At 39.7% G+C, this 133598-nt stretch overlaps 2 protein-coding genes, 1 non-coding gene and 1 pseudogene across 3 annotated transcripts; 2 read left to right on the top strand and 2 right to left on the bottom strand.

Annotated features, from left to right (window-relative positions):
- Positions 1-8376: 8376 nt before the first annotated feature.
- Positions 8377-42727, bottom strand: LOC133066077 (solute carrier family 22 member 10-like). Its single transcript, XM_061156795.1, has 10 exons — positions 42326-42727; positions 41534-41637; positions 29370-29524; positions 29103-29271; positions 16022-16145; positions 15424-15539; positions 12306-12520; positions 10661-10769; positions 9981-10184; positions 8377-8437 (listed from the first exon to the last, which is right to left on the bottom strand). Exons 1-10 carry the CDS (start codon positions 42725-42727, stop codon positions 8377-8379), a joined length of 1659 nt encoding a protein of 552 aa, XP_061012778.1.
- A 12327-nt stretch (positions 42728-55054) lies between these two features.
- On the bottom strand, positions 55055-59378 carry LOC133067830 (FH2 domain-containing protein 1-like; annotated as a pseudogene).
- A 58-nt stretch (positions 59379-59436) lies between these two features.
- On the top strand, positions 59437-59540 carry LOC133041111 (U6 spliceosomal RNA). The gene has a single exon (XR_009689145.1). It is a non-coding gene; the product is annotated as a U6 spliceosomal RNA (small nuclear RNA).
- Positions 59541-81781: 22241 nt separating this feature from the next.
- LOC133066084 (solute carrier family 22 member 10-like) lies at positions 81782-114014 on the top strand. The gene is made up of 10 exons (XM_061156807.1): positions 81782-82183; positions 97755-97858; positions 104356-104510; positions 104612-104780; positions 106477-106600; positions 107167-107282; positions 109344-109558; positions 111747-111855; positions 112315-112518; positions 113954-114014. Exons 1-10 carry the CDS (start codon positions 81782-81784, stop codon positions 114012-114014), a joined length of 1659 nt encoding a protein of 552 aa, XP_061012790.1.
- The last annotated feature ends 19584 nt before the right edge of the window (positions 114015-133598 follow it).

Genomic DNA, 133598 nt, shown 5'->3' on the forward strand with positions numbered 1-133598 from the left:
TGACATTCTGCATCAATTTAAATCACACCAGGACTTCACAATAACTTTAAATTCTTCCAAATAAAGATACAGGAGAAAAGTAGTGATAGATAAGCTTATGTAAGGGTTTATTTTCTCAGGTTTATTTATTTATTTAACAGATTATATTAAGGATCTTTTATGTGGGGATGCTCAGAATCCTGATGATCATTTTCTCATTATGAACTTGGCCTCTTTATCTCTAGTAATGGTCCTCAATTTCAATTGTGTATTTTCTTATATTAATATAACCATTCCAGATTTCTTACAATTTACATGCTATAACATTCATAAACATTTTTAATTGATGTGTTTTAGGAAATTATTATAGATTCACATGCAACTGCAGGAAATAATATGAGAAACTGCATGCACTTCACCCAACTTCCCCCAGTTATAATACTTGTAAAATTATAGTATAATGTTACTATTAGTTTTTTGAGAGTGATACAATATACTGATCTTATCCAGATTTCCCAATCAGTTTTACCTGTATTTGTGTGTGTGTGTGTGTCACACTTAGTACCATATAGATTTATCAGCTGTGTAGCTTCCTGTGCCCATCACCACAGTCAAAATACTAAAGAATTCCTAACTAAAGTATTCTTCTTGTTGTACTGATATAAATATACCATCTGCCCTTGCTCTTATTATTCCCTTTCCAATTTTGGCAAGTATTAGTCAATTTTCCATTTTTTAAACTCTGTCGCTTACAGCTGTTTTATTTTTTTTTCCATTTATTTTTATTAGTTGGAGGCTAGTTTAGTTACTTTACAGTATTGAGGTGAGGGATCAAGATGGTGTGTAAGAGGACATGAATCTCACCTACCTCCATGATAATATAAAAAATAAAAAGAACTTCTCAGACAAGCAAGAGCTAAAAGAATTCAACAATACTAAGCCTAAACTAAATGAAATGCTGAAGGGTCTTCTCTAAATAGAGAAGAAGCAAGAATATAAAGAAAAGAGAGAAGCAAAATAGGAAAGACAAATATATAGAAATGATTGAAGATTAATAAAATAAGCCAGTATGTAGATTTAAAGAGATATAAACTTATAAAGACAATTGTAAACACAATACACAGTAAAAAGGATAAGTGTGAAGATATAAATAAGACATCAAAAAATGTAGGGGGAAGTACAAAAATGTAGATCTTTTAGAATGTTAACTTAAATGAATCTAGGTTACAGAAAGAAAATATAGTGATGAACTTTATGAACTTCTTGGTAACCACAAGTCAAAAATAAACAACAGATTCACAAAAACTAAAAAGAGAGAAAGCATACTAAAAAAGAAAATCATCAAACTATAAAAGGAAAAACAAAAAGAAGAAATGAAAAGGAAGAACTACAAAAACAATCAGAAAACAAAAATTAAGATGGTCATAAGTACATGCTATCAATAATTACTTTAAATGTCAACATACTAAATAGTCAGATCAAAAGTCAAAGTGGCAAAGCTGGTGCACTGGGACAACTCAGAGGGATGGGATGGGGAGGGAGGTGGGAAGGGGGTTCTGAATGGGGGAACACATGTATATCCGTGGCTGATTCATGTCAATGTATGGCAAAAACCTCCACAATATTGTAAAGTAATTAGCCTCCAATTAAAATAAATAAATTAATCTTTAAAAAAAGTCAGAGTGGTTAATTGGATTAAAAAAATAAGAACCTGCAGTATGCTGTCCACCAGAGATTCACATCAAGACAGAAGACACAGACTGAAGGTGTGGAAAAAGATATCTCGTTCAAATGGAAACAAGAGATCAGGAGTAGCAATCATGCCAGACAAAACAGACTGTAAAACAAAGAGATAAAGAAAGACAGAGAAGGGCATAAATAATAAAGAGATCAGTACAAGAAGAGGGTATTACATTCATTAAAATACATGCACCCAGAGGGAGGTAGGAGGGGGTTTCAGGATGGGGAACACACATAAATACATGGCTGATTCATATCAGTGTATGGCAAAAACCACTACAATATGGTAAAGCAATTAACCTCCAACTAATATAAATAAATGAAAAAATTAAATAAAAGGAAAAAAGAATACACTAAAAAAAAATAAAGTTATTATAAAATAAAATAAAAAACACACAGTAGAGAACATGGCCTCAGGGAATGGGGGTGGTGCTTACAGAAGAACAGAAGCAAATATAAAATAAAATAAAATATACACACCCAATATAGGAGCACTTACATATATAAATACTAATAGACATAAAGGGAGAAAGTGACAATAATACAGAAATTGTAGGACACTGTAAACCCCTCTGACATCAGTGGAGAGAATATCCAGAAAGAAAAGCAGTAAAGCAAAAGAGGTCCTAAATGACACAATGTTGGACTTACTTGATATCTAATGGATGCTACATCCAAAACAAAAACAAACAAATGAAACAAAATACACATTCTTTAAATTGTGCATAGAACGTTCTCCAGAACAGACTACATACTAGGTAACCAAATGAGTGTCAACAAATTTAAGAAGATAGAAATTATATCAAGCATATTTTCTGACCACGATGTTATGAAGCTAGAAATCAATTTCAGAAAAGAAAAAAACAGAAACGAATGAATACGTGAAGACTATACAACATACTACTAAAAACCCAATGAGTTAATGATCAAATCAAAGAGGAGACCCAATGAGCTAATGATGCAAAAAAGCCAATTCTAAGATGGAAGTTTGGAGCTGTACATACCTTCACCGAGGAACAAGAAAAATCTTAGATAAAAGACCTAATGTACTATCTAAAATAATCACAAAAAAGAAGCCCAAAGTCAGCAGTAGAAGGAAATAATAAAGATCAGTGAGGAGATAAATAAATGAGAGCTTTAAAAATCAGTGGTAAAGATCAAAGGAACCAAGAGCTAATATTTTGAAAAGATAAACAAAATTGATAAACCTCTAGACTCAGAGGTTTGACAAACTTTCAGACTCACCAAAAGTAAATGACAGAGGTCTCAAATAGGCAAAATGAGAAAGGAGAGAAATAATAATAACCGATGCCATAGAAATACAGATGGAAAAAAAAAAACCCAACCAGAATTGAATACTATGAACAAATACATGCCAACAAATTGGACAACTTAGAAAAAATAAACAAAGTTCTAGAAACATACTGCCTGCCAAAAATAAGTCAAGATGAAACAGACAATTTGAACAGACCAATCACTATGTGTGAAGTAGGGTCTGTATTTTTTTTTTTTTAATCCCTGACAAAAAAAGGTCCAGGACTGAACAGCTTCACTGAGGAATTCTACCAAACATATAAAGAAGAAATTAAACCTTTTTTCCTCAAAACTTTACCAGAAAATGAAGATGAAGTAACACTCCCAACTTCATTCTACAAGACTGCTCTTATTACCCTGATACCAAAAGCAGACAACACAAGAGACGAAAGAAAATCGCATGCTCACATCTTTGATGAATATAGATGCAAAAATCCTCAACAAAAAATATTACCAAGCTAAATCCAACAGTATATAAAAAGGATCATTTACCATGATCAAATTGGATTTATTTCGGGGTCACAAGAAAGACAAAAAAAATCACATAATTACCTCAATGGACCAAGAAGACACAGTTGACAAAATTCAACATTCATTCATTATAAAAACTTTCATCAAAGTGGTTATAGCAGGAACATAACTCAACATAATACAGGCTTCTTAACAAAACCACCTACAGCCAATGTAACACTCAAAGGTAAAATGTTGAAAGACTTCTGGTAAATTCAGGAACAAGAAAAGGATGCCTGCTTTCACCGCTTCTATTTAATAAAATACTGAAAGTCCTGTGTGCAGCAGTCAGACAAGGAAAAGAACTAAAATGTATCCAAATGGGAAGGGAAGAGATAAAACTATCACTATTTGTAGATGACATGATACTCTACAGAAAACCCTAAAGTCACCACCAACAAACTGTTAGAGGTAATGAATGAAGTTAGCAAGGCTATAGGACACAAGATTAATACAGAGACCTATTGCATTTCTATGCACTTATAACGGAATATCTGAAAGAAAAGATAAAAAAAAAAAACTATCGTGTTAAAAATTGTATCAAGATGCAAATAAAATGAAAAGTGGAAGTGTTAGTCACTCAGTCACCTCCGATCCTTTGCCACCCCATGGACTGTAGCCTGCCAGGCTCCTCTGTCCATGGGATTCTCCAGGTAAGAGTACTGGAGTGGATTGCCATGCCCTCCTCTAGGGGATCTTCCCAACCCAGGGATCAAATCCAGCTCTCATACATGGCAGGCTGATTCTTTACCCAGTGAGTCACCTGGGAAGCCTATTCTATGTGTGAAAGTCACTCAGTCCTGTCCAACACTTTGCCACCCCATGGAATAGTCTATGGAATTCTCCAGGCCAGAATATTGGAGTGGGTAGCCATTCCCTTCTATAGGGCATCTTCCCAACCCAGGGATTGAACCCAGGTTTCCTGCATTGCAGGTGAATTCTTTACCAGCTGAGCTGCCAGGGAAGCCCAAGAATGCTGAAGTGGGTAGCCTATTTCTTCTCCAGCAGATCTTCCCGACCCAGGAATCAAACCAGGGTCTCCTGCATTGCAGGTGGATTCTCTGCCTGCTGAGCTACCAGGGAAGCCCCATTCTATGTGTTTCTATAGCTTATTTCTTTTCACTATTGAATACATGAACTGTATATACATTGTTAGTTTAACTGGTGAAACCCAACAAGATTGTTTCAAGTTTTTATTTGTCTGTTTGTTCTTTATTGAAATATGATGGACATAAAAGATTGTATAAGGTTAAGATAAGGGGCTTCCCAGGTGGTGCTAGTGGTAAAGAACCCCCCGGCCACTGCAGGAGATGGAGGAGATGCAGGTTTGGTCCCTAGGATGGAAAGATCCCCTAGAGAAGGGCAAGACAACCCACTCCAGTATTCTTGGTTGGGAAATCCCATGGACAGAGAAGCCTGGCGGGCTATATTCCATGTGGTTGCAAAAATCAGACATGACTGAAGTGACTTAGCTCATACACAAAAGATATACAGTGGGGGCTTCCCTGGTGGCTTAGCGGTAAAGAATCTGCTGCCAATGCAGGAGACTGGTGGGTTCGATCCCTGGGTAGGGAAGACCCTCTGGCGAAGAAAATGGCAACCAACTCCAGTATTCTTGCCTGGGAAATCCATGACAGAGTGGCCTGGTGGGCTATAGTCCATGAGGTTGCAAAGAGTTGGACATGACTGAGCAACTAAACAACAACAAGATAAACAGCAGTGCTGATTTGATACATTTGAATACTTCAATATGATTATTATCATAGTGTTAACTACAAGCTAACACTCTAATCATGCCACAAAATTGTCATTTCTTTTTTGTGTGGAGAATAATTAAGATCAAGACTAACAACTTTTGAAATTTGCAATATAGTATTGTTGACTATGGACTTTCCTGGTAGCTCAGATGGGAAAGAATCTGCCTGCAATGCGGGAGACCCAGGATTGATCCCTGGTTTGGGAAGATCACGTGGAGAAGGAAATGGCAACCCACTCCAGCGTTCTTGCCAGGAGACTTCCATAGACAGAGGAGCCTGGCAAGCTACAGTCCATGGGATTGCAAAGTGCCAGACACAACTGAGCAACTAACACACACACACATACACACATACACACACACACACATACACACACCTATGTTGTTGACTATAATCACAAATTATGCATTACATCTTATCTACTAGTTGCAAATTTGTACCATTAAACATTTCCCCAATTCCCCAATCTCCCATCTCCTGATAACCACCATCCTACTTATACCATCTTACACAAATTTGACTTTTTTACATTTGACGTCTAGCTTATTTACAGTATCTGTTATTCTCTGTCTGATTTATCTTACTTAGCACAGTGCTGTCAAGGTCTATTCATGTTTTCACAAATAACACTTCTATTTTTCTCATGACTGAATAATATCCTATTGTTTAAACTTAATCATTCACTTTCAGATGGACACTTATGTTGCTTCTTGGTTATTGTAAAAAATAATCATGGGACTGTAAATATCTTTTCATTTTCCTGTTTTCATTCCTTTTGCATATAAAATAAGAAATAGGATTGCTGGATTATATGCTATTTAAAAAATTTTTTTTGGAATTTTTACGCTGTTTTCCATAGTGACTGCACCAATTCATATTATCACCAAGTATTGCCTTTACTCCACATATTAACGTCCCTGGTGGCTCAGTGGTAAAGAATCCGCCTGCAATGCAGGAGAGGGAGGCTAGATCCTTAGGTCGAGAAGATCCCCTGGAGAAGGAAATGGCAACCCACTCCAGTGTTCTTGCCTGGAAAATTCCAAGGACAGAGGATCCTGGCAAGATGTAGCCCATGGCATCACAAAAGTGTCGGACAAGACTCAGTAACTAAATAACAACCATAACCACATACTCACCAACACTTATTATCTCTTGTCTTCTTGATGCTAGCTGTCAATGAAAAATTAATCAATAGTCAATCCAAAGGAGAAATAGAGAATTTTATTTGAACCAGGCTGAGGATTGTAATCCAGGAGACAGCCTTTCAGAAAACTCTGAGGACTGTTCTATTTGTTAGAAGTTGAAGACACAGTCATACATATTTTTGAGACAAAGACACTTTTGTCACAAATGACACACTGGCATTTTGCATCAAGTTCACCAAAGACACATAGTCCAGGTCTGTGCACACCAAGCAAGCAGCAGGTCGCCATTACTTGTTACAGTTGAGCCAACAGTCTCATCCTTTAGGAGCTCTGATTAACATATAATGCAGATACACATTGCACATGAAGGAGGGATTGGTATGAGCAGGGAATATGTCATACTTAAAGTTTCTTGTCCTGCCTTAAAGTACAAATTTTATTCCATCATAGCCATTCTAAGAGGTGTGAGGTGATTCTCCGTTGTAGTTTTGATTTTCCTTTCCATGATGATCAGTGATGTTGAGCAACTGTCCAAAATCTGATGGCCATTTGTATGTCTTCTTTAGGAAAATGTCTATTAGGGTTCTTTGTCTATTTTTAAATTGGGTTACTTGGTATTTTGTTATTGAATTGTAAGAGTTACTTATAAATTTTAGATATTAACCCTTTTTCAGATATCTAACTTGAAGGTATTTTCAAATCCATACTATGTAATACTTTATGGCAATAAAAAGGAATGAAATACCGATACAAACAAAAACAGGTATAAATTTCAAGTACAATATACCAAGCAAATGTCAATACAAAAAAAAGCATAAATCTGTAATAAACTTATGTGATGTTCTAGGAGAAACATAGTTAACACCTAGTGAAATACATAGTGGAAGAAGATTGAAGGCTAAGGGGCAATTCTGACTGAGGAATGAGCACAAAAGTAATTTCTGGGTGATGGAATTAATCTCCCTGTTGATCGGATTGCGTTTGACCCTGGTATATGAATTTATGCAAATACACTGAATTTTGGCCGTGGGAGTTGTGCTTTTTACCCTGTGTAAATTATACCAAAAATAAGGGAACCATAGACAACAGCAAGATAAGACAGCACCAAGCAGAGCTCACACGGGGTCGCAGAGTCAGACACAACTTAGCGACCAAATAACAATAACAACAGGCCCTCTCAGCCCCTTGCCCTCCGGGCTTGTGATTGGAGTGGCAGCTCTGAAGACCTCTGAATTGCCTTCACGGTCATTCTTCCATGACCTTGAAGAATAGCTTTGCTTCTGTTGAGATGGCTGATCCATAACAATTTCCTTATCAAGCAGTCACTTGGTCATCCCCTTATAGTATTTTAAATTATGTATGCTTACTTTTTAAAAACATGAACATAAAAAATCACAAAGAAAAAGTAATCACTTGAAATTTGACCACTTAAAGTTCACCATTGTTACCATTTCAATGAATGTATTTTCAAAAAGAACATAATTTTCTATTTGCCAGTGATCTATGACATCAAAAGTATCATGCACTAAGTTTACAGATATATTGGTGTCTGCTTCTGGATTTCTTTTGATGTCCAGTTGCTTATGCTATAATGCTCTGACTTTTGAAAATTTATTTAGAGTTCATCACATGGTGCTCCTTACATGAACCTGCCATAGTATTCCTCTGTTTCTGAATCATCTTGTCTATTAATAATTTATTGATAAATTTGAAACTGTTTTGACTCCTTCCCCCCAAAATGGGATTGTTCATGGAATTACATATTCTCATTTATTATATGTTTAATTACCAATTAATGCAATAATTGTAAATGAGATGTATTTCTCAAGTGTATTTTCTTGCCATTTTGTAGATATAAAGGAGAGATCTACTCCTGGAGACATTTTTTCTTCATGTTTTTTTCTTCCTCACCAGCAAGGCCATGAAGAGCCTTAAAATTTTGTCACTTTTATGTAAGAATCTTTTTCATTTATTTTTCTTGAGAATCTTTGCCTGAAAAACCAAAGGAGAAACAACAAATTAACCAACCGATCAGAAAATAAGAATAGACATTATGAAAGAGAAAAAATAAGTTTGGATGCTCTCCTTGTACAAGTGCAAACTGATCCCTAAGCATCAGCTCCTTTCATTGTTGCTGTTGAGTCACTAAGTTGCAGATTCCTTACTGCTGAATCAGGGTGTTTCAGTGGTGACTCATTGGTAAAGAACTCTCCTGCCAATGCAAGAGACACGGGTTTGATCCCAGGGTCAGAAGGATCCCCTGGAGAAGGGAATGGCAGTCCACTCCAATACTCTTGCCTGAGAAATTCCATGAACAGAGGAGCCTTGTGGGCTACAGTCCATGGGGTCTCAAAAGAATCAGACATGACTTGGTGACTGAATGACACCAACTGTGCAGGCACAAAGAAGCACTTGAAAGTGCTACTCACATTTGGTCTTTTTGGATTCTCACCTTGTCGTTTGGATCTCTGGCCAATGACACCTCTGATAAGTCAAGAACTGGGTTAAAAATCTAAAGGAATTCACCACTTGTTATAGGTTCAATTGTGTACCTTCCAAAGTATATATATTGAAGTCTTAACCATCTACCTCAGAATATGCAGTTATCATATTTGAGAACAGGGTTGTTGCTGACTAATTAAGATGAGGTCAAACTGGAGTAGAAAGAGCCCCTGATCCAATATGATGATGTTCTTATAAAAAGGAGGAACTTGAGACATAGAGACATGCCAGGGGGATGTGATATGAAGATAGGAGCTATTTTCCACTAGCCAAGGATCTACCAGAATCCAGGAGAGACCTGGAACAGACCCTTCTCTAGAGCCTTCAGAGGATGTAGAGTCCTGCCAACAACTTGAGCTCAGACTTTCAGCCACCTGAAATTTGAGACAGTAAATTTATTTTGCTTAAGTCACTCAGTTTGTCAGATTCTACTGTAGAAGCCCTATGAAACTGACACAATGTTATAGTTTTAAAATGCCTTTTTCAAAAAAATAAAAATAAAATAAAACGCCTTTTTCAGTTTCTTATTATCCTCAATCTTTGCATAACTTGTGGCAGCAAAACTGACTGAATCTTACAGCCACATGCAAACAAATAACTTTTTTTTACTACCTTTCCACAGAAAGTCCTTAACTAAATGTGATTTTCCTAACAATGCTCCTTCACTGGTCATCCCATTTCTTCCCCCTCTATCCCAAGCTCTTATGGATCTGAGGATCATGATCCCAATATGAATGTGTGTTTTTCATGAGGACAGGTAGTACGTAAAATCATAACAGAGCTAATTACCATCACGTCAGCACTAAAACTACCAATGAGAACAGGGCAGAGGGGATCTCTGCAGTCCAGACTAGAATTCACAATGGATGGAAATGACCTTGCCTCTCATGAAGATAATGGCCCAAGATGGGAGTATCCCAGGCAAGGATCTGCCTCCCGAGTGATCTGAGGGACTCATGTGGTGCGTTGCCTTTCTCACCCACAGATCCAAAGCACGCAGTCCCTCCCAGGGGATGGTAGAAGGTTTACTCACTTATTTTCCACATCCTGGATGGTGTCAGGAATGGGCAGAGTTTTGGTTTCAGGTAGGAGAAGAATGAGAAGGCCAGCAACGATGGGAAAGGCTCCATAGAAGATCCAGGGCAGGGTGGGTAGATACACCACTAGGGTCATCAAGAGGGGAGCCAGGGTTGCCCCACACCTACTAACTAGCATATCTAATCCTACAGCTTTTGCCCTGAAGGAGTAAATGACATGATGTAGCAATTCAGTAAATGTCTGCACATAAAATTTGTGAGATATTATTCTGACTGGGTTATGAAATGCAACAAAACACAATTACTATATTCATAGTCATGAGCTTGATGATAAACCCTTGTTATTGAGATTTGCTCCCTGGTTTTCTAGCTGTCTTTGTCAAAGTGTATTGATACATTTTCATCATTTTGTATGGAATGTTACACATTGCCCCTATAATAATAAGAGATCCAAAAGATTAATGAGAACATACATTGAATTACTGCTCAGAACAATACACAGAGCAAAGTCAGGTTTTTCAGTTAACTTTGGCTATAGTTGCTATTGATATATTATTACTATTACAAATGGTTAATTTATAAATTAAAGATCTTATTGTGTTCATTCCTGAAATAAGCATCAGTTAGACTGGAAAGTCATACTTTGGATCCTGGCAGAGCATCCATAAACTCTTACCTGAGGAGAGTGGGGATGAGTTCAGCAGAGTGGACAGAAAGAGCAGACCCAGACGCAGCAACACAGCCAATTCCCACACTTGCCAAGGCCACACGCAGGGTCTGCATTTCTGGAGACAGGAAGACCAGCAACACTAAGAAATCTGGGCTGGAGGAATTGGCATCCACCAAATTTACTCAGGAAAAAAAGACAACTATGGCTTATTGATAAGTTTGAAATATACCATAGAATATATATATCTATATATGTGGATAAACTGAGAAATGTAAAATCATCAATATATGTGGTAAAATTACACAAAACTATCCAGATTAACTGCAACAAATCCATCTGCATACCTGAGATTTGCAAGGAAAAAAAAAAAGGAAAGAGTGTAGCAGAAATTTGCTTTCACTAATTTGGTCCAGTATTTGCAATATCCTTATTGTTGAAGTTAAGACTGTGACATGGATGATTACTGAGTCTAATGTTTAGCTCCAATCTTGAGAAGTTTACAATTAAAGTGCAGGTTTTAAAGTGACCAGTCATCCTGGTTTTTCTGGGAACTTGAAGATTTTGATAATGTGAGGTTTTCATTGATAAAATCAGAAAAGTCCCAGGTAAACCCAAATAAGTCAATCAACCTAGTGTAGATACAGCATTGCCTTGGGGGTAAGTATGACACCAGAGAGTAACAAGACAGTACTGCTCTACTAGTGGACAGACTGAGGAGAAGCTAGATCTACATTAATGTTAGACATGAAGAACCTAAAATCAAAGCCTCTAGTTGGGAAAAATTGTCAAAATTAGGGAACAATTAAGAAAATTTAGGGGAATCAGTTTTCTGCACAGGATAAAAAGAAACGTAATTATAACTGGATAATATTGGAAAGAACTCCTTGGTAAAGCAGTATTATTAATGCATTATTGATGATCTTCTGAGGAGCAATAAAAATACCTATCTGTAATGCTGTGAGTCACATTTGTGCATTGGAGACAGTGAAGCAAATCGCCCACTAAGTTTCTCCGAATTATTACATATCATTATTCTATTAACTTATAAAGTAATCTGACAGGGAATGGACAAGGATTTTTCTCAGCTTCAATTCTTGTTTCTACTTCACCCTCTTTCCCTACTTGAAAAAGAGGATTCTTTTTTCATTTCCTGGGAGACTCTCTTCAGCAAGAACTGTAGTCATAGTGACTCAAGCTCACAGTCATATGCGGATACATAGAAATGGGGAAGTAGACCAGTCATCAAAGATGGTAATGAAGAGCCCAAACAGAGGGCGTGGCCATAGTATGCTCTCATGTGGGATATAATTGCAAGGCCTCATCCCTCTCTACTTGTTATTTAATGTGTGAATGGGAAAACCACAAGCGAATGATTGCTGTCCTAGAGAGACTACCTGGAATGAATGGGACCATTTTCCAGACGTTTCCACTATGTGATGAAAGTAAATATATGTTTGAGCTGCCCATTACTGACCTTTAGCTCTTTTCTCAAAAACTTATTAGCAGAGTTTTTCATCAGTTTGATTTGGGGGAATACTTAACCTTTCATTAGGACCTCTTTTTACTCCTGGCTTCAGACAAGTATGACCAAACAAACCTTGAAGAATGAGAAAAAGACCCTTCCTTTCCCCAAAGTCCAGTCTTCTCTCACCTTGGGGCACAAATGTGTTGACCAAAATGGAAATCCCCACCAGGAACGTGAGAAACATCTGGGTTGGTCGACGGCCCATGTGATTCAGGGGTAAAACAGCAAGACTTCGGACTGAGACAGTGAGAGCTCCAAAGATTACCTGGAACAGGAAAATATTGCTCCCAAAGTGCTGTAGATTCATAAAGATGCCAAAATAGGGTATTGTGGTTGCAAATCTGTAGTGAAAAAAAAAAAAAAGAAAGACGTAAGCCATAAGACTTACAGCAAAGGTACTATAATTGGTGATTATATTCACCCAGGCAGCCAATGATCAACGTTAAACAATAAAGGCCCTATCTGACTTGTGTAATTCTTCATTTTAAGGTGAAAAGTCACCATAAAAATTACATGGCTGTATATGAAAATAACACTTTTTCTGACATTCTTTTGTCTGATTTATTAAACACAAATATGACAGCAACAGGAAACATAATGTGACTCAGTCTCCAAACAGGATGGTATATAATATTTGACAATAGAAGCATTAATAGTAAAACTTAGAAATGAAGGAAATAATTTTTTTTTGAGGGTTGTCTATATGCTGTGAGTCCTCCCTCTCCTCACCCAATCCCAATACTGCAAAGAATTTCTATTTTCTCAACTAGTGGTTGAAACTGGAAAATACTGTCTGTGTCCCCTTGACTTGACAGCATAGTGTCCTGGGGATTAACACAGTTCTATGAAATTTAAAGTTCATCCTGATATTTTAGGGCTAAGAGACAGTGTAAGAATACAGGAAAGCAAACATACACCAACAGTAACATCAGAAATGGAATCAAAGGATCTCCCTTCAGATTTTACCCAGAAAACATTTAAAGGAAAGAAGCCCACTTTAATGATCTACTATACCTAGAGAGAGCTAGACTTAGTACAACTGCTGCTGCTGCTAAGCCAGTTCAACTGTGTCCAACTCTGTGCGACCCCATAGACGGCAGCCCACCAGGCTCCCCTGTCCCTGGGATTCTCCAGGCAAAAACACTGGAGTGGGTTGCCATTTCCTTCTCCAATGCATGAAAGTGAAAAGTGAAAGTGATGTCACTCAGTCATGTCCAACTCTTAGTGACCCCATGGACCACAGCCTACCAGACTCTTCCATCTATGGGATTTTCCAGGCAAGAGTGGGTTGCCATTTCCAGGCAACTGGAGTGGGTTGCCATCGCCTTCTCCTAGACTTAGACATTAAAATAGAAGAAACATCACAGATCACAGTATTCCAAGAAAGGTGTCTGATGACTGTCATCTTTACTTTTTCCTTCCACTCTGATTTTCTAGGATTTAGAAACACAAGTCTATGTCCTAGTGAATATGGAAAAGTAGAAAATGCATGTGTTGTGAACTTAGTTGCTCAGTCATGTCAGACTCTGTGTGACCCCATGGACTGTAGCCCACCAGGCTCCTCTGTCATGGGGATTCTCCAGGCAAGAACACTGGAGAGGGTTGCCATGCCCTATTCCAGGGGATCTTCCCAACCCAGGTCTCCCACATTGCAGGCAGATTCTTTACCATCTGAGCCACCAGGGAAGCCCCCCAAAAACGGGAGGCACTAATTTCCATGTGAGTATTATTTGGTGTGTTTTCCTCATCTTCTATCTCCCATTTAGTGCCTCAGTGCTTCTTCATTATGAAAAAGCATAATGAAGTTAAATGCAGAAATGGTCTGCTAGGATATGTCTGGGAAGAGATCAACTATGAAATGCAATAGTCACTTACCTAAGCTTGTCAGTGAGTCTTTGTTGTCCTGTATGCTTCTTGTGCATGAGAATTCAGTATTCAAAAATTAAGAATTAAATTTAAAATTTCTCCTCCTGACTCTACCAAAGTAAGTACTTATATCCCCTCAAGAGACAATGACCAAGATCTCCTTACAGAAGCCCTTGTGCTAACACACAAATAAAATGTATCCAAATTTGAAACCAATAAAAGTCCACCAACATTGAAGTACATAAAGAAATTATAGTGTATTCATCTAATGAAAACTGAAGCACTAGGGAGGAGAACCACCCAATGTTACATGCAGCAGAATGGGTGAATCTTCAGGAATGAGCATGAGAAAAGGGGGCCTGTTACAGAATCCTCGTATCATTTACATTATGTGAAGGTCAGGATCAGGCAAGACTCTTCTGCAATGAAAGAGACCAGAGCAGTTGGACAGGTGAGGGCCGTGAGGAGAGAACAAGAATGAGGCAGTGGTGGAGGTGGTGGTGTTTATTATTGTACAGGATAAGTGAGGGGAATCCTGGGGTATCAGGATTTTCCTGCTTTGATCTGGAGGTTGCTACATTTTTACATATTGAAATATTCATTGATCTGTAGATATTCATAATATCTTCAGGTATCTATTGGCAAAAATTGCTTCAATTAAAATTTAAAGAAAAAATAAGCCCCCAAATCTACACTGTGACAGAAATTCTCAATGTAAACCTTCACTGAAGAGACTGACAGAATAATATAACCAACTCTACTTCATATGCTAATTTCCGTGGCAGTATTATTTGGTGTGTTTTCCTCATCTTTTATCTTCAAATCAGTGCCTCCCTCTCACAACACTGTTGTAATTAATGAAATAGCTTCATGTCCCCACTCTTTGAATGTTGCTATGTAAACCTATGTTTTATCCAGTAGTCGTGTATGGATGTGAGAGTTGGATCATAAAGAAGACTGACTGCCAAAGAATTGATGCTTTCAAACTGTGGTGCTGGAGAAGACTTTTGAGAGTTCCTTGGATAGCAAGGAGATGAAATCAGTTGATAATAAAGGAAGTCAGTCCCAAATATTCACTGGAAGGACTACTGCTGAAGCTGAAGCTCCAATATTTTGGCCAGCTGATGTGAAGAGCCAGCTTGTTTGAAAAGACTCCGATGTTTGTTGGAAAAGATTGAAAGCAAAAGGACAAGGGGGCTGGAGAGGATGAGATGGTTAGATAACATCACTGACTCAGTGGACATGAGTTTAAGCAAACTCCAGGAGATAGTGGAGGACAGAGGAACCTGGCGTGCTATAGTCCCTGGGGTCACAAAGAGTTGGACACGACTTAGCAACTGAACAATAGCAACAACCACATGCATTCTGTAAAGCCCACCTCACAAAGTAGAGAATACAGATGTTTTTACGCAGGTTGGGTGTGCGGAACAAGTCAAACACAGTAGGTTTGGTCTGTGCTGCCTCCAGCTCCTCCTGCATGGTCGCTTTCAAGCCCTTCAACAACAACAAATACATATCACTTGCTGACATAGTGCCAGGTATTGTGATGAACACTGGCACCCAATAGGATAGAAGAGATACATTCTCTTTCTTTGTCGTACAACAGATGACACATGCAATCACATATGTGAACATGATATGAAGGAGGATCTAGGGAGTTAAGGGTGACTCCAGGAAGTTACACAGCAAGAAAGATTTTTTTAAAATGAGGCCATGGCAGAGGGAAGTGGGCAGGGTATCCATGAGAGCACGTAGGCTGCAGGTTCAAATCAGGAGATGAACTAAAAGAAGAAGTCTTGTCCAGTGTTCAAAGCTCCTTTTATAAGAAATGGGCATGAAAGACCAGGAAATTGAGCTTGCATTCTCAATTAGATGGCCTTGTTAGAAAAGCAGTTTGTCTATCTCAATAAGGAGGAGGCAGGTATTAGTTCACGACTTCCCTCCAACCCAGTGACCACCTTGCCTTTCCGGCTTACCTCCATACTCAGGATTTCTTCAGCGTTCTTTATTCCATTTCTGTGTGCAACTTTTTTAAGTTCCTTTAAGCCCTCATCTGGTTTATTGGTGACAATCAGCCACCGTGAAGATTCCACCAGCCACCTGATGAAAGAAGAGCAGACAGGTATAGTCAACCCTTCTTTGCTTATTTGCTATATGATTATTGACAACATGTTTTATGTCTCCCACCTACTATCCACGACATCAACTAGATGTTCATTTGTGTTAAACTAATTCTGGGAAAATATGAGAGTGATACTCCATGCCAGGATGACAGACTTGGAGACAAATTGCCTTTATGCTTATTCAGCAGGAGTTTTTCCTAGAAGTTGATGAAGGTTAAACTAGAGAGTGCCTCACATACATAATTCCCTCTCAAAGCCTGACATGGGATCTAGCAACTATGTGCACATAATATGTATTCTTTAAAAAAAAATACCCCAGGCTTCCCTAGTATCTCAGTGGTAAATAATCCACCTGCCAATGCAGGAGACCTGGGTTTAATCCCTGTTCTGGGAAGATCCTACATGCCGGGGAGCAACTAAGCCCATGCACCAAAACTATTGAGCCTTTGCTCTAGACCCTAGAAACCACAACTGCTTAGCCCATGTGCCACAACTACTGAAGTCTGTGTGCTCCAGATCTCCTGCTCCGCAACAAGAGAAACCACCCCAGTGAGAACCCATGCCCTACAATGAAGAGTAGCCCCTGCTGGCCGCAACTAGAGAAAAGCCCATGTAGCAATGAGGACACAGCATAACAAAAATAAATAAACAAATAAATTAAAAAAAAAGAAGAAGCCCCAGTTATGTATGGTAGAGGTCAAAAAATATTTTAAACACATGTACACCCATGGCTGATTCATGTGAATATATGGCAAAAACCACAACAATATTGTAAACTAATTAGCCTCCAATTAAAATAAATAAAATAAAATAACTACCCCCTCCAAAAAAATAAATAAATACTTCTGCCACTACCAACAGTGTTGGTATCTAACTACACATGTGAGTCACATATTACATGTGCCTCAATTTTCTCATCAGTAAAATGGGAACTGGAGGCCTAGCTTCCTTTTATGGTTTTTAAGAGGATAGAATGACTGAGCACGTGATTCTGACATGGATTACACTGTCCCCCTCTCTCTGAACTCATCTCACTGTTAAATCTATAGTCATCTTTCTGTGATCTATTAAATCTGATTCTTCCTAGAATGGTTTTAAGTGTAGGAATGAATTTGTCCATTTAAAAACTGTTTGTTGGGGCTTTCCAAGATGGTAGGGGAGTGGGTGGACAGGAAGTACAACTCTCTCCACAGATGCATCAGGAATACCTCTGCAGATGCAAAAGTTCTCACAGAACACTGGCTGAACACTACTAGCAGGAGACCTTAGTCACCAGAAAGGACCATACAGAGCCACACATAACTGGTTAAGATGAAAGAAAGAAGGGAGAAGGAGAAGGAGAGCAAGGAGGACCAGATCCACACCCCAGGGTGGGGTAGTGGAAAGAAAGGAGAGATTCCCACATCCAGGGAAATCAGTTGGGACAGAAGGGAAGAACTTGAGGCTGTCAGAAAAGGATGAACCAGCTGATCTGTGACAGTCTGAATAGAGTGAGAACCACACAGACAATCTGTGCCACAGTCCTACATACCCTAGACTGGAAGGCACGTCCACAGGTATGCAGGGGGTCTGAGAGCTGGAGCCTAGGGATTGGAGAGCAAACCCAGGCAAGGACTGCTATTGGCTAGGGGAGATGTCTTAAGGGAATAAAAGGGAGAAAATCCACAACAGGGAATGCCCTTGGAGGAAAATTGGACTGCCGTGGAAGCAGGGTGCTACTGCTGAGTCAAATGCAGGGAGTAGAGTGACCACTGTAGCGTCTCTCTCCCCACATACCAGCCTGGGCTACCTAGCAATAGAGAAGAACCAGCCATGGCTGCCCATTGCCTGCCTGCCTCTGGAGGTTAGGGAAAGCAAACAATAGAGTCTTATCTCTTGCATCCATGGCCGCTGGCTTCCCTGTACCCCGGGCACCACCAGCCTCCCTCAATTCAAGAAGCTATGGCACCTCCATGCCTGGTCCCCACTGCAGCAGACCTGAGTCCTCCAGGGCAGCCTTAGGAGCAGACTCCTGTGAGTGGACCACATGCAGAGTTGGTGATAAAACCACAGGTGAGCACCAGGGGCAGGGCAGTTAAGTAAGAGGATCAAAAACTTTTTCACCAGCTGCTCAAGCTGCAGATTAAATACCCAACATCAACTAAAGACTCTGCATCTATGGAATATATGAGAGTATAAGGAATGCTCCCACAAAAGAAAATGCTCTAGCTCTGGCAGCTGTGGATACTGATGGCAAGCATACATGGGAGGAGGGCCAAATTAGAGTCTCAGCTGTCCTCACAGCAAGTCTAGAGATTAGCCCTCCCCAGCATTGGGGGGTCTTTTGGGAAAGCGGTGGTGGGCTATGGCTCATGGTGGGGCAAAGGACACCAATGGCTGAGACCCTAGGAAAACATTTATTATTGTTTTTGTGTTTTGATTTGTTCCATTATCACTGGGTCAGGAAGATCTCCTGAAGAAGGAAATGGCAACCCACTCCAATATTCTTGCCTGGAAAATCCCATGGACAGAGGAGCCTGGTAGGCTACAGTCCACGGGGTCACAAAGAGTCAGACACGACTGAGCAACTTCACTTTCACTTTCACTTTGGCTATTTTTGAAATTTCTTTGTTCTCTGCTGTAGTGGTTGCTGTCTTTATTATTATTATTTATTTTTTTGGATTCTTTTTTAACCATACTTTTAATTTTTTAAATCTATCTCTACTTTTACTTTGGGTTTTTGTTTTTTGTCACTTTTTTCTCCTTTTATTTATTTATTTTTCCATTTATTTTTATTAGTTGGAGGCTAATTACTTTACAATATTGTAGTGGTTTTTGTCATACATTGACATGAATCAGCCATGGATTTACTTTGGTTTTCTGTTCTGTTTTGGGGGGTTGGTTCTTTTCATTTTGTGGGGATTTCTTTTTATTTTTTAAATATATATATATACATACATATATATCTTTTATATACTTCTATATTAACTTTGCTTTTCTGTTGTTCTTTTTTTAAAATCATTTTTCCACGCTTGTTTTGTTTTCTTTGCTTTATTCCTCAGCTGGCACTCTGCTTTGGTTTTATTTTCTGTTCTGTATTTTTGTTAGCTTTGTTTTTAATTAGTTGATCTCATTTTGGGTTTCCCTTGTTTGTCTGGTTGCTCTCTTGTACTTTGCTTTCTTGGTTTTGTTTTGGTTTCTGGTGTGTGTGTGTGTGTGTGTGTGCGTGTGCATGCGTGTGTGTGCGTGTGCTGACGCACGTGCATGCACATGCTTATGTTTCCTTTGCTCTTGTTTCTGCTTTTTAGATTTTGCTTTAATATTTTTCAGGGTTTCTTTTTTGTGCATCGTGGTTTTTTTTTTCTTTTTTATCTTTTATTACCATGATGAATGGTTTGTGGGGTATTGATTCCCTGACTGGAAGTCTGGCCTGAGCCTCTAGGGTGGAAGCACCGAGTCCAGGACACTGAACAAAGGATTCCTTGCCCCAGGGACTATTAATCAGTGAGAACTCCCATAAAGGCCTCTATCCAAATCCAAGACCTAGTTCCACCCAACTGCCTGTAGGAACTAGCGCTGCACACCTCATGCCAAACAGCAAGCAAGATAGGAACGCAAACCAAGTCATCAGCAGACAAGCTACCTAAAGTCATACTAAGCCCACAGACACCCCAAAACACACCACTTTACACAACCCTCCCATCAGAGGGAAAAGATTCAGCTCCACCCATCAGAATGCAGACACTTGTCCCTCTCTACACAAGGCACTAGACCAACCTCACCCACTTAGGGGAAAGACCAGAAACAAGAAGAATTATAACCCTGCAGCCTGGGGAAAGGAAAACTTAAACACAGAAAGTCAGACAAAATAAAAAAGACAGAGAAATATTGTGCAGATGAAGGAGAAGGTAAAAACCCACAAGACCAAATAAACAAACAGGAAATAGAAAATCTACAAGAAAAAGAATTCAGAGTAAGCCTAAGGATACTGGAGTGGGTAGCCTGTCTCTTCTCCAGGGGAACTTCCCAACCCAAGAATTGAACCAGGGTCTCCTGCATTGCAGGCAGATTCTTTACCAGCTGAGCTACCAGGGAAGCCCAGTGATAGTAAAGATGATACAAAATCTCAGAAATAGAATGGAGCAAATGCAAGAAACACTTCATAAGGACCTAGAAGAAATAAAGAATTAAAAAAAAAAAAAACAGTGATGAACCACACAAAAACTGAATTTAAAATACTCTAGAAGGAATTAACAGCAGAATAACCGAATCAGAAGAATGAATAACTGAGCTGGAAGATAGTTTGCTGGAAATAACTGAAGCAGACTAGAATGAAAAAGAGAGTTAAAATAATTGAGGACAATCTCAGACACCTCTCAGACAATATTAAATGCACACATTCAAATTATAGGGATCCCAGAAAAGAAAAAAAAAGAGAAAGAGAAAGGGGTAAGAAAATATTTGAAGAGATTATAGTTGAAAACTACCCTAACGAGAAAGGAAATAGCCAATCAAGTCCAAGAAGCACAGAGAATCTGATACAGGATAAACTCAGTGGAGAAACATGACAGACACATATTAATGAAATTTGAAAAAAATTAAACACACAGAAAAAATATTAAAAGCAGCAAGGGTAAAGCAACAAATACTATACAAAGGAATCCCCGTAAGGTTAAATCTGATCTTTCTGCAGAAACTCTGCAGGCCAGAATATAATTAAAGTAATGAAAGGAAAAAAAAAAACTACAACCAAAAATACTCTACCCAGCAAGGATCTCATTCAAATTCAATGGAGAAAACAAAAATTTTACAGACACGCAAAAGTTAAGAGAATTCAGCAACACCAAACCAGCTTTACAACATATGATAAAGGAACTCCTCTAGGCAGGAAATCTAAGAGAAGGAAAAGACCTACAAAAACATACCCAAAACAATTAAGAAAATGGTAAGAAGGATATAAATATTAATAATTACCTTAAATGTACATAGATTAAAAGCTCCAACCAAAAAATACAGATTGAATGAATAAAAAAACAAGACCCATATATAAGCTATCTACAAGAGACCCACTTTAGACCTAGAGACGTGTATAGCCTGAAAGTGAGGGGATGGAAAAAGATAATGCAAACAAAAATCACAGGGAAGCTGGAGTAGCAATACTCATAACAGACAAAATAGACTTTAGAATAAGGACTGTTATAAGAGGCAAGGAAGGACAGTACATAATGACCAAGGGATCAATCCAAGAAGATACAAGAATTGTAAATATTTATGCACCCAACAAAGGAGCACCTCAATATATAAAGTAAATGCTAACAGCCATGAAAGGGGAAATCAACAATAACACAATAACAGTGGGGGATTTTAACACCCTACTTACACCAATGAACAAATTACACAGAAAAAAAAAATTATAAGAAAATGCAAGCCTTAGGTGACATATGAGAACAAATGGACTTAATTGATATTTACATGACATTCCATCCAAAATCAGCATAATACACTTTCTTCTCAATAGCATATGGCTCTCCAGGATAGATCAGATCTTGGGTCACAAACCAAGCTTCCATAAATTTAAGAAAATTGAAATCATATCAAGCATCTTTTCTGACCACAATGCTGAGATTAGATATCAATTACAGGGAAAAACTGCAAAAAACACAAACACATGGAAACTAAGCAATACGCTTCTAAACAACCAAAAGATCACTAAAGGAACCAAAGAGAAAATAAAAAATACCTGGAAACAAATGACAGCAAAAACACAGTGATCCAAAACCTATTGGGCCACCCAAAACCTATTGGGTGGTTTTGTTCAGTTGCTCAGTCATGTCTGACTCTTTGCAACCCCATGGACTGCAGCATGCCAGGCTTCCCTGTCCTTCTCTGTCTCCCAGAGCTTGCTCAAACTCATGTCCATTAAGTCAGTGATGCCATCCAACCATCTCATCTTCTGTCTTCCACTTTCAATCTTTCCCAGCATCAGGGCCTTTTCTAATGAGTCAACTCTTTGTATCAGGTTGCCAAAGTATTAGAGCTTCAGCGTCAGCATCACTCCTTCCACTGAATATTCAGCACTGATTTCCTTTAGGATTGACTGGTTTGATCTCCTTGCAGTCCAAGGGATTCTCAAGAGTCTTCTCCAGCACCACAATTTAAAGGCATCAATTCTCTGGTGCGCAGCCTTTTATGGTCCAACTCTCACACCTATACATGACTGCTGGAAAAACCATAGCTTTGACTAGATGGACCTTTGTCGGTAAAGTGCTGTCTCTGCTTTTTAATACACTGTCTAGGTTTGTCATAGCTTTTCTTCCAAGGAGCAAGCCTCTTTTAATTTCATGGCTGCAGTCACCATCCACAGTGATTTTGGAGCCCAAGAAAATAAAGTTTGTCACTGTTTCCATTTTTTCCCCATCTATTTGCCATGAAGTGATGGGATCAGATGCCATGATCTTAGTTTTTGTATGTTGAGGTATTATGTTTCTTTGGGGGTGGGGTGGAAGGATGTTTAATACTGTTGAGAGTTTTTAGGGAGGGTTCCAGATGGAAGAACAAGCACCATTTCAGCAATGTCAAATTAAGGGCCAAGTCTAGCAATTCTCAAATTATAGTGAGCAGACATTTCATAATGCAAGCTTGTTAAAAATGCAGATTTCTGGGCTCATCGCTCTTAATCTAACTTGTCAGCTATAGTGTAGGCCCTAAGAATGTTGAGTTTCAAACCAGCTTTTAACTCTTCCCTTTCAAGAGGTTCTTTAGTTCCTCTTCACTTTCTGCCATTAGAGTGGCGTCTTCTGAATATCTAAGGTACTTGATATTTCTCCTGGCAATCTTGATTCTAGCTTGAGCTTCATCCAGTCCAGCATTTTGACTGATGTCCTCTGCATATAAGTAAAATAAGTAGTGTGACAATATATAGTCTTGATGTATTCCTTTCACAGTTTGGAACCAGTCTGGTCTGGTCCTAACTGTTGCTTCTTGACCTTCAAACAGGTTTCTCAGGAGGTAGGTAAGGTGGTCTTTAAGAATTTTCTGCAGTATGTTGTGATCCACACAGTCAAAGGGTTTAGCCTTTGAAGCCAATGAAGTAGATGCTTTTCTGGAATTCTATTTCTTTTTCTATGATCCAATGGATGTTTTCAATTTGATCTCTGGTTCCTCTGCCTTTTCTAAATCCAACTTGAACATCTGGAAGTTCTTGGTTCATGTACTGCTGTAGCCTAACTTGGAGAATTTTGAGCATTACTTTGCTACTGTGTGAGATGAGTGCAATTGTGCAGTAGTTTGAACATTCTTTGGCATTGCCTTTCTTTGGGATTGGAATGAAAACTGATCTTTTCCAGTCCTGTGGCCACTGCAGAGTTTTCCAAACTTGCTGGCATATTGAGTGCAACACATTCACAGCATCATCTTTTAGGATTTGAAACAGCTCAATTGGAATTCCATCACCCCCACTAACTTTGTTCATAGTCATGCTTTGTAAGGCCTGCTTGACTTTGGGCTCCAGGATGTCTGACTGGACACTCATTCCAGCAGGTGAGTGATCACACCATCATGGTTGTCTGGGTCAATAAGATCTTTTTTGTATAGTTCTTCTGTGTATTCTTGCTACCTCCTTTTAATATCTTCTGCTTCTTTGAGGTCCATACTCTTTCTGTCCTTTTTTGTGCTCATCTTTCCATGAAATGTTCCCCTGATGTCTCTAATTTTCTTGAAGTGTCTCTAGTTTTTCCCATTCTATTGTTTTCCTCTATTTCTTTGCACTGATCACTTAGAAAGGCTTTCTCACCTCTCCTTGCTATTCTTTGGTACTCTGCATTCAGATGGATATATCTTTCCTTTTCTCCTTTGCCTTTGCTTCTCTTCTTTTCTCAGTTATTTGTAAGGCCTCCTCAGATAACCATTTTGCATTATTGCATTTCTTTTTCTTGGGGATGATTTTGATCATTGCCTCCCTACAGTGTTACAAACCTCCATCCATAGATCTTCTGGAACTCTGTCTATCAGATCTAATCCCTGTAATCTATTTGTCACTTCCACTGTATAATTGAAAGGGATTTGATTTAGTTCATACATAAATGGCCTAGGGGTTTTCCCTACTTTCTTCTATTTAAGTCTGAATTTTGCAATAAGGAGTTCATGATCTGAGTCACAGTCAGCTCCCAGTCTTGTTTTTGCTGATTGTATAGAGCTTCTCCATCTTTGCCTGCAAAGAATATAATCAATCTGATTTTGGTATTAACCATTGTAATGTCCATGTGTAGAGTCATCTCTTGTGTTGTTGGAAGAGGGTGTTTGCTATGACCAGTTCATTCTCTTGGCCAAACTCTGTTAGCCTTTGCCCTGCTTCATTTTGTACTCCAAGGCCAAACTTACATGTTACTCCAGGTATCTCTTAACTTCCTATTTTTGCATTCTAGTCCCCTATGATGAAAAGGAAATCTTTTTGGTATTAGTTCTGGAAGGTCTTGTAGCTCTTCATAGAATTGTTCAACCTCAGCTTCTTCAGCACTAGTGGTTGAGACATAGACTTGGATTACTGTGATATTGAATGGTTTGCCTTAGAAACGAACAGAGATCATTCTGTCATTTTTGAGATTGCACCCAAGTACTGCATTTTGGACTCTTTCGTTGACTATGAGGGTTACTCCATTTTTTCTAAGGAATTCTTGCCCACAGTAGGAGATATAATGGTCATCTGAGTTAAATTTGCCCATTCTGGTCCATTTTGGTTCACTGATTCCTAAAATTTTGATGTTCACTCTTGCCGTCTCCTGTTTAACCACTTCCAATTTACCTTGACTCATGGACCTAACATTCCAGGTTCCTATGCAATATTGTTCTTTATAACATAAGACTTTACTTTCACCACCAGACACATCCACAAGCAGGCACTGTTTCCACTTTGGCTCAACCTCTTCATTCCTTCTGGAGCTATTTCTCCACTCTTCTCCAGCAGCATATTGTTCATCTACCGAGTTGGGGAGTTCAACTTTCAGTGTCGTATCTTTTGCCTTTTCATGCTGTTCATGGGGTTCTCAAGGCAAGAATGCTGAAGTGCTTTGCCACTCCTTTCTCATTGGACCACATTTTGTCAGAACTCTCCACCATGACTTGCCCATCTTAAGCGACCTTACATGGCATGACTCATAGTTTCACTGAGTTAGACAAGGCTGTGATCCATGTGATCAGTTTTGGTTAGTTTTCTGAGACTGTGGCTTTCATTCTGTCTGCACTCTGATGGATGAGGATAAGAGGCTTGTGGAAGCTTCCTGATGGGAGGGACTGGCTGTGGGGAAATCTGGGTCTTGCATTCAAAACCGATAGAATGCAGCAAAAACAGTTCTGAGAGTGAAGTTTATAGCAGTACAATTCTACCTCAAGAAACAAGAAAAATCTCTCAAATAAAGAACCTAATCTTACACCTAAAGCAATTAGAAAAAGAAGAATAAAAAGGGGCCAAAGTTAGTAGAAGGAAAGAAATCATAAAAATCAGAGCATAAATAAATGAAGAAAATAATAGTGATGATCAATAAAACTAAAAGCTGCTTTTTGAGAAAATAAACAAAATGGATAAACCATTATCCAGACTCATCAAGCAAACATGAAGAAGACTCAAAGCAATAAAATTAGAAATGAAAAATGAGAAGTTACAAAAGATACCACAAATATACAAAGGATCAAAAGAGACTACTATGAGCAACTATATGCCAATAAAATGGACAACCTGGAAGACATGGAAAAACTCTTAGAAAAGTACAACTTTCCAAGACTGAACTAGGAAGAAATAGAAAATAGAAATAGAAAATATGAACAGACCAATCACAAGCACTGAAATTGAAACTGTGATCAAAAATCTTCCAACAAACCAAAGTCCAGGGCCAGATGGTTTCACATATTATAACATATGTCTAGAGAAAAGCCAACTGTCTATCCTTCTCAAACACTTTCAAAAAATTGCAGAGAGAGGAACACTCCCAAACTCATTCTACAAGGCCATCATCACCCAGATACCAAAACCAGACAAAGATATCACACACAAAAAAGAAAATTACAGGGAAATATCACTGGTGAACATAGATGCAAAAACCCTCAATAGAATACTAGCAAAATGAATCTAACAGCACATTAAAAGGATCATACACTATGATCAAGTGGGGATACAATAATGCTTATACAGAAATCAATCAATGTGATGCACCATAGTCACAAATTAAAAGATAAAAGCCATAAGACAATTTCCATAGAAGCAGAAAAGTTTTTGACAAAATTCAACACCCATTTATGATTAACTTCCCAGAAAATGAGCATAGAAGGAAACTACCTCAACATAATAAAGGCCATATAGGAGAAATCCACAACACACATTATTTTCAATAGTGAAAAACTGAAAGTCTTTCCTCTAAGACCAGGAACAAAATAAGGATGTCCACTCTAGACATTACTGTTCAACATAATTTTGGAAGTCCTAGCCACAGCAAGGACATCATGTGAAACGCCTGGCTAGATGAATCACAAGCTGGAATCAAGATTGCCAGGAGAAATATCAATAACCTCAGATATGCAGACACCACCACCCTAATGGCAGAAAGTGAAGAGGAACTATAGAGCCTCTTGATGAAGGTGAAAGAGGAGAGTGAAAAAGCTGGCTTAAAACTCAACATTTAAAAAGTGAAGATCATAGCATCTGGTCCCATCACCAGTCCCATTCTAAGAGAATAGAAAAAAATATATTGTAAATAGGTCAGGTAGTTAATTAAATTTTAAAAAATGTTTTGTTCATTAAAAAAATGTTTGTTAAAATTACTTAAGGAAAGAGAGACTGCTCAACACATAATGTAAAACACCAAATATGCATGCCATTTTCACACTGGAGAAATCATGCTACTATTTTGGCAAACTTCTCTCTGAATATATTTGTTGTCTTTTTATTCAATTTCATCTGGAACATAGAAAATCACTGAAAATCTACTGTAACCATATTAATTTCAAAGCCAAAAAACTGATAGTATATCTTTTTAAAATATTTGAGACAATATTTGATATTAAGGAAAATACTTTTCAAATAACTCTATTAGCTCTATACTAATAAGACGTATGAAGAAGGATGGCAAGAAAATACCTAAAACCCCCTAGCCAAAAGTTCATTGTTATTCCCTATTCTTTCCACCAGTCAGTTTTCATTCCAATCCCGAAGGAGGGCACTGTCAAAGAATGTTCAAACTATGATACAATTGCACTCATTTCACATGCTAGCAAGGTAATGCTCAAAGTCCTTCAACCTAGGCTTCAGCAGTACATGAATTGAAAACTTCAAAATGTATTTACAAGTTGGGTTTAGAAAAGGCAGAGGAAGCAGAGATCAAATTGCCAACATCCACTGGATCATAGAGAAAGCAAAGGAGTTCCATAAAAACATCTATTTCTGCTTCATTTATGCTAAAGCCTTTGACTGTGTGGATCACAACAAACTGTGGAAATTTTTTAAAGAGATAGGAGTACCAGACCACCTTACCTGTCCCTGAACCTGTATGCAGATCAAGAAGCAACAATTAGAACTGGACATGGAACAATGGACTGATTCAAAATTGGGAAAGGAGTATGTCAAGGCTGTATATTGTCACCCCGCTTATTTAACTTATATGCTGAGTGCATCATGCAAAATGCCAGGGTGGGTGAAGCACAAGTTGAAATCAAGATTGCCAGGAGAGATAGCAAAACCTCACATGTGCAGATGATACTAAGGGCAGAAAGTGAAGAGGAACGAAAGAGCCTCTTGTTGAGGGTGAAAGAGGAAAATGAAAAACCTGGCTTGAAACTCAACTTTCAAAAACTCTTGGTATAGGGTTTGCTTAGGCGACACATGATGCCTGCCTTACTTTAAAGCTATTTACCACAGTTCTGTTAAATAGTGTGGAAGTCCTTTTGCAGTCTGATGTGCATGTCTTATGATCAGGATAGTTTTTCCACCTTACCTAGTTACCTACAAGCAGGTAGGAAATACAATGGATTTACCCTAAAATGTCCAATCTGTATTGACGTATCTTGTCAGTGTTTTGATGTTGGTTTTCTAAAACAACCTGATCAATAAATCTTATCTAGATCTTACAAAAATACTAAAATCATGGCATCTTGTCCCATCACTTCATGACAAATAGAAGGGGGGAAAGTGGAAGCAGTGACAGATTTTATTTTCCTGGGTTCCAAAATCACTGTGGACTTTTAACTGCAGCCATGAAATTAAAAGATACTAGCTACTTGAAAGGAAAGCTATGACAAACCTAGATAGCATATTAAAAAGCAGAGACATCACTTTGCTGACAGAGGTCCATACAGTCAAAGTTATAGTTTTTCCAGTAATCAGGTGCGCATGTGAGAGTTGGACTATAAAGAAGGCTGAGCACCAAAGGAATTGATGCTTTTGAACCGTGGTGCTGGAGAAGACTCTTGAGAGTCCCTTGGACAGCAAGATCAAACAAGTCAATCCTAAAGGAAATCAACCCTACATATTCATTGAAAGGACTGATGCTGAAGCTGAAGCTCCAATTCCTTGGCCATCTGATGTGGAGAAATGATTCATTGGAAAAGACTTGATACTCAGAAAGACTGAAGGCAAAAGGAGAAGGGGGAGGCAGAGGATAAGATGGTTAGATAGCATCACTGAGTCAATAGACATGAATTGGAGGAAACCCTGGAAGTCAGTGGAAGGCAAAGGATCCTAGCATGCTACAGTCTTTGAGGCTGCAAAGAGTCAGCCGTGACTTAGCAAGTGAATGACAACAACAAAGCTGCTCCTGGAATCTCAAAGTGTATAGAATGAACAGATGAGAAACATGGGTTTTATAGCCAAACAATAAGAAAGGGTCCAGGGAATAAGGAAGTCAATATATTGCAATTCAATATGCATTTTCACCCCAGTTCCCTTAAGTCAGAGTGAGAGAGAAGATTTTACCTTGAGGAGAGAAAGAAGACAAAGAAAGGTACAGACACCACCAGCTGCAGGGTGCGCCACTCTCGAAAGACAAAAGCCAGTCCTCCCAGCATCATCTGTCCAATACTAAGGGCACAGGATACCAGTGTTATTACCATGGCTTTTGACTGGGATCTGGTCCACTCTGTAACTGAAAGAAACACAGTTGAGGTAGTAATGTTAGATGAAGAAATTTCAAGATCAAATTTAAGGTTTGGAAAGTGGAAGAGATCAAAATTGTCAACTTACCGAGCATACTGTTATTTGATATGATGACCACAGCAGAACAGCCTGACCAGAAGCGTAAGGAGCAGTAAATGAGGAACGTGGGGGCAAAGGCTGCACAGGTCCCAGAGATGGCGAGCTGGAGCAAACAGCACCTGAGAATCAACCTCCGCCCAAACCTAAGAAACAGAAGGCAGTTAGAATACGAAAGCAATGATAATTTGGGGCAAAACATTAAGAAAGCAAAACCATACACTGAAATGTAAAGAATGCTTTAACAAATGATTCTTTGTACCTGAACGCTTGAAAAATCAAGAGCTAAATCAACAATGGAAATCTCCTCAAATAACATTCCTTGTCTACAATGTACACTAGCAATACCAAAACTTCATACTCCAATCACCAATGGACTCTGTCATCTAGCATATAAAGAGAACTACAGTGTTGGAAATTGTAACATACTGTAAGCACATATTTTACTAACTTACATATTTAACAAACTAGATAGTCTATCCACTGCGTAGACCACAAAAGAGCTAAAAGTGTACTTGGGTCTCTAGGATCAGACAGATTAAGGCTACACTGATACAAAAGATTGGTGGGGAATGCAACAAAGTTGTAGGAGGTTTATGTAAGGATCACTCTATGTTGAATCTGGATTTATTGGTCTCAAGCAATATGCTTTGCTAGAACAGAATGTAAAAGCACTACAACACAGATAGAGGATATTATATAAATCTCTCAGAGAAAAAAACTATGTAAGATGGAGAATGAACAGGAAAAGATGAAGGACAAAAGAAGGAAAAATAAATTTTCTGTTTCATTGAGAGTCATGAAAACAGAGTCTTAGTGGAGACATCTAGGACTTAATAGGATGTGCAAATCTATATAACCAGTAATAAAAACAGATAAACATGTTTGGGATCAGGAATTTCTCTGCAATATTTAAATGGAATTCTTAAAGTATTCATACAGTTCCTCCGAAAACAGAAAATGAGCAACATAGGAATAAACACATCAATAATCATATACGTAATCATTATCATAAAGAAAATAATTTAGAAAACACAAAATGATTTGATAGACAAAAATTGTAGCAATCATATCAAACTAATTTCAACTGATAGAAATTACCAGAATGCATTTCTTTGAAAACTTAATTTTTTGCTTTTCCTGCATCACAGGCGTATTCTTTACCATCTGAGCCACTAGGGAAGACCATGCTTCCCACAATAGTACTTAAATTATTATAGGTTAAAACTAAATTGACAAAAAAGATATACAACATAAATAGTAATAATAATAAGCTGGAATATTTATATCAACATCAAACAAAATAAATTTCAAAGCAAAATACATTTCCAGAAATAATAATGCTAAAGATGTCAAACGTATCTCTTTTTTTTAAAAGAGATTTTCTTTGATATGGACCATCTTTTAAAGTCTTTAATTGAGTTTGTTAAAATATTGCTTCTGCTTTAGGTTTTGGTTTTTAGGCCTCAAAGTATATGGGATCTTAATTTCCTGACCCAGGGATCAAACCGAAAACCCCTGAACTGGAAGATGACGTCTTAACCACTGGGCTGCCAGGGAAGTCCTTATGCTACTTTCCCAGTAGTGCTCACTGAGGGTCGTTCCATGTATGGATGTAGTTTTTTATGTGTTCAGGTGGGAGGGTGAGCTACACATCCTCTTGAACTACCATCGCACTCATTTCTGATTTTTATTCTTGTTATTCTGGTCATCCTAGTGTGTTTGAACTGGTTTCAATTCAGATTTTTTAAGCTGGAGTACACTTGATTTAATGTTGTGCTAGTTTCTGCTGTACATCAACACTAGTCAGTTATACATATATATGTTGTCGTTGTTCAGTTACTAAGTGGAATTCAACTCTGTGACCCCATGGACTGCAGCACACCAGGTTTTCCTGTCTTTCATTATCTCCCAGAATTTGCTCAAACTCATGTCCATTGCTTCACTGATGCCATCCAACCATCTCATCCTCTGTTACTCCCTTCTCCTCCTGCCCTCAATCTTTTATAGCATGAAGGTCTTTTCCAAAGAGTCAGCTCTTCACATCAGGTGGCCAGTGTTGGAGCTTCAGCTTCAGCATTAGTCCTTCCAATGAATATTTCCTTTATGATTGACTGGTTTGATCTCCTTGCTGTCCAAGGGGCTCTACTCTTTCTAGACTCTTTTCCCACATAGGTCATTACAGAGTATGGAGTAGAGGTCCCTCTGCTATGTGTGTACAGGTGTGTTAGTCACTCAGTTGTGTCCAATTCTTTTCGACCCCATGGATTGTAGCCCACCAAGCTCCTCTGTCCGTGGGATTCTCCAGGCAAGAATACTGGAATGGGTTGCCATTCCCTTATCCAACTCCCTCTGCTATACAGTAAGTCTTTCAGTTCAGTTCAGTTCAGTCACTCGGTCATGTCTGATTCCTTGTGACCCCATGGACCAGAGCATGCCAGGCCTCCCTGTCCATCACCAACTCCCAGAATTTACTCAAACTCATGCCCATTGAGTCTGTGATGCCATCCAACCATCTCATCCTCTGTCATCCCCTTCTCCTCCTGCCTTCAACCTTTTCCAGCATCAGGGTCTTTTCAAATGAGTCAGCTCTTCGCATCAGGTGGCAAAGTATTGGAGTTTCAGCTTCAACATCAGTCCTTTCAATGAACACCCAGGACTGATCTCCTTCAGGATGGACTGGTTGGATCTCCTTGCAGTCCAAGGGACTCTCAAGAGTCTTCTCCAACACCACAGTTCAAAAACATCAATTCTTCAGTGCTCAGCCTTCTTTATAGTCCAACTCTCACATCCACACATGACCACTGGAAAAACCATAGCCTTGACTAGATGGACCTTTGTTGACAAAGTAATGTCTCTACTTTGTAATATGCTGTCTAGGTTGGTCATAACTTTTCTTCCAAGGAGTAAGTGTCTTTTAATTTAATGACTGTGGTCACCATCTGAAGTGATTTTGGAGCCCAAAAAAATAAAGTCAGCCACTATTTCCACTGTTTCCCCATCTATTTGCCATGAAGTGATGGGACCAGATGCCATGATCTTAGCTTTCTGAATGTTGAGCTTTAAGCCAACTTTTTCACTCTCCTCTTTCACTTTCATCAAGAGGCTCTTTAGTTCTTCTTCACTTCCTGCCATAATCCTGGTGTCATCTGCATATCTGAGGTTATTGACATTTCTCCTGGCAATCTTGATTCCAGCTTGTGCTTCATCCAGCCCAGCGTTTCTCATGATGTACTCTGCATATAAGTTAAATAAGTAGAGTGACAATATACAGCCTTGATGTACTCCTTTTCCTGTTGGGAACCAGTCTGTTGTTCCATGTCCAGTTCTAGCTGTTGCTTCCTGACCTGCATACAGGTTTCTCAAGAGGCAGGTCAGGTGGTCTGGTATTCCCATCTCTTTCAGAACTTTCCACAGTTTATTGTGATCCACACAGTCAAAGGCTTTGGCATAGTCAATAAAGCAGAAATAGATGTTTTTCTGGAACTCTCTTGTTTTTTTGATGAGTAGGTCTTTATTAATTATCTATTTTATATATTGGGGTTTCAATATAGTTTTGATTGGCATGGCTTAATAAGTGATGCTGTTGTGCTTCTTTTCATGTGCTTCTTACAAGTTGTATATCTTCTTTGTAAACAAATGTATCTATTCAAATCCATTGGTAATTTGTCCACTTTATTGAGGTATAATTGACAAAAGCAAATAAATTGCATATATGTAAGATGTTCAGTGTGATGATTTGATATATATATATTGTGAAGTGACCACTTAAACCAAGCTTATTAACATACCCATCATGTCACAGATACAATTTTTGTGTGTGAGAGAGCACTTATGATCTAGACTCGTGCAAGTTTTGAGTATACAGTAAGTTATCATTAACTATACCTACTTACTGAAAAAGACCCTGATGCTGAGAAAGATGGAAGGCAGAAGGAAAAGGAGAGGGAAAGGATGAGATGGTTAGATAGCATCATCTACTCAGTGGACATGAATTTGAGCAAACTCCAGGAGAGAGGAAGGACGTGGGAGCCAAGCATGTTGCAGTCCATGGGGTCGCAAAGAGTTGGACACGACTTAGGGACTGAAAAACAACTGTGCCATACATGACCAGGATATATTCATCTTGCAAGACTGAAACTTTATACCCTTTGACCAACATCTCCCCATTTCTCTCACCCCCAAAATCTTGACAATCACTTCTCTACATTATCTTCCTCTGATTCAAGTATTTCATAATCCACATGTAAGTTAGTCATGCAGTATGTGTCTTGTGTCAAGCTTATTCATGTAGTATAATAATACATGCATAGTATAATAATTTATTTATTCGTGTTACTGCAATTGATAAGATTTCCAATGAATCACAGCCTTGTTAAGGTGAAGGTGTTTGTGTAACTCAATGGAACTAGGAGCCACATCATGCAGGGCCACCAAAGACTGGTGGGTCATAGTAAAGAGTTCTGGCAAAACATGGTCCACTGGAGGAGGAAATGGCAAACCACTCCAGTATTCTTGTGGCAAGAACCCCATGAGCATTATGAAAACATAAAATGATATGACCCCAGAAGACCAGCCCACCAGGTCAGAAGATGTCCAATATGCTACTAGGAAAGAATGAAGGGCAATAACAAAGAGCTCCAGAAAGAAATAACTGGACCAAAGCTCAAATGAAGCTCAGTTGCAGATGTGTCTGGTGGTAAAAACAAAGTCCGATGCCCTAAAAAACAATATAATATAAGAACCTGGAATGTTAGGTCCATGAATCAAGGTAAATTGGATGTGGTCAAACAGAAGATGGCATCAGTGAACTAAAATGGATGGAAATGGGGGAATTTAATTCAGATGGCCATTATATGCACTACTGTGGACAAGAATCCCTTAGAAGGTATGGAGTAGCCCTCATATCTAAAGAGTCCAAAACACAGTATGTGTGTGCAATTTCAAAAGCAATGAAATGACCTCAGTTGTTGCCAAGACAAACCATTCAACATCACAGTTATCCAAGTCTATGCCATAACTACTGATGTTGCAGAAAATGAAGTTGACTGGTTCTATGAAAACCTACAGCATCTTGTAGAACAAACACAGAAAAAGATGTCCTTTCCATTATAGGGGATTGGAATGCAAATGTAGGAAGTCAAGAGATACCTGGAGTAACAGGCAAGTTTGGCTTTGGAGTACAAAATGAGGCAGGTAAAGGGCTAACAGAGTTTTGTCGAGAGAACATACTGGTCATAGCAAATATCTCATCAAGCAAGATGCTGAATATTTCCAATTTTTTAACCATCCATTGATATGATCCTTTATTCTGTTAATATGCTATATCATGTTGAGTGACTTGCATGTTTTGAACCATTCTTTTTTATTTTTATTTTTTGAACCATTCTTGCATGCTTGGGGTAAAAACCACTTGTTCATGGTATAAAATGCTTTTACTGTGTCACTGAATTTGGTTTATTAGTATTTTGATAAGGATCATTGCATCTATGTTTACCATTGATATTGTCCTATAGCTTTAGTTCCCTGTTTTTTCATTGCTATGGTATCAGTACGATGCTGGCCTAGTAAATGAATTTTAAAATATTATCCCATCTTCTATTTATATGGATAAATTTAAGATGGGTTGGTATTGATTCTACTTTAAATGTTTGGTAGGACCACAGGACAGGAAAAGGTCAGTTTTCATTTCAATCCCAAAGAAGAGCAGTGCCAAAGAATGTTCAGTGTGCATGCTAAATCACTTCAACCATGTCCAACTCTTTGCAACCCTGTGGACTGTAGACCACCATGATCCTCTGTCCATGTGATTCTCCAGGCAAGAATGCTAGAGTGAGTTGCCATGCCCTCCTCCAGAGAATCTTTCCAACACAGAAATCGAACCTGCATATCCTGTGGCTCCTGATTTGCAGGTGAATTCTTTACCACTGAGCTACCAGGGAAGCCCAAGAATGTTCAGACTACTGAACAGTTGTGCTCTTTTCTCATGCTAGTAAGGCTATGCTCAAAATCCTTCAAGTTAGGATTCAGCAATATGTGAACCAAGAACTTCCAGATGTACAAGCTGAGTTTAGAAAAGGCAGAGGAATCAGATCAAATTGCCAACATTCATTGAATCATAGGGAAAGCAAGGCAGTTCCAGAAGAACATCTACTTCTGCTTCACTGACTATTCTAAAGCTTCTGACTGTATGGATCACAACAAACTGTGGAAAAATGTTAAAGAGATGGGAACACCAGACCACCCTACCTGTCTCCTGAGAAACCTATGTGCAAGTTAAGAAGCAACAGTTAGAACAAGACATGGAACAATGAACTGGTTCAAAATTGAGAAAGGAGTCCATCAAGGCTGTATATTGTCACCCTGTCTATTTAAGTTTATGTAGGGTACATCATGTGAAAGCCAGGCTGGATGAATCACAACCTGGAATCAAGACTGCTGGGAGAAATATCAACAACCTCAGATATGCAGATGATAGCACTCTAATGGCAGAAAGTGAAGAGGAACTAAGGAGCTTCTTGATGAGGGTGAAAGAAGAGAGTGAAAAAGGTGGCTTAAAACTCAATATTCACAAAACCAAGATCATGACATCTGGTCCTATCACTTCATAGCAAATAGATGGGGAAGAAGTAGAAACAGTGACAGATTGTATCATCTTGGGCTCCAAAATCACAGCAGACGGTCCCTGAGGACGTGAAATTAAAAGAAGGTTGCACCTTTTAAAGAAAGTTATGACAAACCTAGAGAGCACATTAAAAGGCAGAAACTTCACTTTGCTGACAAAGGTCCATATAGTCAAAGCTGTGGTTTTTGCAGTAGTCCTGTGTGGATGTGACATTTGGACCATTAAGAAGACTGAAAGCCAAAGAATGGATGCTTTCAAATTGTGGTGTTGGAGAAGACTCTTGAGAGTCCCTTGGATAGCAAGGAGATCAAACCAGTCAATCCTAAAGGAAAACAGTCCTGAATATTCATTGGAAGGACTGATGCTGAAACTGAAGATCCAATACTTTGGCCACCTGACACAAAGACCCAACTCATTGGAAAAGACTCCAATGCTGGGAAAGATTGAGGACAGGAGGAGAAGAGGGCAACAGAAGATGAGATTGTTGGATGGCATCATTGACATAATGGACACAAGTTTGTGCAACCCCAGAAAATAGTGAAGGACACGGAAGCCTGGCATGCTGCAATCCATGGGGTCACAGTCAGATATGACTTAGTGACGATACAATGAACAACAACATATATGAAGGGAGAAATAGACAATACAACAATAGGAGGGAAATTCTGTACCATGTTTTTGACAATGGAAAGAGATGATCCAGACTGCAAGTCAATAAAAACACAATAAAGTTGGATTACACTTTAGAGCAAACAGTCCTAAAAGATACAAAGAACATTTCATCCAACAGCAGCAGAATACACATGCTTCAGTGCACAGTGAATACTTTCTGAAATAGATTATATACTATGTCACAAAAAAAGTCTTAGTAAAGCTAAGAAGATTGAAATTTTGTCAAGTATCTTTGTAACTAGCTACAATAAGATGAAGCTAGAAATAAATAATGGATGGAAAGTTGGAAACCTTCAAATACATAAAAATTAACTAAAAAACCAATGGGACATAAAATAATTCAAAAGAGAAATCCCCAACATCTTGAAACAAACAAAAATGGTAATACAACACATCAAAACTTGTGAAATGCTGCAAAATCAGCTCTAAGAATGAACTTTATAGCAATAGATGGGGCAGTTATGAAAAAGAAGCCTCTCAAATCACATTACTTTAACCTCAAGGAACAAAAGAGAGAGAGAGAGAGAGAGAGAGAGAGAAAGAAACAAGCCCACAGTTAGCAGAAAGAATTAAATAACAAAGAGAAGACCAAAAATGAAATAAATGGAAACCAGAAAATCAATAAAAACATCAACAATCCCAAGAGATTTTTTTTAAGAAATGAACAAAATTGACAAACTTTATCTAAACTAAATAAATGAAAGAAGACTCAAAGTTTTTTTTAAAAAAGGAGACATTTCAGCTAATACCACAGAAATACAGAGGATTGCAAGAGACTGCTACTGACATTTATAAAGAATAAAGTTGATAAGCTAGAATAAATTCCTATTTATCTAAGTCATAAAAACAGAAAACCTGAACTACCAACAATGACTAAAATTTTGCCCCATGCAAAATGTATTGTTACTGTCAAAACTATTTAAACAGATCATGTAATTCAGTATCAAAAAGTAAATAACTGAAATTTTAAAATGGTCAGAAGACCTAAATAGACATTTTTCCAGCTAGGACATACTGACAGCCCATGGACAGATGACAAAATGCTCAGCATCATTAATTGCTAGAAAAATGAAATTCAAAAGCACACTGAAATATCACCTTATATATATCAGGATCACTATTAAGGAAAAGACAACAAATAACATCTGTCGGAAAAAGTGTGGAAAAAAGGGAACCTTCATGAAATATTGGTGGGAATGTAAATTGGTGAAAAAACTGTATAAAAGAATATGGAGGTGCCTCAAAAAATTAAAATAGAACTACCATATGATCTAGCAATACCACTCCTGGGTACATACCAGGAAAATAAAGCAATAATTCAAAAAGATACATGCATCCCAGTGTTCATTGAAACATTATTTATAATAGCCAAGATATGGAAGCAATCTAAGTGGCCATTAACAGATGAATGAACAAACAAGATATGGTGCATATATACAATGGGATATCATTCAGCTATAGAGAAGAAGGAAATTCTGTCATTTGCAACAACGTGGATGGACCTGTATGCTTAGAGAAATGAGGGAGACAGAGAAAAACAAGTACTCTATCACTTATATGTGAAATCAAAAACTAATAGAAAAGAATGGATGTAACAATAAAGAAACAGCCTCACAGATACAGAAAACAAACTAGTATGGGATTAAAAGATACAAATGTATCTCTTATGTATAAACATGCCTTTATGTATAAAATAAATAAACCACAAGGATCTACTGTACAGCACAGAAAAATGTAACCATTAATTCATAATAACTTTAAATGGAGCATAATCTATAAAATATTGAAATATAATTTTATGTACCTGAAGATAATATAATGCTACAAATCAACTATATTTAAATTTAAAAAGATAGGACCAGCTGGTTTCACAGGTGAATACTCCCACACATTCAAATTACAATTAACACCAATTCTTCTCAAACATTTCCAAAAAATTAAAGAAGAGAGTACACTCTCAAACTCACAGGAAAAGACTACCATTTTCATGCTAGATAAGGACATTACAAGAAAACTAAAGACCAATATCTCTGCTAAATATAGATGCAAAAATTTCTTAACAAGATATTAGAAACCAAATTTAACAGCACACTAAAAAGATTATACACTATGATCAAGTGGGATTTATCCTTAGGATGCCTGGAGTTCAACACACACAATTCCATGTATGCAATATACAACATTAATAGAATGAAAAATAAAAATAATATGATCATCTCAAAAGATGCAGGAAAAGCCATTTGACATAATACAGTATCTTTTCATGATAAAAATACTCAGTTAGAAAAAAAAAATACTCAATTAGTTAGGGATAGAAGAAATGCACATCAACGTAATAAAGGTAATATACGACAAGTCTTCAGACAATAGCATACTTAGTATGGACAGGCTGAAAGATTTTCCTCTCAGTTCAGGAGGGAAAAGGAGGTGCCAGCTCACCCCTCCTATCAACACAATCCTGGAAGTCCTATAAGTGCTATGAGTCCTGGAAGAGCTATAAGGCAAGAAAAAGAAAAAACAAAAAGCATCCACTGGAAAGGAGGAATTACATTGACTTTGCATATGATATGAAATTCTATATAGAAAATTCTGAAAACTTACAAAATTTTTTTTAATTTACTAAAATGGATTAAAGACTTAAATATTACCCCCAAATAGTAAAACTCCTGGAAGAAAGCAAAAGGAAAATCTCATTGACATTGATCTTGGCAACAATATCTTAGATATAATAGCCATCAGAACCAGCATGAGGATATATCTCACCATTATTTTGATTTCTATTTCTCTGGTTATTAGTGATGTTAAGAGTCTTCTCATATACTGATTGACTATTTCTATATGTTCTTTGGAGAAATGTCGACTGAGGTCCTATGCCATTTTAAAAATCAGCCGCTATGGAAAATAGTGTGGAGATTTCTTTAAAAACTGGAAATAGAACTGCCATATGACCCAGCAATCCCACTTCTGGGCATACACACCGAGGAAACCAGATCTGAAAGAGACACGTGCACCCCAATGTTCATCGCAGCACTGTTTATAATAGCCAGGACATGGAAGCAACCTAGATGCCCATCAGCAGATGAATGGATAAGGAAGCTGTGGTACATATACACCATGGAATATTACTCAGCCATTAAAAAGAATTCATTTGAATCAGTCCTAATGAGATGGATGAAACTGGAGCCCGTTATACAGAGTGAAGTAAGCCAGAAAGATAAAGACCAATACAGTATACTAACACATATATATGGAATTTAGAAAGATGGTAACGATAACCCTATATGCAAAACAGAAAAAGAGACACAGAAATACAGAACAGACTTTTGAACTCTGTGGGAGAATGTGAGGGTGGGATGTTTCAAAAGAACAGCATGTATACTATCCATGGTGAAACAGATCACCAGCCCAGGTGGGATGCATGAGACAAGTGCTCGGGCCTGGTGCACTGGCAAGACCCAGAGGAATCGGGTGAAGAGGGAGGTGGGAGGGGGGATCGGGATGGGGAATACGTGTAAATCTATGGCTGATTCATATCAATGTATGACAAAACCCACTGAAATGTTGTGAAGTAATTAGCCTCCAACTAATAAAAAAAAATCAGGGTATTTGAGAGCTTTTGTTATTTGTTGTAATAGTTTCTTTGGATATTAACTCTTTATCAGACATATGCCTTTCAAATATTTTGTCTTACTCTGTAGGTTTCCATTTCATTTTGCAATGATCATTTCTTTTGCAATGGAGAAGTTTCTAGTTTGACATAACCCCACTTGTCTATTTTTGCTTTTGATACCAATGTCCAGAGCTTTTTATCTATTTTTAGTTCAAAATCTTTGACTGAACTATAAGTTTCCTGCTTCTTCACTGAATTTTCTTCTCTCATCTTCATAACATACTGCCACACACTAACACACACATATCTATAAGCATCTCCACACATCAGTATTATCTAAATTGATCAATCAGCTTTGGTTGTGAATCATCATAAAAGGCTCAGTTAGAAGACTGGCCAATATGAGCACTTTGGCTGTGAAATCTCTTATGAATTACACGGAGGTGACACAGTCAGAGTTCACAATTTTCAGATGTAAGAGGAAATGATATTAGGCTTACAGACAAGGGGTGTTTTAAGCCTCCCACTTCCCCTACAGAGGACTCGATGTGTGGCTGCCACCGTTGTTCTCTTACTTTTGGATGACCACTGCCAGGTACAAGATAACCCAAACGTCCCACAACACAAATTATATAACCTGAGGTTTACAGATTAGTTAACTCAGGTGGCTGGAAATATTACCAAGCAAAATCAAACATCCCCGTTATAGTCATAATTATTTCTTAATTCAGATTCAGAAACGTCTCACCAAACACCAAAGTTTTCTAGAAATGAATACAGTGGGTACCAAGACAGCAGGACCAATATGAGAACCCACAGGTATTTAGCTCACAGAGTCAAGGAGTGAATTAACATAGAGCCATAACATATAAACCCGCAATGTTGTTTCTCCAAAAAGATTGAACCTCCTGTCTTGAAGCACCTTACTCTCACTTCTCATTGGTAATTTCTGCTCATTTTTACAAATGAAGTTTATGGTAACCCTCCTCTACTTTTCTGAAATGCCCCCTGACCTAATAGAGATGTTATTTCTGTGTCCAGTACAATGAGCTCTGTGATCAAAAAAAAAAAAAAAAAAAAATTGCATTTGTAACGATGAGTCTAATTCTCCATTTCCATCTTTAGCTCCCTAGAAACCAACAGTATAAACTGCCTACTGGAACTCAATAAAGAATTCTTTATGAAAGAGTTAATAGAAAACTGTGAAACTACCCAGAGGAAGGGCAGCAGTGATATGGAGATACTCACCTGTCTGAGAGAAGGCCGTATATGAGGCCTCCCACCAGCATTCCAGCCATGAATAGGGACTGACCCACTGATTTCTGTGACTGATGGTCACAAATGAGGTCCCACTGGAAGAGAAGGAAACCATCACAGAGGAGCTTCACAGCTTCTGATATCCCTCAACGAACATTCACTCACTCTAACAACCCTCAGGGAACACACCCTCTGATTTCCTTGGAACATTTACTCACATACATTACTCAAGTCTCAGCTTAAGCATGGAATCCTCTAAATCCTCGACTAAATCCTCTGAGTTCTATCATGACAAATCATATTCACTTAGCACTGTGTCCCTCACTGGTCCTCAAACTTTGCCACACATTGAAAATATTGAGGGCATTTTTTTTTCATTACTGATACCTGGATTTTACACATGGAATAAAGTGTATTTGGTTTGTTTCTTTGATAAGAATCCAGGTCATGGAATTTTTTAAATTAATATAAATATTTCTGATTTGCACATAGGCTAAGAGCGTGTGACCGAGAATAATTTTCCACAATTTACATCAAGTACTAACTTGGCTAAACATAAAACTTCACACAAAACTTAAGTTTTGTGATAGTAAAATCCATAACCAGTTTGTTAATTTCAGTGTCCTCAAATTGTAAGTAACTGACAATTTTTAAAAAATTAGCAATCACTGTTTGCTAAAAGAATGAATGAAAGCTGGCTACCTGAATATTGAACCTGTGTTTATTTTACATTATTCTAAACACAGAGAACAAGTACTCACAAGAGGTAAGTGAGGCCTTTACCTCAGTCACAACAGTGGAGGAGAACAAGCTGTGGTCAAACACCCAGCCGTCCACACAGGGCTCCGTGTCCAGGTCAGTCATGTTGGGGAAAGTCCCATTCAGGTGAAGGAGTTGCCACTGGGGGTGGAGGAAACGATGACACTTCTCTGGCTCCAAGTTCGAATCCAGTGGGATGGAAATTCTCAGGAGGACATCAGGGCTGAGGATCCCTGTGTCATTACCAGAGACAGTGGCATTATCAAGAATGTGGACCCAGCAGCGATGACCAGGAACGGCGGCAGTGAAGTTCTCCAACAGTGAGTGACAGGCTACCACCATGTAAACGGGGAGAACAAAAACCATCTGAAGGATCTGGAATTTCCCCAGGCCACCAGCTTTATCCAGGAGCTCCTCAAAGGCCATTGTGAACAGGTGATCCTCAAGAAGAGTCACAATGACTTCAAAGCTGCAACTTCAAAGGGAGAAAACAGCATCCTTTCATTAATTCACATTAAATCTATGTGACCTCATATCAGGTTCTCCTCACTATCGAGTGGATCCAACTCACCTCACTACTGCAACAGAGAAATGGAAACAGTTTCCTTAGTCCTTTTGGAAGCATAGGATGTTCACTTTTTAATAGTCATAGGGAAAATTATTTACCAAAGATACTTGTATCTGATGAACATTAAATCTGTTTAAAGATTTACTCTCTGATGTGCTTGTCCCCAGGGATTCTGTATCAGCAACAGTGAACTTTGGCATGTACATGGTCTCTAAACAAGTTAAAATAAACCTGCTACCAGTATTCAGTCATTTTCAGAAGATGGAAAGGACAGAATTGAACTGCTTTATGATTTTTCTGTAGAAAGAACAAAAAAGGAAGGGTTTTACTTGTTTATATGTACTTCGCTGTTGTTGTTCACTTGCTAAGTCATGTCCAACTCTTTGTGACCACATGGACTGCAGCACACTGGCTCTGTCCTCTGCTAATTCCCAGAGTTTGCTGAAACTCATGTCCACTGAGTCAGTGGTGCTATCTAACCTTCCATCCTCTGCCGCCCCCTGCTGCTTTTGCCTTCAATCTTTCCCAGCATCAGGGTCTTTTCCAGTGAGTCAGCTTTTGCCATCAGGTATTCATAATATTGGAGCTTCAGTTTCAGCATCCGTCCTTCCAATGAATATTCAGGGTTGATTTCCATAAAGATTTACTGGTTTGATCTTATTACTGTCCAAGGGACTCTCATGGCTCTTCTTTAGCACCATGATTCAAAAGCATAAATTCTTTGGTGCTCAGCCTACTTTATGGTCCAACTATCACATCCATACATGACTACTGGAAAAACCATAGCTTTGACTAAATGGTTTGTCAGCAAAGTGATGTCTCTGCTTTTTGATACACTGTCTAAATTTGTCATGGCTTTCCTTCCCAGGAGCAAATGCCTTTTAATTTCATGGCTGCAGTTCTTGTCTGCAGTGATTTTTGAAGCCTAAGAAAATAAAATCTCTCACTGCTTCCACTTTTTGCCTCCCATTTGCCATGAAGTGATGGGACAAGATGCCATGATCTTAGTTTTTGAATGTTGAGTTTCAAGCCAGCTTTCTCACCCTCCTCTTTCACCACCATCAAGAAGCTCTTTAGTTCTGCTCTTTAGCTGTTTACTTTCTGCCATTAGAATGCTATCATCTGCATATCTGAGGTTGATATTTTTCCTGACAATCTTGATTCCAGCTTGTAATTCATCCAGCCCAGCAATTCACATGATGTATTCTGCACAGAAGTTAAATAAGCAGGATGACAATATGCAACCTTGTCATACTCTTCTCTCAATTTTGAACCAGTCAGTTGCTCCATGTAAGGTTCTAACTGTTGCTTCTGGACCTGCATACAGGTTTCCCAGGAGACAGGTGAGGTGGTCTGATACTATCATCTCTTTAAGAATTTTCTACAGTTTGTTGTGATCCACACAGTTAAAGACTTTAGCTTAGTCAGTGAAGCAGAAATAGGTGGTTTTTTTTTTTTTTTTGAACTCCCTTCTTTCTCCATAATAAAACAAATGTTGGCAATTTGATCTCTGGTTCCTCTGCCTTTTCTAAATCCAGCTCATACATCTTTAAGTTCTTGGTTCACATACCATTGAAGCCTAACTTGAAGGATTTTGACCATTACCTTGCTAGCATGTGAAATGAGTGCAATTGTACAGTGTTTGAGCATTCTTTGGCAATGCCTTTCTATGGGACCGGAATGAAAATCGACATTTTCCCTGGGGCCACTGCTGAGTTTTCCAAATTTACTGACATATTGAGTGCAGCATTAACAGCATTATCTTTTAGGATTTGAAATAGCTCAGCTGGAATTCCATCACCTCCACTAGGTTTGTTTGTAGTAATGCTTCCTAAAACACACTTGACTTCAAACTCCAGGATGTCCAGCTCTAGTTGAGTGATGGCTCCATCATGGTTATCCAGGTCATTAACACCTTTCTTGTATAGTTCTTCTGTGTATTCTTGCCATCTCTTTTCAATCTCTTCTGCTTCTGTTAGGTCCTCACCATTTCTATCCTTTATCAAGCCCATCCTTGCATGAAATGTTCCCTTGATATCTACAATTTTCTTGGAGAGATCTCGTCTTTCCCATTCTATTGTTTTCCTCCATTTCTTTGCATTGTGAGTGAGATGTGGCTTCAATCCCTAGTTCAGGAAGATCCCTTAGAGGAGGAAAATAGCAACCCATTCCGATATTCTTGCCTGAAAAATTCCATGGACAGAAGAACCTGGGAGGCTACAGTCCAAAGTGTCCCAAAGAGCCAGACACCACTCAGTAGCCAAGCACTTGTACTATTACTGCTTCTTGCTATTCTCTGGAATGCTGCATTCAGTTGGGTATATCTTTCTCTTTCTCCTTTGCCTTTCACTTCTCTTCTCTCCTCAGATATTTGTAAAGCCTCCTCAGACAACCACTTTGCCTACTTGCATTGCTTTTCCTTAGGGATGTCTGCCTCCTGCATGGTGTTACAAATTTCTGTCCATAATTCCATAGGCACTCTGTCTACCAGATCTAAACCCTTGAATCTGTTCATCACTGCTACTATATAGTCATAAGGTATTTGATTTAAGTCATACCTGATTGGTCTAGTGGTTTTCCCTACTTTTTTCAATTTAAACCTGAATTTTGTAATAAGACGTTCATGATCTGAGCCACAGTCTTGCTTTTGCTGACTGTATACAGCTTCTCCATCTTTGGCTGCAAAGAACATAATCAGTCTGATTTTGGTATTGAGTATCTGGTGGTGTCCTTGTGTAGAGTCATCTCCTGGATTGTTGGAAAAAGGTGTTTGCTATGACTAGCATGTTCTCTTGACAAAACTGTTAGCCTTTGTCCTGCTTCATTTTGTACTCCAAGGCCAAACTTCCTGTTAATCCAGGTTTCTCTTGACTTCCTACTTTCGCATTCCAATCCCCTATGATGAAAATGACATCTTTCTTTCTTTTTTTTTCTTTTGTTGTTAGTTTTAGAAGGTGTTGTAGAATCAGTCAACATCAGCTTTTTTGACATCAATGGTTGGGACATAGACCTGTATTACTATGATGTTGAGGTGGTTTGCTTTGAAAATGAACTGAGATCATTCTGTGTTTTTTGAGATTGCACCATTACTGCATTTCAGACTATTTTGTTGGCTATGAGGGCTACTCAATTTCTTCTAAGGGATTCTTGTTCACAGTAGTAGATACAGTGGTCATCTAAATAAAAATCACCCATTCCCATCCATTTTAGTTCACTGATTCCTAAAATTTTGATGTTCACTCTTGCCATTTCCTGCTTGACTACATCCAGCTTATCTTGATTCCTGAACCTAATGTTCCAGGTTCCTACACAATATGTTTTTTACAGCATTGGACTTTACTTTCACCCCCAGACACATCCACAGCTGAACATTGTTTCTGCTTTGGCCCAGCCACTTCATTCTTTCTGCAGCTATTTGTAATTGCCCTCCACTCTTCCCCAGTAATATATTGGACACCTTCCAACATGCAGTGGGGGGTATGGAGGGGGAAGAGAAGAGACAGCATTGTAAATTTGAGAACAGAGTACAGGGTACATAAACTGGAAGACTGATCCCCCTCTGAAGTCAGAGTTAAATGAAGTTGGGCTGCCAGGAAATTCCAAGGATTCGCTTGGTAGTTACAGTCTCACATTTTCTGGAAAAGTGACTAACCACATTCAGTGACTTGAGTCCAAAGTGCAAAACAGGGAGAAGTTATTTCCAACCACACATCTAAGTGCACAGACTTGTGTAGGTGACAAATGGCAGTTTCCAGGAGCACAGATGGGATGGGACTCGCTCTTGTTCAGCACCCTCCTCCCCTGCCGGCCTAACTCCATGCACTTCCCAATCTCACAGAGAAGGACTTTGTGTAGGGAAAGGCCAGTCTATTCAGGATACTTTTTCATGAAGCAAGGCTATTTAAGAAGCCTTTGGGTGATCCTTGGCCCTAGACTTGGCGTCCCCAGAGGGTCTCCATGGCAGGATAAGGTGTGGGAGCTTGATTCAAGGAGGGCTCTGATGAGTGCCTAAAGAAGAGGGGCTGCTGGGCTTCCACAGGCTGAAGTGAGGAGCCCTTGGAAGGAATGGACCTGGCCAGCTTGGCTAGGTCTTACTGTAAACTGGGGCCTAGAGGGTTCCAGCTTTAGCTTCATGGAGATAGGAAGGGGTGGTGAGATGAGGCCCCTGTAAGTCCCACTGCCCCAAAGCCGTTGCCATGGAAAGCTACTTCTTCCTTCCTGGTGGGACAAGGAAATTTGCAAATGTATACAAATAATTTTCTCCTATAGAGAAATATTTCCCCTCACTATAGAATATTTTATGTTTTATGTACCCTAGTTAATTTCTTTTTCTTTTTCTTTTTTTTGACTCTCCGAGTTATTTTATTTTCCTAAGAGGTTGTTTCTTTTTTTAAATTTTTTATTTTTTATTGAAGGGTAATTGCTTTACAGAATTTTGCTGTTTTCTATCAAACTTCAACATGAATCAGCCATAGGTATACATATACCCTCCCTTTTAAACCTCCCTCCCATCTCCTGCCCCATCCCGCCCCTCCAGGTTGACACAGAACCCCTGTTTGAGTTTCCTGAACCACACAGCAAGTTCCTGTTGCCTATCTATTTTACATATGGTAGTGTAAGTTTCCATGTTACTCTTTCGGTATATCTCACCCTCTACTCCCCAGTCCTCATGTCCATAAGTCTATTTTCTATGTGCATCCCCATTGTTGCCTTGTAAATAAATTCTTCAGTACCTTCAGAATCTTCCATTTCTCTAGATTCTGTATACATGCATTAGAATATAATATTTATCTTTCTCTTTCTGACTTACTTCATTCTGTATAATAGGTTCTGGGTTCACCCACCTCATTAGAACTGATTCAGATGCATTCTTTTTTATAGTTGAATAATATTCCATTGTGTATATGTACCACAACTTCTTTATTCATTCATCTGTCGATGGACATCTAGGTTGGTTCCACGTTCTGGCTATTATAAATAGTGCTGCAATGAACAATGGGATACCCGTGTCTCTTTCAATTTTGGTTTCCTCAGGGTATATGCCTAGGAGTAGGATTGCTAGGTCATATGGTAGTTTTGTTCCCAGTTTAAGTTCCTGGTTTAAAGAATCTCCATACCATCTTCCATAGTGGCTGTATCAAATTACATTTCAACCAACAGTACAAGAGCGTTCCCTTTTCTCCATACCCTCTGCAGAATTTATTGTTTGTAGACTTTTTGATGAGGGCCATTCTGATTGGTGTGAGGTGATACCTTATTGTAGTTTTGATTTGCATTTCACTAATGATGAGCGATGTTGGGCATCTTGTCATGTGTTTATTATCTTGTCATCTGTATGTTTCTTTGAAGAAATGTCTGTTTAGGTCTTTTTCCCAGTTGATTAGGTTGTTTGTTTTTCTGGCATTGAGTTGTATGAGCTGCTTGTATATTTTATAAATTAATCCTTTATCAGTTGTTTCATAAGCTATTATTTTCTCCCATTCTGAGGGTTGTCTTTTCACCTTGCTTATAGTTTCCTTTGCTGGGCAAAAGCTTTTAAGTTTAATCAGGTCCACTTGTTTACTTTTATTTTTATTTCCATTACACTAGGAGGTGGGTCATAGAGGATTTTGCTTTGATTTATGTCATTGAGTATTCTGCCTATGTTGTCCTCTAAGAGTTTTATAGTTTCTAGTTCAACATTTAGGTCTTTAATCCATTTTGAGTTTATTTTTGTGTATGGTGTTAGGAAGTGTTCTAATTTCATTCTTTTACATGTAGCTGTCCAGTTTTCCCAGCACCATTTATTGAAGAGGCTGTCTTTGCACCATTGTATACTCTTGCTTCCTTTGTCAAATAAGGTAGCCATAGGTGCATGGGTTTATTTCTGGGCTTTCTATCCTGTTGCATTGGTCTAGATTTCTGTTTTTGTGCCAGTACCATACTGTCTTGATGACTGTAGCTTTGTAGTATAATCTGAAGTCAAGAAGGTTGATTTCCTCCAGCTCCATTCTTTCTCAAGACTGCTTTGGCTATTTGGGGTCTTTTGTATTTCCATATGAATTGTGAAATTTTTTGTTCTAGTTCTGTGAAAAATTCCATTAGTAATTTGATAGGGATCACACTGAATCTGTAGGTGACATTTGGTAGTATAGTCATTTTCACAATATTGATTCTTCCTACCCAGGAACATGGAATATCTCTCCATCTGTTTATGTCATCTTTGATTTCTTTCATCAGTGTCTTATAATTTTTTGTGTACAGTTATTTAGTCTCCTTAGGTAAGTTTATTCCTAGATATTTAATTCTTTCTGTTGCCATGGTGAATGGGATTGATTCCTTAATTACTCTTTCTGATTTTTCATTGTTAGTATATAGAAATGCAAGTGATTTCTGTGTATTGATTTTGTATCCTGCAACTTTGCTAAATTTATTGATTAGCTCTAGTAATTTTCTGATACTATTTTTAGGGTTTTCTATATACAGTATCATGTCATCTGCAAACAGAGCTTTACTTCTTCTTTTCTGATCTGGATTCCTTTTATTAATTTTTCTTCTCTGATTGCTGTAGCTAGGTCTTCCAGAACTATGTTGAATAATAGTGGTGAAAGTGGACAACCTTTTCTTTTTCCTGATCTTTGGGGGAATGTTTTCAGTTTTTCATCATTATGGTGTATGAGCTTTTTTGATGTGTTGCTGAATTCTGTTTGCTAAAATTTTGTTGAGGATTTTTACATCTGCATTCATCAGTGATATTGGCCTGTACTTTTCCTTTTTTGTGTTGTCTTTGTCTGATTTTGGTACCAGGGTAATGGTGGCCTCATAGAATGAGTTTGGAAGTGTTCCCTCCTCTACAAGATTTTTAGAAGGATAGGCATTAACTCTTCTCTAAATGTTTGATAGAATTTTCTCCTGTGAAGCCATCTGGTCTGGGCCTTTTTTTTTTTTTTTTTTTTTTTTGGTCTGCATTGTCTGTTGTAACATCTCCTTTTTCATTTCTAATTTTGTTGATTTGATTCTTTTCTCTTTTTTTCTTGATGAGTCTGGCAAAAGGGTTGTCAATTTTGTTTATCTTCTCAAAGAACCAGCTTTTAGTTTTATTATTCTTTCATTTCTTTTTCTTTTTCATTTTCATTTATTTCTGCTCAGATATTTATGATTTCTTTCCTTCTACTAATTTTGGGATGCTTTTGTTCTTCTTTTTCCCATTGTTTTAGTTGTAAAGTCAGGTTGTCTATTTGATGTTTTTCTTGTTTCTTGAGGTAGGATTGTATTGCTATAAACTTCCCTCTTAGAAGTGCTTTTGCTGCATCCCATAGATTTTGAGTTTTCATGCTTTCATTGTCATTTGTTTCTAGAAAATTTTTTATTTCTTCAGTAACCTGTTGGTTATTTAGAAACACATTGTTTAATCTTCATGTGTTTGTGTCTCTAACCATTTTTTTTCTTGTATTGATATCTAGTTTCATAGCTTTGTCATCAGAGAAGATGCTTGATACAATTTCAATTATCTTAAATTCACTTAGATTTGATTTGTGACTCAAGATGTGGTCTATCTGTAGAATGTTTCATGTGCACTTGAGAAGAAGGTATATTCTTCTGAATTTGAATGGAATGTCCTGAAGATACCAACGAGATCCATCTCATCTAATGTATCATTTAAGACTTCTGTTTCCTTATTAATTTTCTGTTTTGATGATCTGTCCACTGATGTGAGTGGAGTGTTAAAGTCTCCTACTATTATTGTGTTACTGTCAATTTCTCCTTTTACATCTGATAGTGTTTGTCTTATGTAGTGAGGCACTCCTATATTGGGTGCATAGATATTTACAAATGTTATGTCTTCCTGTTGGATTGATCCCTTGATCATTATGTAGTGTCCTTCCTTATCTCTTGTAAGCCTCTTTATTTTACAGTCTATTTTGTCCGATGTGAGGAATGCTACTCCAGCTTTCTTTTGCTTCCCATTTGCAGGAATATATTTTTCCATCCCCTCACTTTCAGTCTATATGTGTCTTGAGGTCTGAAGTCGGTTTCTTGTAGACAGCATATATATGGGTCTTGTTTTTGTACCCATTCAGCCAGTCTATGTCTTTTGGTTAGAGCATTTAATCATTCACATTTAAAGTAATTATTGATATATATGTTCCTATTGCCCTTTTCTTAACTGTTTGGGGTTGATTTTGTAGATCTTTTTTCTTCTCTTGCATTTCCTGACTATATAAGTCCCTTTAACATTTGTTGTAAAGCTGGTTTGGTGGTACTGAATTCTCTTAACTTTTGCCTGTCTGAAAAGCTTTTTATTTCTCCATCAATTTTGAATGAGATCCTTGCTGGATACAGTAATCTTGGTTGTAGATTTTTCCCTTTCAGTACTGTAAATATATCCTGCCATTCCCTTCTGGCCTGCAGAGTTTCTGCTGAAAGATCAACTGTTAAGCATATGTGGTTTCCCTTGTATGTTACTTGTCGATTCTCCCTTACTGCTTTTAATATTCTTTCTTTGTGTTTAGTCTTCATTAGTTTCATTAGTATGTGTCTTGCCATGTTTCTCCTTGGGTTTAACTTGTATGGTACTCTGTGCCTCTTGGACTTGACTGACTATTTCCTTTTCCATGTTGGGGAAATTTTCAACTATAATCTCTTCAAAAATTTTCTCATACCCTTTCTTTTTCTCTTCTTCTTCTGAGACCCGTATCATTGGAATGTTGGTGCATTTGATGTGGTCCTAAAGGTCTCTGAGACTGTCCTCAGCTCTTTCCATTCTTTTTGCTTATTCAGCTCTTCAGAAGTTATTTCCATCATTTTATCTTCCAGCTCACTGATGCATTCTTCTGCTTTAGGTATTCTGCTACAGAAACAAACAATTACTGAAATAAAAAATACTCTGATTCCTTTTAGAGTATTTTTTATTTCAGTAATTGTGTTGTTTGTCTCTGTATGCTTATTCTTTAATTCTTCTAGGTCTTTGTTAATTGATCCTTGCATTTTCCCCATTTTGTTTTCAAGGTTTGTTGTTTTGTTTTGTTTTTTATCATCTTTACTATCATTATTCTGAATTCTTTTTCAGGTATTTTGCCTATTTCCTCTTCATTTATTTGGACTTCTGTGTTTCTAGTTTGTTCCTTCATCTGTGTAGTATTTCTCTGCCTTTTCTTTTTTTTTTTTTTTTTGTAACTTACTGTGTTTGAGGTCTCCTTTTCCCAGGCTTCAAGGAAAGCTGAATTCTTTCCTTGAAGAAGGTTGAATTCTTTCTTACTTTTGGTTTCTGCCCCTCTAGGGTTGATCCAGTGTTTTGTGTAAGCTTTGTGTAGGGTGAGATTTGTGCTGAGTTTTTGTTTGTTTTTCCTCTGATGGACAAGGCTGAGTGAGGTGGTAATTCTGTCTGCTGATGATTGGGTTTGTATTTTTGTTTTGTTAGTTGTTTAGATGAGGTGTCCTGCACAGGGTGCTATTGGTGGTTGGGTGATGCCAGGTCTTTTATTCAAGTAGTTTCTTTTGAGTGAGTTCTCACTATTTGATACTCCCTAGGGTTAGTTCCTGGCGTGCTGCAATTCATGGGGTCACAAAGAGTTGGACACAACTGAGCGACTGAACTGAACTGAACTGAACTGAGGGTTAGTTCTCTGGTAGTCTAGGCTCTTGGAATCAGTGCTCCCACTCCAAATACCTAGGGCTTGAACACTGGTTTACCCTTCTTAAAAATCCAACCCTTGCTGTCTACCATGCAAAACTCTTGACCACTGAGTGAAATCCAAACTGGGTAGTGGATCAAGATAATTCCAACACATCATGGGCAGCAGCATCTCTCAGAGTCCCACATGTCTTCTCCTTGAAACAAGCCTTGAAAGCTGCGTTTTGCTTCTCTCATCTTACCAGTTTGACTCGTCAGTCTCCTCATGCTGGGACGCTTTTCTAGTTAATTTCTAATTAGATATTTTCTCCTTAAAATATTTAAGAGTTAAAGCATTTAAAAGTGAAGAGTTAAGCAGAATCTTTACATCTTTGATCACTTAAATTGCATTTATAATGTGAAAACCCTTCACATTCTGAACATTTGATGTTCATCTGTATTTTCTCATCATCTTTTTGTGACTTGCCTTTTAAAAAATTTTTTAACTTTTAAATTAATCAGAATTTATTCTAATGTAATATAAAACTGTAATGTTATTTCCCCAAAGTATTTCAATATTTTTTTAGAACTATACCACTTTCCACATTGTTTATAACTTGACTTATATCATAAGTTCTCTTGTATACACTAGGAATTTTTTTTCTGAACTATCTTGTACAATTAACTTTCTTAGAAATTATTTTGATCCTCAGATCTGCAGCAAGACTCCATTAAGCATTAGGCAGAGATTCCCAGCAAATGTTTAGTCAGACATTCATGCATGTTAAAAAGAAAAAAAAAAGTACAAAGATAGAGAAAGACCCATCCTAGATAATTAGAGGTAAAGTGCCCTGAATTTTATACCAGGGTGGAAATAATGGAAATAGTGTTGACTCCTATCATCCACCATAGAAAGCCTCCTAATTTTCATGAAGTGTTTGGTAGTATTATCAGAAGGTTTTGAATCAGTAGGGGAAAAACTAACCCTAGGCTAAATGTTGCTCTTGTATCACCTAAATCTATTTAAAAAGAAGATCCCCAAAAGATCAGTGTTTCTAGTAACTGAAGCATATCCCATTCAGCTCAATAACATTTTTTGGATTACAAAAATATCCAGCACCCAACAAGTAAAAAGTCACAATGCCTGACTTCCATCAAAAATTACCAGGCAAGCAAAGAAATAAGATCTATGGTGAGGAGAAAAATTATTCAAGAAGAAATAGCTAAACTGAAGTGCCTTATATCTATTGTATAAAATAAATTGATAACTGAACATTCTCCTACAAAGAAAACTACAGGTATCTTCACTAGAAACTTTCACTAAATATTTAGGAAGATGTCATTTCAATTTCATACAAACTCTTCCAGGAGTAGAAAAGGAGAGGAGGTTTCCTAATATTCCATGTGAGTAACACTCTTAGGATACCAAAAGCAGAGGAAGGTAGGGAAAAAGTAATCTACAGTCCAATTACACTCATTTATGTAGATGCAACACTTCTCACTAAAAAATTTAGCAAATTTAATAAAAAACAATGTGGTTTTTCAAATGTTACAATATTCTGAACAAGTAGGCTTATCCTAGTGGAAACTTAATTTAACATTTTAAAACATATCAGTGTAACCCATCATTTAGACTAAGCAAGAAAAAAAATAAATGTTCATCTCAATATACTTGACAAACTGTTGGGAAGGGCAAACGGTAGCAGAGCTGCAAAGTGGACACAAACAAAGGGTGCTCTTTCAGACACCTAGTAGTCTTTTTGAGCAGAAATGTGAAAGGTCCCTTCCTTGTTCTCTCAGCCATTATTTTAGCTTTGTATAAACATGCTGGAGTCTTGACACTTCAGGTGGAGAGATTTTGAAGTGTATGCACCCAAAATAATTCTGGAAACCTGCCAACTTAGAGACTTGAGCCTCCAAGCTAAAATCACATAATCTTCTACAAAAGCACAATGTGGAAGAAGAACCACATTTGTGGACTACCTGATACCTTTGATTTTATGATTTTGTCTCATAAATCTTTGTACTCATCAGAACAATCCAAGTCTTTTGTAGGCTAAACATACTCAACAAGTGTTTGCTGAACTTAAAATTGAATAAAATTCCTTAAAGCTACCAACTGTTTTTAATAAGTTATATTATGTTTATCATTTTATTATAGCATTTGTTAACCTTTATGAATGTCCACAGCAGTATGCCCTTGCCCACAATGAGAACTATTAGCACTTTTAAAACTACTGTTTTGATTTTTTTTCCCATAAACTTTATTAAACTACACATTACATAAAAGAACATGCAAATGGACCTTTAAATATATTCAATTCATCTTCAATTTACATAGAAACTTATTTACACTTCTGCATTATATACTTAAATTATTTTTCCAAGCTTCCTACCAATAAAATGTAATAGAATGATCACTTGCCCACAAAAGATGCATACAAGTTGTCCATGGAGCTAAGCAAGACACCACATCTCAGGAAACTCAGCTTATTAGGTTTCAAAACAACAATTCATTAAGAAGTGCTTTCATCTGTGCAGCCCTCTATGTGAGATCTCTTCTGTAAAGATGCTGGGGGTTCATTCTGAAAGCTTATCCCAGGGCAGAGATGGGCTCTTGGTTCATGATGACTTGGACTCTTGGAGTTAGAAGGACCCTTGGAGGCATAAGAGAGGCCATGTCCCCACTTCTGCAGACTGGGAAACAGAGGACTAAGGAGAGGGAGTGACTGGCTAAAGCCACACAGCATCAGTGATAAAAATAGGGACTCGGGCCCTTGTTTCTAGGCTCCCACCAAAGAGTCATGATCTTGGCACTACCCTCAAATTTACAAACTTTAACCTCTCTTACAAACCCTGTGTTTTGAACATTATTGCCTGTATTGTTAAGTACATGACTTTCTACAATTTTTGAGATGGGAAAAAATGGCTCAGGTTTCTCATAACCGTCTTTGTGGAATCCTGGAAATACAAACTTGGACTATTTTTATGAGAGGTTTTGTGGTCAGGTGCCTTACTTCTTCAACCATAAAGTTTGCCTTTTCAATTTATCTGACTTATGGAAGTTAAGTTTCCAAATGAATTCAAATGGAAGGCAACATTCTATGGGAGGGAGACTGTAACATCAACCATATGGATTCATCACCAGTACGTCATATTTGCTGAAGTCTATCCAACACTGTCAGATCTAAAACAAAGTTTCACTAATAAGAGATCAAAAGTGGGGGAAAAAAGCTGGAGGTAATTTTTAAATAACAAAAAAGATTTCAAGAATTCCCTCATTTCCCAATTAGTTAATGGGAAATAGTGAAACTGGCACTGAGTAGAAATAGTATATGCTTTCCCCTTTGTTTTGGAAAAAAAAAAAACCTATTTTTTTTTTCAAAAATTTCCTGATAATATAAAATCTCCTTAAAGCAATTTCATTTTGGGAGGTTTGTTTTTAAAAACCCAGTGGCCCAACAGCCCTTAAAAAGTTGATCTGGTTTTATTCAGGATTTAAAACTATAGTACCAAAGACCAGGTGTGTGTGTGTGTGTGTGTGTGTGTGTGTGTGTGTACACACACGTGTGTGCTCAGTCGTGTCCGACATTTTGCAACCCCATGTAGCCCACCAGGCTCCTCTGTCCACGGAATTTTCCAGGCAAGAATACTGGAGTGGATTGCCATTTCCTTCTCCAGGAGATCTTCCCGACCCAGTGATAATGGAACGAATCAAAACACAAAAACAATGCTTCCCCAGGTGGGATGCAGGTGGGGTTAGAGGAGACCTGGCTGCCTCCGGTCTCCCTGGCTGCGGAGGACACGGAGCCCTCCCCCATCGCCCGGATCCTGCGGGTCCCCCGCTTTGGGTCTGGAGTCAGTTCCCTCCTAGCAGTCCAGGGGCAGCGAGCAGTCAGTGGTGTCTGAGACATAGAACCGACAGCTGGGATCTTGGTTCTCAGGGTCGCTGCTGCCCTCAAATCTCAGAGCCGCGCTCCTGGGCTCCTCGGGGCGGCCCCGCCATCCCCCCCGCTCCCCCGCCCTGGGCACCTCTGCCCGCACAGGCGTCAGGCTATCTTTGCAGGCGCCCGGGGACTAAGTCTCTCATCCCCCCACAGACGCCAGCTCTACTGGGCTGAAGTCATTCACCGTCAGGTGGCCGGCTCTTCCGGGCCCGTGGGAGCCTGGCAGTAGAAGTGAGCCAGTCCCGTCACCAGCTCATGCGCCCCAATCCTTAGAGCCAACGGCGAGAGTAGAGGGTACCGCTCGGGACCCAGACCCCGGGCTCGCTGCTCCTCTTTAGGAGGATGCTGAGCCCACTGCGCTGAACCCCGGGTAAGCCGGCGGAGGGTCCTCAGGCCGGGGGTGCGGGGAGAGCTGGGACTGGCTCGGCCAAGCCAAGGCGGTTCGGGGGCTTCCTCCTGGCTCTCCGAGGCTGGGGTCCTGGTCCCTAGGCTCTCCAGGCTCCGCCGGGCGGGTCCCGCCGGGGCAGCTCCCGGCAGAGCTGCTGAACTTGAGCTCCTCCACTGGGGCTGCCAGTGGAGCTCTCTCCGCGAAGGTTAGAAGCTCGGGGTCCGAGGCGTCCAGGGAGAGGCTGGAGCGGCGGGCGTTGGGGGTCTGGTAGGAACGGCTGATGGGCCTCGGTTGGAGGAAAGCGGGCGGTCCTCCGCGCTCCTCTCTGTCAACAGCCCCGAGTCATTCTCACTGCCGCTCGGGCCGGATGCCCAGCTCCCCAGCCGCCCAAGGACGCTACTTCAGCTCCGGCGCCTCACGGTCTCGCTTGTCCTTCTCCGCGTCACTGAATCCGACACAAGTCGCTGACTATCTGGAGGCATTTGTCCAGTCACGCGGTGTCTTTGTCTTCACAGAAGTCCGTAAAGACATTGCGTCTTGTGTCCGAGCCCTTGCTTCCAGCACCCCAGCTTTTCCAGGGCACATTGAATGAAATTTTCGTCCACTGACAGCCACTCACCACCCCGCTGGATGTTCTTTAGAGATCTCGTCCTGATCCCAAAGGCCAGGAAGCAGCTAAGCCCGTGGGCCACAAGTACTGAGCCCACTTGCTGCAAATCCCGAAGCCCCAGCGCCCTAGAGCCCAGAGATCCGTAGCAAGAGAAGCCACGGCATTGAGAAGCTAGAGAGTAGCCCCCTCTTCCTGTAAGTAGAGAAACCCAGCATGCAGCAAGGAAGACCCAGCACAGCCAAAAATAAATAAAATTGTACTAAAAAAGAGAGAGAGAGTGAGTGCAGCCTGCCTCCGTATTTTCCAGAGGTAATCTAGCATCCTCGAGAACACGATGAAACTTTTCAGAAAAGTTCAGAAGCACGGGCATCTTTCTTTTGGGCTTCCCATGCAACAATGCAGGAGATTCACCGTAGGTTTATTTTCGGTGTCTGCCAAGTTGAGTAAAGAAGACAGATTAAATCACACTGCATTGCTAGCGTGTCCCCTGTGCAATCATGATATTCCCTTCTTGCAGCACCAAGTATATAATAATAATAATATCAAATGTAGTTCCTCACACGCATCAGCTCTTTGCAGCAGTTTTGAGACTCATCACGTTTGTGTATAGAGAAGAAGGCAAAAATTCTTTCTAATTTAGCACCATGACTTCAATCTGCAGTGAGTAGTTCAGCACCTGAATTAAGTGGTCTTCCTAGGACAGCTTGGCCATGTTTCCACTAAATGCTTTTATTTTCTTCATATCTTCTGACTCTGGCAAAAGCTTAAGAAATTCTTGCAAATCTCTGATCCATCATGCTCACTCTTTCCTTGGTGAATGTCTTCTTCAATGGACCAAGGAGAATTCTTAAAATAACTTAAGAAATATCCCAATGTTCATGCTCCATTTTGCATCCAAGATAGTAATCTCTTCTCTGGCCTTCCTGAAGGACAATTTTAAAGCCTTCCTCTCCTAAAAGAGGAAGACTTGGTGGTATTTTCTTGCTGCCCAAACAGCTCCTGGGTGACCTCTGTGTCGATTTGGTTGTGATGCTATTGCCTGGTGCCAAGGTCCAGATGTTGGTTTTGCTACAAACTTGTTCCTCTGGAATGGCTTTCCAAAGTAAAAAAGCTTCTCATTCACTTTTTCTTACCAAGGTGGCTATAGCTGTTCTGGTGAGAGGTTGAGGGTAGTTCTGGGGTGGGGAGGGAGACCAGAGGCCCTCCAGTCAATTTTGGGGGTTAGGGGGAGGAGAGAAAGGAAACGCTTCCAAGGAGTTTGAACCTGGTGGGCAGGTGGAGAGGAGTTGGTGGTGGTGCTTGCCCAGCTATTCATCCAGCTGCTGTGGTGCTATTCCTACTTCTTTTATAACTGACCAAGCAGATATAATTCATAACACGCACAGTATGTTACCTTCTAAGGAGATAATTTCTTGACCTTGGGGAAGCAGACACAGACATGAGACTTATGCCATACTTTTCCAGCCACTAGCAGGAGAAGTGCTGACAGAGGATGAGATGGTCAGATGGCATCATGAACACAATGGACATGAGTTTGAGCAAACTCCAGAAAAATAAGGAAGCCTGGCATGCAACAGTCCATAAGAGAGCAAAGATCGCAAACTGAGCGAGTGAACAATGAGAAGTCTGCCGCCATTGGGTGTCATCTTCCAAACCAAAGCGCCACCAGCTGGACCACACGAAAGTCCCGGAGGCGCCTTATCCGCCGGAGTCCCCCCGGAGCCGCGTCTGCTTGGCGGCAGCAGAGGGACGCGGTACTTGTTCCCCCCGGGCCACAAGCCCCAGCGGCTGGCCCTCCCGGCAGGGGCAGAGGCTGGAGGGGTGAGGGCGCGGGCGCCAGTGCGCAGCGGCGATGACAGCTCACACGCTCAGTGCAGGCTCTGTCGCGACAGGGCAGGTGGGGGAGAGTCCTCCGCCCGCCGCGCGGGGACACGCGGGCCCACGAGATCACCCCGGGCAAGCTCAGACCCATCCACCTTCCCGAGCGCTGATCGCGCCCGCCTGAACCTGCTGTTTTAAAAATGCAAGCAGTGCTCGCTTAGGCAGCACATATACTAAAATTGGAACGATACAGAGATTAGCATGGCCCCTGCGCAAGGATGACACGCAAACTCGTGAAGCGTTCCATATTTTTTCACAGCAAGATCCTCTATGACCCACCTCCCAGAATATTGGAAATAAAAGCAAAAATAAACAAATGGGACCGAATGAAACTTAAAAGCGTTTGCACAACAAAGGAAACTATAAACAAGGTGAAAAGACAGCCCTCAGAATGGGAGAAAAATAATAGCAAACGAAGCAACAGACAAAGGATTAATCTCAAAAATATACAAGCAACTCCCGCAGCTCAATTCCGGAAAAATAAATGATCCAATCAAAAAGTGGGCCAAAGAACTAAACAGACATTTCTCCAAAGAAGACATACAGATGGCTAACAAACACATGAAAGATGCTCAACATCACTCATTATCAGAGAAATGCAAATCAAAACCACAATGAGGTACCATTACACGCCAGTCAGGATGGCTGCTATCCAAAAGTCTACAAGCAATAAATGCTGGAGAGGGTGTGGAGAAAAGGGAACCCTGTTACACTGTTGGTGGGAATGCAAACTAGTACAGCCACTGTGGAGAACAGTGTGGAGATTCCTTAAAAAACTGGAAATAGAACTGCCATATGACCCAGCAATCCCACTTCTGGGCATACACACTGAGGAAACCAGATCTGAAAGAGACACGTACACCCCAATGTTCATCACAGCACTGTTTATAATAGCCAGGACATGGAAGCAACCTAGATGTCCATCAGCAGACAAATGGATAAGGAAGCTGTGGTACATATACACCATGGAATATTACTCAGCCATTAAAAAGAATTCATTTGAATCAGTTCTAATGAGATGGATAAAACTGGAACCCATTATACAGAGTGAAGTAAGCCAGAAAGATAAAGACCAATACAGTATACTAACACATATATATGGAATTTAGAAAGATGGTAACGATAACCCTATATGCAAAACAGAAAAACAGACACAGATGTACAGAACAGACTTTTGGACTCTATGGGAGAAGGCGAGGGTGGGATGATCTGAGAGAACAGCATCAAAACATGTATATTATCAAGTGTGAAACAGATCACCAGTCCAGGTTGGATGCATGAGACAAGTGCTCAGGGCTGATGCACTGGGATGACCCAGAGGGACGGGATGGGGAGGGAAGTGGGAGCGGGGTTCAGGATGGGGAACACATGTAAATGCATGGCTGATTCATGCCAATGTATGGCAAAAACCATTACAATATTGTAAAGTAATTAGCCTCCAACTAATAAAAATAAATGGAAAAAAATAAAAATAAATAAATAACTTGGGGTGCACTTGCTGCATAAATACAAACTGGTCTTCTAACCATAAGCTTTTTATAATCCAGTAAAACCCATGGGATTGAAACTCATGCTGGAGAAAGGCTTTGCTAACCATACAGACCCGAAAAAGCAGTTTTAAAACTTGCTGCTCTCACTTGAGATTTTCAGACCTCTGACCAATGACACCTTTGGGAAGGCAAGAGGTAAATTAAAAATGTAAGGGATTCCATATGTATGCCTTAACATACAATATTTGCTTTTCTCTTTCTGACTTACTTCACTCAGGCACTAGGTTCATCCACCTCACTAAAACTGACTCAAATTCATTCCTTTTTATGACTGAGTAATAGTCCATTGTATATATGTATAACATTTTCTTTATCCATTCATCTGTGGACACAGTGGAGGAAGAAGAGAGTAGGACAGATTGAGAAAGTAGCTTTGACACATATACACTGCTGCTGCTGCTAAGTCACTTCAGTCGTGTCTAACTATTCGACCCCATAGACAGCAGCCCACCAGGCTCCTTTGTCCCTGGGATTCTCCAGGCAGGAATACTGGAGTGGGTTGTCATTTCCTCCTCCAATGCATGCATGCATGCCAAGTCGCTTCGGTTGTGTCCAACTCAGTGCAACCCTATGGACAGATATACACTATCATGTGTCAAATGGGCTTCCCTGGTGGCTCAGATGGTCAAGAATCTGCCTGCAATGTGGGAGACCTGGGTTCGATCCCCAGGTTAGGAAGATCCCCTGGAGGAGGGCATGGCAACCCACTCTGGTATTCTTGCCTGGAGAATCCCATGGACAGAGGAGCCTGGCAGGCTACAGTCCATGGGGTTGCAGAGTTGGACACAACTGAATGTGTAAGCACATGTGTAAAAGAGATAGTGGGAAGCTGCTATATAACCCAAGTAGCCCAGCGTGGTGCTCTGTGAGGACCCTAGGGGTGGGATGGGTGGGGGAGGGAGGCTAGAGAAGGAAGGAATATATATATACAAATAGGCACTTCAGTCGTTTCTGTTTCTTTGAGACCCTATGGACTGTAACCCAGCAATCTCCTCTCTCCACAGGATTCTCCAGGCAAGAACACTGGAGTAGGTTGCCATGCCCTTCTCCAGGGGATCTTCCCAACCTGGAGATTGAACCTGCATCTCTCTTTTTTTTTTTTTGTGATCTTAGTTGTTGTTTTTTTTTTCATGTATTTTTATTAATTGGAAGCTAATAGCTTTACAATATTGTACTGGTTTTTGCCATACTTTGACATGAATCAGCCATGGATTTACATGTGTTCCCCATCCTGATCCCCCCTCCCACCTCCCTCCCCATCCCATCCCTCTGGGTCTTCCCAGTGCACCAGCCCTGAGCACTTGGACCTGGGCTGGTGATCTGTTTCACCCTTGATAGTATACTTGTTTCAAAGCTATTGTCTCAGAACATCCCACCCTCGCCTTCTCCCACAGAGTCCAAAAGTCTGTTCTGTACATCTGTGTCTCTTTTTCTGTTTTGCATATAGGGTTATTGTTACTGGAGCCCATTATACAGAGTGAAGTAAGCCAGAAAGATAAAGACCAATACAGTATATTAACACATATACATGTTGAGTTTTAAACAACTTTTAGATCAGCACACACTTGTCAAGCAAATATAACATACAGAGGACTTGGCTTTTCCCTGTGGACACAGAGAAAAAAAGCATAAAATCAGAACTATTAGGTAGTCCACAAGTGCAGCCTGGGTGTCCTATTTTGCTTTACTACAAGTCTCTGATTTTAACTTGAAGGCTCAAAGCTCTCCAAGTTGGAAGGATTCCAAAATTATTTGAGTGTATATATCTCAAAATCTCTCCTTTGTGGTATCTTTATACAAAGTCAACATTATGGGTTAGGGATCAAAGAGGGGGTTTTCATTTTTCTGTTGGGAGTCCTCTCTCTTGTCCCACAACCCCAATCTTGGGAAGAATCTCTCTTTTCTCAAATCGTGATTGAAGCTGGAAAAGAGACTACCTGTGTCCCCATCACCTGGGAGCACAGTTTCCTGGAGTCTAACACAATTCTGGGAAATTCAAATTTCATATCTGATTTCTTAGGACCAAGAGAAAGTATAAGGATTCAGGAAAGCAAACACGCACCATCAGAAATGGAATCAAAGTTTCCCATTGCGGGGGGCGGGGGGGCGGGGGGGGCGGGTGTCTACATTTTACCCAGAAATCATCTAAGGAACAGGAGTCCACTTTAATGATCTACCACACCCAGAGAGTGTGTGAGACATGAGATAGTAATGGATGTGAGAGTTGTACCATAAGGAGGTCAGAATGCCAAAGAAATGATGTTTTTCTAACTGTGGTGCTGGCAAAGACTCTTGAGAGTTCCTTAGACAGCAAGGAGATCCAACCAATAAATCCTAAAAGAAAACAACTTTGAATACTCATTGGAAGGACTGATGCTCAAGCTGAAGCTCTAATACTTTGGCCACCCAATGCAAAGAGCTGCTCATTGGAAAAGACCCTGATACTGGGAAAGATTGAAGGCAGGAAGAGAAGTGGGCAACAGAGAATAAGACAGCTGGATAGCATCATCAATTCAATGGACATGATCTTGGGCAAACTCCAGGAGATGGTGAGGGACAGGGAGGCCCAAGGTGCTGCAGTCCATGGTGTCCCAAAGAGTCAGACACAACTTGGTGACTGAACAACACCCAGAGAGAACTAGACTTAGACATTACAGCAGAAGAAACATCACAGATCACAGCAATTTTAACCACATCCTCTCTTGAACATTATCTCTGCTTTTTCCTTCCACTTTGACTGTGTAGGATTCAGAAACACAAGTCTCTGTCTTAGTGAATACTGAAAAGGTGGAAAAGCACAATGCAGTTAAAAGCAAAAGCAGTCTCACTAGGATATTCCTAGGATGAGATAAAATGTACAATTCAATAATTACTTTCTTAAGCTTGGTAGTAGATCTATACTGTCCTTGTGCTTTCTGTGCATTAGAGTCTTCAAAAATTGTAGAATTGCATTTAAAATTTCTCCACCTGGCTGTACCAAAGTATCCCCTCATGAGATAATGAACAAGATTTACTAAAGAAGCTCTTATGCTAGCACACAAATAATCTGTATACAAATTGGAAGTAAATAAAAGTCCACCAATATCAAAGTACTTAAAGAAACCACAGTGTGTTCATCTAATGGAAAATAAAATAATAAGGAGGAGAACATCCCACTGCTACAGGCAACAGAATGAATGATTCTTCATGAATGGACATGAGGAAAGGAGGCTGTCACAGAATCCTTTGATCATTTATTTGAAGGTCAAAATCAGACTAAACTTCGATATAGCAATGAAGATCAGAACAGTGCACAGAAAAGGGAAGTGAGGAAATGAGAGTGAGGCTGTGGTGGTGGCATTTATTAGTGTTGTACAGGATAAAAATGATGGGATCTTCCGGGGAATTCAGATTTTTCTATCTTGATCAAGACCTTCATTACATTTTAACTATTGAAATGCTCATTTATCTGTATATAATCTCAATCTATTCATGCTTTCCTGTGCAAGATTGACTTCAACTAAAAGTCAAAGAAAACTATAGAAAATTAAAAGCCAAAATCTGTACTTTTAAAAAATTAATTAATTTATTTTACTTGGAGACTAATTACTTCACAATATTGTAGTGGTTTTTGCCATACATTGACATGAATCAGTCATGGGTGTACATGCGTTCCCCATCCTGAACCCCCCTCCCACCTCCCTCCCCATCCCATCCCTCAGGGTCACTCCAGTGCACCAGCCCTGAACACCCTGTCTCATGCATCAAACCTGGACTGGCGATCTATTTTACCTATGGTAGTATACATGTTTCAATGCTATTCTCTCAAATCATCCCACCCTCACCTTCTCCCACAGAGTCCAAAAGTCTGTTCTTTACATCTGTGTCTCTTTTGCTGTCTCAAATATAGGGTTATTGTTACCATCTTTCCAAATCCCATATATATGCATTCATATACTATACTGGTATTTTTCTTTCTGACTCACTTCAGTCTGTATAATAGGCTCCAGTTTCATCCACCACATTAGAACTAATTCAAATGCATTCTTTTTAATAGTTGTGTAATATTCCATTGTGTATATGTACCACAGCTTTTTTATCCATTCATCTGCTGATGGACATCTAGGTTGCTTCCATGTCCTAGCTATTGTAAACAGTGCTGAGATGAACATTGGGGTGCACATGTCTCTTTAAATTTTGGTTTCTTTGCTGTGTATGCCCAGCAGTGGGATTGCTGGGTTGTAAGGCAGTTCTGTCTCCAGTTTTTTAAGGAATCTCCACAGTGTTCTCCATAGTGGCTGTACTAGTTTGCATTCCCACCAACAGTGTAACAGGGTCCTTTTCTCCACACCCTCTCCAGCATTTATAGTTTGTAGACTTATTGATAGCAGCCATTCTGACTGGCGTGTAATGGTATCTCATTGTGGTTTTGATTTGCATTTCTCTGATAATGAGTGATGTTGAGCATCTTTTCATGTGTTTGTTAGCCATCTGTATGTCTTCTTTTGGGAAATGTCTGTTTAGTTCTTTGGCCCATTTTTTGATTGGGTCATTTATTTTTCTGGAATTGAGCTACAGGAGCTGCTTGTATATTTTTGAGATTAATTCTCTGTAACTTCCTTCATTTGCTATTATTTTCTCCCATTCTGAAGGTTGTCTTTGTTTATAGTTTCCTTTGTTGTGCAAAAGCTTTTAAGTTTAATTAGGTCCCATTTGTTTATTTTTGCTTTTATTTCATTACTCTGTGAGGCGGGTCATAGAGGATCCTGCTGTGGTTTATGTCAGAGAGTGTTTTGCCTATGTTTTCCTCAAAGAGTTTTATAGTTTCTGGTCTTACATTTAGACCTTTAATCCATTTTTAGTTTATTTTTGTGTATGGTGTTAGAAAGTGTTCTAGTTTCATTTTTTCACAAGTGGTTGATCAGTTTTCCCAGCACCACTTTTTTTTTTTTTTAATGGTGGTTCTCATTTTTATTCCCATTTATTTTTATTAGTTGGAGGCTAATTACTTTACAATATTGTAGTGGTTTTTGCCATACATTGACATGAATCAGCCATGGATTTACATGTATTCCCCATCCTGATCCCCCTCCCACCTCCCTCTCCACCCGATTCCTCTGGGTCTTCCCAGGACACCAGCCCCAAGCACTTGTCTCATGCATCCAACCTGGGCTGGTGATCTGTTTCACCCTTGATAATATACATGTTTCGATGCTGTTCTCTCAAAACATCCCACCCTCACCTTCTCCCACAGAGTCCAAAACTCTGTTCTATACATCTGTGTCTCTTTTTCTGTTTTGCGTATAAGGTTATCGTTACCATCTTTCTAAATTCCATATATATGTGTTAATATACTGTAATGGTCTTTATCTTTCTGGCCTACTTCACTCTGTCTAGTGGGCTCCAGTTTCATCCATCTCATTAGAACTGATTCAAATGAATTCTTTTTAATGGCTGAGTAATATTCCATGGTGTATATGTACCACAGCTTCCTTATCCATTTGACTGCTGATGGACATCTAGGTTGCTTCCATGTCCTGGCTATTGTAAACAACCCAGCACCACTTGTTAAAGAGATTGTCTTTTCTCGATTGTATATTCTTGCCTCCTTTGTCAAAGATAAGGTGTCCATAGTGCATGGATTTGTCTCTGGGCTTTCTATTTTGTTCCACTGATCTATATTTCCGTCTTTGTGCCAGTACCATACTGTCTTAATGACTGTAACTTTGTAGTATCATCTGAAGTCAGGTAGGTTGATTCCTCCAGTTCCATTCTTTCTCAAGATTGCTTTGGCTATTCGAGGTCTTTTATATTTCCATATAGATTGTGAAATTATTTGTTCTAGTTCCCTAAAAACTACCGTTGGTAGCTTGATAGGGATTGCATTGAATCAGTAGATTGCTTTGGGTAGTATACACGTTTTCACTATATTGATTCTTCTGACCATGAACATGGTATATTTCTCCATCCACAAACATGTGTCATCTTTGATTTCTTTCATCAGTGTTTTATAGTTTTTTATGAACAGGTCTTTTGTTTCTTTAGTTAAATTTATTCCTAAGTATTTTAGTCTTTCCATTGCAATAGTGAATGGAGTTGTTTCCTTAATTTCTCTTTCTGTTTTCTCATTGTTAATGTATGGGAATGCAGGGGATTTCTGTGTGTTAATTTTATATCCTGCAACTTTACTATATTCATTGATTAGCTCTAGTAATTTTCTGGTGGTGTCTTTAGGGTTTTGTATGTAGAGGATCATGTCATCTGCAAACAGTGAGAGCTTTACTTTTTCTTTTTCTTCTGGATTACTTTTATTTCTTTTTCTTCTCTGCTTATTGTGGTAAAACTTCCAAAACTATGTTAAATAGTAGTGGTGAGAGTGGGCACCCTTGTCTTGTTCCTGACTTTAGGGGAAATGCTTTCAATTTTTCACCATTGAGGATAATGTTTGCTGTGGGGTTATCATATATGGCTTTTATTATGTTCAGGTATGTTCCTTTTATGTCTGCTTTCTGGAGGGTTTTTATCATAAATGGATGTTGAATTTTGACAAAGGCTTTTTCTGCATCTATTGAGATAACCATATGGTTTTTATCTTTCAATTGGTTAATGTGGTGTATCACATTGATTTGCAAATATTGAAGAATCCTTGCATCCCTGGGATAAAGCCTACTTGGTCATGATGTATGATCTTTTTAATATGCTGTTGGATTCCGTTTGCTAGAATTTTGTTAAGGATTTTTGCATCTATGTTCATCAGTGATATTGGCCTGTAATTTACTTTTGTGTGTGTGTGTGTGTGTGGCATCTTTGTCTGGTTTTGGTGTTAAGATGATGGTGGCCTCATAGAATGAGTTTGGCAGTTTACCTTCCTCTGCAATTTTCTGGAAGAGTTTGAGTAGGATAGGTGTTAGCTCTTTTCTAAATTTTTGGTAGAATTCACCTGTGAAGCCATCTGGTCCTGGGCTTTTGTTTGTTGGAAGATTTCCGATTACAGTTTCGATTTCTGTGCTTGTGATGGATCTGTTAAGAATGTCTATTTCTTCCTGGTTCAATTTTGGAAAGTTATGCTTTTCTAAGAATTTTTCCATTTCTTCCAAATTGTCCATTTTATTGGCATATAGTTGCTGATAGTAGTCTCTTACGATCCTTTGTATTTCTGTGTTGTCTGTTGTGATTTCTCCATTTTCATTTCTAATTTTGTTAATTTGATTCTTCTCCCCTTTTTTCTTGATGAGTCTGGCTAACGGTTTGTCTATTTTATTTATCTTCTCAAAGAACCAGCTTTTAGTTTTGTTGATTTTTGCTATAGTCTCCTTTGTTTCTTCTTCATTTATTTCTGCCCTAATTTTTATGGTTTCTTTTCTTCTACTAACCCTGGGGTTCTTCATTTCTTCTTTTTCTAGTCGCTTTAGGTGTAGAGTTGGGTTATTTATTTGATTTTTCTCTTATTTCTTGAGGTAAGCTTGCATTGCTATGGATCTTCCCCTTAGCACTGCTTTTACTGAATCCCATAGGTTTTGGGTTGTTGTATTTTCATTTTCATTCATTTCTATGCATATTTTGATTTCTTCTGTGGTTTTTTGGATATTCAGAAATGTGCTGTTTATCCTCCATATGTTTGCATTGTTAGTAGTTTTTTTTCCTGTAGTTGACATCTAATCTTACCACATTGTGATCAGAAAAGATTTTTGGAATTATGTCAATTTTTTAAAATTTACCAAGGCTAGATTTATGGCCCAGGATGTGATCTATCCTGGAGAAGTTTCCATGTGCACTTGAGAAAAAGGTGAAATTCATTGTTTTGGGGTGAAATGTCCTATAGATACCAATTAGGTCTAACTGGTCCATTTTATCATTTAAAGTTTGTGTTTCCTTGCTAATTTTCTGTTTAGTTGATCTATCCATAGGTGTGAGTGGGGTATTAAAGTCTCCCACTATTACTGTTTTACTGTTAATTTCACCTTTCATGCTTGTTTGCCTTACATATTGCAGTGCTCCTATATTGGGTGCATATATATTTATAATTGTTATATCCTCTTCTTGGATTGTTCTTTGGTCATTGTGTAGTGCCCTTCTTTGTCTCTTTTACAGCCTTTATTTCAAAGTCTATCTTATCTGATATGAGTATTGCTTCTCCTGCTTTCTTTTGGTCTCCATTTGCATGAAATATCTTTTTCCAGCCCTTTACTTTCAGTCTGTAAGTGTCCCTTGTTTTGAGGTGGACCTCATGTAAACAGCATGTATAGGGGTCTTGTTTTTGTATCCATTCAGCCAGTCTTTGTCTTTGGTTGGGGCATTCAACCCATTTACATTTAAGGTAATTATTGATAAGGATGATCCCCTTGCCATTTATTTTGTTGTTTTGGGTTCGAGTTTATAAACCTTTTCTGTGTTTCTTGTCTAGAGAAGATCCTTTGGCATTTGTTGAAGAGCTGGTTTGGTGGTGCTGAATTCTCTGAGCTTTTGCTTGTCTGTAAAGCCTTTGATTTCTCCTTCGTATTTGAATGAGATCCTTGCTGGGTATAGTAATCTGGGTTGTAGGTTTTTCTCTTTCATCACTGTAAGTGTGTCCTGCCAATCCCTTCTGGCCTGAAGAGTTTCTATTGAAAGATTAGCTGTTATCCTTTTGGGAATCCCCTTGTGTGTTTTTTGTTGCTTTCCCCTTGCTGCTTTTAATATTTGGTCTTTGTATTTGATCTTCGTTAATTTGATTAATATGTGTCTTGGGGTGTTTTGCCTTGAGTTTATCCTGTTTGGGGCTCTCTGGGTTTCTTGAACTTGGGTGGCCATTTCCTTCCCCATTTTAGGGAAGTTTTCAACTATTATCTCCTCAAGTATTTTCTCAAGTCCTTTCTTTTTGTCTTCTTCTTCTGGGACTCCTATGATTCGAATGTTGGGGCATTTAACATGGTCCCAGAGGTCTCTGAGGTTGTCCTCGTTTCTTTTAATTCTTTTTTCTTTTTTTCTCTTTGTTTCATTTATTTCCACCATTCTATCTTCCACCTCACTTATCCTATCTTCTGCTTCAGTTCTTCTACTGTTGGTTCCCTCCAGAGTGCTTTTGATCTCAGATATTCCATTATTCATTACTGATTGACTCTTTTTTATTTCTTCTAGGTCCTTGTTAAACATTTCTTGCATCTTTTCAGTCCTTGTCTCCAGTCTATTTATCTGTAACTCCATTTTGTTTTCAAGATTTTGGATCATTTTTACTATCATTATTCTGAATTCTTTTTCAGGTAGACTCCCTACCACCTCCTGTTTTGTTTGATTTGGTGGGCATTTATTATGTTCCTTTACCTGCTGAATATTTCTCTGCCTTTTCATTTTGTTTAGATTTCTGTGTTTGGATTGGCCTTTCTGTATGCTGGAAGTTTGTGGTTCTTCTTTATTGTAGAGGTTCCTCCCTGTGGGTAGGGTTGGACGAGTGGCTTCCTGGTTAGGGAAGCTTGTGTCAGTGTTCTGGTGGGTGGAGCTGGATTTCTTCTCTCTGGAGTGCAATGAAGTGTCCAGTAGACACAGAAGAGGTTTAAGGTGTCTATGGGTTTGGTGTGACTTTTGGCCACCTGTATTTTAATGCTTAGGGTTATGTTCCTGCGTTGCTGGAGAATTAGCTTTGTTTGTCTTGCTCTGAAACTTGTTGGCTCTTGGATGGAGCTTGGTTTCCATGCAGGTATGGAGGCTTTGGATGAGTTCTTGTAGATTAATGTCCCCTGGCGTCAGGCGTTTTCTGGTGTTCTCAAGTTTCCTATTTTAAGCCTCCTTCCTCTGGCTTTCAGTCTTATTCTTACAGTAGCCTCAAGACTTCTCCATCTATACAGCACTGATGATAAAACATCTAGGTTAATGGTGAAAAGATTCTCCACAATGAGGGACACCCAGAGAGGTTCACAGAGTTACATGGAGAAGAAAAGAGGGAGGAGGGAGCTAGAGAAGAGGGTGACTCAAAAGGAGAGAGCAATCTAACCAGCAATCAATTCCCTGTGTGCTCTCCACAGTCTGAAACACTCAGAGAGGTTCACGAAGTTACACAGAGAAGAGAAGAGGGAAGAAGGAGATAGAGGTGACCAGGAGGAGAAGAGGGGGAATCAAAAGGAAAGAGACAAATCTAGCCAGTAATCAGTTCCCTAAGTGTTCCCCACAGCCTGGAACACGCAAAGAGATTCACAGAGTTAGGTAGAGAAGAGAAGAGGAAGGGAGGGGATAGAGGTGACCTGGAGTACATAAAGAAGAGCCAAAAGGGGGAGAGAGCTATCGAGCCAGTGACCACACTCCTAAGTAAAAATGGGTACTGAAGATTAGATTCTTAAAGGTACAAAATTGATAACAAATACCAAAAAGCAAAGCTTAAAAATCTAGAGTAGAGGTTAGAATCTCAAAAATATACTATTAAAAAACAAAACAAAAATCACAAAAATTATACAAAATATATGTATATAAATTTGCTTTAAAATAGAGGGGTTTTTTTGCAAGGCAATAGTAGGTTATAAAATGAAAATTAAAGGAATAATAAAGAACTTAAAAATTAAAAAAAATTTTTTATTAAAAAATGATAATAGTAAAATATATCTAGGAATTTCTCTGGAGCTGTTGGGGCAGTGTGGGGTCAGTTCAGCTTCAGATAGTTCCTTGTTCCAGTTCATACTTCTCAGGTCTATAGACCCCTTCCAGTGTAGTCAATGCTAACTACAGTGTTTTAATCTGTTGCACCTGTCACTTTCAAAGCAGTTCCCTATTCTTTGTTTATTTTGGCTTCTTCTGTTTGCAAGTCTCTTCAGTGTGTGATTTCCACCCTGACACAAAGGGCAAAGGTGGTTACTTATTTAGGCTCACTTGTTCAGTTGTGCTCTGGGAGGGAGGAACACTGCGAAAAAAATATCACTGGCGTGTGTGGGGAGTGCTCACAGCGTCTGGGCCACACTGGGTTTGCCCCCACTCACGGTGTGCATTCTTTCCCGGTCTACACTCCTCAGGCTCCAGGTTTCTCTGCAGGGGAACTGTCCAAAGCACGCCCTGGGTTGTGTGCACTTCCCAGGTCTAAGCTGCTCAGGCTCAGGCTCTCAGGTACTCCACAAAGGCACAGACTTGGTTGGACATGCGTTTTGTGCCCGTCCCAGATCTGAGCAGCTCAGGTGACCAGGTGCTTGGCCAGCACACTGTCCAAGGTGGTCTGTGCATCTTATCACCTCCCCAGTCCCAGCTGCTCGGTTTCCTGGGTGCGCAGCAAGAGTGCCATCTCAGGTGTGCCGTGGGTCTCCTCTGGGGAGCTGATCTCTGGCTGCGACCCTTCTGGTGGATGTCAACCGTCCAGGACCCCAGGAAGACTTGGTTAGCAACTGGGAGCCTGCTCACAGTTTGGTGGAGGATGCCATCTCTGGAGCCAAGATTGCCCCTTGCCTTCCGGCTCCAGCTGTCACCTGCCTGCCTCCCTGCCTCTAGCATGGGGAGGGTCAGTCTGCAGTTGGCTAGCTCTCCTCTGGTATTCGCTCAATCCTTTGTTCTGTGAGTGGGCCAGGCTGTGCCTTAGGTTAGAGCTTTTCATGGGAAAGTTCTCTCTCTCTCTTTTTCTCTCTCTGGCTATCCTACAGTTTGGGTTGCTTTCTCATGTTAGCTCCCTCAGATTGTCCTCAGGGCATTCAGGCCCAGTCCTTACCCTAAGCATGCAACCCGTGCCTCCCAGTTCAGCCCCTGCTCACTGATAGTGGGCGCGGGCATCTGGGCTACTTCTCCTCTGGGAGTTGTGGTTAGGTGCATAATCTGTGTTTTGTTTGTTTTTTTTTTATTCTTCCTCCTGGTTATGTTGCCATCTGAAATTCCAAAACTCCCCACAGACCCGCTGGTGTGAGGGTTTCCTGGTGTTTGGAAATGTCTCCTCCTTCACGACTCCCTGCCTGGGACGGGTCCCCATCCCTAACTCTTTTGTCTCTCTTTTTGTGTTTTATATTTTGTCCTACCTCCTTTTGGTGAGAATAGGCTGCCTTTTTGGGTGCCTGGTGTCCTCCACCAGCATTCAGAAGTTGTTTTGTGGAATTTGTTCAGCATTCAAATGATCTTTTGATGAATTTGTGGGGGAGAAAGTGGTCTCACTGTCCTATTCCTCCACCATCTTAGGACTGCCCCAAAATCTGTACTTTGGGGGAAGTTCTCAACATCAATCTCCAGTGAAGAGACTGACAGTGTGATATGACAAAACCAACTCTACACAATGTAATCAGTCCCATATGAGTCTTATTTCTTCATCTTTTATCTTGAAATCAGTCCCTGTCTCTCACAACACTGTTATAACCTTTGAAATAAATAGATTCATGTCCCCACTCTTTGAAAGCTGTCATGTACTTTGTGAAGCTCACCTCACAAAAGACAGGAGACAGATCCCTTTATAAAGGTTGGGTGTGCAGAACAAGTCAAACAATAGTTTTGGTCTGTGCTGTGTCTAGTTCCTCCTGCATGGTCACTGTCAAACCCTTTAACAACAAGAAATATGTATCATTTTCCAACATAGCACCAGGTATTGTGATGAGTGCTGGCACCCAACAGGACAAGAAAGATATATTATTTGTCTTTCTAGTATAACATGCATGCAAGAACAGTTGTGAGTATAATATGAAAGATGGTGTAGGGAGCTAGGGAGACACAAGGAAATTATATAGCAACACTGATACTTTGAAAATGAGGCCAAAGAAGGGTACAGGGAATCCAGGAGAGCACATTTACTGGAGATTCACATCAGGAACAGAGCTAAATGAAGCACTATTTTCACAGCATGCAAAACTTCTTTTCTATGAGACAGACATGACAGAGAAGGAACTGAGTTTATATTCTCAACTGAATGTCCCTGTTTTTAATAGAAAAGCAGTTTGTCTATCTCAATAAGGAGAAAGCAGGTTGCCATTTGTCTTCCCTCCAACCCAATAACCTCTTCCTTTTCCTGCTCACCTCCATATTATGGGTTATTTCAGCATTCTTTACTCCATGTCTCTGTGCAAACTTTTATGTTCCTTTAAACCCTTGAGTGGTTGATTGCTGATAATCAGTACTTATCAGTACTGACCGAGCAGATTCTACTAAGCACCTGATGAAAGAATTACACATAAGTGCAGTCAACTATCTCTTGCTTATTTGTCACATGATTCTTGACAACAAATTTTTTTGCCTTTTATCTAAAATCCACCACTTCACTTGTTGGATCAAAAATACAAACTCATGTTCTGTTATACAAATTATATGAAAATATGAATACTTACAACATGTACTATAAACAAGGGATCACAGACTTTGGAGTCAAACTGCTCTCTGTTTATTCACCAGGAAATTTTCCAAGAAACTTCAAAGTTTAAACCTGAGAGTCACTCACAAGCATGATTTCCTCCCAAAGCTTGGCATGTGCTCTAGCAGTTTTGTGCACATAGTGCATATTTATAGCACATATTCTAAAAAAATAGAAAGAAGTCCCTAAATATTATAAGCTCAAACACCAACAAGTGTTGTAAGTACTTCTGCCACTTCCAGGGATCTTGGTAGCTGAATACAGGAATGAGTCACTGATTGTGCTGGTCAAAAAGTTTGTTCAGGATTTTCAGTAACATTTGACAGAAAAAGCAAACTTTTTGTCCAACACAATACACTGCCTCATTTTCTCATCAATAAAGTGCAGAAAGGGACTTCTGTGGCAGTCCAGTGGTTAAGATATCAACTCCCAAAACAAGAGGAGGCAGATTCCATCCCTGGTCAGGGAGCTAAGATCCCAGATGCCTGGCAGCCAGAAAACCAAAACATAAAACAGGAGCAATATTATAACAAATTCAATAAAGACATTTTAAAAAATGGTCCATAGATAAATAATAGTGGACAATAATTTTTAGATGATTAAAGGGGAAAACCTACAACCAAGAATACTCTACCCAGCAAGATTCTCATTCAGATTAGGCAGAGAAATAAAAATTGGAGGGAAGCAAAAACTAAGTGAATTCAGCACTGTCAAACTACCATACAAAAATTCTGAAGGAACTTCTCTAGGTAAGGGATGTATTGAAGAGGCAAATAGATATAAGAAAATCACAAATGGAAAAGCTCACAAGTAAAGGCAAACATAAAGTAACTATAAGACATCATCATACAAATATGATATCAAAACCAGCAATAATTATGAGAAGAGGAGAACACAAATGCAGGGAATGGAAATGCATTTGAAATTAAGAGGCCAGCCACTTAAAATAACTTCGTACATATATAGATTGCTATATAAAATCCTCATGGCAGTGGACTTCCCTGGTGCTCCAGTGGTCCAGAAAAATCTGCCTTGCAATGCAGGGGACACCAGTTCCATCCCTGGTCAAGGAAGACCCCACATGCCATGGCGCAACAAAGCCCATGACCACAACTACTGAGGGCTTCCCTGGTGGCCCAATTGGTAAAGAATCTGCCAACAATGCAGGAAATCTGGGTTGGATCCCAGGGTTGGGAAGATCCTCTGGAGAAGGAAATGGCAACCCAGTCCAGTATTCTGGCCTGGAGAATCCCATGGACTGTACAGTCCATGAGATCACAAAGAGTCACACACGACTGAGCAATGTTCACACATGCAACTATTGAACCTGTGTTCTGGAGCCCATGAGCCTCAACTACTGAGTCTTCGGGCTGAAACTGCTGGAGCTCGGGCACTCAGAGCCTCTGCTCCACAGCAAAGACAGCCACCGCAAGTACAAGCCTGTGTACAGTAACAAAGAGCAGCCCTCACTCAGCACAGATAGTGAAAGCCCGCATGCGGCAATGAAGATCCACCACAGCCAAAGGAATAAAATAAATTTAAAAACCTCATGGGAACTGCAAACCAAAGCAAAAAATAGATACATAGAAAAAAATAAAAAGCAACCAAACACAACATTAATCAAACCACAAGACAAGAGATCAAAAGAAAAATGGAAGAAAGAAGATGGACAAAAATGAATCCAAAGCAATTAAGACTTAAAAGCTTTTGCACAACAAAGGAAACTATAAGCAAGGTGAAAAGACAGCCCTCAGAATGGGAGAAAATAATAGCAAACTAAGCAACAGACAAAGGATTAATCTCAAAAATATACAAGCAACTCCTGCAGCTCAATTCCAGAAAAATAAATGACCCAATCAAAAAATGGGCCAAAGAACTAAACAGACATTTCCCAAAAGAAGACATACAGATGGCTAACAAACACATGAAAAGATGCTCAACATCACTCATTATCAGAGAAATGCAAATCAAAACCACAATGAGGTACCGTTACACGCCAGTCAGGATGGCTGCTATCCAGAAGTCTACAAGCAATAAATGCTGGAGAGGGTGTGGAGAAAAGGGAACCCTGTTACACTGTTGGTGGGAATGCAAACTAGTACAGCCACTATGGAAAACAGTGTGGAGATTCCTCAAAAAACTGGAAATAGAACTGCTGTATGAACCAGCAATCCCACTTCTGGGCATACACACCAAGGAAACCAGATCTGAAAGAGACACGTACACCCCAATGTTCATCGCAGCACTGTTTATAATAGCCAGGACATGGAAGCAACCTAGATGCCATCAGCAGACGAATGGATAAGGAAGCTGTGGTACATATACACAATGGAATATTACTCAGCCATTAAAAGAATTCATTTGAATCAGTTCTAATGAGATGGATGAAACTGGAGCCCATTATACAGAGTGAAGTAAGCCAGAAAGATAAAGACCAATACAGTATACTTTTTTTTTTTTAGTCGACAGGTACTGTGCTTTATTAATTTATCCTTTAATCTTTTTAAAAAATCTTATAATTCGTATTTTTAAATAGCATGAAGGATTGCTTTTATTTTATATTTTTAATCTTTTTGCATTAGAGTATAGCAGATTAACAATATTAAGATAGTTTCAGGTGGACAGCAAAGGGACACAACCGTACAAGGATTGCTTCTATAATGTTGCATTTTTAGTTAGAGAAGTCAGAGGGGAAGAGACATTCAAAGCCACTCAACTTATATACAGAGGGAGACAAGGTCGCATTTTGAATACATAAAACTATAAAGTAAAAAAAAAAAAAGACCAATACAGTATACTAACTCATATATATGGAATTTAGAAAGATGGTAACAATAACCCTATATGCAAAACAGAAAAAGAGACACAGATGTACAGAACAGACTTTTGGACTCTGTGGGAGAAGGCAAGGGTGGGATGTTTAGAGAGAACAGCATCGAAACATGTATATTATCAAGGGTGAAACAGATCACCAGCCCAGGTTGGATGCATGAAACAAGTGCTCAGGGCTGGTGCACTGGGAAGACCCAGAGGGATCGGGTGGAGAGGGAGGCGGGAGGGGGGATCGGGATGGGGAATACATGTAAATCCACGGCTAGTTCATGTCAATGTATGGCAAAAACCACTACAATATTGTAAAGTAATTAGCCTCCAACTAATAAAAATAAATGGAAAAAAAAAAGAAAATGCCAATAGGAACATACATATCGATAATTATCTTAAATGTAAAGGAATAAAAGTCTCCAACCAAAAGACGTAGACTGGATTAATGGATATAAACATAAGATCCCTATATATATATATATATCTCCCTGTATATATATCTCCATATATATATATATATATATATATAGAGAGAGAGAGAGAGAGAGAGAGAGAGAGAGAGAGAGAGAGAGTCTACAAGAGACCCACTTCAGACCTAGGGACACATACAGATTGAAAGTGAGGAGATGGAAAAGGATATTCCATGAAAATGGAAGTCAAATAAAATCTGGAATAGTAATACTCATATCAGACAATATAGACATTAAAATAAACACTGTTACTAGAGACAAGGAAAAATAATTACCTGGTGGTCCAGTAGCTAAGACTCTGTGCTCCCAATGCAGGGGGCCTGGGTTTGATTCCTGATAAGGAAACTAGATCCTGCATGTCACAACTGTTTGCATGCCACAACTGAGGATCCTGCATGCTGCAAATAAGACCTGGCATTGCCAAATAAATAAATAATATTAAGAGACAAGGAAGGACAGTGCATAATGATAAAGGGATCATTCAAGAAGAATACAGAACAATTGTAAATATATATGCACCCAGCATAGAAGCCCCTCAGCATAAAGGCAGATGCTAACAGTCATAAAAAGAGAAATCGACAGTAACACAATAAAAATGGAAGACTTTAACACCCACTTACACCAATGGAGATAAACATCCATACAGAAAATTAATAAAGAATCATAGGCCTTAAATGATACATTAGATCAAATAGCTTCAGTGACATTTATAGAGCATTTATCCAAGGAAACAGAACACACTTTCTTCCAATGAGCACATGGAATATCTTCCAGGAAAGATCACATTTGGCCACAAATTAAGCCTTGATAAATTTAAGAAAATTGAAATTGTATTAAGAATATTTTCCAACTACAATGCTATGAGACTAGAAATCAATTACAGGGAAAAAAAACTGAAAAAAACACAAACACAAAAAGGTAAAACAAAATGTTATTAATCTGTGGATCAGTGAAAAAAATCAAAAAGAAAATTAAAAACTACCTAGACAATTGACAATGAAAACATGATGATCCAAAAGCTATGAAACACAGCAAAAGCAGTTCTAAGAGGGAAGTTTATAGCAATGCAATCTAACCTCGAGAAACAAGAAAAATCTCAAATAAACAACCTAAACTCACACCTAAACCAACTAGAGAAAGAAGAACAAACAAAACCCAAAGTTAGTACAAGGAAAGAAATCATAAAGATCAGAACAGAATTAAATGAAATACAGACAAAGAAAACAAAAGCAAAGATCCATGAAACTAAAAGTTGGTTCTTTGACAAAATAAACAAAATTCATAAATCTTTAGCAAGACTCCTCAAAAAAAAAAAAAAAAAAAGGAGGGGTGGACTCAAACCAATAAAATTAGAAGTTACAAGGGACACCACAGAAATACAACAGTATGCCAATGAAATGGACAACCTAGAAGAAACTGACAAATCCTTATAAAGGTACAGCTTTCCAAGACAAAACCAGGCAGAAACAGAATATATGAACAGAACAATTACAAGTACTGAAATTGAAACTGTGATTAATAATCCCCCAACAAACAAAAGTCCAGGAGAGATAACTTCACAGATGAATTCTATCAAATATTTAGAGAAGTGTTAACACCTGCCCTTTATAAACTCTTCCAAAAAATTGTAGAGGAAGGGACTTACCTGGTGATCTAGTGGTTAAGACTCTGTGCTTCCACTGAAGAGGGCTTGGGTTCCATCCCTGGTCAGGGAACTAAGATCCCACATGCCACACAGTGTAGACAAAAAAAAAAAAAAGTAATACAAATTATAGAGGAAGGAACACTCCCAAACTTATGCTATGATGCCATCATCCCTCTGATACCAAAACCAGACAAACATCACACACACACAAAAGAAAAACTTACAGGCCAATATCACGGATGAACATTGACGCAAAAATCCACAGCAAAATAGTAGCAAACTTAATCCAACAATATATAAAAGGGTCATACACTATGATCAAATGGCATTTATACGAGGTATGCAGAATTTTTCAATATTCACATATCAATCACTGTGATACACCACAAAAAATTAATTTTTTTAATCTCAAACAATGCAGGAAAAGCTTTTCATAAAATTCAACACAGGTTTGTGATTAAAAACACTTCAGAAGATGGGCATAGAGGGAAACTACTTCAACATAATGGACTTCCCTGGTGGCTCAGTTGGTGAAGAATCCTCCTGCAGTGCAGGAGACACGGGTTTGATCCTTGGTCAGGAACATCCCCTGGAAAAGGAAATGGCTACTGACTCCAGTATTCTTGCCTGGAGAATTCCACGGACAGAGGAGCCTGGAGGGATGCAGTCCATGGGGTCACAAAGAGTGGATGTAACTTAGTGACTGAAAACCAACAAAAGTTTTTTCATAGCTTTCTGTCTAAGGAGAAAGCATCTTTTAGTGTCATGGCTGCAGTCACTGTCCACAATGATTTTGGGGACCAAAAACAGAAAATCTGTCACTGCTTCCATTTTTTTCCCCTTCAGTTTGCATAAAGTGATTGGACCAGATGCCAAGACCTTAGTTCTTTGAATGTTGAGTTTCAATCCAGCTTTTTCACTCTCCTCTTTTACCCTCATACTGTTCATGGGGTTCTCAAGGCAAGAATACAGAAGTGGTTTACCATTCCCTTCTCCAGTGGGCCACATTTTGTCAGAACTCTCCATGATGACCCTTCCATCTTGGGTGACCCTACACGACATAACTCATAGTTTCATTGAGTTAGACAAATAGGAAAAGATTGTATATTGTCACCCTACTTATTTAACTTGTATGCAGAGTACATCATGAGAAACGCTGGGCTGGAGGAAGCACAAGCTGGACTCAAGATTGCTGGGAGAAATATCAATAACCTCAGATATGCAGGTGACACCACCATTATGGCAGAAAGTGAAAAAGAACTAAAAAGCCTCTTGATGAAAGGGAAAGAGGAGAGTGAAAAAGTTGGCTTAAAGCTCAGCATTCAGAAAACTAAGATCACTGCATCCAGTCCCATCACTTCATGGCAAATAGATGGAGAAACAGTGGAAACAGTGGCTGACTTTATTTGGGGGAGGGGGCTCCAAAATCACTGCAGATGATGACTGCAGCCATGAAATTAAAAGACACTTACTCCTTGGAAGAAAAGTTATGATGAACCTAGACAGCATATTAAAAAGCACAGACATTACTTTGCCAACAAAGGTCCATCTAGTCAAGGTAATGGTTTTTCCAGTAGTCATGCATGGAAGGGAGAGTTGGACTAAAAAGAAAGCTGAGTGCCATAGAATTGATGGTTTTGAACTGTGGTGTTGGAGAAGACTCTTGAGAGTCCCTTGGACTGCAAGGAGATCCAAGCAGTCCATCCTAAAGGAAATCAGTCCTGGGTATTCACTGGAAGGACTGATGCTGAAGCTGAAACTCCAATAGTTTGGTCACCTGATCCAAAGAACTGACTCATGTGAAAAGACCCTGATGCTGAGAAAAATTGAAGGTGGGATGAGAAGGGGACAACAGAGGACAAGATGGTTGAATGGCATCACCGACTCAATGGGCATGAGTTTGAGTAAACTCCGGGAGTTAGTGATGGACAGGGAGGCCTGGCGTGCTGCAGTCCTTGGGGTCACACAGAGTCAGAGATGGCTGAGCGACTGAAATGAACTGAACTTTTACCCTCATCAAGAGGCTCTTTAGTTCTTCTCCACTATCTGCCATTGGAGTGGTATCATATGCAAATCTGAGGTTGTTGATATTTCTCCCAGCAGTCATGATTCCAGTTTATGATTAATCCAGATTGGCATTTCGCATGATGTACTCTGCATATCAGTTAAATAAACAGAGTGACAAAATACAGCCTCGTTGTTCGCCTTTCCCAACTTTGAAACAGTTAGAAATTGCACCACATGCCACTTTAATTAAGAGCAAAGGATTGTATTTTCTTGACTAGTGTGTTGTTAGAGCGCGAACAAGAAAAAACTTTGTTTTCTACTCCTTCCTAGAATAGCCCTTGTGTCTCTCAAGTTTCATTTTTTAGAAATGACTGAAGACTGTGTAGCAGGCTTACTTTAAAGTTATTCAGAGGTCATGTACATGACAAAGTCCTATGCCAGTTCCACAGAATCACAAAGGACAAACAGATTCAGAGAGTAAATCTTTAAACAGATTTAATGTTCGTCAGATACAGATATCTTTGGTAAATAATTTTCTCCATAACTTTGCTAAAGGAAACCAGCCCATGCTTTCAAAAGGACTAGGGAAACTGATTCCATTGCTCTGTTACAGTAGAGAGGTGGGTTAGACCCAGGCATGAGAAACTGGAATGAGGTCACATAGATTTAGTGTGAATTAAAGAAAACATTTTCTCCCTTTGAACGTCTCTCTGTGAAGTCATTTTGACTCCTCTTGAATATCACCTGTTCGCAATGGCCTTTGAGGAGCTCCTGGATAAAGTTGGTGGCCTGGGGAAATTCCAGATACTTCAGATGGCTTTGATTCTCCCTTCTCTCATGATAGTAGTCTGTCACTCACTGTTGGAGAACTTCACTGCAGCCGTTCCTGGTCATCGCTGCTGGGTCCACATCCTCGATAATGCCACTGTCTCTGATAATGACACTGGGATCCTCAGCCCTGATGTCCTCCTGAGAATCTCCATCCCACTGGATTCCAACTTGAAACCAGAGAAGTGTCGCCGCTTCCTCCACCCCCAGTGGCAGCTCCTTCACCTGAATGGGACTTTCCCCAACATGACTGACCTGGACACGGAGCCCTGTGTGGATGGCTGGGTGTATGACCACAGCTTGTTCTCCTCCACCATCGTGACTGAGGTAAAGACCCCATTTACTTCTGATAAGTTTAGGTGTATGCCCGATCATGTCCTAAGCATACAGTCGTGTCCTGAGTCATATCCAGTTTGAAAGTAAAAGTTACTCAGTCGTGTCTGACTCATTGTGACCCCCATCGACTGTAGCCCACCAGACTTCTCTGTCCATGGAATTCGCAAGGCAAGAATACTGGAGTGGGTTGCCATTACCTTCTCCAAGGGATCTTCCTGACCCAGGGATCGAACACAGTTCTCCCTCATTGCAGGCAGACTCTTTACCAACTGAGCCACCAGGGAGTGCTCCTATCCTGTTTAGAGTAACATAAATTAATAAGGGTTCAAGTCTTCAATCATTGAGTAGATAATATAGCCAGCTTCCTTTCATACTTTTTGTATGTAGTGGTTGATTATCTTTTTAATTGCCAAACACTTTATTCTTTTAAATTTATTTATTTATTTTAATTGGAGGAAAATCACTTTACAATATTGTGATGGGTTTTGCCATATATCAGTATGAATTTGCCATAGGTATATGTGTGTCCCCTCCATCCTGAAGCCCCCTTCCACCTCCCTCCCCACCCTATCCCATCAGGTTGTCAGAGAGCACTGGGTTTTCATGCCCTGTGTCATATATCAAACTCACATTGATTATGTATTTTACATATGGTAATAAAAAAACAGAAATAATCAAATGGGACATTAATAAAGTTAAAAGCTTTTACACAAAAAGGGAAACTATAAGCAAGGTGAAAAGACAGCCCTCAGAATGGGAGAAAATAATACCAAATGAAACAACTGACAAAGAATTAATCTCCAAAATACACAAGCAGTTCATGCAACTCAATACCAGAAAAACAAACAACCCAATCAGAAAGTGGGCAGAGACTGAGAACAAGATGGTGGAGGAGTAGGTGGACGTGGAGTACATCTCCCTCCACGGATACCTCAGGAATACACTTTCAGACACAGAAGTGCATGTAGAACACCAGCTGAGAGCAGGCAGGAGTACCTGACCAGTGGAAAAGAATATATAGAACCATGCAAAACTTGGTTGGACAAAGGAACCAGGGGAAACCAGGAGTGTTAGTAGGACTGGACCTGCCCTCAGTGGGTGGGGGAACTGAAACAGGGGTCCAATCCCCATGGCAGGGCAATTGTCTGAGTCAGAGGAGAGACATTTAAGGCTGAGAGTGAAACAGCTGATCTGTGGCAGCCTAGATGGAATAAGAGTCAGACAGTCCTTGCCATAGCCATACATACCCCAGACAGGAACGCTGGTTTTCTGGAAGGTACAGCAGCTGGGAGCTGGAGTTTAGGGATTGTGGAGCAATCCCAGGGCGAGGGCTGCTGTTGACTGTGGAGAGACAGACTGAGGGGATGTGAGGGAGGAGATCGGGGTGGGAAATGCTGGTGGAGGAAAGCCCGGCAGCCATGGAAGCAAGGCAATACTGCTGAGTCACACGTAGGGGGTGAAGCCATCACCATAGCCTCTCTCTCCCCCACATGCCAGCATCAGCAGCTGAACAGTAGAGAGCCTGGCCCATCAAATGCCTGATGCACTGAACTAGATTAGGACCCCACCCAGGGTGCTCCTTTCAGTGACTGATATACCAAACTACAGAGCAGAACCCCAGCCATGGGGGCCCCTCTATGTGCCTGACTCACTGAACAAAAGAGAAGGACTCCAGGCAAGGGAGCCCTCTAAGTGCCTGAAAGGGTGGAGCAATGGAGAAAGACTGGCCAAAGAGGCCTTTGGATTGCCAGCTACAAGAGGCTGGAAGAAAGACTCTGATATGACCATAACTCCTGTGACAGAGGCAGTCCGTGTCCCTGCACACTTGGCACCAGCAGGGTCCCCACAAGCCAAGCAGCCTGTGATAACTAACCCTAGGGAATATCAAGTAGTGAGAGCTCACTCAAAGGAAACCACTTGAATACAAGAACCAGCATCACCCAATCACCAGTAGCACCCCGTGCAGGATGTCTCACCTAAACAACAAACAAGACAAAAATTCAAACCTAATAATCAGCAGACAGGATTATCACCTCACTCAGTATTGCCATCAGAGGAAAGACAAACAAACAAAAACTCAGCACAAATCTCACCCTATACAAAGCTCACACAATTGGTCACACTGGACCAATCTTAGGAGGGCAGAAAGTAAAAGGAAGAAAGAATTCAACCTCCTTCAAGGAAAGAATTCAACTTTCCTTGAGGCCTGGGAAAAGCAGGCCTCAAACACAACAACTTTAGACAAAAATAAAACCTAAAGACGAATAAACATACAAAATAAATAAATAAAAATAATGAAAAGGAAGAGAAATACTGCACAAATGAAGGAAAAAACTAGAAACACAGAAGCCCAAATAAATGAGGAGGAAATAGTCAAAATACCTGAAAAAGAATTCAGAATAATGATAGTAAAGATGACCAAAAACCTTGAAAACAAAATGGAGAAAATGCAAGAATCAGTTAACAAAGACCTAGAAGAATTAAAGAATAAACATACAGAGACAAACAACATAATTACTAAAATTAAAAATACTCTAGAAGGAATCAATAGCAGACTATCTGAAGCAGAAGAACGAATCAGGGAGCTGGAAGATAAAATGGTGGAAATAACTTCTGAAGAGCAGGATGAAGTAAAAAGAATAGAAAGAGCTGAGGACAGTCTCAGAGACCTCTAGGACCACATCGAATGCACCAGCATTCCAATTATAGGGCTCCCAGAAGATGAAAAGGAAAAGAAAGGGTATGAGAAAATTTTTGAAGAGATTATAGTTGAAAATTTCCCCAACATGGAAAAGGAAATAGTCAATCAAGTCCAAGAGGCACAGAGTCCCATACAGGATAAACCCAAGGAGAAACATGCCAAGACACATACTAATCAAATTAACAAAGACTAAACACAAAGAATATTAAAAGCAGTGAGGGAGAAGCAACAAGTAACATACAAAGGAAACACCATACGCTCAACAGTTGATCTTTCAGCAGAAACTCTGCAGGCCAGAAGGGAATGGTAGGATATATTTAAAGTACTGAAAGAAAAAAATCTACAACCAAGATTACTGTATCCAGCAAGGATCTCATTCAAAATTGATGGAGAAATAAAAAGCTTTTCAGACAAGCAAAAGTTAAGAGAATTCAGTACCACCAAACCAGCTTTACAACAAATGTTAAAGGGACTTATATAGTCAGAAAATGCAAGAGAAGAAAAAAGATCTACAAAATCAACCCCAACCAATTAAGAAAAGGACAATAGGAACATATATATCAATAATTACTTTAAATGTAAATGATTAAGTGCTCCAACCAAAAGACACAGACTGGCTGAATGGACACAAAAACAAGACCCATATATATGCTGTCTACAAGAAACCCACGTCAGACCTCAAGACACATGTAGACTGAAAGTCAGAGGATGGAAAACATATTCCATTCAAATGCGAAGCAAAAGAAAGCTGGAGTAGCAATCCTCATATCAGACAAAATAGACTGTAAAATAAAGAGGATTACAAGAGATAAGGAAGAACACTACATAATGATCAAGGGATCAATCCAAGAGGAAGACATAACAATCGTAAATATCTATGCACTCAACATAGGAGCACCTCAATACATAAGACAAACACTAACAGACGTAAAAGGAGAAATTGACAGTAACACAATAATAGTAGAAGACTTTAACACTCCACTCACATCAATGGACAGATCATCAAAACAGAAAATAAGGAAACATAAATCTTAAATGATGCATTAGATGAGATGGATCTCATTGATATCTTCAGGACATTCCATCTGAATGCAGAAGAATACACCTTCTTCTCAAGTGCACATGGGACATTCTCCAGGATAGACCACATCTTGGGTCACAAATCAAACCTCAGTAAATTTAAGAAAATTGAAATCATATCAAGCATTTTCTCTGATGACAGCGTTATGAGACTAGATATCAATTACAAGAAAAAGAGCGGTAAGAAACACAAACACATGGAGATTAAACAACACATTTCTAAATAACCAACAGGTTACTGAAGAAATCAAAAGGGAAATCAAAAGATTTCTAGAAACAAATGACAATGAAAACATGACAACTCAAAACTTGTGGGATGCAGCAAAAGCACTTCTAAGAGGGGAGTTTATAGCAATACAATCTTACCTCAAGAAACAAGAAAAACATCGAATAGACAACTTAACTTTAGACCTATAACAACTGGAAAAAGAACAAAAACACCCCAAAATTAGTAGAAGGAAAGAAATCATAAGATCTGAGAAGAAATAAATGAAAAAGAAATGATGGAAACAATAGTAAAGAATTATAAAACTAAAAGCTGGTTCTTTGAGAAGATAAAATTGCAAGCCTGTAGCCAGACTCATCAAGAAAAAAACAGAGAAGAATCAAATCAACAAAATTAGACATGAAAAAGGAGAGGTTGCAACAGACAATGCTGAAATACAAAGGATTATAAGAGACTATTATGAACAACTATATGGCAATAAAATGGATAACCTGGAAGAAATGGACAGATTCTTAGACAAGTTCGATCTTCCAAGACTGAACCAGGAAGAAACAGAAATTATGAACAATTACAAGCACTGAAATTGAAGCTGTGGTCAAAAATCTCCCAAAAAACAAAAGCCCAAGACCAGATGGCTTCACAGAAGAATTCTATCAAACATTTAGAGAAGAGCTAATACTATCCTTCTAAAACTCTTTCAAAAAATTGCAGAGGAAGGAACACTTTCAAAGTCATTCTATGAGCCCATCATCACCCTGATACCAAAACCAGACAAAGACAACACAAAAAAAGAAAACTATAGGCCAATATCACTGATGAACGTAAATGCAAAAGTCCTCAACAGAATTTTAGCAAACAGAATTCAGCAATACATCAAAAAGCTCAAACACCATGATCAAGTTGGGTTTGTTCCAGGAATGCAAGGATTCTTCAACATATGCAAATCAATCAATGTGATACACCATATTAACAAACTGAAAGACAAAAGCCATATCTCAATAGATGCAGAAAAAGCCTTTGACAGAATTCAGCACCAATTTTGGAGAAGGAAATGGCAACCCACTCCAGTACAATTTATGATTAAACCTCTTCAAAAAATGGGCATAGAAGAAAGCTACCTCAACATAGTAAAGGCCATATATGATAAACCTACAGCAAACTGTGAGGCGAGCAGAAGTAACGCAGCTTAGATTAGGAGTAGGCCTTCCTACTTGGTAAGATTATCAGGCCACCTGGATACAACCAATTAGCCAATTAGGACCAATTAGCTTTCACTTAATACTGACCACTGGTTGCCAATTAGGAAATTAGGAATGGGGCGGAAGCCCCCAGGAAAGTCCCGCGCATGCGAAAGTATTGACCAATGAAATTGCTTTGCAAACGTGTAACCAATCCGCTTCTCACCCTATAAATTTGTGTAACAGCTTGGGCTTGGGGCTCTCTGACTTGCACTACTGCGTTGGTTGCGGGCGGAGAGTCCTGGCTAGAGTCAGTAATAAACTTCCCTTCCTGCAAGTTGCATTGTCTTGGAGGCCTTCTCTCTTCCCGCTCGGGGATTCGGACATCAGGCATAACATTTGGGGGCTCGTCCGGGATCCCTTTACCGGGGGAAGAGAACACTTCCAGGACAGAGGGGAAGGATAGATAATAGCACCGGTGCTCAGGAAAACTCAGGGGGCCCAAAAACCCAGCGCTGTGTTGTCAGCTGTCTGTGTGTTTGTCTTTGGCTCTCTGTGTTTGTGTGTGTGCCAGCATTGTCTTAGGCAGGACAGGAAGTCCAGAGTAATTCTGGGGCCCTGCTGTGAAGCAGGAAGGTATCTGGCACAGGAAGTCCAGAGTAATTCCTGGGCCCTGCTGTGAAGCAGGAAGGTATCTGGCACAGGAAGTCCAGAGTAATTCTGGGGCCCTGCTGTGAAGCAGGAAGCTATCTGGCACGGGAAAAGCCCAGAGTAATTCCGGGGCCCTGCTGTGAAGCAGGAAGGTATCTGGCACGGGAAAAGCCCAGAGTAATTCCGGGGCCCTGCTGTGAAGCAGGAAGGTATCTGGCACGGGAAAAGCCCAGAGTAATTCCGGGGCCCTGCTGTGAAGCAGGAAGGTATCTGGCACGGGAAAAGCCCAGAGTAATTCCGGGGCCCTGCTGTGAAGCAGGAAGGTGTTTGGCACAGGAAGTCCAGAGTAATTCCAGGGCCCTGCTGTGAAGCAGGAAGGTATCTGGCACAGGAGAAAGCTTTCTCCAGCCGGCATAAGGCCGAGGCCAGCGAGTGCGCTGGAAGGCAGCCGGCTCTGTGGGAAGGAGAATTCTTCTCCTGATCCCGAGTCTGGTCAGGGGGCCCAAAAACCCAGTGCTGTGTTGTCGGCTGACGTTTGTCTGTCCGTGTGTTTGTCTTCAGCTCTCCGTGTTTGTCCGTGTTTGTGTGTGTGCCGGCATTGTCTCTGGTCTCATTCCTACTCTTTTCAGGAGTTTCAGTGAACAGGCGAGCAGTTGTGGGGGCAATTGATGAGTCCCGGCCAGGGCTACACTCTGGCGGACTCTGAAGGCCCTACAATAAGTGAGCCTCAGTAACTAGAGCCCGACCGGGTGAAACTCTCCTTTAAAATTCTTTGTGTTGGCACGGGTCAGGCACTTAAAGGCCATTAGGGTGCCTGCCACTTGAAGACTCCCGTGAGAGGATAAGGGGGTCACGGAAGAAGCTAGAAACCCCTAGGGTGCCCGCCCCTAGCAAGATAAACAGTTACCATTTACCATGGGTCAGGGGGAATCTACCCCACTTTCCCTCATGACTGACCATTTTTTGGATGTCAGGGCCAGGGCCCATGGCTTGTCTTCTCTAGTCAAGAAAAGTAAATTAATAACCTTTTGCTCTGCAGAGTGGCCCGCCTTCCAGGTTGGATGGCCTCCAGAAGGCACCCTTCAACCGTCCATCATACAGGCTGTGAAGGAGAAGGTTATGGCTCTGGATCCCTGGGGCCGTCCAGATCAGGTCCCCTATGTCATGGTTTGGCAGGATCTAGTGGAAGATCCGCCTAGGTGGTTAAAATCTTTCGTTCAACCTCCTAGCTCTTCTAACTCACAGGTCCTGGTGATGAAGACCCCCCCAGAGAAAACAAAAAAGAAAGAGGACCCAAAACTAGTCTTTCAGGAATCATCTTGTCCAAACCTGATAGACCTAGAAACGGAGGTGAGGCCTCCGCCATATGCGCCCTCCTTGCAAATCCCTCTGAGGAGGGAAGCTCCTATGGGTGAACCAAGAGGATTAAGAGGGCCAACAGGAACCAACCGTGAGGGGGGACCGGCATTGGGGACCTGGGGGAGAACTAGGGGAGATAGGGGTGGGCAAGATCCTGGGGACCCAGAGTTACCTTCATCCTCTATTCAGGTGCTCCCCGTCCGAGTGGGACCAGCTAACCTGGACGGATAGTGAACCTATCAGTACTGGCCCTTTTCCACGAGTGACCTGTACAATTGGAAGACCCAAAACCCTCCTTTCTCAGAGAAACCCCAAGGCCTCATTGACCTCTTAGATTCCATTTTGTTCACTCACAACCCCACCTGGGACGATTGTCAGCAGCTGTTGCAGGTGCTCTTCACCACAGAAGAAAGGGAGCGAATTCTGGCAGAGGCATGGAAACGGGTCCCGGGGGTCGATGGGAGGCCAACCGCCCAGCCTCATCTCATGGACGAGGGGTTTCCTCTGTTGCGGCCTAACTGGGATTTTGAGCGAGCAGAAGGTAGGGAGCATCTCTGAGTGTACCGCCAGACTCTGATGGCTGGCCTGCGGGCCGCAGCAAGAAAGCCGACAAATTTGGCAAAGGTAAATTTAGTAAGGCAAGAGCCCACTGAAAGCCCGGCAGCCTTCCTAGAGAGGCTGATGGAAGCTTTCAGGCAATATGCACCTATGGACCCCCAGGCTGAGGAGTCACGCGCTGCAGTCCTGTTAGCGTTTGTAAATCAGGCAGCCCCAGATATTAGAAAGAAATTACAAAAGATAGAGGGATTGGGAGAACAGACGATTCAGGATTTATTGAAAGTAGCTGAAAGGGTATTTAATAATAGGGAGACCCCAGAAGAAAGGGAAGAAAGAATTCGACGGGAGGAAAGGGAATTAGCTGAGAAGATCAGGAAGGAAGATAGAGAATATAGAACAAGGGAAAAGTGGAAGAACCAGAGGGAGCTAGCCCAGATTCTTTTTGCGGGGATAAAAGCCGGAACAGACTTGAGGGAACCTCGAGACCCCTGGACGGGAGAAAAACAGAAACCAAAAAGGCAGGCCCTAAAGAAAGATCAGTGCGCCTACTGCAGAGAACAGGGGCACTGGAAAAATGAGTGCCCTAAGAGGGACCTGAGGAGAGGTACGACCCAGAGAGAGAGAATCTCCCCTGGAACTCGAGTTCTATATGTGGGGGAAGACAGTGACTAGGGGAGTCAAGACTCGGCACCCCTCCCCAAGTCCTGGGTAACGAAAAGTAGAATTGCAGTCATGAGGAACTGGAAAATTCTACTGAAGATTACTCACAGCTGTGGCACTTTACCTTGCTGATCAGTGGTGGGCTATTGATGATATTGTGAAAACATCTGTCCCTTCTAGAGAGGGGCTTAAGCAGGTGAGAACTCTTGGGGAGAGAGTGGTTAAAGCAGGAAATGGAGAGAAAGGAGATCCCATTCCTGTGTCATAGCAGTACTGATTATGCTAAGACTCTGTGGAAGAAAGGAGAGGCCATTGGGTTTTATTCAGTTAAGCCTACAGAGCTGGGAGAATGACAGTCATGGATGGACTTGGACAGCCGATACATGTCTTATCCCTAGCCTTAAGAGATGAATAAATACCCGTTGGCCTGGGCTGAAAAGGCAGGGATGGGACTGGCCAAACAGACATCCGGTCGTCATCGAGCTAAAGGCCTAGGCAACTCCTGTGAGGGTGAGATAGTACCCCATGAGCCAGGAAGCTCGGTGGAGGATCACTCCCCACATTCGACGTCTCATGGATGCCGGCATTCTCAAGCGGTGTCAATCCCCTTGGAACACCCCCTTACTGCTGGTGAAGAAGCCAGGGGGGACAGATTACCTGCGAGAAGTCAACAAACGGTGAGTGACATACACCCCACTGTCTCTAACCTGTATACCTTCCTGAGCAGTTTGCTGCCTGAGTACACTTGGTACACTGTGTTGGACTTGAAAGATGCCTTTTTCAGCCTACCCCTGGCGGCCCAGAGCCAGGAGATATTTGCCTTTGAGTGGACCGAGGGGGAAGGCCAACCGGTAATCCCACAGGGGTTCAAGAGGCTCTGAGTGAGGACCTCTATGAATCAGACTTGCCACCCAGAGGTCCTTCTGCTCCCCAGCCCTTGCCCTGCCTAAAGATGGGCAAAGAAAAGCGGGAGCCACCGCGGTAGAAGAGTACAGTTGTGAATATGGCTCTGCGAAGTTTTATACACTGTGTGGCTTTGGTGAGGTCTTAAGTTGTGGTCTGACACACACTGCTGTTGTTCCTCTGGATTTAGTGAAATGCTGTATGCAGGTGGACCCACAGAAGTAGAGGAGAATGCCTATCTGTGGCGCACATCACTGTATTTGGCTGCCTCTGCCAGTGCTGAATTCTTTGCTGACCTTGCTCTGGCTCCTATGGAAGCTGCTAAGGTTCGAATTCAAACCCAACCAGGTTAACAGATACCATACACCATGATGAAGTTTGCCTGCTTTGCTGTGTTGCATAAAGAGAAGGGTAGCAGTGCCTCTCAAGTCCTCAAGAGACTTGGATTTAGAGGTGTATGGAAGGGACTCTTTGCCTGCATCATCATGATTGGCACTCTGACTGCACTATCTATGATTCTGTGAAGGTCTACTTCAGGCTCCCTCGCCCTCCTAGTCTCTGAAGAAGACACGCAGTAGATAAATGATGGACTGAATCTGCATGTTGAAAATACAACTGGACGAGAGATAATCCAGGCTTGCATAGCGTGCCAGCTGATGAGGACAGGGAAAAAGCAGCACACAGGAACGAGGTACCGAGGGGAAGAGCCAGGGCAACACTGGGAGATAGATTTCTGAAGAAGACTCTCAGTAGATAAATGAAAGCACTGAGGTAAGACCAGGATCTGTTGGTTCTGGTAGATACCTTCTCAGGGTGGGTGGAAGCCTTCCCCGCTAAGGGAAAGACAGCAATAGTGGTTGCTAAAAAGATCTTAGAGGAAATAGTGCCTAGGTAAGGGCTGCCGATGACTATGGGCTCTGATAACGGACCTGCCTTTGTGAGCCAGATTGTACAAGGGCTGGCCCGAGCTCTGGGGATGAAATGGAAGTTACGTTGTGAATATAATCCCCAGAGCTCAGGACAGGTTGAGAGAATGAATTGGACTCTAAAAGAAACTTTGACGAAGTTGGCAATAGAGACTGGTGGGGACTGGGTGACCCTCCTTCCCTTTGCACTCTTTCGGGCGCATAACACCCCTTATAAGCTGAATCTTACCCTTTTGAGATTCTGTATGGAAGACCCCCTCCTGTGTGTCCTATTTTTAAAGGAAAATGCCTGCCACCCCCTACTTTGGGACAATTCCAGCAAACTCTGATGGAATTAAGTAAAGTACATAATCATGTTTGGAAATTGATTCAAGAGATACACGAGGGTCAAAATAAGGGGGCCATCCCCTCACATGATATTGGCCCAGGTGATTGGGTTTGGGTAAAACGACACCAATCTAAAGTATTAGAACCTAGATGGAAAGGCCCTTATGTTGTTCTCCTTACCACTCCTACTGCTGTCAAAGTCGACGGGATTGGACCCTGGGTTCACTGCAATCACGTGCGGCAAGCCACACCGGAAGAACAGGAAAAAGCGCGAGAAGAATGGAAGGCGAGTCCTCACCTGTCAAATCCTTTGAAACTGAAACTTGTCCGCCGGGAGGTCTCCTAGTTCTCCTGCTGATTATGGCAGGAGCTGAAGCTGTGTGACCTCTTGTGATGGGCCCTGGGAATGGGCCGTAGGAAACAGAGATTTGGTAGCCCCAAGTGTGGTGCAACCCGCAGGGCCAAGTACCTCAGATATGGGTAAACCAAGCTTTACTATCTCTGCAAGGCCAAGGGATTTCCTCCCTACAAGCTGCTGTAGATGAAGAGAATCAATCAGTCATTTAGAGAAGTCTTTGACTTCCTTGTCTGAGGTGGTCTTGATTAGAAAGAGAGAATGGGAAGCCCAGCAGAGATGGTTTGAGTCTTGTTTTCAACACTCCCCCTGGCTGACTACTTAAATTTCCACCCTCCTGGGTCCACTTATAGTGTCAGTGGCCCAGGATGGAAAAGAGGAAGATTCCTCTACTTGAACAACAGACAGGGGGGAATGTGAGGCGAGCAGAAGTAACGCAGCTCAGATTAGGAGTAGGCCTTCCTACTTGGTAAGATTATCAGGCCACCTGGATCCAATACCAATTAGCTTTCACTTAATACTGACCACTGGTTGCCAATTAGGAAATTAGGAATGGGGCGGAAACCCCCAGGAAAGTCCCACGCGCAAAAGTATTGACCAACGAAATTGCTTTGCAAACGTGTAACCAATCCGCTTCTCACCCTATAAATTTGTGTAACAGCTTGGGCTCGGGGCTCTCTGACTCGCACCATTGCGTTGGTTGCGGGCGGAGAGTCCTGGCTCGAGTCAGTAATAAACTTCCCTTCCTGCGAGTTGCATTGTCTTGGAGGCCTTCTCTCTTCCCGCTCGGGGATTCGGACATCGGGCATAACACAAACATTATTCTCAATGGTGAAAAACTGAAAGCATTCCCCCTAAGATCAGGAAAACGAGAAGGGTGTCCACTTTTGCCACTATTATTCAACATAGTTCTGGATGACCTAGCTACAGCAATCAGAGAAGAAAAAGAAATAAAACAAATCCAGGTCAGAAAAGAAGTAAAACTCTCACTGTTTGCAGATGACATGATACTGTACACAGAAAACCCTAAAGATAGTAACAGAAAATTGCTGGAGTTAATCAGTGAATTTAGCAAAGTTGCAGGATACAAAATCAATGCACAGAAATCACTTGCATTTCTATATACTAACAATGAAAAACCAGAAAGAGAAATTAAGGAATCCATCCCAGTCACCATTGAAACAAAAAGAATTAAATATCCAGGAATAAACTTACCTAAGGAGACAAAAGAACTGCACACAGAAATTATAAGACACTAATGAAAGAATCAAAGATGACATAAACAGCTAGAGAGATATTCCATGTTCTGGGTAGGAAGAATCAATATTGTGAAAATGACCATACTACCAAATGCAATCTACAGGTTCAACGCAATCCCTGTCAAATTAGCAATGGCATTTTTCACAGAACCAGAACAAAAAATTTCACAATTCATATGGAAACACAAAAGACCCTGAATAGCCAAAGCAATCTTGAGAAAGAAGAATGGAACAGGAAGAACCAATCTTCCTGACTTCAGATTATACTACTAACTACAGTCATCAAGACAGTATGGTACTGGCACAGAAACAAGCCCAAGCAATAAACCCATGCACCTTTGAGTAACTTATTTTTTAAAAAGAAGGCAAGAATATACAATGGGGCAAAGACAGTCTCTTCAATAAATGGTGCTGGGGAGACTGGACAGCTACATGTAAAAGAATGAAATTAGAACACTTCCTAACACCATACACAAAGATAAACTCAAAATGCATTAAAAACCTAAATGTAAGACCAGAAATTATAAAACTCTTAGAGGAAAACATAGGCAGAACACTCGATGACATAAATCAATGCAAGATTCCCTATGACCCACCTCCTAGAGTAAGGGAAATAAAAACAAAAGTAAACAAGTGGGACCTGATTAAACTTAAAAGCTTTTGCACAGCAAAGGAAACTATAAGCAACATGAAACAACAACCCTCAGAATGGGGGGAAATAATAGCAAATGAAAAAATTGGCAAGGGATTAATTTCCAAAATATACAAGCAGCTCAAACAACTCAATACCAGAAAAACAAACAACCCAATCAAAGAGTGTGAAAAAGACCTAAGCAGACATTTATTCAAAGAAGACATACAGATGATAAACAAACACATGACAAGATGCTCAACATCACTCATTATTAGAGAAATGCAAATCAAAATGACAATGAGATATCATCTCACACCAGTCAGAATGGCCCTCATCAAAATGTCTACAAACAATAAATGCTGGAGGTGTGGAGAAAAGGGATTGCCTTTGCACTGGAAATGTAAATTGATACAGCCTCTATGGAAAATGGTGTGGAGATTCCTTAAAAAATGAGGAATGAAACCACCATATGACCCAGCAACCCCGCTCCTAGGCATATACCCTGAGGAAACCAAAACTGAAAGAGACACATGTATCCCATTGTTCATTGCAGCACTATTTACAATAGCTAGAACATGGAAGCAACCTAGATGTCCATCGACAGATGAATGGATAAAGAAGTTGTGGTACATATACACAATGGAATATTACTCAGCCATAAAAAGGAATGCATCTGAGTCAATTCTAATGAGGTGGATGAACCTAGAATCTATTATACAGAGTGAAGTGAGTCAGAAAGAGAAACATAAATAAATACCGTATTCTAACACATATATACGAATCTAGAAAAATGGTATTGAAGAGTTTACTTACAGGACAACAATGGAGAAACAGACATAGAGAATAGACTTATGGACATGGGTAGAGGAGAGAAGAGGGTGAAATGTATGGAAACAGTAACTTGGAAACTTAGATTACCAAATGTAAAATAGATAGTCAACAGGAATTTGCTGTATGGCTAAAGAAATTCAAACAGGGGCTCTGCATCAACCTAGAGGGGTGGGGTGGGGAGGGAGATGGGAGGGAGCTTCAAAAGGAAGTGTATATATGTATACCTATGGCTGATTCATGTTGAGGATTGACAGAAAACAGCAAAATTCTATAAAGCAATTACCCTTTAATAAAAAATAATTTTTTTAAAAAGTGGGCAGAAGACCTAAACAGATATTTTCCAAAGACATAGAGATGGCTAATAATACATGAAAAGATGCTCAACATTGCTCATTATTAGAGAAATGCAAATAAAAACCACAATGAGGTATTATCTCATACCAGTCAGAATATGAAAGTGAAAGTCACTCAGTTGTGTCTGACTCTTTGCAATCCCATGGACTAAACAGCCCATGGAATTCTCTAGGCCAGAATACTGGAGTGGGTAGCCTTTCCCTTCTCCAGGGGATCTTCCCAACCCAGTCAGAATAGCCATCATCAAAAAGTCTACAAACAATAAATGCTGGCCAGGGTGTGAAGAAAAGGGAACCCTTTTATACTGTTGGTGGGAATGCAAACTGATACAATCACTATGGAAAACAGCATAGAGATTCTTTAAAAAAAAAAAAAAAAAAAACTAAGAATAAAACCACCATAAGACTCAGCAATCCCACTACTAGTCATATACTCTGAGGAAACCAGAAATGAAAAAGGCACTTTATTTTTCAATATTAAGTGTAGTGAAAAAACAAACTAGAAATGAATTTTAGTATCACAAAGCTTTAAATTGTGTGAAGGTGTACAGTTAGAAAAGATATAATATGTGAAAACTACCCTTGGTAGAATGTTCTTGCCTTACTTGCAAATTGGAAATACGTGTATTAATTTTTTAATTTCCATGTCCTGGCTACTTGTCAAAAAATGAAATCAGAGTGCATTTCATCCTAAATGTAAAATCCAGGCATCATAAATTTTTTTTAAATGTGTTTAGTGTGTCCAAAATCACTGCAGACAGTGACCGCAGCCATGAAATTAAAGGACACTTGCTCCTTGGAAGGAAAGCTATGACAAATCAAGACATGTTAAAGAGCAGATACATCACTTGTCGACAAAGGTCCATATAGCCAAAGCTATGATTTTTTCAGTAGTCATGTATGGATGTGGGCATTGGATCATCAAGAAGTCTGTGCCCAAGAATTGATGCTTTTGAATTGTGGTGCTAAATAAGACTCTGGAGAGTTCCTTGGACTGCAAGGAAATCAAACCAGTCAATCCTAGTGGAAATCAACCCTGAATACTCATTGGAAGGACTGATGCTGAAACTGAAGCTCCAGTACTTTGGCCACCTGATGGGAAGATCTGATTCATTGGAAAAGACCTTAATGCTGGGAAAGATTGAACTCAAAAGCAGAAGGGAGTGTCAGGGGATGAAATGGTTAGATAGCATCACTGACTCAATGGACATGAATTTGAGCAAACTCTGGGAGATAGTGTAAGACAGAGGAGCCTGGTGTGCTGCAGTCCATGGGATCACAAAGAGTCACACTCGACTTAGCAACTGAACAACAAAACAAAAGACAGAAACATTGATGTATGCAGTGCTAAGTGAACATGAAGATTGGCCCTGATATAACCTACGAGATTTAGCTGAGGATCTGAAAAACTCATGCCTAAGCTGTGACTGGAATGATATGGAGAAGTAAAGGTTGTAAAGGAGACCAGAGAGTAGTTCATTAAAGGGCTATTAGACTGAGCAGATATTTAAGGATATAACATACTGTGAAGCTCCTCTGTGCTGATTTCTTTCTCTTCCAGTGGGACCTCGTATGTGACCAACAGTCACAGAAACCGTTGATTCAATCCCTAGTCATGGTTGGAACACTGGTGGGGGGCCTCATCTACGGCCATCTCTCAGACAGGTGAGTATCTCCACATCACTGCTGCCCCTCCTCTGTGGTGTGTTCACAGTTTATGATTACTTAATTCATAAGGAAATGTTTCTTTAGTTCCAGGACACAATTTATGCTGTTGTGGGTTGCCTTGGTTTCCAGGGAGCTATGGATAGAAATTCAGAATTAGACTCATTGTGATGAATGTGATTTGTTGCCACAGATCTCTCTGTTTTAACACAGAAATAACCTTTCCATAAGATTAAGGGTGGGGGGCATTTCGGGACAATTTTTAGAGGCAAGTTACCATAAAATTAGAGAGACCTCATAAAGATGAGAAGGAGTTACCAATGAGATAAGAGAAGGTATTTTCAAGATAGGTGGCTCAGCCTGTTTGAAGAAACAGAGTTGTAGCCCTTTGCCATGAAGTCTGTGTGTCCCTCACAGATCAGTGAGCTAAACGCTTGCAGGTTCCTACCTTGGTCCTCATGTCACAGTCTTGTGTGTGTGTGTGTTCAGTCACTCAGGGTGTCCGACTCTTTACGACCCTACGGACTGTATCCCTCCAGGTTCCTCTGTCCAAAGGATTTTCTAGGCAAGAATACTGGACTTGGTTGCCAATTTGCTCCTCCAGGAGATCTTCCCAACCCAGGGATCAACCATGTCTTCTGCGTTCCCGCATTGGCAGGCAGATTCTTTACCACGGAGCCACCTAGGAAGCCCATATCATGGTTACCCTACTGTAATTAGTGCTCTATGAAACTTCTGTGCTTTCTGGGATGGTACTGAAGTTGGAGTAGAAATAATTGTGTCTATAATCTGGCTGTGTGATTATGTTAAAAAGAAAGAAAGAAAAAGCCTGCTTACAGGTAATATTTGCCACCATACAAGGCAATTAACTAATTCATAGACCTCATGTGTCACAATATGTGGTGTGAGAAGTTTGGATTATCCTGTGCCTGACAGTGGTCGTTCTTAAAGTACCTTCTTAAAGCAATAGGACAAATATGGCAGCTACACATTCAAGTCTCCTATAGGGGAAATGGGAGGCTTAGAGTAAGTATCCCTTGTCATTTGTAAGCCTAATATCATTTAATCTTAGAACTGAAAATTGTGGACTCTGACAGTATCACCTCAGTGTAATTAGTCAAAGATTTCTGGATCAGAGTGCTCATTTGGATCAGCCTACTGACTGAGCCTTTTAGGACTATTCATAATAAAATGCTGATTGAGTGTTTAGATGAGCATAGAGTCATAGATATCTGGGTTTGTGTGTCGGTGTGAGTTATGATAGGAGTTGAGAGTGGAAAATTAGGTGAAGAGATAACATTGTAGCTAAGCTAAGGATTTTAAACTGACATAGGTAAAAAGTTTATGAGCACTGGTATCAAAAACATAAATAGGTAAGGAAGATTATGTCAAAACAAGTCTGCTGCATAGCAAAAGAAATGATTGACAAAACAAAAAGGAAATATGTAGAATGAGATAAAAATATTTGAAAGCTATGAGTCAGATAAAGAGTTAATATCCAAAATGTACAGGGAATTACTACAACCAATAGAAAAAAAAAACCACCATAAATAACCTGTTGCTAAATTTGGGCAAAGGAGCTCAGTAGATAGTTCTTCAAAAAAAGACAAAGAAGTAGTCAACAGGTATATGAAGACATACTTAACATGATTGATCATCAGTTCAATTCAGCTCAGTCGCTCAGTCGTGTCCAACTCTTTGTGACCCAGTGGGCTGCAGCACACCAGGCTTCCCTGTCCATCACCAACTCCTGGAGCTTGCTCAAACTCTTGTCCATCGAGTCAGTGATGCCATCCAACCATCTTATCCTCTGTTGTCCCCTCCTCCTGCCTTCAATCTTTCCCAGCATCAGAGTCTTTTCCAATGAGTAAGTTCTTTGCAGCAGGTGGCCAAAGTTTTGGAGTTTCAGCTTCAGCATCAGTCCTTCCAATGAATATTCAGGACTGATTGCCTTTAGGATCAACTGGTTTGATCCCCTTGCAGTCCAAGGGACTCTCAAGTGTCTTCTCCAACACCACAGTTCAAAAGCATCAATTCTTCTGCACTCAGCTTTCTTTATAGTCCAACTCTCACGTCCATACATGAGTACTGGAAGAACCATCAGTTCAATTCAGTTCAGTTTAGTTCAGTCGCTCAGTCGTGTCCGACTCTTTGCAACCTCATGAATCGCAGCACGCCAGGCCTCCCTGTCCATCACCAGCTCCCGGAGTTTACTCAAACTCATGTCCATCGAGTCGGTGATGCCATCCAGCCATCTCATCCTCTGTTGTCCCCTTCTCCCCCTGCCCCCAATCCCTCCCAGCATCAGGGTCTTTTCCAATGAGTCAACTCTTCACATGAGGTGGCCAAACTGGAGTTTCAGCTTCAGCATCAGTCCTTCCAATGAACACCAAGGACTGATCTCCTTTAGGATGTACTGATTGGATCTCCTTGCAGTCCAAGTGACTCCCAAGAGTCTCCTTCAACATCACAGTTCAAAAGCATCAATTTTTCGGTGCTCAGCTTTCTTCACAGTCCAACTCTCACATCCATACATGACCACTGGAAAAACCATAGCCGTGACTAGACAGACCTTTGTTGGCAGAGTAATGTCTCTGCTTTTTAATATTCCATCTAGGTTGGTCATAACTTTCCTTCCAAGGAGTAAGCGTCTTTTAAATTCATGGCTGCAATCACCATCTGCAGTGATTTTGGAGCCCAAAAAATTAAAGTCTGACACTGTTTCCACTGTTTCCCCATCTATTTCCCATTAAGTGATGGGACCAAATGCCATGATCTTAGTTTTCTGAATGTTGAGCTTTAAGCCAACTTTTTCACCCTCCTCTTTCACTTTCATCAAGAGACTTTTTAGTTCCTCTTCATTTCTGCCATAAGGGTTGTGTCATCTGCATATCTGAGGTTATTGATATTTTTCCCAGCAATCTTGATTCCAGCTTGTGCTTCTTCCATCCAAGCGTTTCTCATGATGTACTCACTAAATGGACGTTTGTCGGCAAAATAATCTCTCTGCTTTTTAATAAGCTGTCTAGGTTGGTCATAGCTTTTCTTCCAAGGAGCAAGCATCTTTTAATATCATGGCTGCAGTCACCATCTGCAGTGATTTTAAGAAAATAAAGTTCATCACTGTTTTTATTGTTTCCCCATCTACTTGGCATGAAGCGATGTGACTGTCAGTTAAAAATGAATGTTGAGTTTTAAGCCAGCTTTTTCGCTCTCCTCTTTCACTTTCATCAAGAAGCTCTTTAGTTCATCTTTGCTTTCTACCATAAGGTTGGTGTCACCTGCATATCTGAGGTCATTGATATTTCTCCCAGCAATCTTGATTCCAGCTTTTGCTTCATCCAGCCTGGCATTTAGTATGATGTACTCTGCATGTAAGCTAAATAAGCAGGGTGACAGTATACAACCTTGACGTACTCCTTTCCCAATTTGGAACCAGTCCGTTGTTCCATGTCTGGTTCTAACTGTTGCTTCTTGACCTGCATACAGATTTCTCAGGAGGCAGGTCAAGTGGCCTGGTATTCCCATCTCTTTAAGAATTTTCCACAGTTTCTAATGATCCACACAGTCAAAGGGTTGACATAATCAATAAAGCAGAAGTAGACGTTTTTCTGGAATTCTCTTGCTTTTTCTATGATCCAATGGATGTTGGCAATTTGATCTCTGGCTCCTCTTCCTCTGCTAAATCCAGCTTGAACATCTGGAAGTTCACAGTTCATGTACTGTTGAAACCTAGCTTGGAGAATTTTGAGCATTACTTTGCTAGAAAAATCAAAACAACAATGAGGTAGATCCTCACACCATTTGGATGGACATTGTATCCAAAACACTGTTGTCAATTCCAGAGTCAAAGAGCTTTTTCCTCATGCTTTCTTCCAGGAGTTTACTGTTTCAGGGTAAGGTTTAAGTCATAATCCATCTTAAATGATTTTTTGAATGGTATGAATAGGGATCAAAGTTCATCCTTCTGCATGTGATTACCCAGTTTCTCAACATCATTATTGAAAAGAATATTACTGGCTCCTTTATCAAATGTGATATCTGAAGAATTAATTTCTGGAATCATGATAAGAGCATTATTATGTGTCCATCTTTATGCCAGTACCATAATCTTTTTATTACTGTAGCTGTATAGTATAGTTTGAAATAAAAAATGTGATGCTTCTAAGCTGGTATCTTCTTTGTCATAATTGCTTTGGCTATTTGGGGACATGTATGATTTCATGTAAATTTTAGAATAGCTTTTGCTATTTTGTGAGAAATGCCATTGAAATTTTTTTCACTTTCATTCTTTTGGTAAGCCTGGGAAGTAAATACAACTTGTACCAGCAGTTTACAATGTCTAATAAGTTAATTAGCCAGGGGCATTTTAATTAGTAAACTGCAGAGTCAGAACTCAAACCCCAAGACTTTTTATTTAGTAAGCTTTATTTCTTAGAGTAGTTTTAGGTTCATAGCAAAATTAAACAAAAAATACAGAGATTTCTCATATACCCTTCATGTTGATAGTGGGGAAGATTACCATTGGAATTTTGATAGAGATTGCATTGAATCTATAGATGGCTTTGGGTAGCATAGATATTTAAACAATACTAATTCTTCCAATTCATGTACATGGGTTATCTTTCCATTTATTTGTGTCTTCTTCAAGTTCTTTCATCAAAGTCTTGCTGTAGTGTCTATGTATTTCATCTCTTTCATGAAACTGATACTTATTTTACAACTTTGATGCTATAGTAAGTGGAATTGCTACCTTTTAAATTTCTCAGACATTGCATTACTGGTGTATAGAAATGCATTTGACTTCATATGTTGATTTTTGTATCTTGCAGGTTACTGAATTTGTAGACTGGTTCTAGCAAATTGTTTGGTTGAATCTTTAGGATTTTCTATTAATATATACAAGTTCATATTATCTGTAGCAAAGAAAATAAAATTCTACTTTTCCAGTATGGTTATATTTGTCTTCTTTATCTTTCCTAATATCTATAACCAGCACTTACAGAATTGTGTTGATAGGACTGGTGTGAGTGGTCACTTTTTCTTCCCTGAACTTAAAGGAAAATCTTTCAAAGTGTCTCTGCTGAGTATGATGTTCTCTGAAGCGTTGTCTATATCACATTTATTGTGTTGAGTTGTATTCCTTCTATACCACCTAACTGAGTATTTTTTATCACGAAAGGGTATTGTATTATGTCAAAAGACTTTTTCATCATTTGAGATCATCATTTGGTATGCCCAAACTATCCCTTCCTCCCTGACAACTATAAGTTTGTTCTTTAAGTCTGTGAGTCTGTTTCTGATTTGTAAATAAGTTCATTTCTATGATATCTTTTTTAGAGTCTGCATATTAGGAATGTCATATGACATTTCTCCTCCTCTGTCTGACATTTTATTCAGTATTTCAATCTGTAGATCCATCCATGTTGTTGCAAATGCCCTCATTTCATTCTATTTTATGGCTGAATTATATTCCATTGTAGATATGTAGTGCATCTTCCTTATCCATTCCTTCATCTGCAAACAATTAGATTGCTTTCATGCCCTTGCTATTGTAAATAGAGTTGCAATGAACAATGGGATGCATGTATCTTAAAGCCCTCTTTTCTTGATGCCCAATGAAACAGAGAATTCACTTTTCCTTATTTTTTGCACCTTCTTTTCCCTTCATTCTCCATCTTAGGTAATTCTTTCCTCTGAGATATTTATATAACAGCCTCTGGCTGAATTATGGTGCTCTTATATTCTGTTCTAGAAAAGTATATTGCTTTAAGCCAATAAAATCAGATTCAACAAAGAGTGACTCTTACCTAACCCTTCAACAACTTTCATGCATTATTCCACTGATCTTTTGCATCAGTTTAGCCTTGCCTGTGTGGTCCTAGAGACCCAAGTACACTTTTAGCTCTCTTGTGTTTCAGACACTTGAGAGACTATATACCAGGTTAAACACGTATGCTAATACACGACTGCTTACATAAATGTTACAATTTCAAACACCATGGTTTCTTCTGTGAGAAGTTATTTTTATTTTTATTTTTGGCCATGCCACCTGGCTTGCAGGATTTTAGCTCCCGGATCAGGAACAGAACCCAAGCCCTCAGCAGTGAAAGCATGGAATCCTAACCACTGGAAGACCAGGGGGAAAAGTCAGAAAGAGAAAAACAAATATCATAAATTAACACATATATGTGGAATCTAGAAAAATGGTAGAGATGAACCTATTTGCAAAGCAGAAATAAAAACACAGATGAACAGCTTCTTTCATATGGTGTCAGAGTCATCTGGTGGTTGTATGATGAAGTTTTTGTATTGTTTGCATATAGTCAAAGATTGTTACTTTATGGGGATTTGCATTGTTGATTTAGCTTTTGTTTACTCAAGTTTTCAGATACATGATTCTCTTGTTAAAATTTCAGAGTATGTTTTTGCTTTCTTAATTTGTTACCATAAATTATCATTACTCACATCACCTAAGCTGACTGTCTGTTTTGTAGGTTTGGGCGAAAGCTGATTCTCAGGTGGTGTTTACTCCAACTTGCCATCTCTGGGACCTGTACAACCTTCACTCCCAACATCTTCATTTACTGCTTCCTACGTTTCTTGTCGGGCTGCTCCATTGCAGTTGTAATAGCAAACAACTGTCTTCTAAGTAAGTCAACAATTTTGATCTAATCCATCTTCTTAGCCTTGAATGTGAGCTTGAAATTTTACACTTATTTGACATGATAACACTGTCTTGATATCTTTCAGTTGTAGAGTGGACAAGATCCCAGTCGAAAGGCATGGTATTAACATTGATATACTGTGCCCTTAGTATTGGACAGATGATCCTGGGAGGACTGGCTTTTGTCTTTCGAGAGTGGCGCACCCTGCAGTTAGTGGTGTCTGTACCTTTCTTTGTCTTCTTTCTCTCCTCAAGGTATGAAGTGCTCTCTCTCTCTTAAGGAAATCTAAGATAAAATGCACATTGAATTGGGATATACTGATTTTCTTATTCCTTGACACATTCTTATTGTTTAGACCTGAAATCCATGTCTCTCACCTGTTCATTCTTAGCAATTTGAAATTTGAGAAACGTAACATGGAGTAACAATAATCTTTCTGCTAGGTATTTTCTGCCATCTGGTTCCTAACTCTTTCCCAATATAAAGGTCATAGAGCTATTCCAATATTATTTTCCTTAATATAAAATACAGACTCAATTTTTTATTAAAAAAAAAAAAAAGAAAGTAATACCTTTAAGTCTATTTTGGCTTTGGAATGTGTCAGGTCACAGAAAAACTTTCAGTGATTTGCTCTATTGCAGATGGAATTGGACGAAAAAGATGCAGCAAATTTACACAGCGCTGTTTCACAAAATAGCAACAAGATTTTCCACTAGTTAAATTTGCGCGCAGATTAGATAATTTACATTATGAATTCAGCACTCCTTCTTCCCTTAAATACCTGCAACCAATAATTATTAATGGATAACTTCATTCCCATACTAAAACCAATCTAGGGAAAATCAGATTTAGGAGAACACAGAGAGATGACTACAGGTTTTATAGAGCGAGATGAGTTCAGAGAGAGAAGACAGTCTAATCCACGTCAGACTCATCTATGAAGTCATTCTGTATTTGCAACACTACAAGGAAGCTAGCACTACTGTACCCATGTTATTAATGAGAAAACTGAGGCAGATGTAAAGAAGTAATTAGTTATTAATTGGTATTAAGAATTGGATAATTAGTTATCAACATAACTAGTAGTAGTAGGAGTAATTGTAGTCATTGTTAGGCTTTAAGCTGACATTCTTGGGGGCTTCTTTTTTAAAGGAATAGATACCGTAAATATATATCATGTGCAAAAATTTGTTTGTCCCATGCCACGGTGGAAGGAAATTATCATGTGAGGGACTCTCAAGATTAAGCTTGTCAAGCTTCTTGTAAATCCTCCTGGTGAGTAAGCAGAGAGGCAATTTGACTCCAAAGTCTGTGTTCCTTACTAGTAGTACAACGTTCAAGTGCACTGGCATGGAGTAGTTGGTCTCATATTCTCCTAGTATTTGTATAATAGATCTGGAATTTCTCATATTCCCTGGTGGCTCAGATGGTAAAGAATCTGCCTACAATGCAGGAGACCTGGATTCAATCCCTGGGTCAGGAAGATCACCTGGAGAAGGGAATAGCAACCCACTCCAGTATTCTTGTCTAGATAATTCCATGGACAGAGGAGCCTGGCGAGCTACAGTCAATGAGGTCACAAAGAGTCATACAACTGAGCAGCTAACACTAACTAACTGATCCAACAAGTGAAGTGGTAGATTTTAGATTGAAAGCAAAATGCAACTATTATCAATTGACATGTGACAAATAAGCAATGGCCTCCCAGCTGGTGCTAGTGGTAAAGATTCTGCCTGCCAATGCAGGAGATGATGCAAGAGATGTGGGTTCAATCCCTGGGGCAGGAAGATCCCCTAAAGAAGGAAATGGCAATCCACTCCAGTTTTCTTACCGGGAAAATCCCATGAACAGAGGAGCCTGGCAGGCTACAATCCTTGGGGTCTCAAGGAGTCAGACAGGACTGAGTGACTGAGCACAGCTGACTGCATTTGCGTGCTCATCTTTCATCAGGTGGCTGGTGGAATCTTCTCGATGGCTGATTATCACCAATAAACCAGATGAGGGCTTAAAGGAACTTAAAATAGTTGCACACAGAAATGGAATGAAGAACGCTGAAGAAACCCTGAACTTGGAGGTGAGTGAGAAAGGGAAGGGAAGATCGTTACTTGGTTGAAGGGAAATCATAAACTGATATCTGCCTTCTCCTTCTTGAGACAGACAAGCTGCTTTTCTAACAAGGACAGCTAGTTGAGAATGGAAATTCGCTAGTCTTTCATGGGCATCTAGTAGAAAAGAAACTTTGAGCACTGTGCAGCTACTTCTTTCTTTCTTAAACTTTTTTATTTTGTGTTGGACTATTGCTCATTAACAACGTTGTGATAGATTCAAGTGAACGGTGGTGGGGATTCAGGGATACATATAGGAGTATCCTTTAGCTCACTTCCTCTGAATCTAAAACTTTTCTGCTCTTGAGTCACCACCTATGGCCTCTTCTTCAAAATAGCATTATAACGTTTAATTTCCTGGAGTCTCCCTTAACTCGCTACATCTTCCTTCATTTCATGTTCACATGTGATTGTATGTATAATATGATACACTAGAAAGAAAGAGAACACATGTCTCTTATCCTCTTGCGTGCCAGCGCACATCACAATTCCTGGTACTATGTTAGCAAATGATATGTGTTTGCTGTTGTTAAAGGGTTTGAGAGCGACCATGCAGGAGGAGCTGGAGATAGCACAGACCAAAACAACTATGTTTGACTTGTTCCGCACACCCAACCTGCGAAAAAGGACCTGTCTCCTGTTCTTTGTGAGGTGGGCTACACACAGTGCATGTGAGAAGAAACACGAATCTATTTATTTCAAATGTTATAACGGTATCGTGAGAGGAAGGGCATATTTGCATTTTTTTAATTAATGTATTTATTTTAATTGGAGGCTAATTACTTTACAATGTTGTAGTGATTTTTGCCATATATTGACACGAATCAGCCATGGGTGTACACGTGTCCCCCATCCTGAACACCCCTCCCATCTCCCTCCCCATCCCATCCCTCAGGGTCATCCCAATGCACTGGCCCTGAGTGCCCTGTCTCATGCATCAAACCTGGACTGGTGATCTGTTTCACATATGGTAATACACATATTTGCATTTAAAAGATGAGGAAAACAGGCCAAGTAAGACTCATGTGGAACTGATTTTATGATGACGGTTCAGTCATATCACACTGTCAGTCTCTTCACTGGAGATTGAGGTTGAGAACTTCCCTCACAGTACAGATTTTGGCACTTAATTTTCTTCATTTATTCTCTGAATTTTAATTGAAGCAAGTCTGGCATACTGTAATGTGAAGAGATCACAAATAAATACAGATCAATGAGTATTTCAATGTCTAACAATGTAACCAACATACAATAAAGATAGAACAATCCTAATTCCCCAGGAGTTCTGCTCATAGAACCCATATAACCACCACCACCTCCACCACTACCCCACTCTCATCTCCTCCTCACTGCCCTCCACTGTGCACTGTTCCCATCTGCATCACTACAGATGAGTGTTGCCTGATCTTAACCTTCACATAATAAATGACAGAAGGGTTCTGTGACAGGTCTTCTTTCTTCTGGCTCACTCATGAAGATTCACCCATTCTGTTGCTTGTACCAGTAAACTGTTCTCCCCAGTGTTATAGTTTCCATTACATGAATACACTGCAATGTCTGTATGTACTTCAAACTTGGTGGACTTTATTTGTTCCCATTTTGGATACACTTTGTGTGCTAGCACAAGGGCTTCTGTAGTAAATCTTATTTATTATTTCTTGAGGAGATGTAACTACTAACTTTGATAGAGTCAGGAGGAGAAACCTTAAATACAGTTCTGAATTTTTGAAGACTTACACACGCATAAACCACTGGAAAATACATACCCACTGCCGATCTTAAGAAGTAACTACTAAGCTGAACAATTTACTTCTTTCCAGACATATCCTAGTAGACGTCTGCATTTAAATGCATTGGGCTGTTTCAACATTTCTTTACTCACTAGGAAACACAGATTTATGTTCCGGAAACCTACATAATCAGAATGGAAGCAAAAAGTATAGATAATGATCAAGAAAGACCTTGCTTAAAATTGCTGTGATCTGTGGTGTTTCTTCTGTTGTGAGTTCTAAGTGTAGCTCTCTCTGGTTTTAGTAGATCTTTAAAGTGGACTCAAGTCTAGATGCTTTCTGTGTAAGATGTAGCTCCCCAGTGGCAATATTTCATTACATTTCTGATGGTACAGTTGGTGCACATTTGCTTTCTGAATTCTTCCATTTTCTCTTGGTGCTAAGAAATCAGATACTAAGTTTAAATTTCCCAGAACTCTGTTAGACCCCAGGACACTGCTCCCAGGTCAAGGAGACACTGGTAGTCTCTTTGCAACTTCAACCATAGTTGAGAAAAAGGGAATTCTTCCCAGTACTGGTGTTGGGGGATGAGAGGGAGGACTCACAGAATTCATACATACATATGTACATTTATACAGACAACTCACAAAAAGAAGCCTTTCTACAATTTATAAGTTTCAATCATTCTGTATTCAATTTCTCTAAATCATTCACTTTGGTGGACTGGGCCAGATTATGTATTCCTGTCATTGTCAACTCTATGCTTAGGGACTCAGAAAAAAAATGACAGAGGGAGTTTCACTTTTATATACAGACACATAATTTTTTATTGTACCTTTATCACCTTAAAATGAAGTATTGTAGAAATCAGACTGGGCCTTTATTCTTTAACCTTGACCATTGGCTGCCTGGATCAACATAATCATCAATGACAGCAATGGGCTCTAATCTTATGGCTTGGGTCTTCTTTTGTTCACTACAGATTTGCAGGTGCAATATCCTTTTTTGGCATTATCATCAATCTACAGCACTTTGGAAGCAATATTTTCCTGTTCCAGGTAATCTTTGGCGTTCTCACTATCTCAGTCCGATGTCTTGCACTTTACCCAATGAACAAAGTGGGCCGTCGACCAACCCAGATGCTTTTCATGTTCCTCGTGGGACTTTCCATTTTGATCAACATATTTGTGCCTCAAGGTGAGAGAAGATTGGAATTTGGGGAAAGGAAGTGTCTTTTTCAAACCACCACGGATAGTATTGGGTCACACTGTCTAGAGCCAGCAGTAAAGAATGGTCTCAATTAAAGGGAAAGAAAAAAGAAAAAAACTTACCACTCCCACACTTCAGGGCCTTTTAAGGTAGATCAGACAGAAACATGTTATGGAATGTGTTTCTCCCAGTACAGTGCCTTATCAGAGACCCTGACCCCAAACCCTGGGGCTGAAACTCTTGCCTTCAGAGACAGCCATACTCTGTCTATGGAGCAGATGGTGGTTTAGTTGTTAAATCATGTCTGACTCTTGCAAGTCAGACCCATGTTGTGCCCCATAAGGCTCCCCTGTCCGCAGTCCTTGGAATTTTCCAGTCAAAAATACTGGAGTGGGTTGCCATTTCCTTCTCCAGGGGATTTTCCCAATCCAGGGATCGAACAAGGCTCTCCTGTATTGTAGGTGCATTCTTTACCAACTGAGGCACCAGGGAAGCCCAATTAAAGGCTAAGTCCTACCCAAACCAATCAAAGAGTTTATGAGAAATTCTAATAAGATTTTAGAAAAAGAACCAGAGATCAGCAAATGGCACTTCAGACATCTATTTATCATCATCACATAGTGAAAGTTGTCTGTAAACTGGTACTATTATTCCTGACAGTTCCTCTAGGACAGGACTTGTTCAGTTGCCATTCACATTTTTAATAACAAGGATGGAGGGGTCAGATCTTGCAATTATATCCCAGGTGAAAACATAGTATGGTCACTCCCCCTGTTTTGGCTCACTACCAGATATGATGGGGCTAGCCTGGTAGTTCAGCTGCAATGCAGGAGACCCTGGTTTGATCCCTGGGTCAGGAAGATCCCCCAGAGGAGGACATGGCAACCCACTCCAGTATTCTTGCCAGGAAAATCCCAGGGACAGAGGAGCCTGGTGGACTACGGTCCATAGGTTTGCAAAGAGTCAGACACGACTGAAGCAGCTGAGTGTACATGCACATGGTAGTTCCATTTTTAGTCTTTTAAGGAACCTCCATACAGTTCTCTGTAGTGGTTGTATCAATTTATATTCCCACCAACAGTGCAAGAGGATTTCCTTTTCTCCACACGCCCTCCAGACTTTATTGCTTATGTTTTTGGTTGATGGCCATTCTGACTGGTGTGAGGTGATATTTCATTGTAATTTTGATTTGCATTTATCTAATAAAGAGCAATGTTGAGCATCTTTTCATGTGTTTGTTAGCCATCTCTATGTTTATGTCTTCTTTGGAGAAATATCTATTTAGGTCTTCCACTCATTTTTTATTGGGTTGTTTGTGTTTCTTTTATATTGAGCTGCTTGTATATTTTGGAGATTAATTCCTTGTCAGTTGCTTCATTTGCAATTATTTTCTCAGATTCTGAAAGTTGTCTTTTCATCTTGTCTGTGGTTTCCTTTGCTGTGCAAAAGCTTTTAAGTTTAATTAGGTCCCATTTGTTTGTCTTCATTTTTATCTTCATTACTCTAGGTGGTGCAGCAAGGGGATCTTGCTGCCATTTACGTCAAAGAGTGTTCTGCCTATGTTTTCCTCTAAGAGTTTTATAGTGTCTGGCCTTACAGTTAGGACTTTTATCCATTTTGAGTTTATTTTTAATGGGGTTAGGAAATGTTCACATTCCATTCTTTTACATGTAGCTGTCCAGGTTTCCCAGCACCACATATTGAAGGGATTGTCTTTTCTCCATTGTATTTTCATCCCTCCTTTGTCAAAGTTTAGTTAACCATAGGTTCATGAGTTTCTGTCTGGACTTTCTAGCCTACCCAAAGCAATCTACAGATTCAATACAACTCCCATTAAATTACCAATGGCATTTTCAAAGAACTGGAACAAAAAAGTTCATATGGAACTGCAAAGAACTCCCAATAGCCAAAGCAACCTGGAGTAAGAAAAATGGAGTTCAAGGAATCAGGATCCCTGAATTAAGACTACACTACAAAGCGATAGTAAACAACACAGTATGGTACAGGCACAAAACAGAAATATAAATCACCGGAACAGGATAGAAAGCCCAGAGATAAATCTACAATATATTTCAAAAATACAAACAGCTTACAGAGTTTTTTTACTGACTAAATTTTGTGGGTGTTGATTCCTTCAGCCCAGATTTTTTAATCTCACTGATCTTCTCGTTTCCAGATATGCAGACCCTGCGCGTGATTTTGGCAAGTGTGGGAATCGGCTGTGTTGCTGCCTCTCAGACCTGTTTTTCAGTCCACCAAAGTGAACTCCTCCCCACTATTGTCAGGTATGAGTTTATGAATACTCTGCCAAGCACCATAATAGAAATTTCCCAGCTAATTGGTGCTTATTCAAGGGAATAAACATAATAAGATCTGTTAATTGTAAAACAATTATCAGTATTTGTAATAGTACCTTAAAAATAATTATAACCAAAATTACTGCAAATGCTGGCTTTGTGTCATGTACCATGCTAAGCAGTACTTCAATGCATCCTCTCTTAACTTTTTAGAAGATTTGTCAGACTAGTCACAATATGTAACACTCTGTTTAAGGACTAATTCATATTGACCTTGACAGAGACATCTAGCAAATCACAGAGCAAGTGACAGAAGCAAGGCTTTTTCATCAAGCTCATGATGTAATACTTGTGGAGTTTTCTGGTTCAAAATAAAGTCAAAATAATAGATCACAAATTAAGTCCAGAATTTAACTGGATTATTATATATTGTCATTTACCCTTCAGAGCAAAAGCTTCAGGATTAGATTTTTTGGCTAATAGGTTTGGGGCAGCTCTGGCTCCCCTGCTGATGGCCCTAGTGGTATATCTACCCACTCTGCCCTGGATCATCTATGGAGTGTGCCCCATCATTGCTTCTCCTGTTCTCCTTCTCCTGCCTGAAACTAAAAATCTGCCTCTGCCTGACACCATCCAGGATGTGGAAAATAAGTGAGTAAACCTTCTAACCAACCCCTGGGAGGGACTGTGTGCTTTGGATCTGTGGGTGACAAAGGCAATACACTGCGTGGGTCCCTCTGATCACTGGGGAGGCTGAACCTTGCCAGGGATACACCCATCTCGGGCCATTGCCTTCAAAGGGGCAAGGTCATTTCTATTCACTGTGAGTTTCAATCTAGACTGCAGAGATCCCTTCTGCCCTGTTCTCTTTAGTAGTTTTAGTGCTGAAGAGAAGATACTACCTCTACTAATATCTTAGGGCACATCTTACCTGCCCTCATGAGAGACATACATTTCTGATCATGTTTCATAATCTTTAGATCCATAAAAATTAAAGCCTTTCTTTGAAAAGATATTAGAGAGATAAATCTTATATTGGTGCCTTTAAGACTAGGCAGTTTTGCTGCCATAAATAATGGAAATATCGAGGATAAGGAAAATAAGAAACTGGTAAAAAAAAATATTTGTAAATAAGAAAAATCCTCGGTCATTCAGTCATGTCCAACTCTTTGCAACCCCATGGACTGTAGCCCACCAGACTCCTCTGTCCATGGAATTTTTCACACAGAAATACTGCGATGGGTTGCCATTTCCTACTCCAGGGGATCTTCCTGACCCAGGGAATGAACTCCAAAGTCTTGTGTCTTCGGCATTGGCAGGTGGATTCTTTACCACTGCCCCACCTAGGAAACCCATTACTGACCTACAGCTTCGATAATGAAGTGACTCAAACTAAGTTACTTAAACAACAGAAATTTATTGTCTCACAATTGTATAGTCTGCAAGTCTGAGCTGTAGCTGTTGGCAGGGCCATGTCCCCACTATAGGCTCTAGGGAAGGGTCTGTTCCAGGTCTCTCCTACATTTCAATAGCTCCTTTGCTTGTGGCAGCATCACTCCAATCTTCACATGGCATCTCCCTGCACACCTCTGTGTCCTGATGTTCCCTTTGTGTAAAGACACCAGTCTTATTGGATTAGGGGCCCACCCTAGCCCAATATGACCTCATCTTAATTCATTTTATCTGCAACTGCCCCGTTTCCAAATATGGTAATCTTACATTTGAGGTACTAAGAGTTATAACTTGCACACGTGAATTTTAGGAGAGACATGATTCAACCCATAACAAATGGGAAACTCCCTTAGGGTTTTCAGCTCACCTCTTGCCTTTCTTTCATCACTGGCCAGACCTCTAAAGAGACCAAATGATGGTAGTAACTTTCTAGGATCTTCACAGCCAGCAGAGCCTATCCCAGCATGAGTGTCAATCCCACAGATTTTATTGAATTAAAAAAGATGATGGAGAGGATCAATTTGTATTTATATATGGAGGGCACACAAACCTATTTTCACATTTTCTCTTTTAAAGGTTGTTTTTCATTTACTTATTGGTTGGTTGACTGGTTGTTTCTGTCTTGTTTTTCCAGCAAAAAATTCTCAAAAAAAGCAAGTGAAAAAGATTTCTACATAAAAGTGACAAAGTTTTAAGGAGTTATTGGTGAAGAAAAGAAAAATATGAGGAACAAATATGAATTTTCCTTTTTATTCACAAACTAGCAAGAAAATATACTGGAAAATGTATCTCATTTATAATCATTATATTAATTTGCACTTTACCATATACTTTGTTGGAACATGTAATTTCATGAACAGTTCAATTTGAGGGGAAGTAGTTTAAAAAGTTTTGAATTTTTTTTCTTTTTTTTTAAATTTTTATTTTATTTTCTTTTTTTCTTTTCTTTTTTTTTTATTAGTTGGAGGCTAATTACTTCACAACATTTCAGTGGGTTTTGTCATACATTGATATGAATCAGCCATAGATTTACACGTATTCCCCATCCCGATCCCCCCTCCCAAAAAGTTTTGAATTTATCAATAAATTATTAATAGACAAGATGATTCAGAAACAAAGAAACACCATGGAATTAGGATCTGACTGGTTGATATAGGGAACAGCACATGGTGAACTCTGAAAAAATTTACAAAAATCAGAACACTATATCATATTCAAATGGACATTGAAAGAAATCCAGAAACAGATACCCAATATGTATATGCTTAACATAATACACTTGACATCATAAATCTCCTTCTAAAGAAAGCTTATATAATCCTTGAATATCTTCTGTGTGTGAGCTCAGTCGTGACTGACTCTTTGCAATCCCATGGACTGTAGCCCACCAGGCTCCTCTGTCCATGGACTTTTCCAGGCAAGAATACTGGAGCAGGTTGCTCCATGGATCTTTCTTTCTCCATGGACATTTCTTTCTCCATGGACCTTCCTGACCCAGGGATCGAACCCACATCTCTTACATCTCCTGCACTGGCAGGCTGGTTCTTTACCACTAGGGCCACCTGGGAAGCAATCTTGGAAAATACAATCATTGAAATGATAATAGTGACTTTTTTCATGGCGGGATTTAAGTGACTATTACTTTCTCTTTGGATTTTCTCTTTTCATATTTTCAACAATTAGCATATATAATTTTAGTATTTTAAGACTGTGAGGCGAGCAGAAGTAACGCAGCTTAGATTAGGAGTGGGCCTTCCTACTTGGTAAGATTATCAGGCCACCTGGATACAACCAATTAGCCAATTAGGACCAATTAGCTTTCACTTAATACTGACCACTGGTTGCCAATTAGGAAATTAGGAACGGGGCGGAAACCCCCAGGAAAGTCCCCTGGGCACGAAAGTATTGACCAATGAAATTGCTTTGCAAACGTGTAACCAATCTGCTTCTCACCCTATAAATTAGTGTAACAGCTTGGGCTCAGGGCTCTCTGACCTGCACCACTGCGTTGGTTGCGGCAGAGAGCCCTGGCTTGAGTCAGTAATAAACTTCCCCTTTTTGCTAGCTGCATTGTCTTGGAGGCCTTCTCTCTTCCCGCTCGGGGATTCGGACATCGGGCATAACAAAGACATCAAAATTGAAGTATAAGCAACTTCAAAATGTGTATGCATTTAATAAAATCACTACAAATTAAAAGCTATACTCTCAATCTCTCAATTTATCCTCCCCCTTTCCCCCAGTAACCATAACACTGGTTTCTACGTCTGCGACCCAATTTCTGTTTTGTAAATAAGTTCATATACACACTGTGCTGTGCTGTACTTAGTTGTCCATTGTGTCCAACTAGACGACCCCATGGACTGTAGCCACCCAGGCTCCTCTGTCCATGGAGATTTTCCATGTAAGAATGCTGGAGTGGGGGGGGGGTCTTCCCAACCCAGGAATTGAACTGGGGTCTCTTGCATTGCAGGAGAATTCTTTACCAGCTGAGCTACCAGGGAAGCCCCATATACATACTACAAAATATAAAACAGGTAACTAATAAGGACTTACTCTATACCACAGGGAACTCTACTCAATAATCTGTAATGATCTAGATGGGTAAAGAATCTAAAAAGGATTGGATATATCTGTATGTATAACTGATTCACTCTGCTGTGAAGCAGAAAATAATATAACGCTGTAAATCAACTATACTCCAATAAAAAAAATTTTAAATAACAAAACGTATGATTCAATGGGGAAAAGCTGTATTTCAAGTGTCATGGCTAATCCATATAGGAAAAGTTAATAGCAATTTACGACACAACAAGTCTGAAAAATAATCTTTCATTTTAAAAAGAACAGACTCAAAAGTTATAACAATTCTCATTGTGGTTGAGGGTACACTGCAATAGACATTCATATACAAGACAACATGGTATAGTTTAAAAAAGCAAATATGCTCTAATGCTGCCAAAAACAGTTGACATTATGTTAAGAGTTCTACTCAATTTTTAGTTTAGCAAACACTTGCGCATGAAAAGTGAAAGTGAAAGTCGCTCAGTCATGTCCAACTCTTCACGACCCCATGGACTATATAGTCAACGGAATTCTCCAGTCCAGAATACTGGAGTGGGTAGCCGTTCCCTTCTCCAGGGGATCTTTGCAACCCAGGGATTTAACCCAGGTCTCCCACATTGCAGGCAGATTCTTTACCAGCAGAGCCTCAAGAGAAGCCCAAGCATACTGGAGTGGGTAGACTATCCATTCTCCAGTGGAGCTTCCTGACCCAGGAATCAAACTGGGGTCTCCTGCATTGCAGGTGGATTCTTTACCAACTGAGCTATCAGGGGAGGCCCTTGTCATGTATGTGTAACATATAAAGGACTTGACTTGTTCCTGTGGATACAGAGATTTGATGAGACAAAAAGCATAAAATCAGAACTCTCACGTAGGCCACAATGTAACCTGGGTGTCACATTTTTATTTTCTATAAGTCTGTGATTATAACTTGGAGGCTCAAGTCCCTCCAATTTGGAAGGATTCCAGAATTATGTTGGGTGTATATTCTCAAAATCTCTCCACTGTGGTATCTTTATACAAAGCCAAAATTATGGATTTCAGATCAAAGGGTGGGTTCCGTTGTTCTGTTGACCTCTTGCATCTCAATCCTAACACAGGGAAGAATTTCTCTTTTCTCAAATAGTGATTGAAGCTGGAAAGACACACCTGTGTCACCTTGATCTAGGAGCACAGTTTCCTAAAATCTAACACAATTCTGGGACACTGAAATTTCATTTCTGATTTCTTAGGACCAAGAGGAACTGTAAGGATATGGGAAAGCACACTTGCACCATCAGAAATGGAATCAAAGCTTTCCACTGGGTGGTCTACATTTTACCCAGAAAGCATCTAAGGGACAGAGGTCCACTTTAATGATCTACTACACCCAGAGAGAGCTACACTTAGATATTGAAACAGAAGAAGCACCACAGATCAGAGCAATTGCAAGCAAGCCCTCTCTTGAACATTATCTCTGCCTTTTCCTTGCACTTTGTCTATGATTCAGAAACGTAAGTCTCTGAGTGAATACTCAAAAGGTGAAAAAGCACAATGTAACTAAATGCAAAAGGCGTCTACTAGGGTATGCCCTCAGTGCAGCCAATCAGTCATGTCCAACTATTTGAGACTCCATGAACTGCAGCAGGCCAGGCCTCCCTGTCCATCACCAACTCCAGAGTTGACTCAAACTCATGTCCATCGAATCAGTGATGTCATCCAACCATCTTATCCTCTGTCGTCCCCTTCTCCTGCTGTGTTCAATCATTTTCAGTATCAAGGTCTTTTCCAATGAGCTGGCTCTTCCCATCAGGTGGTCAGTGTTGAAGCTTCAGCTTTAGCATCAGTCCTTCCAATGTATATTGGGGATTGATTGCCTTTAGGATTGACTGGTTGGATTTTCTTGCAGTCCAAGGGACTCTCAAGAGTCATTTGAACCACAGTTCAAAAGCATCAATTCTTTGGCACTCAGCTTTCTTTATAGTCCAACTCTCACATCCATACATGACTACTGGAAAAACCATAGCTTTGACTAGACGGACCTTTGTCAGCAAAGTAATGTCTCTGCTTTTTAATATGCTGTCTAGGTTGGTCATAGCTTTCCTTCCAGGAAGCAAGTGTCTTTTAATTTCATGGCTGCAGTCACCATCTGCAGTGATTTTGGAGCCCCCCAAAATAAAGTCTGTCATTGTTTCCATTGTTTCCCCATCTATTTGTCATGAAGTGATGAGACCGGATGCCATGATCTTAGTTTTTTGAATATTGAGTTTTAAGCCAAGTTTTTCACTCTCCTCTTTCACTTTCATCAAGAGGTTCTTTAGTTCTCCTTCGCTTCTGCCAGAAGGGTGGTGTCATCTGCATATCTAAGGTTATTGATATTTCCCCCAGCAATCTTGATTCCAGCTTTTGCTTCATCCAGTCTGGCATTTTGAATGATGCACTCTGCATGAAAGTTAAATAAGCAGGGTGACAATAAACAGCCTTGATGTACTCCTTTCCCAATTTGGAACCAGTCTGTTGTTCCATGTCCAGTTCTAACTGTTGCTTCTTGACCTGCATACAGATTTCTCAGGAAGCAGATCAGGTGGTGTGGTATTCCCATCTCTTGAAGAATTTTCCACAGTTTGTTGTGATCCACGCAGTCAAAGACTTTGGCATAGTCAATAAAGCAGAAGTAGATGTTTTTCTGGAACTCTCTTGCTTTTTCAATGATCCAATGGATGTTGGCAATTTGAACTCTGGTTCCTCTTCCTCTGCTAAATCCAGCTTGGACATCTGGAAGTTCAAGGTTCACATATTGCTGAAGCCTGGCTTGGAGAATTTTGAGCATTATTTTGCTAGCATGTGAGATGAGTGCAATTGTGTGGTAGTTTGAGCATTCTTTGGCATTGCCTTTCTTCAGGATTGGAATGAAAACTGACCTTTTCCAGTCCTGTGGCCACTGCTGAGTTTTCCAAATTTGCTGGCATATTGACTGGCATATTGCTGGCATATTGGCAGCAATTTCACAGCATCATCTTTTAGGATTTGAAATAGCGCAACTGGAATTCCAATACCTCCACTAGCTTTGTTTGTAGTGATGCTTCCTAAGGCCCACCTGACTTCGCATCCCAGGATGTCTGGCTCTAGGTAAGTGATCACCGTGTCATGGTTATCTGGGTCATGAAGATGTTTTTTTGTACAGTTCTTCTGTGTATTCTTGTCACCACTTCTTAATATCTTCTGCTTCTGTTAGGTCCATACCATTTCTGTCCTTTATTGTGCCCATCTTTACATGAAATGTTCCATTGGTATCTCTCATTTTCTTGAAGAGATCTCTAGTCTTTCCCATCCTATTGTTTTCCTCTATTTCTTTACAATGATCACTGAGGAAGGCTTTCTTATCTCTCCTTGCTATTCTTTGGAATTCTGCGTTCAAATGGGTTTATCTTTCTTTTTCTCCTTTGCTTTTCATTTCTCTTTTCTCACAGCTATTTGTAAGGCCTCCTCAGACAGCCATTTTGCCTTTTTGCATTTCTTTCTTTGGGGGGAGGGGATGGTCTTGATCACTGCCTCCTGTACAATGTCACGAACGTCTGTCCATAGTTCTTCAGGTGCTCTATCAGGTCTAATCCCTATAATCTATTTCTCACTTCCTCTATATAATCATAAGGGTTTTGATTTAGGTCATACCTGAATGGTCTACTGGTTTTCCCTACTTTCTTCAATTTAAGTCTGAATTTTGCAATAAGGAGTTCATGGTCTGAACTCCTTAAGTTTCCATTAGTATCCATAACTTATTCATCTTAAGTTCCCATAAGTATTCATCTTATGGAAACTAAATCACTAGCAAGGAGAACATCCTACTGCTACATCAACAGAATGGATGACTCTTCACGAATGAATATGAGGAAAGGAGGTTGTCACAGAATCTTCTTACCATTTACATTATGTGAAGGTTAAGATCAGACTAAACTGTGATACAGTGATGGAGATCAGGACAGTAGACGGGACATGACACTGAGGAGGAAGTGAGAGTGAGGCTGTGGTGGGGGTGGTGGTTAGTGTGGTTCAGGATGTAAATGAGAGGACCTTCTGAGGCTTTCAGATTTTTCTATCTTGATCAGGACCTTGGTTACATTTTAATTATTGAAATAATCATTGACATGTACATATTCTCTATCTATTCATGACTTCGTGAACAAGATTTGCTTCAACTAAAATTCAAAGAAAAATGAAGAATATTAAAAGACAAAATCTGTACTGTGAGGGAAGTTCTCTACATCAGTCTCCAGTGGAGAGACTGACAGTGTGATATGAATAAGGAAGTCTACACAATGTAATCAGTTCCATGTGAGTCTTATTTGGTGTGTTTCCCTCACCTTTTATCTCCAAATCAGTGTCTTCTTCTCACAACACTGTTATGAACTTTGAAATAAATAGATTAGATCCATGGCCCCACTCTTTGAATGTTGTCCTGTACTGTATGACTCTCACCTCACAAAGGATGGGGGCAAATCCTCTTACATAGGTTGGGTGTGCAGAACAAGTCAACAGGGTTGTTTTCATTTGTGCTGCCTCCAGTTCCTCCTCTTCTCAAACTCTTCAACAAAAAACACATATCATTTGCCAACATAGTGCCATGTTTTGCGATGAGCACTGGCACACAATAAACAAGAGACATGTGTTCCCTTTCTTTCTCTATAACGTAGTATACGTGCAATCACAGGTGTGGAGGTGATATGTAGGATGGTGTAGGGAGCTAAGGGAGACACCAGGAATTTATATAGCCACACTGATATTTTGAAAATGAAAACAAAGAGGGTTACAGGGCATCCAAGTGAGCACATATACTGGAGATTCATATCAGGAAGTGAGCTAAATGAAGCAATGGTGGCACAATAGGCAAAACTTCTCCTCTATGAGCTAGACATGACAGAGAAGGGAACTGAGCTTTTATTCTCAACTAACTTCTCTTGTTATTAATAGAAAAGCAGTTTGTCTGTCTCAGTAAGGAGAAGGCAGGTTTCAGTTTGTCTTCCTTCCAATCCAGTAACCACTTTCCCTTTCCTCCTCTCCTCTGTGGTCAGGGTTGCTTCACCACTCATTATTCCATGTCTGTATGCAGCTTTCTAAGTTCATTGTTAGCAAGCTAATGCTCAAAATCCTTCAAGCTAGACTTCAACAGTACGTGCATGAAGGACTTCCAGATGTACAAGCGGGATTTAGAAAAGGCAGAGGAAACAGAGATCAAATTACCAACATCCATTGTATCATAGAAAAAAACAGGGAATTCCAGAAAAACATCTACCTCTGCCTCATTGACTATGCTAAAGCCTTTGACTGTGTAGATCACAGCAAACTGTGGCAAATTCTCAACAAGATGGAAATACGAGACCACCTTACCTGCCTCCTGAGAGACCTGTATGCAGGTGAAGAAGCAACAGTTAGAAATGGAAATGAAACAACAGACTGGTTTGAAGTTGGGAAAGGAGTACGTCAAGGCTGTATACTGTCACCCTGTTGGTTTAACTTACATGAGGAGTGCAGCATGGAAAATGCCAGTCTGGATGAATCACAGGCTGAAATCAAGATTGCTGGAAGAAATATCAGCAACTTGATATATGCAGAAGGTACCACTCTAGCAACAGAAAGTGAGGAGGAACTAAAGAATCTCTTGATCAGGATGAAAGAGGAGAGTGAAACAGCTGGCTTAAAACTCAACATTCAAAAACTAAGATCAGAATGGATAAGGAAGCTGTGGTACATATACACCATGGAATATTACTCAGCCATTAAAAAGAATTCATTTGAACCAGTCCTAATGAGATGGATGAAGCTGGAGCCCCTTATACAGAGTGAAGTAAGCCAGAAAGATAAAGAACATTACAGCATACTGACACATGTATATGGAATTTAGAAAGGTGATAACGATAACCCTATATGCAGAACAGAAAAAGAGACACAGAAACACAGAACAGACTTTTGAACTTTGTGGGAGAATGTGAGGGTGGGATATTTCAAAAGAACAGCATGTATACTATCTATGGTGAAACAGATCACCAGCCCAGGTGGGATGCACGAGACAAGTGCTCCGGCCTGGTGCACTGGGAAGACCCAGAGGAATCGGGTGGAGAGGGAGGTGGGAGGGGGGATCGGGATTGGGAATACATGTAAATCCATGGCTGATTCATATCAATGTATGACAAAACCCACTGGGAAAAAAAATAATAATAATAATAAAAAAAAAATAAAAATAAAAAAAAATAATAAATATTAAAAAAAAAAAAAAAAAAAACTAAGATCATGGCATCCAGTCCCATCACTTCATGCAAAAAGATGGGGAGAAAGTGGAAACAGTGACAGATTTAATTTTCTTGGGCTCCAAAAGCGCTACAAATGATCACTGAAGCCATGAAATTTAAAGATGATTGTTTCTAGGAAGAAAAGCATTGACAAAGGTAGACAGTGTTTTAAAAGGCAAAGACATCATTTTGCCAACAATTATCTGTATTTTCAAAGCTATGGTTCTTCCAGTAGTCATGTACAGTTGTGAGAGTTTGACGATAAAGAAAGCTGAAAAAAAAAAAAAAAGTGAAGTCGCTCATTCATGTCCGACTCTTTGCGACCCCATGGACTATAGCCTACCAGGTTCCTCCGCCCATGGGATTCTCCAGGCAGGAATGTTGGAGTGGGTTGCCATTGCCTTCTCCATGAGCTCTGAAGAATTGATGCTTTCAAAGTGGGGTGCTGTGGAAGACTCTTGAGAGTCCCTTGGGCTGCAAGGAGAACAAACTAGTCAATCCTAAAGGAAATCAAATCTGAATATTCACTGGAAGGGACTGATGCTGAAGCTCCATACTTTGGCCTCCTGATGTGAATGCTGCCTCATTGGAAAAAACCGTGATGCTGAATAAGATTGAAAGCAAAAACAGAAAGAGGCAGCAGAGGATGAGATGGTTGTATGGCATCACCAACTCAATGAACTTGAATTTGAGCAAACTCTAAGAATAGTGAAGCACAGAGAAGTCTCCCATGCCACAGTTCATGGGGTGGCAAAGAGTCAGACACGACTTAGCAATTGAATATCAACAGCAAAGTACTCGTGAGGTTTATTGGTGATAATCAGCCACTGAGCAGATTCTACCAGCCACCTGATGAATGATGGGCACACAAGTTCAGCCAGTTGTCTCTTCATTATTTGTCACATTATTATTGATAACTGATACTTTTTGCCTTCCATCTAAAATCCACCACTTCACTTGTTGGGTCAAAAATAGAAATTCATGTTCTGTTAAACAAATTCTAGGAAAATATGAGCTCCTAAATATTATAAATATATAATAATATATTTCATAAATAAATATTAACTCAAATATGAGTTTCTTTGTACTACATACAAAGGATCACAGACTTTGGAGTCAAACTCTCCCTCTCTTTATTTGCTAGGGGATTTTTAAAGAAACTTTAAAGTTTAAACTTAGAGTCACTCACAAGCATGATTTCCTCCCAAAGTCTGGCACATGATCTAGCAGTTTTGTGCACATAGTGTATTTTCATAACACATATTCTTAAAAAAAGAAGAAGCCCTTAAATATGTAAGCCCCTACACCAACAAGTATTGTAAGTACACCTGCTACTCATTACTCCACTTCCAGTGATATTGGTAACTGACTACACAAATGAGTTACTTATTTATTGGGTTAGTCAAAGAGTTTGTTCAGAGTTTTCACTAACATCCTACAGAAAAAACAATTTTTTTGGCCAACCCAATATATCTCACTCAGTTCTCTCATCAATAAAGTAAGGAAAGGAACTTTTCTGGCAGTCCAGTAGTTAAGAATTTTCTTCCAAATGCAGGAAGTGTGAATTCAACCTCTGGTTGGGGAACTAAGATCCCACATGCCTGGCAGCCAGAAAAAACAAAACAAACAGAAGCAATACTGTAGCAAATTTAATAAAGTCTTTTTTTAAATGGTCCACATTTTTAAAACTTTATAAAAAAGAGTGGCACAATATATTTTAAATGATTAAAGGGGGAAATCTACAACCAATATACTCTACCCAGCAAGACTCTCATTCATATTGGACAGAGAAATCAAAAGCTTCACAGGTAAGCAAAATCTTAGAGAGTTCAGCACCATCAAATCAGTCATACAAAAATGCTAACGGAACTTCTGTAGGTAAGGGAGGCAGAAAAGAGGCCACACTTGTATATAAGAAAATCTAAATGGGAAACCCCACAGGTAAAGGCAAACATAAAGTAATTGTACAATATCATCCACCCACAAATATGATATCAAAACCAGTAATAATTATTAAAAGAGAAGAACACAGCTGCAGGAAATGGGAACTACATTTGAAATTAAGAAACCAGAAACTTAAAAGAACCTTGTACATATATAGATTGCTATTATCTATTATCTTCTTGGTGATAGCTATGGATGAAAACCAATGGTCAATCAAAAGGAGAAACAGAGCATCTTTTCAAGCCAACCTGGGCACTATAATCTGGAAGACAGACTTCCAGAAAATTCCAAAGTCTGTTCTGTTTGTTAGAAGTTGAAGCCAAAGAAATAAATGTTTCAAGACAAAGAATCATACATCAAAGTGTCACATTGACATTTGTCCAGTTCTGAATGTAACAAGTGAGAATAGGTCACCATGACCCGTTTCGGTTGAGCTTGCATCCCCGATTCGGCTGAGCATGCCAACCACAGAGAAGGTCTGGTTAATGTCTAACATAGATGCACTTTAAGGAGGGACCAATTAAGGGCCGGGAATATGCTATGCTTCAATTTTCAAGGTTCTTTTAAGTTTCTGGTTTCTTAATTTCAAACGTAGTTCCCATTTGTTCAATTTTCAAGTCCAGCCTTAAAAAAAAACAATTTTATTCCATCATAGCAATTCCATCAGGTGTGACCTACCCCAGTGTAGTTTTGATTTATATTTCTCTGATGATTGATGATGTTGAGCAATTTTTCAAATACCTGTTAGCCATTTGTATCTCTTTCTTGGAGAAATGCCTGTTCAATTCCTTTGCCCATTTTTCTGGTTCCATTTTATGGTGATAAGATACAATATCAATAACCTCAGATATGCAGATAATACCACCCTTATGGCAGAAAGTGAAGAGGAACTAACGAGCCTCTTGATGAAAGTGAAAGAGGAGAGTAAAAAAGTTGGCTTAAAGTTCAGCATTCAGAAAACTAAGATCATGGCATTCGGTCCCATCACTTCATGGCAAATAGATGGGGAAACAATGGAAAGAGTGACAGGCTTTATTTTCTTGGACTCCAAAATCACTGCAGATGGTGACTGCAGCCATGGAATTAAAAGACACTTGCTCCTTTGAAGAAGAGCTGTGACCAACCTAGACAGCATATTAAAAAGCAGAGATGTTACTTTGCCAACAAAAGTCTGTCTAGTCAAGGCTATGGTTTTTCCAGTAGTCTTGTATGAATGTGAGAGTTGGACTATAAAGAAAGCTGAGCACTAAAGAATTGATGCTTTCAAACTGTGGTGTTGGAGAAGACTCTTGAGAGTCCCTTGGATTGCAAGAAGATCCAACCAGTCCATCCTAAAGGAAATCAGTCCTGAATATTCATTGGAAGGACTGATGCTGAAGCTGAAACTCCAATATTTTGGCCACCTGATTGGAAGAACTGACTCACCGGAAAAGACCCTGATGCTGGGAAATATTGAAGGCAGGAGGAGAAGGGGACAACAGAGGATGAGATGGTTGGATGGCATCACCAACTCGATGAACATGAGTTTGAGCAAACTCCAGGAGTTGGTGATGGACAGGGAAGCCTGGAGTGCTATAGTCCACAGGGTCACAAAGAGTCAGACATGACTGAGCAACTGAACTGAACTGAAGATACAAATAACATAAAATTTACATTCCAAGAATTATAATCCAAATATTGGCTATATTCTCTCACGTTATGTAATACATCCCCAGGTTGTTCTTGTTGCTGGTCAGTCACTAAGTCATATCTGACTACAGCATGCCAGGCTCTTCTGTCCTGCACTCTCTCCAGGAGTTTGCTCAGATTCATGTCCTTTGAGTTGGTGATGCTCTCTCACCATCACATGCTCGGCTGCCTCCTTCTCCTTTGCTTTCGCTCTTTCCCAGCATCAGAATCGTTTCCAGTGAGCCAGCTCTCCGCATCAAGTAGCCACTGTATTGGAACTTCAACTTCAACATCAATCCTTCCAATGAATATTCAATGTTGATTTCCTTTAGGATTGACTAGTTTGATCTCCTTGCCATCCAAGAGATCCTCAAGAGTCTTCTCCAGCACCACAATTCCAGAGCATCAGTTCTTTGGTGCTCAGCCTTCTTTACAGTCCAACTGTCACATCCACACACAACGACTGGAAAAACCATAGATTTGACTACATGGACCTTTGTTGACAAAGTAATGTCTCTGTTTTTTAATACCTTGTGTAGGTTTGTCATATCTTACCTTCCAGGAAGCAAACATCTTTCAATTCCATGGCTGCAGTCACCACCTGCAGTGATTTTGGAGCCCAAGAAAATAAAATCTGTCACTGCTTCCACTTTTTAGCCTTCTGTTTGCCATGAAGTGATGGGACTGAATGCCATGATCTTCATTTTTTCAATGTTGAGGTTCAAGCCAGCTTTTCCACTCACCTCTTTCTTCCTCATCAAGAGGCTCTTTAGATTCTCTCCACTTTCTGCCATTAGAGTGCTATCATTTGCATATTGAAGTTGTTGATATTTCTCCCAGCAATTGATTCCAGCTTGTGATTCACCCAGCCTGGCATTTCACGTGATATACTATGCATATAAGTTAAATAAGCAGGGTGACAATATACAGCCTTGTCATACTCCTTTCCCAGTTTGGAAACAGAAATTGCACCACATTCCACTTTGCTTTAATTAAAAGCAAAGGATTGTATTCTGTTAATTATTTGCTGTTACAGTACAAACAATGAAACACTTGCTTTCTGTTCTTTCTCAGAAAAATCACAGGGCATCTACTCTTTCGTCTCTCAAATTCCATTTTCTGTAAATGACTGAAGACTGTGTAGCAGGTTTATTATAGATTACTCAAAGGTCAAGTACATGGCAAAGTCCTATGCTGATTTCATAGAATCACTGAGGACAAACATATTCAGACAGTAAATCTTTAAACAGACTTAATGTTCATCAGATACAAGTATTTTTGGTAAATAATTTTCTTTCTGACTTTACAAAAAATCAAACATCCCATGCTCCCAAAAGAACTAGGGAAACCGATTCCTTTGATCTGTTGCAGTAGTGAAGCAACTTAGACCCATGGATGAGAAACTGTCATGAGGTCACAAAGATGTACTGTGAGTTAATGAAAGAAAATATTTTCCTTCCTGTAAGCTTCTCTCCATAAAGTCATTTTGACTCCTCTTGAATACCACCTGTTCACAATAGTCTTTGAGGAATTCCTGGATGAAATTAGTGGTCTAGGGAAATTCCAGATACTTTCAATGGTTTCCCTGATAGCTCAGTTGGTAAAGAATCCACCTGCAATGCAGGAGACCCTGGTTCGATTCCTAGATTGGGAAGATCTGCTGGAGAAGGGAAAAGCTACCCACTCCAGTATTCTGCCCTGGAGAATTCTACAGATTGTATAGACTCCCAAAGAGTCAGAAATGACTGAGCAACTTTCACTTTTTCAAATGGTTTTAATTCTCCCTTCTCTCATGATAGTAGTCTGTCATATGCTGTTGGAGAATTTTACTGCAGCTATTCCTGGTCATCGCTGCTGGGTCCACATTCTTGATAATGCCACTGTCTCAGATAATGACACTGGGATCTTCAGCCCTGATGTCCTCCTGAGAATATCCATCCCCTTGGATTCTAACTTGAAGCCAGAGAAATGTCATCACTTCCTCTACCCCCAGTGACAGCTCCTTCACCTGAATGGGACCTTCCCCAACATGAGTGAGCAGAACCCTGTGTGGACAGCTGGGTGTATGACCTCAGCTTGTTCTTTTCCACCATTTTGACTGAGGTCAAGGCCTCATTTACCTCTTGTAACTATATGATATCTATGTTTAGAATAACATTAAGTAAACAGGGTTTAGGTTTTCAATTACTGAGTAGATAGTATAGCCAGCTGCCCTTCATACTTTTAGTAAGTAGTGGTTATCTTTTTAATTACCAAGCACTTTATTTTTCATTACAATTGAGTATAGTGGAAAAATAAGCTGGAAATGAATCTTAGTATCCCAAAACTTTATTATTTTTTTTGCCAGTTTAATCGTCATTTTTATTAAAACGTTTTTGTAGAGGTACACTCTCTGATTGTGTGAAAGCTCAGTTCATTAATTTACTTTTTTATTAGTTGGCTAATTACTTCAGAACATTTCAGTGGGTTTTGTCATACATTGACATGAATCAGCCCTGGAGTTACACGTATTCCCCATCCCGATCCCCTCCTCCCACGTCCCTGTCCACCCGATTCCTCTGGGTCTTCCCAGTGCACCAGGCCCGAGCACTTGTCTCATGCATCCCACCTGAGCTGGTGATCTGTTTCACTATAGATAATATACATGCTGTTCTTTCGAAACATCCCACCCTCACCTTCTCCCACAGAATTCAAAAGTCTCTTCTGTACTTCTGTATCTCTTTTTCTGTTTTGCATATAGGATTATCGTTACCATCTTTCTAAATTCCATATATATGTGTTAGTATACTGTAATGGTCTTTATCTTTCTGGCTTACTTCACTCTGTATAATGGGCTCCAGTTTCATCCACCTCATGAGAACTGATACAAATGAATTCTTTTTAACGGCTGAGTAATATTCCATGGTGTATATGTACCACAGCTTCCTTATCCATTCATCTGCTGATGGGCATCTAGGTTGCTTCCATGTCCTGGCTATTATAAACAGTGCTGCGATGAACATTGGGGTGCACGTGTCTCTTTCAGATCTGGTTTCCTCAGTGTGTATGCCCAGAAGTGGGATTGCTGGGTCATATGGCAGTTCTATTTCCAGTTTTTCAAGAAATCTCCACACTGTTTTCCATAGTGGCTGTACTAGTTTGCATTCCCACCAACAGTGTAAGAGGGTTCCCTTTCCTCCACACTCTCCAGCATTTATTGCTTGTAGACTTTTGGATAGCAGCCATCCTGACTGGCGTGTAATGGTACCTCATTGTGGTTTTGATTTGTATTTCTCTGATAATGAGTGATGTTGAGCATCTTTTCATGTGTTTGTTAGCCATCTGTATGTCTTCTTTGGAGAAATGTCTGTTTAGTTCTTTGGCCCATTTTTTGATTGGGTCATTTATTTTTCTGGAATTGAGCTTCAGGAGTTGCTTGTATATTGTTGAGATTAATCCTTTGTCTGTTTCTTCCTTTGCTATTATTTTCTCCCAATCTGAGGGCACCTTACTTATAGTTTCCTTTGTTGTGCAAGAGCTTTTAAGTTTCATTAGGTCCCATTTGTTTAGTTTTGCTTTTATTTCCAATATTCTGGGAGGTGGGTCATAGAGGATCTTGCTTTGATTTATGTCGGAGAGTGTTTTGCCTATGTTCTCCTCTAGGAGTTTTATAGTTTCTGTTCTTACCTTTAGATCTTTAATCCATTTCGAGTTTATTTTTGTGTATGGTGTTAGAAAGTGTTCTAGTTTCATTCTTTTACAAGTGGTTGACCAGTTTTCCCAGCACCACTTGTTAAAGAGCTTGTCTTTTTTCCATTGTATATCCTTGCCTCCTTTGTCAAAGATAAGGTGTCCATAGGTTCGTGGATTTATCTCTGGGCTTTCTATTCTGTTCCATTGATCTATATTTCTGTCTTTGTGCCAGTACCATACTGTCTTGATGACTGTGGCTTTGTAGTAGAGTCTGAAGTCAGGCAGGTTGATTCCTCCAGTTCCATTCTTCTTTCTCAAGATTACTTTGGCTATTCGAGGTTTTTTGTATTTCCATACAAATTGTGAAATTATTTGTTCTAGTTCTGTGAAAAATACCGTTGGTAGCTTGACAGGGATTGCATTGAATCTATAGATTGCTTTGGGTAGAATAGCCATTTTGACAATATTGATTCTTCCAATCCATGAACACGGTATGTTTCTCCATCTCTTTGTGTCCTCTTTGATTTCTTTCATCAGTGTTTTATAGTTTTCTATGTATAGGTCTTTTGTTTCTTTAGGTAGATATACTCCTAAGTATTTTATTCTTTTTGTTGCAATGGTGAATGGTATTGTTTCCTTAATTTCTCTTTCTGTTTTTTCATTGTTAGTATATGGGAATGCAAGGGATTTCTGTGTGTTAATTTTATATCCTGCAACTTTACTATATTCATTGATTAGCTCTAGTAATTTTCTGGTAGAGTCTTTAGGGTTTTCTATGTAGAGGATCATGTCATCTGCAAACAGTGAGAGTTTCACTTCTTCTTTTCCTATCTGGATTCCTTTTACTTCTTTTTCTGCTCTGATTGCTGTGGCCAAAACTTCCAACACTATGTTGAATAGTAGTGGTGAGAGTGGGCACCCTTGTCTTGTTCCTGATTCCAGGGGAAATGCTTTCAATTTTTCACCATTGAGGGTGATGCTTGCTGTGGGTTTGTCATATATAGCTTTTATTCTGTTGAGGTATGTTCCTTCTATTCCTGCTTTCTGGAGAGTTTTAATCATAAATGAGTGTTGAATTTTGTCAAAGGCTTTCTCTGCATCTATTGAGATAATCATATGGTTTTTATCTTTCAATTTGTTAATGTGGTGTATTACATTGATTGATTTGCGGATATTAAAGAATCCTTGCATTCCTGGGATAAAGCCCACTTGGTCATGGTGTATGATTTTTTTAATATGTTGTTGGATTCTGTTTGCTAGAATTTTGTTAAGGATTTTTGCATCTATGTTCATCAGTGATATTGGCCTGTAGTTTTCTTTTTTGTGGCATCTTTGTCTGGTTTTGGAATTAGGGTGATGGTGGCCTCATAGAATGAGTTTGGAAGCTTACCTTCTTCTGCAATTTTCTGGAAGAGTTTGAGTAAGATAGGTGTTAGCTCTTCTCTAAATTTTTGGTAGAATTCAGCTGTGAAGCCATCTGGTCCTGGGCTTTTCTTTGCTGGAAGATTTTTGATTACAGTTTCCATTTCCTTGCTTGTGATGGGTCTGTTAAGATCTTCTATTTCTTCCTGGTTCAGTTTTGGAAAGTTATACTTTTCTAAGAATTTGTCCATTTCATCCAAGTTGTCCATTTTATTGGCATAGAGCTGCTGGTAGTAGTCTCTTATGATCCTTTGTATTTCAGTGTTGTCTGTTGTGATCTCTCCATTTTCATTTCTAATTTTGTTAATTTGGTTCTTCTCTCTTTGTTTCTTAATGAGTCTTGCTAATGGTTTGTCAATTTTGTTTATTTTTTCAAAAAACCAGCTTTTAGCTTTGTTGATTTTTGCTATGGTCTCTTTAGTTTCTATTGCATTTATTTCTGCCCTGATTTTTAAGATTTCTTTCCTTCTGCTAACCCTGGGGTTCTTCATTTCTTCCTTCTCTAATTGCTTTAGGTGTAGAGTTAGGTTATTTATTTGGTTGTTTTCTTGTTTCTTGATGTAAGTCTGTAATGCTATGAACCTTCCCCTTAGCACTGCTTTTACAGTGTCCCATAGGTTTTGGGTTGTTGTGTTTTCATTTTCATTCATTTCTATACATATTTTGATTTCTTTTTTGATTTCTTCTATGATTTGTTGGTTATTCAGAAGCGTGTTATTTAGCCTCCATATGTTTGAAGTTTTAACAATTTTTTTCCTGTAATTGAGATCTAATCTTACTGCACTGTGGTCAGAAAAGATGACTGGAATGATTTCAATTTTTTTGAATTTTCCAAGACCAGATTTATGGCCCAGGATGTGATCTATTCTGGAGAAGGTTCCGTGTGCACTTGAGAAAAAGGTGAATTTGATTGTTTTGGGGTGAAATGTCCTATAGATATCAATTAGGTCTAGCTGGTCCATTGTGTCATTTAAGGTTTGTGTTTCCTTGTTAATTTTCTGTTTAGTTGATCTATCCATAGTTGTGAGTGGGGTATCAAAGTCTCCCACTATTATTGTGTTACTATTAATTTCCTCTTTCATACTCGTTAGTGTTTGCCGTACATATTGCGGTGCTCCTATGTTGGGTGCATATATATTTATAATTGTTATATCTTCTTCTTGGATTGATCCTTTGATCATTATGTAGTCTCCTTCTTTGTCTCTTTTCACATCCTTTATTTGAAAGTCTATTTTATCTGATATGAGTATTGCGACTCCTGCTTTCTTTTGGTCTCCGTTTGCATGAAATATTTTTTTCCAGCCCTTCACTTTTAGTCTGTATGTGTCTCTTGTTTTGAGGTGGGTCTCTTGTAGACAGCATATATAGGGGTTTTATTTTTGTATCCATTCAGCCAATCTTTGTCTTTTGGTTGGGGCATTCAACCCATTTACATTTAGGGTAATTATTGATAGGTGTGGTCCCGTTGCCATTTACTTTGTTGTTTTGGGTTCACGTTTATACAACCTTTCTGCATTTTCTGTCTAGAGAAGATCCTTTAGTATTTGTTGAAGAGCTGGTTTCGTGGTGCTGAATTCTCTCAGCTTTTGCTTGTCTGTAAAGCTTTTGAATTCTCCTTCATATCTGAATGAGATCCTTGCTGGGTACAGTAATCTAGGTTGTAGGTTATTCTCTTTCATTACTTTCAGTATGTCCTGCCATTCCCTTCTGGCCTGGAGGGTTTCTATTGATAGATCAGCTGTTATCCTTCTGGGAATCTCTTTGTGTGTTATTTGTTGTTTCTCCCTTGCTACTTTTAATATTTGTTCTTTGTGTTTGATCTTTGTTAATTTGATTAATATGTGTCTTGGGGTGTTTCACCTTGGGTTTATCCTGTTTGGGACTCTCTGGGTTTCTTGGACTTGGGTGGCTATTTCCTTCCCCATTTTAGGGAAGTTTTCAGCTATTATCTCTTCGAATATTTTCTCATGGCCTTTCTTTTTGTCTTCTTCTTCTGGAACTCCTATGATTCGAATGTTGGGGCATTTCACATTGTCCCAGAAGTCCCTGAGGTTGTCCTCATTTCTTTTGATCCTTTTTTCTTTTTTCCTCTCTGCTTCATTTATTTCTACCATTTTATCTTCTACCTCACTTATCCTATCTTCTGCCTCCATTATTCTACTCTTGGTTCCTTCCAGAGTGTTTTTGATCTCTTTCATTGCATTATTCATTTTTAATTGACTCTTTTTTATTTCTTCTAGGTCTTTATTAAACATTTCTTGCATCTTTTCAATCTTTGTCTCCAGGCTATTTATCTGTTACTCCATTTTGTTTTCAAGATTTTGGATCATTTTTATTATCATTATTCTAAATTCTTTTTCAGGTAGATTCCCTATCTCCTCCTCTTTTGTTTGACTTGGTGGGCATTTTTCATGTTCCTTTACCTGTTGGGTATTTCTCTGCCTTTTCATCTTGTTTAGATTGCTGTGTCTGGAATGGGCTTTCTGTATTCTGGAGGTCTGTGTTTCCTTTTTATTGTGGAGGATTTAACCAGTGGGTGGGGTTAGATGATTGGCTTGTCAAGGTATCCTGTTTAGGGAAGCTTGCTTCGGTGTTCTGGTGCATGGAACTTGATTTCTTCTCTTTGGAGAGCAATGGAGTGCCCAATAATGAGTTTTGAGATGGGTCTACGTGTTAGGTGTGACCTTGGGCAGCCTGTATGTTGGCATTCAGGGCTATGTTCCTGTGTTGCTGGAGAATTTGCGTGGT

Source organism: Dama dama, chromosome 2 (genome assembly GCF_033118175.1).
Source record: "Dama dama isolate Ldn47 chromosome 2, ASM3311817v1, whole genome shotgun sequence".
Classification (NCBI taxonomy): Eukaryota; Metazoa; Chordata; class Mammalia; order Artiodactyla; family Cervidae; genus Dama; species Dama dama.

Bases quoted from the DNA above. Each gene is read 5' to 3' on its own strand.
- LOC133066077 (XM_061156795.1), bottom strand. From the start codon at position 42,727: ATGGCCTTTGAGGAGCTCCTGGATAAAGCTGGTGGCCTGGGGAAATTC. The intron at 29,272-29,369 runs GTAAGTTGACAA...TGTTTCTTTCAG, and splicing joins ATCAAATAACAGTATGCTCG to TTACAGAGTGGACCAGATCC. The intron at 12,521-15,423 runs GTGGGCTTTACA...TTTTCACTACAG, and splicing joins TGTATTCTCTACTTTGTGAG to ATTTGCAACCACAATACCCT.
- LOC133066084 (XM_061156807.1), top strand. From the start codon at position 81,782: ATGGCCTTTGAGGAGCTCCTGGATAAAGTTGGTGGCCTGGGGAAATTC. The intron at 82,184-97,754 runs GTAAAGACCCCA...TTTCTCTTCCAG, and splicing joins CCTCCACCATCGTGACTGAG to TGGGACCTCGTATGTGACCA. The intron at 112,519-113,953 runs GTGAGTAAACCT...TTGTTTTTCCAG, and splicing joins ATCCAGGATGTGGAAAATAA to CAAAAAATTCTCAAAAAAAG.